The sequence below is a fragment of the Saccostrea echinata genome, unplaced genomic scaffold, assembly GCF_033153115.1.
Source record: "Saccostrea echinata isolate AGI-Se365-2 ecotype Australia unplaced genomic scaffold, CSIRO_AGI_Sech_v1 ptg000054l, whole genome shotgun sequence".
NCBI classification, from domain to species: domain Eukaryota; kingdom Metazoa; phylum Mollusca; class Bivalvia; order Ostreida; family Ostreidae; genus Saccostrea; species Saccostrea echinata.
Window position 1 is genome coordinate 3280805 of NW_026889803.1, and position 118496 is coordinate 3399300.

Sequence of the window (118496 nt, forward strand, 5' to 3'; positions counted from 1 at the left end):
AAAGTTGTACGAGGTAACCCCAGCGTCATAGTCCAGGGACTCTATTACCGATATTTTACCAGCTATAAACAATGATAAAACGATAATTATTTCTTTTTAATGTTAAAATTTATTTGCTTTCTATCAACTTCATATTTCAATTTGAAAGTGACTTGTACAATATTTTACAATAATATTTTTAATAAAACTTACTAGATTCATCCATGGCGAATTTAGATGCAGTTTCTACTGGATTATATTCATAATGGTAACTAAGAGGATCGCCGTCTGCATCCGACACAAAAGCGGTAAAGATCACGGTTCCTACAGCTACGGTTTCCGGTACAATGATCGTCTGGTCCAGGTTACTGATAACAGGCACACTGTTAACACCTATTTTAAATTAAATTTGAATATCAATTTTTAAAACTGCTTTAAAAAAATCCTGTCAAATCAAAAGAATGAATCATGTGATGAATCCGATCATTTCTTGAGATATTTTTCAAAGTATGGTTTGCAAGTTTTTGTTGTCTCCCCGAAATATCTAGACGATTTGTTTTAAATGAATCTTACCTGTGACCAATATAGTTAACAATTTGTCTACCACTGATCCAAACTTATCAGATACAACAATGTATAAATTGTACGAAAATTTGGCTGCGTCTCTGATGCTTGTTTGAAGGATTACGTGTCCAGCTGAAAGACAAAATATACATGTACGAGGTCGTATAAAATGAATATGTTTATTCACCAATCAAGGACCCTCAAGAGGCATGTACAATTGAAAACAATATAATCATGATTATAACAAGTAATGGCTGCACTGGGTGCAGTATTGACCTAATCCTCACTTGCAAAAGTTCTCAACTTACAATATGTTTAATTAATGTTTGCTATCGCCTACAAAGTCCTCAAAATACTGATATTCTTCAAAACATACAGAGACTGATGGTGAAAGGACAAGCTGTGCAGTAGTTAAGGGAGTATCCCAACTGGTCGTTCTCCATGTCTGTACTGTTGACAGTGAACACAATCGTCCCAACTGTTGTTGTGCTGGGGATGGTGATTACATCTGTAGACAGAAAGAAACGGCACAAGAGGAGATGTATGGGACAATGGGGCAAAACATTGGTACCATAATTAAACCAGTCCTTAAATACCGGGATATTAGGCACAATAATCGGTAGTGTATAAGCACAATTTTCTTGTCTCGAAGACTTATAGCAGATGTACAGCTGTATTGAGGCAGATACTTATCAAAAAACAGACAAATGTGCTTACCAGTATACCTATATAACATATATCATCGCAAGTTTTCTAACAGTGTGCATGTGTTTCAAACTTACTTGGTAAATTATGAACCACGGGTTCTGCATTTTTAGTCAGGTAAACAAATAATGATTCTGAAATGGAATCTTTGGAATCTGTACACTCTACAACCACCTGATAAACAGAGGTGTTGTCGTAGTCAAAGTTTGGGGAGGCAAGGTTAAAGACACCAAAATCTAAGAAAACAAAGAGGAAAAGACCTTAAATCGTATAATACACATGTAAAATGATGACAGCTTAGTTAAGTGTATGAATGGTAAAGCATCAACCCACCAGAGGTTCCAGATATGTATTTTACGATAAAAGGTGCCCCAGCTGGAGACGTGTAGTTTAGGGAACACCAGACTGTATCGTTTCCTGATTGGTCTCGTAATGTCAGATTATAAAGAAGAGATTCATGTTCAGAGGATTCAGAAATGTCCACAGATGAAGGAAGGTTGAGGATTTCAGGGGGCTAAAATAAACCACATTGGGAATGGAAAACACCATGAAAAAAGGTTTAGAATTTTATATATAGCAGTGTCTCGTTTTCTAACACCATTATTTCTAAGGACAAAACCATCAGGTTTTTATTACCATGTTGAGGACCTGTATCGTTAGCGTCTGATGATTGTTCCTGCCACATGGATCAGTCACTCGCACTGTCATGGTAAATGTCCCAGTGCTTAGATAGCTATCAGTACTTATAATGCCTGAAAAAAGAGTGTTCTCTGACATTTCTCTTCTCATTTTACTAGCATTTAAAACCACATTACCAAAAAAAATATACAATTATTGCTATTTTGAGGTCACTCAGATGATTAAAATACCCAATGAATTCAGTATTCAGAAAGCCCGAAGGGTGAGGTAAATATTGTACTTCGAGGATGCTAAATCATCGTATTGACCAAAAACATCAATGATTGTTCTATTATGTGATTCAATGATCATGTCTTTTATGATACAAATTGGGTGTGCACGTGTTCTGACGTCTTAACCGAATGCAATAATGAGACTATGAGACGCAGGATTTCATTGGACGACAATAATAAACATAATCAATATGAATAGTATCAATTTAAGTTCCAGATCTATTTTTAATCCTATGTAGAAAAAAATCAAATGTTAGGTTCATCTTAAGGATCGGGAGCACGTGAACATAACTTTTTACTACTAGTATTTTAAGAATCTTGGGTTTCAGCCAATCAGAGAGCTAGGAATCAGTCAATCAAATACCAGTAATAAATCACTTAATTTCTTATTTATCTCTCTCTCTCTCTCATTTCGTAACGTTTTGCTTTACACAAGGTTAAAAGATTTTTTTTTTTTTTTTGCAAATTAGATATCTTTCTTGCCTGTGGCTATATCTAATTTAAACCCAGAGGAGCCGCTTTCTTGTATAGTAAGATATGGAATGTCCCCAGCGTTGTCATCACTGTAGCTTACGGTATAGAGGGACGTTCCAGGAGGGGCCGTGTCGTAGATCTGTACCGTTTGTGGAAGATTCGTAAAATATGGAGATGCAGCTGAAAAAGGAAATTCAGTGATTTTTTTTGAAACACAACTTATTTCAAATGTCCATTGCTAACGTATTATATTATCATTGTGTTTCTCCAATCCTTTTCAGACTGTATATGCATTCATTACTTGTTTTAACTTACTGTTTATTCATGCCATGGTCTAATGCCATATTTGTCTATTTGCTACGTCTTCTTTAAGATTCCTTTTACTAACCTGCTTGCTGAACCTCAGTTACTATTGTACTCCAAAAATATATTTTATGCGCTCATAATCGAAGATTTGGGGCATTTAGTTTTGGCTCTGTCCGTCCGTCTGCATGTCTCTCTGTCTGCTTAAACTTAAACCCTAGCCATAACTTTTTATTGGTAAGAGCTATGGCTTTCATATTTCACGTGTTTTCCTTGTGACAAGACCTTTTTTGGTACCAGAATATTTGGCCTCTTGACCTTATAGTTTGACCCATTTTTGCAAAATTTTACCAAACATTAATCTTAAACGGTTGGTAAGAGAGATTTCCTATTTCACACGTGTGTTCCTTGTGACAAGAACTTTGTTTGGGTACCAAAACTTTGACCTTGAATTTGAAGTTTGACCTACTTTTAAAAAACTTGTACGTTGACCATAAGTTTTGAACGTTTGGTATTAGGGCTTTCATACTTCACATGTATATTCCTTGTGACAAGTCCTTCCATTTGGTATGAATATTTATGACCCTTACTTTGAGTTTGACCTACTTTGAAAACCTTTAACTTTGGCCATAAAATGAAATGGTTGGAGCTAGGGCTTTCATATTTCACATATTTATTTCTTGTAACAAGACCTTTCCTTGTGTTCAAATAATTTTGACCTTTTAACCTTGAACTTAGAGCTTAATCTACTTTTGAAAAACTAAATTTTGAACGGTTGGTGCTATGCTGTCATATTTGACAGGAGTATTTCTTGTCTTTACAAATATTTATGTACCTCATGACGTAAACCTTTTAGTTTGACCTACTTTCGAAAACTTTATCCTTGATCATTATTTCTGAATGGTTGCTGCAAGGGCTTTCATATTTTACAGATATATTCCTTGTGACAAGACCTTTCATTGGATACCAATATTTTTCATCTTTTGGCTCTGACCTTGGAGTTTGACTTGCATTTAAGAAACTGTAACCTTTGCCATGGGCTGTTTTACGGGGGCATCAGTGTATCACAAATACATCTTGTTTAAAACAGAATTCTATTTAGTTATTGGAATGAAGCACTTTTTAGCTCATCTTGACGAAGTCGAGATGAACTTATTCTATACCCCCAGTGTTGGCATCGGCGCCCTGTGTCCCGTTTTTGGAGCAATTTTATTCCCAAGTAACTATAAGCCCTACCTGAACCAAACCTGCATGCATGATGAATATAGGAATGTGCAATACCAAACTTGCTTTGAATCTGACCTACATTTTCGGATGTGTGACCAGGTTAAAGTTTTTTGAGCAAGTCATTCCCAAGTAACTATAAGCCATATGGTAAAGAAAATTGTTTGGATGACGCTTACAATCCTCGGAAACTGGATGTGACCTACATATTTCGGATGAGTGACTAGGTTTAAGGTTTTAGAGCAGGTCTATTCCTAAGTAACTATAAGCCCTCTGATAATCAAACTTGGATTGATGATTCATCCAGAAAATCACCTGACTTGAAGCTTGATTTGGATGTATATCTGACCTACATTTTCTATAATTCTGATATAAAGTTTTTGGATCAAGTACATTCCCAATAGGTATTAATCCTTATGGTGACCAAACTTGCATGGAGAATGCGTCTAGAGATGCACACATTACCAGAAATGATTTAAAAGCTGGATTTATATACATTTTTCGATTCTGGATGAGTGACCTAGGTAAAATTTTTTGGAGCAAGTCCATTCCAAATTTCTTTTAGCTCTATGTGACCAAACTCAAACGCGGTTGATGCAGCTAAGGATGCACGCTACCAACATGCTTCGGATGCTGCATATGAACTACATTTTGTTCACATGATTAACCAGCTAGTTAAAGGTTTTAGAGGAAGTCCATTCATTTTTAAAATTTAAGCAGTAATGTGACCAAACCTGAATGTATTATGTATTCATCCACGGATGAATATTTAAGGAATCACTGTCTAGTTTGCTGGGTATGCCTGGGCATCAACGATAGTTGGAAACGTGGGATAATTTGCATAAATCACTGGCTAGTTTGTTGGGTATGCCAGGGCATCAACGATAGTTGGAAACGTGGGATATTTTAATTGCATAACGGGCGAAGCCCGTAATGCATAAATTATCCCACGTTTCCAACTATCGTTGATGTCTCTGGTATGCCAGAGCATCAACGATAGTTGGAAACGTGGGGTAATTTAATTGTATAACGGGCAAAGCCCTTAATGCATAAATTATCCCACGTTTCCAACTATCGTTGATGTCCCTGGCATACCCAACAAACTAGACAGTGATTCCTTATATTTAAGAAATGAATTTAATTTTTGAGAATTGAACAACGACGCTTCACGCCGGCATATTTCAAATATGCAGGCGTGAAGCGTTGTAGTTCATGTACCTAATGAATTCTCAAAAATTAAATTCATATCTTATATTTACATTATTTTTCTGATTACTTGCCACATATTTTTGTCATTCAGCTATCATGTTTGAAAAAAAGTTTGCACTATTTTTTGACATTAGTTTTGTCATAGTGGAAATATTCTTACTCATCTCACTGCAGTGCATGAGAACGTGAACTTTTTCCACTTTGCAAAGAATCTTAAGGAAAATATTTGGAAATGTAAGTATCAAGAAATCAACTCACCTAACTTTCAAAGAGTTATCACAGAGAAAACAATTAGAAATGGAAATGCTACCAGAATATTCATTTGATGTGGCTTTGCCTTTCTTCTAAATAATATTCGTCTAGCTGAGATTGATCTTTGATAACCAATGTTTTCTACTGCAGTGTTTCCCGTGTTATGTTCCGTGAAATATGTTGTTTCATTGACGTAACATAAGTTTAAAATTGCTTCTTTAGAAAATTGCTACAATGCTAGAGTGTACTACCCATGCAGTTTAGTAATGGCTGTCGTAGTAAATTTCGATATCTTATCGATAAGACCACATATCAGTACAGACCTCAGTTACGGAGGGTATATTGTCCCCCTCTGAAGATGTTGTCACGGGTAACATTAAAGTGCGGATATAATGTAAATTTGAAAATAACCGATTTTCAAATTTTACCGTATGTTACGGGGTCATTTGCCCACAGAATGGTCAAAATCTTGTGTTAAGTTGGTTACAGTATCAACGTGTCACCTGCATCGGAGGTTCGGAATCTGCTGAGGTTGCCAATTGGTATTGTGCAAGGCTAAACATCACATGAAAATGTTTTATTCTGATTTTATCATTTCCACGATGTCAAGGTTTTGAGTTCCGTGTGAAGGTACGTAATCACGAAACCTTGACATTCTAAATATGGATTTTATCGACTATAGTGTGTGTCGTCTATACGAAGGTTGTCCCAGAAATACACGTACATTTTCATTATCTTTTGTTTCACTAATACTATAAAGTTGAAAATTAGCATACATCATGACCAACATTTTTTGAATAATGCATAAAAATTTCAGTGAAATATCTCTATAAATAACAATTTCCTCTCAGGTAAACGAATCTTACAAATCAGTTGTCGGCGCAACACTGACGACGTCAAAACGTAGCTCTTGGCGTTTGTGAATTTGTTCTGGAAATGTGCTTCTGATAAAATTCGTTTAAGCATAAATTCGGCATTGTATTTAATTTTCTTTTATTTACCAAGTAATACATCTCAAATACAAGTGTTACAAAAAGATCGCGGAATTAATTCTTTTCATAGACAATTTCTCAATCCCGAAAATAAACCTAACAGTTCCACCGATTAGAACGGTACATTTGGGGTGGCGGCAATGCGTGACTCGGGGTGGCGGCACCGAGGCGAGGAAAACACCAACACGGTGAGTAAAACTGATTTTTTTTCATATGTTTAGACGTGTTAGATCAGAAAATTGTATTCTACGGAAGAGGGCAAATATCAACCTACCTCTGACCGTTTAAAGCAGCCTATAAGATTGCTCCGTTTTCTCAAACACTCCTCCTCACTTTTCGGAATATCAACGTTTTCGAATTTTGACACAATATTCTGTTTCAAACTTGACCTCAGAAGGGTTTTTTCCTTATATCTTAAACAGTAATAAAGTAATACGATAGAATTTAATTTCAATCCTACTTTATAAGTCAATATATTTTACTAATTAAGCCAATTCAGGCTTCAAACTCGATGCGACGCTCGGGGTGGCGGTTTCTGTGTCTTGCGGGGTGGCAGCATGTCTAAGAAATAGGGATTACTTTTTCATGCAGCGTTCTCTTGGCCCCCTTTCGAGACAAAAAAGATTCAGATCTCTTAGAAGAATTAAGATTATGTCATGGTACGATGTTATTTCGCTATAAATGTGGCTATGTCAAACTTTAAGAAGTATATTTTTATAATTTAAAGACCAGAATGAACAAGGAATGGGCACTATATAATGATAGTAGTGCGTTGCTAATATCATTATATAGTGCCCATTCCTTGTTCATTCTGGTCTTTAAATTATAAAAATATACTTCTTAAAGTTTGACATAGCCACATTTATAGCGAAATAACATCGTACCATGACATAATCTTAATTCTAAGAGATCTGAATCTTTTTTGTCTCGAAAGGGGGCCAAGAGAACGCTGCATGAAAAAGTAATCCCTATTTCTTAGACATGCTGCCACCCCGCAAGACACAGAAACCGCCACCCCGAGCGTCGCATCGAGTTTGAAGCCTGAATTGGCTTAATTAGTAAAATATATTGACTTATAAAGTAGGATTGAAATTAAATTCTATCGTATTACTTTATTACTGTTTAAGATATAAGGAAAAAACCCTTCTGAGGTCAAGTTTGAAACAGAATATTGTGTCAAAATTCGAAAACGTTGATATTCCGAAAAGTGAGGAGGAGTGTTTGAGAAAACGGAGCAATCTTATAGGCTGCTTTAAACGGTCAGAGGTAGGTTGATATTTGCCCTCTTCCGTAGAATACAATTTTCTGATCTAACACGTCTAAACATATGAAAAAAAATCAGTTTTACTCACCGTGTTGGTGTTTTCCTCGCCTCGGTGCCGCCACCCCGAGTCACGCATTGCCGCCACCCCAAATGTACCGTTCTATCCGGTGATTTCGCATTGTTTAACGACGGCCTTCACTTAGGCCTATGACGTCTAGCTCCTGCATGACTTTCAGTTTGTCTTCAGTTTTTGTTGGTCTACAGAACGCCTCTTCTATTGAATAACCAGTCAATGCTGAAGCCATCCTCAAACCTCTTCAACTAGGGGTAAACTTGTGTCCGAGATTTATGTTTCTGTTTTCCTCGTTAACATCTCTTTTATCGTAAGGGCAGGAGTCATATCCCGCTCAACACAGTACTGCATGCTTAATAATTTGATGCTCCATATTATCGCCAAACGTCACCATTTTTGACAATATCTAATTAAAAGTGTTTTGGTATATCACGTCATATATTTGTCATTAATGATATCATATTAAGGAATTTTTATACACGAGTACACCAGATCAATGCGTATTTATGGAGGTAAATTTTGTGACATTGTATTTTCTTATAGCCTGGAAATAAAGGAAATTTCATTGACAATGATTCTTTTAAAATTCAAAAAATTTAATTGCCGTGCGCCTACTACCGATTATTTAACCGCCTTTAAATGATGTTTTTTTTTTATATACTTATGACATCACAAGCCTAAATATTTTGTCCGAAATACCGAAAATATCACTTTCCAACAACGTGCAAAAAAATTATTAGTTTTGGTCGAATAGTTTCTGAAATATTCAAAAAGTTCGCGTTTTTCTGGGACAACCCTAATACACGTAGTAAACATATTCCGATCATGCTCACTTAATTTTTTTTCATTACTAAAAAAGAAGTGGAAATACAGATTTTTATTGATTAATTAAAAATATGTCAGAAAGACAGTACTGTACCTATATTCATGCGTATGGTGGGGATCCCACAGGGATTTTCAGAATTACTATAGTAAAATAAACAAAAAATTAACCTTAGATCCCCTAGAAAGCCCGGACCCACAGTAAAATAAGGAGAGTCATATGTTTGATGGAAAGCGACTTGACCTACAGTCCCCCCTCCCCAAAGAAATACTAGTAGGTTTTTCGGGTTTGAACTTTTTTCCGGCTAATCAAAGCAGTTCTGAGTCGGATTTCTTTTGAGTTAGTATGGACCCCCTTCTCTCACCCCCTGGAAAAATTCTGATCCGCGCATCAATATGTGTTTGGATCTTACGGAAAAATGTTGAGGTACTTACAATTATCCACGAAGTACCTGATCCCATAATTTCTGTCTGTAACATATGGTGAATTCAAAGTATAGGCATCTCCAACAGAAAACACTGGGACGCTCGCTAACTGTATGTTTTCGTCATTTGAGGCGACGGAGTAAGGAATTATGTCATCACCGGTCGTGAACCTAAAATTAGATGCCTTATTTGTTAGGTATTTCTCACGCAAGTTCGAAGATTCTTCGAACTTTTTCGACAATTCAAAACACAAAAAAAAATTTAAAAATTAACTTCGGAGAATTTGACTACACTACAAAAAGTGGAGGTCAACCGGCATTCATACTAAATTAACAGTAAAACACGTTATGTTTGGTAAAAAGGGGGACCCCCCCCCCACTTCGTGCATGTCTACGTCAGATTTTTTTTGTGGATTTATGTTTGCGCGTGTCATGTGCTTGTTAAACTCCTATTAATGTTATAGTTGTGTGTATGCTTGGACTTCAGTAGCCTCATCCTTTGTTAGATTGTCCAGTCTGTAATTTTTACTCCTACACAGAATTTGTGATCGTTGCTATGCAGGTAAGTGTCTTGACTTTGACTCTCGGTCATATTTTATCAAATCAAGATTATTATGATTGAGTTAGAATTTTGTCCAGATCTCTATGAACTTTTAGAACCGAAAAGAAGACAATTACTAGTACTTGGTTAAATATCGTGACTCGATCAGCTTTCAAAGTAGATCCAGAATATTTGACGTTTATCAGGCGTTTTTTTTTCACGATTTTGATATTTGACGTGTCAGGAAAGCGTCAGAATCGGCGCCATTATGAAAAGTGGAAATTCGCCGCTTCCAACCAGAGGTGACATTCTCGGGTTGATTTTCGATACATGCGAACCGAATTAAATGTCTAGTTCACATCTTATCAACAGTACAATGCTTCTAGTACTTGCCAATATCGCTTTTATTGTTCCTTTGTAATACTACAGTGTTCCAAGGAACGCATGTGTCGCCTGCTTTGTAGCTTCATTAAATATGTAAATAAATCTAAGAGTGGTCAACTATTTATTTACTACTAGCATGAAAATTTATGCAATTGCCTGCAAAGAAGAAAAAAAGCATCCACGGATAGTATTAGCCGATTCCGCTGTATTTTCATAGTATTTAAATATGTTTGTGTGATAAATGAATATCACACAGTTTCAAAGTACAGTATCATGAGCTCATAAACATGTATAAATGATAATTACCAAAACCGTGCCTCTCAAAATTCATAAGTCATACTTAAAATTAAACTGTCCGGGATACTTAAAATTTTTTTGCAAAGTAGGTCAAGTGGATTGTGTTTTTTGTTTTGTTTTTAGCTCACCTGAGCTGAAGGCTCAAGTGAGCTTTTCTGATCAAAATTTGTCTGTTGTCTGTCGGCGTCGTCGTCGTTGTTGTCGTAAACTTTTCACATTTTCATCTTCTTCTCCAGAACTACTGGGCCAAGGTGTACATAGGAAATATCTTCAAAATTTTTTTTCTGAAGAACAGCAAAGCTATGATGGATCATATTTATGTGGAAGCATCCTCAGGTGGTGTAGATTCAAGTTTGTTCAAATCATGACCCCCGGGGGTAGAGTGGGGCCACATTGAACGATCAAAGTTTTACATAGGAATATATAGGAAAAATCTTTAAAAATCTTCTCAAGAACAGCAAAGCCATGGTTTGTCATATTTATATGGAAGCATTCTCAGATAGTGTAGATTCAAGTTTGTTCAAATCATGACCTCCAGGGGTAGGGTGGGGCCACAATGAAAGTTCAAACATGTAGAGAAAAAAGTCACAGTTTGTCAAAAAATTATGTAAGCATCCTTAGTGTAGATTCAAGTTTGTTCAAATCATGACCCCCCCCCCCCCCACTCACTTTTAGGGGTAGGTAAGGACCACTTATGCATTTAAGTTTTTCAATACTAAACTGAATTTTCCTATTTTCCTAGCCACAGTGCTCAGGTGAGCGATGTGGCCCCTGGGCCTCTTGTTTTTTGTTGTTTTGTTTTTTTTACGTTTTATGACAAACAGTGCACATGCTCAATAGCATAGACTTACCTCTTAAATGTCAAAATTATGCTGTATATCGGCACTATGAACTATTTTGAAATATAGGTCAAAGGTCAAGGGTCACGAGGTCGGTAACCATGGTAATTTACAAAAGCCATAGTGCCAAGTAATATATGTGCAATATATCAAATCCATATCTCTTACTTTTCTCGAGATATAAGGTGTGACAGACGGACAGACAGACAGATAGACGCCTGGTAAAGAGATCCCTAAGTGTCGCTCTGCTCTGCAGGCGACACAATAAAGTGCTCGGTGAAAACATTTTATCAAACTGTCGAGGTTTGTTTTGATTTCGTGTATTTTGAAATCTAGTGAGACCTGTTTCGAAATGTGGAGTGATATTTTCTTTTAAGCGATATTGGTGAGAACTAGAAGCATTGTGCTATTGATAAGTTATGAGTTTGACATTTAATTCGATTTGCAAGTATCAAAAATCGAGTTCAGTTGGGGGCGGCGTTTCCACTTTTCATAATGCATGGCTCCAGTTCTAACATTTTCCTTGCACGTCTAATATCAAAATCATTGAGAACGCTTGGAAAACGTCAGATATTTCGGACTAGAATAAGGTTACTAGTATATCGTTTTTCCCTCTTTCATCACAAATGATATTAACTTTTTACTTTACACATTATGGTAGTAAATATCTAGCTGATATGAGATTAAAGGTTAATATCGGAGGTCAAGGTTTTGTAGCCATTATTTAATATTGCCCATATTTGTAAAAATGACTTGAATATCAGTAGAGACATAATATTGTACATACCAACCAACTCTGTCATTCGTCTGGATTAAGATGTCGTCACCAGTGTAAATTGTGAGTAATTTATTGACTGAAAAAAAATATATAGCGCTTTTAGCATACTTTTCCACACGTGTCATTTACTTAAGGAATGAATTTAATAGCTACCCAAGTTATACGATATAACCTAGATTGGGTCAGTTTACGCTTTATAAACCGCGTTCACTTGGAATTTTTTATGAGTATTTGTAGATTCATGGCATTTTATCGTCGCAAAGACGCTTGACGAACGTGATTTAGGGAGTAAGGCGGAGGGGGTGATTTTCCGCCATAAATTCAGAATGGCTCGTTTAAAAATTTTATGAAAAAAATACGAGGATTATTTTTGCAACCAGCTATATGAAGAAAGTATTTTTTCCAAAACTACTAGTAAACGATACAATGTAGGTTTTTTCATAAAAAAAAAATTTAAATTGAAAAATGCACATTTTTCAAGGGTAATTTTCAGTTTAAGGTCTTCAAAAAAATTTTTGTCGATATGTAATTCCACAAAATTACTTTATTTGTGTGCTTAACGGTCAAACGAATGAGTCAATGAAATTTGACAGCCAGACTATCATGACTTTTCTGAAAATCAAGGATTTTATAGTTGGTTGATTGAATATTTCTTCTCCTCGTGAACAGCTAAAGGAGGGTAACTTTTGGAACTTCCTGTCCAAATACGACTCGAACAATTTTGTCCAAAATGTGCATACACATAGTAGATATAGTCATGTATAAAATATACAGAAATAACGGAAATTAACGACAGGAATTTTTAGGGGGTGGGTGTGTTGTATATCCATGTCCTTAATTTCAATGTGTCACGAACAACGAAAGCCCATTGAGCTCATTTTCGTAGGTAAAAAAAATATTTTTGCGTTAGAACACGAAACTTTCGCGAATAAACGCGAAACATGCGTTATAACGCGTAACTTTCGCGTTATAACGCGTAACTTTCACGGATAAACGCGAAACTTACGCGTTATAACGCAAACATTACGTGTTATAAAGCGAAATTCTATATACATAGTCATGTTAATCAGGAACCCGCAATCTTGACTGACAGATTAAAAAAACATGAAAACAGACGGGAACGTCTATATATGAATTTATAAGTGACATTTCTTCCGAATTAAGTAGTACAATTCTCTTTTCTGCTTTAACTTTCAGTAAGGCGTGACATTCTCGGCTATACATAATTAGCGTCTCTCAAATAGTGACCTAGATTCTCATTGGTTGCCAGATTATAGTTCATCAATACTGAAATTTACACAGCTTTTCATTCACGGGTGAAATACACATGAGATAAAATGAGTCAGACGTCAACGAGTGACGCAAGGAACCAATTACATTGTTTCTTACAATAAAGAGGTATGGCTTATGTCATCTCATCGTTTGTTAACAACAATCTAACGTTGCAATTGTTATTAATTTCTTAACCAATGAGAATCTAGGTCACCATTTGAGAAACGCTAATTATGTACTATCACCGAGAATGTTCACATCTTACTGAAAGTTCAAGCAGAAAAGAGAATTGTACTAACTGCAATACTTATCAAAGCATAAATCATATACTTATTTCATATACATTGGGGATTGTAAAAAGCAGTTCAATTACTTGTTGCAGACAGTCCATTTAGTAATTAACTTACTTAATAATCTTTTCATGCCCAACTCGTATTTTTTTTATCTGTTGATTTATTTAATTAACAGTCCAACATCTACTTTTCTATGGACTTCAGTATACAGTAAACACACTTATAGCGAACCCCCTTATAATGTACTGACACTTACAGCAAAGTGATTTCCCTTTCCCATGGTATTAAAATATATTATGAATTTAACTTCGTTATAAACGTTTCTTACAGTATTAAATAGCATCTGATTCCTTGATCATTTAGGAGGGCTGAGCGATCATGGACATTTTATACTATTAAAGCCTTCTGGAAAAGGAGCAATAAAACTATCGGAAAATGCATTAACTTGAAGAATAAAGTGCACCGCCACAGCGTATGATACGCCCATATCGCGGATCTCTGATTAACATGACTATATATATACATGTATATACAGTTGTCATACCTTGTGGGACATAGTAGTTATAACTATGCGTCAGTTGATAGACGTTAGGATTCGTTTTCCTCCATACTTGGAAGTCGATAAGTCCGTAATTGCTGCTCCAAAAGTCCACTCGTTGTAGACTCCCACAGCAACTCGACTTGTACGCCGGTATAATGTACTGACAACCTGTGTATTAATTAACAAAATAAAAGTTAATAGATATGTAGTAGTTTGGAAATAAATAGATTTGAAAATAAATGACTGTACAGGGATTTTTTTAGGGTCTCTCCAGGGCCGAAATTCGGCCTCATTCCCAATGCTGAAAAGTGTATGTTTTTCCCAAAATCATACCTAAAAATTCCCAATATGAAAAGAAGTATTAAGTTGTAAATTATTAAAATAAAATAATGAAAAAAGGGGTTTATGTTCTTTATGTGCGATGTACGAGCCATCCGAGGACTTCCGAGAAGTTATTCGGAATACTATGGATGTTTGCATGCATACTTTTTAAAGCGGGATCGATGTTTAAAAATTAAAGTCGGGATCGTTATCTAAAAAATAAACGTGCATCATGTCAGTCTCTCCAGTTTGCTAGCATTTCTACTGAACGCTAGGGGGAGGCAAAGAACGATAACTCTAAATCAGCGGAAGTTGTGATCTGTTCATATTTATTTGCTCGCGAGTAGACAAGCAATACACCGGGTCGCAAATTCTTGTTGTAACACTTCCCTGGTGTATGACATTGTCCAAACAAGGTAAATATAATTTCTGTAGGTTCATAGAAAGCTATTTTGACTAAGATTTAATCAATTACAACTTGAAATGTTAACAAAAAACAATTTAAACGCACGTGTTATGAATTCGTCAAACAAACAAAAAATTATTTGCAAAGGTATTTCTGCCTGCTTCAAGTTGTATCACCGATTAAAAGTTGCCAAATATAATTAGATATTTTTATGCAATATCGGAATTTGAACAGAGGAAGCAATTTTTGTCACTTATTTTTTAAGTATATTGAAGCGGTGTTTTGGTGTTTAATTACCTCCCTGTTGTTTATAGTTTTGTTCTATGTACATAACACATTTTCACGTTAGGTATGTTCTATGCATTTTCATTACTTTAATTAATGGCAACATCTGATTATGAATAATATCATATATAGAAAATAAGTTTATTTTAAATGCACGACGTTTTTTGATGTTCCATGTTATGCTATACTAGTACAACGAAACTGATTATAGATAGGAGTTATCCTTCCTAACTGAAAATTCAACTTTGCTGTCAGGTTAGATTATTTCCCTTGTCACAGATCGCTGTGTGAGGTAGGCTGTAGATATAACATGATTTTATGAAATCCAGATGGTTTTGAAGCAAATTTCATTTGGAATCTACAATTATATGGAGATAGAATAATGAAAAGTGACATTTGACCTTATAATCTTTCATTTTAATTTTTAGGAAGAAGTGCTAAGTTTGCCTAGGACGGTAATTTTCAGGCTGGGTTGAATCGCTCTTATTCTTATAATTTGGTCAAACAATACCGATTAACCACTCATCTGGAACAAACCCACTATCAAATATTATTTTAAAGAACTTCTTACATAAAGGTAAAAAAGATGACAACGTATAAATATGTTCATTTACAATGTTATCATACCCTGCGGCTTTGCCATTTTTAAGCTTCTGAACGTCAACAGCCCCTATTATTTCATATCACTAAAGCTGGTTTAAGCCAGCTTCATACTATAAAAAATAAGAAAAATGATTAAATATTTGACTTTTGCTTGTTTTTTCATATTTATTTGTATGAAGATGTTTTTCCCAATTTCAACCAAATATCGCTATTTTTCCCAATCTTGACGGCCCCGGCCCCTGGAATCAAGGGGTAAAAAAATCCCTGCTGTATGGCTCAAAGCCTGACTTCGAGGGCCACGTGTGACTTGAAGACATGCATAACAATGCAAAACAGACCCAAAGCAACTTTTTTTTAAAGTAAATCTTATTTTGGGGGTGAGGAGGATTGGACCTTTTTCTTACTTTTCGGTACATTTTTCTTTCAAATGCCGGATTTTGTCAGTGTTCGACCGTACAGCAACAAAAAGTTGGGGCCAAACAGCATCCAAATCAAAATTTACATATTAATACTACAACAAAATATTATCAGAAAAAAACGGGGGTGGACCCCCTGTCCCCAATCTCCCGCGTACTACGGGCCTGCATGTAGTACGACCCGTCCCTCTCCAACCCCTCCTCAACAATTTCAACGGTTCCAGGGCCATCTTTCGAACAAAGTTTAACTTCAATTTACTCCAACAAATTTTAACTTCCAATTTACTCTAAATGGCTTTTTAGTTGTTTTTCTTGGTATATAAATTTGACACTGTATCTCTGATCTTCTTCCCACGAAAAAAATCACATTTTTTCTACATTCCTGTTCCAAGGTTCTGTTCAGAAACTTATCACCACTACAGATACTTCGTGAAGGGCAATTCCCCTCCCGCCACTCCATACGCCCTACAAGACTGTTCGACTTATCCCCCCCCCCCCCCCCCCCACAAAAAATGATATATTAAGGAAGTATTCTAATAGAATACTTTTAAATTATAATATTAATAATACATGTAATATGAAACAAACCTTTTAAAACATCACACGGACTGACATTAAAAAGGAACTACATTGGTTTTAGGTTAATATTTTGTTTGATTTTTAAATTGGAATACTTCATAAATATATCATCTAAAAATAATTGAGGTTATGGAGTTTGAAGGAGGGAGTTGTTCTAACCCGCAAGCGCCTGTGATTCCTGCCAAAATTCAAGCACGAGATCTTTATTTTGAAGAGCCTTTATTCTACACTATATATGTATATAAAAATTTTCTCTTTTCTGCTTTATTTCTTTAAAATAATTTTTAATGTCCCCTTTTATTTTTTTATTATCTGGTAGAGGATCAGCCCTTCGCTTGATAATATGTCTTCATCCCCAAATTCTTCATGTAAAGTTTGACTGAAATTAATCAGTGCTTTTTGAGAAAAAATCGATGATGAGAAAAATTCAAAGGCGGATGGGTATACCAAACACTTTAATTGCATATATGAGAATTTTCGAATTAGATTCATTTAAATAAATCCGTTGGTCATTTTTATATGAACATAAAATGTTTGTCACAAGGAGAGAAATAAAAGATTGGCTGTTGTCATATTGTGAATTTACCGGGTGGTTGTATATATAAAAGTTGTCATATTGTAAATTTTGTATTTACTGCCAACGATAGATTCAAAATTTACAATATGACATTGCAATGCTTTAATCTTATTTTGGGTAAATAAAAACCTGATGATTTTGTTCACAGTTTCTTTGTACATATTCGAGAGAAGTAAGAAGATAGTTGGAATACAAATATTTTTTTTGAAAGGTCGTTGGGGTATACTACATGTAGTAATATGAGACTTTTAATCACACACACGTCGGTCGATCGAGAGAATATTGTACATGTACATACCCCAGTTTTAATAAATAATATTTCCCTTACTTGTGCAGTTCTCCGAGATGTCCTTGTTCTGGCTTGGATTCACGCCGAAGTTACATCCACACTCTTAAGAAAATAGAAGAAAATCATTAAGCTGATCATTAGATTTTAGAGTTTTTTAAAATTTTCCTCTGAGTTATAATTCAAATTCTTTACATGTGCATTTTTTCAGATAATTTTGATGAACTGAATGAAGGAAGTTATCTTTCAACTTACCCACATTAAAAATTAACAATAGATAAAATATGAGTTGAAAAATGACATTTCCCAATAGCATTTCATCTTTTGGGAAGATCATTTTACTACATATGTAGCGTGCTGAAAGATGTCATCTGAAGTGCATTTCTGTTAATTTACGCGATATCAACTAGCTGTATAAACATTTACCGAAGAAATACACAATCGGCGAAGATTTGAGAAGAATGCCCTTTTTTGTGATATGTTTCTTTTTAATTCATATGACATTCTGTTGTTTGGTTCCTATTGACTTTCGTAACACGAAAATTGACCAAACACCCGGCATTTATTTGTATTAAAGATGTCTTGCTTCCGGGAAGAGGAAACCGAATTTTCACTCGTCTTAATAACATGTTTGTTGATATAATTTAAAACGAACCAAGTCACCACCAGCAATAAAAACCACATTGTAAAAGTTAACATGCTGAATTATCAGCAATTTCTTCATTGTTAATTTGTAGTTTAGCGGTTTCACCAGCGTGCACTTTTTAGGTACGTTTAAATATAAGTGTCCCTGATCGAGTTCAAAGGTTATCTAGATCTTGTTTTCATTAGAAATACATGTACTTACTTGTATTGATGAACTTTTTTACAGATTAGAAATTTGGTGTGGCCAAATTGTCTCATATTAACGAAGTGATATATATAATAATTAACCATTTCACATTAGAAACCTTACAGCTCTATCTTCTTTCTCAAATGCCGTTAAAAAGTTTATTATAACACTAAAACATGGTAATCGTAGACAAAATAATGCTAGTAGTTTGAAAGCTGATTTATACGTAAAGATTTTATTAGAGATAATCTTATGAAAAAAATCTGGTTCCATTCTGAAATATTTAGGCCTAGTATGGATCTGCATCAATCTGTATCTCTAAATCTTATTTTTTGGTGACAATGACATTTCTTATAATAATAAAAAAGATGACTTTGTTTGATTATGTTCATGAATATACTACTTTTAGAAATTAAGAGGTTTCATAGATGATTTTTGTATTCCTAAATGCAATTAAGTCTTTCTCAATAACTCGTTCCAATTGCTGTGATAGCCAATAACTAGTTTCATGATTGATAATTGAAAACATCTTTTCTCCTCACAAAAATATTAATTGCTGTAAAGGAAAAACTTCAAATGTACTGTGTTACAGCATATTCTTCAAGTGGTGTACAATTCAGATATGGATTCTCAAAAACTCCAAATAAAATAAAAAAAATCACCATATTTTCAAAAGTAAGTTACAACAAAACGTACGACTTTTCTATACTTAGACAACCATTCCTTAAGATGAATTAAAACTGGGGTTTTTTGATATCATAGACAACTGCTTCTTCGATAAAGACGAAATTTGGAAATTTTCATATCTTGCAAATGGTGATCAAAACATTACTTAAAAATCACTCTGATTCTACACACAAGTACTCTGAAGTCGATGTTAAAAGGATGCTGGTGTTCCTCATTGACATAGTCCTAGGAGACAAGGTTTTTCAACAAACTGTTGGTATTAGCACTAATTGTGCTCCTTTATCATCTGCATATGGTTTACGTCTCCCAACTAATTCGATACTCAAGAGCATGCTCTGGGTACGATCAGTTTTTAATCCGAGGCATACTAATGACAGATAAGTTGATATAACAGGTATTTTAACAACTTCATCTAAGGACAGATGATACAAATAAACTTTTATTTAAAAAAAAAATTGATAATAACTACTTGAGTCATGTTTATAAAAGTGAAATGAACAAGTTTAACCGGATCGTTTTTAATTTTTCATTGAAAGTTTCACAATAATGGGATTTGAAATGACAAAAATTTGTATAGATTAATAAGGATGGTTGCAGAAAGGTAGAATTTTGAACATCATAGAAAGTTTACAATTTCTTTATATTTTAGAAATTTATTATTTGCATCATTTACAACAAAAATAGACCCAAAATTATATACCAATCCAGGCATCTATTTTTTTTTTAATTTTTTTATTTATTTATTATTATTATTTTTTTTTTTTGGTATCATCTTTCCTTAAATTCAGCATTTCGTAAATTCTATGATCGTTAAAATAACCTTGTTAGCAAATATAACCTTTTCATACCAATTGTTAGGCCCTATATTGCGTCTAACTGATCAATGCATAGGACTCACGGCTGGTGTGACCGGTCAACAGGGGATGCTTACTCCTCTTAGGTACCTGATCCCACCTCTGGAATTTCCGGAGGTCTTTGTTTTATGTCCCGTTCACAGATTTGTATTGTTTGGATTTTTTTTCGATCGATCACTGTTCGTTATCTTCACCTTATTTTTTTTTTCGTTTTCACTTTGCAACAGGATTAGAACCACTTAGTTGTAGAGGGCAAACATCTAGACTAAAGACATTTTTAAAGATGCATAATAATGTACGCTGTAATACATCTAGCTCTAGCTCTGCTGATTTTGAATTGAACGAGCAAATTCAAAGAATTGTGGTCCCCCGTTTTCGGTGTCTTTTTGGATGGTTTTGGACTGTCTTGTTTGTGTGTCCTGTCTTGTCTGTGCATCATACAAAAAATTAAGACATAAATTAATTAATAAATAAATTAATAATAGTTATGGCACAGATTATATAGCTTCTCAAAACTACATCAAACTTCAGGATCAATGAAGTCAAATGTTATGATACAGTCCAAAAGGTCTTGATACAGTCCCAAAAAGTAGGTCAAACTTCAAGGTCAATGAGTCAAAAATCATAGTATATTTGGAAAGGTCTTGTCACAGGTAATATACATGTGTAATATGAAAGCCCTGTCTTTTCTCACTCAAAAGATATGATCAATTTAAAATTATGATAAAATTTTTGAAAAGTAGGTCAAACTTTATGGTCATAGTATATTTGGAAAGGTCTTGCCACAGGTAATGTACATGTACAATGAAATATGAAAGCCCTAACTCTTCTCGTTCAAAAGTTATGACCAAGGTTAAAGTTTTTGTGACAGACAGACTGACAGACGAATGAAATTTAAATGTCTCCTCGCTTTCGCGAAAGCGGGGGACAATAAAGCAGAAAAAAAAATTAAGCGGTTTGGGACCTGTCAAGTAATAATGATAATGTTAAATGATATTTTCTTTGAAAAAAAGTCAGAATTTATCAAATATTGTTTAAAATGCTAATTGATTTGTGGTTCGCGTTCATGTGGTACGGCCTATAGGTTATGCTCTGTGTAGCGACTATCGGAATTTCGAGAAAGGATCTGATTATATCAGATGGAGTTTAGTTGTCCATACCTCAGATTCAGTCTTCTGAAAATCAAAAGTTAAATAACTGGGGGAAAAACACAAAAATTTCACTGACTTCGTAAAGTAATGTGTATTTACCCATGCAATTTTATGCCCCGCCATAAAATGGCAGGGCATATAAAGTGTTACCCTGTTCCGTCATTCTGTCATTCCGTCATCATTCACTTTCCGTTCTTTATCTCTGCAACAGTTGCACACATTCAACTCAAACTTGAAATTGGATACGTCATAGTTTGAATTTGGTCATGATCCGATGATTTTTGACAGAGTTCTCAGAAAAAATAAGAAATTTTTAGTTTCCGCTCTCTAACTTTTGTAGGGATATATGTATATTTTACCAGAAAATACGGGTCAAGTTCGAATACAAATTTAAAACTAAATATTGCATTTCAAGTTTTTGCTGCTTGCGGGGGCATTCGTGGCGATAACCATTATTACAGTTAGTCATATTAAATAGAGAAAATTACAGAATTTCAAATATGCTTTTAATCATTAAGTGTGAATAAAAACTCTACTTTATTATGACACGGGAAACGTTGCATTAGTATGCAAATTTTGTGTTTTATTTGATAAAACTTGTGATTTCTATTCAAAATCTTGTTATTCATAAATCGATAATTATTATTCACATTCGTAAACTTGTGATTTATATGCGAAACCTTGTGATTTGTTTTCAAAAGTTGATATTTATGTTCGAAAACTTGTTATATTCATATGCAAGATCTTAATATTCATATTTGATATCTTTAGATGCGATAAATTTATATCTTGAAATTGATATGCGAAATTGATGAGATTGAAAACTTGTTATTCATATGCAAAAACTTGTAACAATTCATATTCGATAATCTTTTGATTTATTTTGCGATATTCTTGTGATTTTAGGCGATTTATATGTGATAATGAGATGTATTTAGACATTATTTAGAAATATTTAAAAATAGATCTCCCTGCACTTTTGGCACTTTCCGGAATATTACAGCGCGCGACATTTGGTTCTAAATGTTGTTTAATAAGAAATGGCGGCATGTTCAAAGAAGTCTTGTGTTGCATAGCAAAAGTAGATAACTAGATTTCATGGAAATCTGTATTTCAGAGTAAAATTTGTGTTAGTTTGAAAGTTAAGACAGATAATTTGAATTGTAAATTTCATAAATGGGTGATATATCGGTCAATGGACTTGGGAACGATTTGCCTAAGGGTGAAACAGATGAAAAATACCATGTTGAAATATGTCTCAAACCAACCAGGTATGTATAAAAGTATAAATTAAAAAAAAGAAAAGAACAGTTATAATGTCCTTTAGTTTATCTGTATAAAGTCTCAACACGATAGCAAAATCCTGAGCATTCAGATTCCTATAAATTTTTGCAATGTATATGTCACTACATCATCAGTGATCAAACTGATCACGACGTACCATGTGTACACATGGACCGTACACCGTACATCATGTACCATGTGTACACATGGACCGTACATCATGCATCATGAGGTTGGGCACAGTTCCTTTTTCGAGGAAGTATTACTATAAAACGGGATTATTCCTCTTTTCAGTAATAAAAACATTACTGTATACTGGAATTTTCGTCATATTTTTAAAATAATGCCCCAAATCCGTTTATTAAATAAAAAGTGCATGAAAAATATGATGTGATGTGTTTAAACTTTATTAAACCAACATCGCTAACAAAAAAATTCGGTCCTTTAGTGCTGCAGACAGAAGTAAGATGAGATTTAATCGTACAACATCATGAGTATTCTTCAAACGGATATGAATATTTCCCTTGTAAGTTATATTATTATTTGTTCAAAAACGGAAAATTTCATAGCTTGGTTTCGTGGAGGTGACGTCTTTTGAACATGCATAGGAATTTAAACTCACGTGCAGCAGTAATCCACGACTTTTACTTTAATTTTCCCTGTTGATAAATGATACGAAAAGTATGGAATCTTATAAGGGCATTCATGCTAAAACCATCTTTGAAAGACTATCTTTTGCAATTTAATATTTCAAATAATTATTTTCATCTGTAAAAGAAGCAGTGGTATAAAAAATTATTTTTACGATGTCTTTGAAAGAAATGATATAAAATTAAATTAGAACGAATAATTTCATGAACAAATTAGCAAGTGCTGAACGTATACAATCTTACAATTTTAACACAGATAAGCTTCCGTAAGAAATATATATCGTAGAAATATTTCATCACTCTTTTTCAGCATTTTGCAGCAATAAATATTGTAATTTTGAGCATACATACACTTAATAGACTATAAATATTTAGAGGATGTGAAAATATTCTTGCACTTAATCTTTTATTCAAAGCAAACACGAGAATAGAGGGTAAACGAGTGAAAATTCCCATATACAGTAATGTTTTTTATTACTGAAAAGAAGAATAATCCCATTTTATAGTAATACTTCCTCGAAAAAAGAACTGTGCCCAACCTGATCATGTACCATGTTTACATGTAATGTAAAGCATGGACCGCCCAATATACTAATAGGTATATAAAATATACATTACCCAAATGGAACGGGATATGATAGTCAGCATGTTTTAAATACTTTCCAATCAGATATACTTTTAGGGGATGACCATTAGCACTAGTCAGGAACAGATTATTTATTTAACTTGCAAATTAAGGACAGATTATTTATTTCAAAATTATTTTTTCTTAATTTTCATTTGAGATACATGTTTATCCCCAAACAGGCTTTTATGTCACATTTTGGCAATATAGTGTATATTGTTTTCTACTAGTATAATGCCATTGATGGAGATCATTAGTGGACTTAATTTCTCATATATAATCATGATAATTACTATCTATCATATTTTATTCATATGTTCATGTTTTTAGCTTAGCTGAAAGCCATGCAGTAAAAGAACATGTGTTAGCACTATTGAAACGACACAGAGTAGCATATGGGGACCTTACCCTGACAGCATTTGATGATGCCTTTTTACAGGAGAATGTGAAATCTGTTTCACTTTGTGACACAGAAAATGGTCCAGAGAAAAAGGTACAAGCATTTTTTATTGCAAATTTATGAACTTTGTGCTTCAAATTTCCTAAAAAAAAAAAAAAGCATTTGATTTGAAGATTGCAAGAAACATTTAATATGGTTGTGTCTATGAAAAATGAATTAAGAATTCATGATCATTGATTAGCTTGAGAAAATGCTCTTGTATCTTCAAATAGATTTGATGATATATTCTTGTCCTTGTAGCAAATATGCCTATTATCTAATAACTTGGTGTTACACGTATTTCGCCTCAATGAAGATGGACCAGGCACAGAGGAGCTGGATGATGAGGAGGACTTAGCAGCCGCTCATCACTGGTTGCTTCCTGCCTCCGATTTCAGTGGATTGTGGGATAGTTTAGTTTATGATGAGGATATCAAAAGAGGGGTTTGTACCTTTTTTAATCATACAACTTAAGATACATGTGGAAATGCATGTGTAACACAGAAGTATCAAACACAATTTTTTTTTACCATATGTGAATTTATTAAAATCATGTCTTTGTAGCTGTTGAATTATGCATCCACAACATTATTGTTTTCCGATAAAGCAGTGGACAACAATGTCATATCTTGGAACAAAGTTATCCTCCTTCATGGTTTGTTGACTGTAAAATATCATATTCTGTTTTGAATTTGAATGAAATGAATACTTTTTTCAACACCAAGTAAAAGCCATAATACTATATCTAGCTGCAATTCAGCAAATGTGTTAAATAGCATGTGAAATGTAACTGGATAATACCACTACAGCATATATTTTTTGACAGGGTTTAAATAATATTGTTTTGTTTCACACTGCTCATATTTTTTTTCTTGTATTTCATAGGACCTCCAGGGACTGGGAAGACCTCCCTGTGTAAAGCCCTAGCCCAGAAACTGGTCATACGAATGTCTGACCGGTACTCCTATGGTCAGCTGATTGAAATTAACAGCCACAGCCTATTCTCAAAGTGGTTCTCAGAGGTATTGCAAAGACAGTTCTGTGCTATTAATTCAACCAAAGATTTTTTAATTGAATGCATTTCAATTACAAAGGGACTGAATAGATTTTCTTTTTTTCACCATTGCATGGTAACTGTTATTTTCTGTTTGTTTACAGAGTGGCAAACTAGTAATGAAAATGTTTCAGAAAATTCAGGAACTGATAGATGATCAGGATGCTTTAGTTTTTGTATTGATAGATGAGGTAAGATGAATGTGTGTGTGTGTGTGTGTTTTAAACAATACTTTACCGTACTTGCTTTATCACTCATAAAGTTCACTTTATGTCTTGGATCATCAGTACTTGTCAGTTAGAGGGGGAGGGATTAGGATGAGGGGAGACTGTTGCAACCCTAAATAAATCATAGAAACTCTGATTTGGAAATCATACAACTAAGCATACTCAAACTGTATCAGAATCCTGTGCCTCACCTCCTGTAAGGCCTAGAGCAGGGTTGTGGTTAACTTTTGAAAACTTAGGGGCCATGTGGGCTCCTGACTTTTCAAATTTTACAGGCCCACAATTGACCCAGGGGCCCACATTATATGTTAATTAAAATTAAAATTCTTAAATTTTTTTACTGATTTCTTTATTAAAATTCCTAGTGTCAATATGTTCGCAGTCAGGGGCTGACAAATCCCATTGCCCGATGCCCAGGGCTAGTGAATTTTAAGGGTGGGCAGGTGAAATTTTATCAACCACTTGCCCATGAGCAAGTGACTTGAAAAAAATAAAATCCATATGTAAGTCATAGATCTAAAGCTTTGTACAGGGGTTTGCATTTCTACTCAGTATTTGTCTTCCATTTTGTTTTAGATATATATTTTAAAATATGATAATAGTTTATGGTGGGACAAGCAAATATTCAGGTAGGGCAAGTGAATTTTGACCATGCACTTGCCCTTGGACAAGTGCCTAAAAAATCTATTTGTCAGCCCCTAGCAGTATTTGAAATTTTGTCAGGTTTTCCCTTTTTTTAAAAAAAGTTTGATACAATAATATATTCATTTCATTTTGTAGCGTTTACCGGTAATCCTACAACTGACACATCTATTGTTTAATGGGTGAACATATTAAATTACATACAACCTGTAATGCAGTTTGGTTCAAATCTTTGTGTATTTGACACGATAATTCAAATTCTTTCTCTGAATAACTAGTCCTGATGGAGTGCCTCACAGCCGATTGTTACAATATTTCTTTAAGAACAATCTCAAATGTTTGCTCTCCTATCATCAAGATTGCAAATTAACGACTTCGATAAATTGCCACGTTTGATCTAAGTCAGGTACATTGTACATATGCTTGCACACAATACAAATAATCTAGGTTAGTAGAGCATTTGTTCAAAAACTGAAAGTACAATTCAAAAACTGAAATGTGATTATGTTCTGGAAAAAAAATTGTTCGCCATGTGGGCGACCAGATTTTTAATATCTAATCGCCCACAGGAAATTTTACTCGCATTTGCGAGTGGGCGAGTGGTTATCCACAACCCTGTAGAGCCAACCTGTTCATTTGTTGCATTTAGAAGAGAAAGTATATCATGACCCAAAAGTGACCACAACACTTAACTTTGTCAGATTCAAAACAAATCCTGTTGGTAAATTTTCTTGCATAGCTTTACCTTTGAGTTATATTTTCTTCAGATATTCAATGCAAAAAGCTCATCTTTTATAGATGCATACTGTGAAAAAAAAAATGAATGAAAAAGACATGCAGTTGACTTTGGATTATGTACCGATGTATAAAGTTAACATTGTCCTTTACATGATTAGGTGGAGAGTTTGACAGCTGCCAGGAAAAGCACCATGTCTGGGAGTGAACCATCTGATGCTATCAGAGTGGTGAATGCTCTGCTCACCCAGCTAGATCAAATTAAAAGGTAAACTGTCTTCCAGATATGAAATGAAAATAATGAGAAAGAGTAAAAAATTATACTAAGTGCACTTGCAGACTCCGTATATACTCGCCTATAAGTCGGTTTTTTGGGAGTTAAACTTTGATCCAAAACCCATTATCTGACTTATACGCGAGTTATAAAAAGACTGGTATTTTAGTGGGTCAATCCCTTCAATTAAAGCTTTAAAAATAAAACCGACTTATAGGCGGACCGACTTATAGGCGAGTATATACGGTAATTGTTATCCAATTGTACTTTCAACTTGCCTTTGACAACTTTGATGTGGAAAAACATATGCAGGTACATGTACGTGTATATTACAATTTGTCATACTGCAAAGGACAGTATTGTTCAGATACTGTACTTCTACATACATGTAGATTTATAACATATCTCCATTCCAATCATGGGAGTTTTATTATGCCAGTCTTTATAAACTTGTGAAAATTGAATTTTTAGACAATGTTGATTTTGTTATAATTGCTGATGACAACTTGAAGTACATGCAGTGGTATTTGTACTTTATCATGAATTGCTAGTGATATTTGTACAAGTGCTTACAGACATATGTTTTAGTGAAGCTGATTTACAGATTCCCTAATGTGATGATACTGACTACCTCTAATGTGACCGGCGCTATCGACCTGGCCTTTGTGGACAGGGCAGATATTAAGCAGTATATTGGACCTCCATCTCCTGCGGCCATATTCAAGATCTACCACTCCTGTATCACAGAACTCATGAGGGTATGTTTCTCTATCAACCTCAAATCCATATACAGTAAAACATGCTTACAGCAAACAGGTTTACCATGAATTAAGGTTTACACTGAAGTGATTTTCATTCCATGTGACTCTAAAAGTATATCGTAAACTTAACGGATATACATGTAATGAATTACCCTTAAAATGTAGCAAAATCCTCCGTCCCTGGCACTTCGTTATAAGCCTGTTTTACTGTATAACATGTGATTCATTGATTTGTTGGTAATGTAAAATGTTGAAATTTGATTCATAAATGTTTGTATATGCGGGGTCTTTTGATTGAAAAACATGTACGTATATGAGGGGTCTTTTGATTGAAAAACATTGCATCTCCTTAAGCGTAGAAATGTTTTAACAAGATTAAACACTGCTTTATTATGTTTTTGTGTTTGCTTTTGTTATCTTTGAATGTCTAAGTTAACAAAAGTTTTAGCTGAATAACACTGTGTGAATATTTATTTTTGAAGGTTGGAATCATCTCCCCTGCTCAGCAGTTGTTTGATTTACGGACATTGGAGGTCATGAAATTCATTGAAAAAAATGTCACAAAGCTTAGTTTGCAACTGAGAGATTTAGCAATGTAAGGAAATGATCCAAACAATCTCGATATTTTTTAACCTATACGCTTCTTTTTATTACATAGATTAAAAAATGGTTTATAGAGGAGACAACTACAGATTCTACATACTGGGCTCAATACTGTACATTTGACCTTGATCTTTGCATGAGCATGTGGCTCAGAAAAATAAAAGTCCATAGATATCTCACAGCAATTTTCAATTTTTGTGGTGAATGAAGTCTTCAAGTTTAAATATCAATAAAAATGAGTTTTGTCTTGAGTTTTCAAATTCTCCAAGTAATTTTAATCTTTTGATTGTACTTGCAGACAGAGTCAGGGATTAAGTGGAAGGACTTTAAGGAAGCTCCCATTTATTGCACATGCTCTCTTTGTTCAGGTATTTCAACTAATTAAATTGAGAGAAAAAAGATGGGTGCATAGAAAAGTTGAAAATCAGAGAATACGCAAGTTTTTATTTTGTTCAACAAGTATATACATATATGTCAATTTTTTTATAACTAATTTATACAAGTAAGTTTAAGAATAACCAAGATAATAAAGTAAATATTTCATTTTATGAAGTTATTGATGTCATCTTTTATGAGTAAACATTTTCTTTTGCAGAGTTCCAGTGTATCTCTTGAGGAATTTCTCGAAGGTTTGAGGAAAGCTGTGGAAAGACAGTTCAGAGAGAGGAATGACTTGTCGAAGGATTAAAAAACAGTCCTTAAGGAAGATAAAGAAAATCACCTAATCAGACTCAGTGTCATTCCTAATTCTGTGATAAACCTTGTGATTTATCATTATTTATGTCAGTGCTACAGTTTTTCCTCGTGATAGAGCATTATTATAAATGCCCTGTCAGTGAAAACAGGAGGATTCTGGGTTTCTCCGTCAATCTGTCTGTCAGACTTTGTGTATGCTACTTGTTTTCAGGAATTTTTTTGTTAATCTTTGATGTTTGGTACACTTTTGTATATAGAAGATTGTCAGATCAAATTTTGGTTCAGCTAATTTTGGACTTTGACCATTACCTTGGAGTTATGAACATTAACTGAAAATCTGTGAAATTTGCTTTACACATTAAAGCCCCAAAAATGTGTACATATATCTCTTGGTATCGTATCATTTGTCTATCAAATGAGAAACAATAGGTCTTGATTTTATTGATTGGTCTGCCTCCTGTGTTATAAGAAAAAGAGAAAACTTTTAGAATTTACATAAAAACTGGTACATTGCTATTTGCTGATTGTCTGTGTGTTGTGGACTTCTATTTCTGTCTAAATTATAGTCCAATATTACTAAGGGCCACTGAAATCTTTGCTTCAGGAGTCTTAAAATTTTGATGCATTTCATTGAAATTCTGAAATCAGTTCCTTACCAATAATATTGATAAAAAAATGTTCATAATATTCTGTAGATTTTGACAGTTACATGTGCATGTATTATGATCTTCAATTGAAATTTTCAGCATTTTGGGGTGCTATTAATTTAATGTTAATTATATCTTACAACTGTGCTGTCAAACTGTTCTAGCACATTCTGAATTCTCTGTCATAGGATCATGTATCAGCTTCAGTGAATGCATTGTCAAGATTTTTTTATGGTTAGTAGCTCAAGGGATGTGTATTGCTTTAGCAATATGCTTGTTATACTAATAAAAAAGAATTTCTGAACTATAAGTATTGTTGTATTTAGATGTCATTTTTAGCTCACCTCGATGAAGTCGAGATGAGCTTATGCTATACCCCCGGCGTTGGCATCGTCGTTAGTGTCGGCGTCCCGGTTAAAGTTTTAGGAGCAAGTCTATTCCCAAGTAACCTGGACCAAACTTGTATGGATGATGCATCTAGGGATGTACACTACCAAACTTGCTTCGGATGCTGGATCTGACCTACATTTTCCAGATGAGTGACCAGGTTAAAGTTTTTGGAGCAGGTCCATTCCCAAGTAACTATAAGCCCTACCTGGACCAAACTTTCATGGATGATGCATCTAGGGATGGACACTACCACACTTGCTTCGGATGCTGGATCTGACCTACATTTTCCAGATGTGTGACCAGATTAAAGTTTTTGGAGCAGGTCCATTCCCAAGTAACTATAAGCCCTACCTGGACCAAACTTTCATGGATGATGCATCTAGGGATGGACACTACCACACTTGCTTCGGATGCTGGATCTGACCTACATTTTCCAGATGTGTGACCAGATTAAAGTTTTTGGAGCAGGTCCATTCCCAAGTAACTATAAGCCCTACCTGGACCAAACTTTCATGGATGATGCATCTAGGGATGGACACTACCAGATTTGCTTCAGATGCTGGATCTGACCTACATTTTCCAGATGAGTGACCAGGTTAAAGTTTTTAGAGCAGGTCCATTCCCAAGTAACTATAAGCCCTACCTGGACCAAACTTGCATGGATGATGTATCTAGGGATGGGCACTACCAGACTTGCTTCGGATTCTGGATCTGACATATATTTTCCAAATGAGTAACCATGACAATGTGTTTGGAGTAGCTCTATAATTATTTATATGGCCTGTTATGATTTAACTTGCATAGAAGGTGCATTCCAGACTTGCTTCGGATGTAGGAAATGAAAGACATTTTCTTGATTAGTGAACAGGTTAAAGTTTTTGGAACAGGTCAATTCCCAACGAACTATAAGACCTACTTACACAGAACTTGCATGAATATTGTTTTCAGGAAGCACACTAACTATAAAGAAAATATGATGTGAGATTTGCATTACTTTTACTGATAATATTTGTCGAGGTGAGCTTCGTAATCTTTGATTACCTATGTTTAATGTCTTTGTATAGTGTAATTGTTCAATTATATCTTTATCTAGAGGGGAAAAAATGATATTATTTTAGGATTTTAGAAGAAAATTTCAGGGTAAATGTATAGATGGAAATAAGCCATAATGCTATGTGTATTGAGTCTGCTTTTCTTGACTTCTCGTAATCAGCAATCAAGTCACTAGGAAAGACAAGGTACTTGTATATTCACCAATTTGTGTCATTGCTGTTTTTGTCAAGGTAAAATAGCAAGAAATATTTAACATTGAATAGTAAATTTTGGACCTTCAATGTGTTATGGTTTCATAATGCAGATGGCATGCTGCAAAATTGAATAATGTGTCTGCACAGCCATCTGTGTTATGATATGTTGAATGTCCAAAATTTACAATTCAATCCTTATATTTACATACATTTTATGGTACATTGTAGATTGATAAATATATCACTTGTGCATACATATACACTTATGCCTGTTTAATGGCTAACTTGAGGAGGTAGCCATTGGTGTTTCAAGGTGAAAGTTAATTTTGATTTTCATTTCTGATGTTGGCACTTGTATTGCTTTCAATGTTTGTCATGTCAAAATAAAATCATTTTAACCTCCCCATCAATGCTATGATGTTTGAGTGTTAAAGCTTTCAACATACTTTATAAGAAAAATACATATTGAAATATGAATATGTGTTATTGAATCACAATTCCAAAATTTTTTTTCAAAAAGAAGTTGAATTCAAGGATCACTTTTAATTTTCTTATTGAAAAGTTGATTTAGAGAATTTTAGGTCATAGCATTTTTTATTTATTTATTTTTTATTTATTTATTTATTTTTTTTTTTTGAAATGCATTTTGAGACAGAGGTTCACTTACAGGTTTATCAAAAACATTTGATAATCTCAAGATGTACATTTTATTGTTTTTATCAAAAAGACAGAGTGTTGAATGATCTGAGTCAGGGGTGAATGTGTATAAATATTTAAAATGTGTGTGTGTGTGGTGTGCAAATAATGTATAATTTTTGTGTAAATATTTCATTTTTTTTTATGTTTTAACGTATTTATAAAAATTTAAATTTTACTGATTCAAAAGTTTTTTTTTTAATTTAAAAATAATATTACATACCAATCATCGAAAAAAAAATAATTTGACACGAAACATTTTATGTACGAGATGCCAAAAGTGCAAGTGCGAGAAAATAGTCCTTCATTAAAGTAGGGAGGAAAATATACAGAGACGTATATCGATGCTTTTAGAATCTTTCATTCTATTATTCGGAAGTTGGTTAAAACTGAATTATACGAATAATCTGATAAATTTCTAATGAAAGTTATTTTGACATTATGGCGCCCTGGCGGATGAATATAGTTGATATTGTCACCTTGGAACCAAAATGGCCGCTATATGGAGAAAAAAATGATAATGTATACGTACATAAATTTGCAGTTTTTTCGTGATTGTTATTTAAAATGAATTAAAAATGTAAGTCGATTAGATAAAAGGTGCCTTTTAAGAAATGCAAGGTTTATTTTTTCTTGAAATATAAATACTTGTTCATATTTGGAAGAGGGAATATGTGATTGCTATCAAATACTATCAGAGACAGTTTATGTCTCTGATACTATATAGAGCTATATTCATGTATACAGTGTGATATTTAGACTTTACTTGAAAGAATACCCGAGTGTTTATGAGGTTAACTTTCTTTTGCTAGACTTGTGGCGATTCATCCATTCCAAGCTAGACATGTGGTTTACGTTTTTAAAATAGATGTAGCTAGGTTTGTAAATAATATGTGTTTAGAAATTAAGTCAATAATGATTTTCATTATATTGTACTTTTAGGCTTAATGTGTTGAAATACACCATCATTGCATGCATGTGATCATGGTGATTAGACTTTGTGATGTACTGGTACTCTTGTTTCATAATGTGAAACACAGAGGAACACATTTTAGAGGATTGGAAGTATTGTCAGATTCCTAGGAGTATTGTGATATATACTGTTTAGTTTTGAAAGTCTTAAAGAGCAAAGTGAAGGGAGGGGGCTGAGAATAATGTGAAAACTTTGAATGAGAGATAATATATGATGACCTAGATGAATGTCAGATTGTGGGGTAAAAATGTTGACAAATATGAATCTGGTCATTTATGTAAAATAATTGTTTAATTTGCAGGTGAGGTCATGCAAATGTAATTTCAACAGAAACCTTGCAGACATGTCAAGAGAATTATTTCGCCCACAGTATCGACAGATCAGCAGAAAGAATGGATGGACCTGTCCACCTCATCCTCTGCAATGTGTGGCCTGGTTTTTCGTTCTTTACTTTTCGTTTGTGAATTTCACAACTTTGGTTCCACATTTACACTCAGATTCTCAGCCAGCTGTTTATGCAGTATCCTTTTCATGCTGTTTTTAAAAATTAAGTTATATTTTACTATTTCATTCAGGTTTGTAAAAATCATTCAATTTTCAAAAAAAATATATTTATATACTGCAAACATACTTTTTTCAGGGGGGTCTTATGTCCAAGGAATAACAATTTCAGCTTAATTAGTGGGTAAAAATTTCTTGCATTGCCACTCTATGTATTAAATGCATTCAAAGTTTCCCACCCTTTTGTTCTCATCCCAAATGGGCAATTATAATATGGGGCAAATTAAAAGAAGACAGAGTGATTCTTTGAATTGACTGTGTTTGGGCAAATTTAAAATGGGCCAAAATCATTTGCAAGTGTGAAGGGGCAGAACTAACATGGGCAAAAATAACCCTTGTTCAGTTTTCGTATTGAGAGTGTATATGCTGAAAACATACATGGGAACAACATGAAAAAAATTAATTTTCTTGGGTGATCTCTGCAATGACAGTGAAGAGCATCTTACACATTTAACATAAATGGCAACACAAGAACATCTCGGAGAAGAGTTACCTTTGGAAAAAGTATAAGGTACACCTCTCTTGTCTATCCACTGTGATATGTAAATCCTTAACATACTGTTAGCTCACGGGTATTGCATTGCTTTCCCATATTATTACTCATATTGTGGCCAGCACCATAAACCCAGCAGATCCTGCAGTGCTGAAAGGCAGTCAAAAAAGAAAGCCATTTGATAGAAAGAAACATCCTCATGTTATTGATGAAAACATGCATTGCTATATCTGTGAAACAGATGTGTAAGTCCAAATCTACATATAAAACTCACGTAACACAAATAGGTAAAATCATATATATGTGTATATTGTTTTTTCTAGACCTTAAAAAGGACATTATTATCCAAGAATCAAAAAGTCATTTTTTGCCGCAACCAATTCTCAAAAGCACTCTGAAATGTTGTTTTTCTTTATAAATTAATGTACATGTATGTCCACATTTTCTCAACCAGAGAGCTACAGTTCTGCAGCTATATCTTTGAATAGGCACAAATTATATTTGGTGAGGTTGAAATTGTATTTCACCAATTTTACTGGTTTTAATTATTTTTTTCTCATTTTGAAAAACAAAAAGGGCATGGTGCTGCTAAAATGCTCTAGTAAAAAAAAAAAAAAAAAAAATTATATATTTTTTATTTGAGAAAATATACTGCTCAACTGAAAAAAAGTAGTAGTTAGATTCTTACCTTTAGTTGACAATGAATGATTTTTATATTCAGTTATGTTTGAATATGAAAATATTTTGAAAAGTATTGAAATAATAAAGTGCTTTCTTTGTTTTTGGAGATTAAGTGTTGAATTATTGCAGAATTATGTAACATGCATGAGCGACCATCAGTCCCCTTATTAACAAATAAATACATTTTGTTTATAACTTTCTTTAAATCATTCTTATAAAATGGATGAAAGTAATAATAGACATGTATAATATTGTATTATTGGCCCATATTACATTTCATGGATGAAAGAGCCATAAACAGTTGACCTTTGACACTTCTTTAAAAAAAAAAGTAAATAATTGTGTTTATTGTTCCAAATAAACAGCAACCAATTTTCAGAAAAAATAAATGATAAAATATTCAGTAGTCATAAAAATATGAAGTTGAGTCATAAAATCTTTATTTTCAGTGCCTCCAACTCTAAGCATTGTAGTGCCTGTAATAAGTGTGTAGCCGAGTTTGACCATCACTGTAAATGGCTGAACAACTGTGTGGGAGGCAAGAACTACAGGTACAGTAATTAACAGTCTGCATGGAGTCTAGCTTCAATTGGCAGTGCACAAAGTTCATCAGGATTTTAATCAGAAGAATCTATTCCTGACAAAAAAATCTAATTCTCCTTAAAAATTTACACTACAGAAAACACTGTTATAAGAATGGAAAAATATTAGTTTCTTTGTGAAGCATATGAACTGGCAATATCCATGCTTGCTACAAACTGTTTTACTGTACTAGAGTTAAACATCTACCAGTGTATACTTTGTATATCTACATTTAATTTCAAACTGGCTTGCACTTACTCACCAAAAACAGGAATTTTATAAAGTTGGAAATAATAATTTTTTTCCAGGTGGTTTCTTGCAGTGCTGGTGACTGGTATGTTGGGTGTATTATTCGTCCTAATTGTGGCCTTGCTGGAGTTTGTGTCTTACTATAGTGATAAAACTGAAGGGAAAATTTTGCAACCATATATAGGTATAACATTAACATAAAATATATGCAGTTATTTTTTTCTGAACAGTGTATTTTTCAAAATTTGTTTTTAAGGGTAAACTGAATAGAGAAAAGAAGAAAAAAAAAATACTTTAATGTGAAATACACAGAAAATGCTTATAAAAGAGAAGTCAAAAATATATGTAAATGTACTTTTCATACATGCATTTTCTATTTACAGATTTTAAAGCCAGTAAGTATTTCCAGTATATGGTGTGGTGTATGTGAAGCTGTATGTAAATAAGTGTTGGATAAATTTATGTTTAGAATACTTCAGTAAAGGATTGATATAATTAATGAGGCACCATTTTAGTACTTTTGAGGTATTTTGTGATATCAGAAATCATTTTTCTGATACCAAAATTTGAATTTTTTATATCAGAAAACAGATTTTTAGATTTAAGAAAGTAAATGGAATTTTTGGATGATTATCAAAAGTTCTATTTTCTGATTTCAGAAAATCATTTTTTGATATCAGGAATTTAAATTTCTGAGGCCAGAAATCATTTTAAGATATCAGAAATACTAGTGGATTTTTTTTGGTTTTTACATCAAATGTCAAATTTTTAATAGAAATTTAATAAAGATAGCTGTTAAATTTCATGGATTAATGATTCTCACTAGACCTTTAAGTATAATTTTTACTTGAATTGTTTATACAAAATTTATCCAATGTTTACAGAAGGTAAGTGCATGTATTTACAGTTACATAAATATAGAGGGTTTCTATTCTTGTTATTTATTTTCTAATTTTGCAGATAAGTCTATTTGGGTGTGGGTGGGTGTTAGATTCAGTTTTCAAAAGAAGCCTAAATCGGTTCAAATTTATTGCTCAGTATAAACATCCTATGGCACATGACAATTTTTACATTTATATATGTTATATAGGAAATGAACAGTTGAACATGTATTCCAAAGTGGATATACAAAATCAATAGTGTATCTGATGGAGATTATGCAACAATCATAGCCCTTACAAAAATAATACAATTTGTGTATCAAGTATACAGAGGAGGGTGATTAGGTATTCTATTATTGACAATGACAGTTTCTTATTCAAATACTAAAGGCATTTTAGCTGCTACAATTACTTCACAAGAATCTTATTTACATTTTATTTTCTGAGATGTTGTTGATGCAAAAATAAAGTTTTTTTAATATAATAAAGGAAAGTTCATTAAGTCCTATAGTATAAGTTACTTGATAGAATATGTCTCATGATGGATGTGTTACTATTGTTTTGTGAAATAATTTAAAAATACATGATTTACATTATTAACCTGATGTTTCATAAATCTGCTTCATTTTCATTTTTCAGACAATAAAACTGCAGGTATGTAAGGAAATTTTGAAGTATCAATTGAGTAATGTTAATTTCACTCTTACAGTCTTACTGATAAAGTTTTGTTCTTCTCTTTAATGGAAATTTATTTGAACTAATGTGCCTTCTTAGAAGCAAAACTGAGAAAATCTCAATATTAAATTTAGTTTAAGTGGCTTAATCTTACCTTTAACTTTTCAGAGTTTAGGATCTGCTATGCACCAGTTCCTGATAATGGCTTTCTAGCCATAGTGGGTGTCACTTCTGTATTCTTACTTCTGGCACTGGGACTACTTATACACTTATTTGCCTTCCATTGTTATTTAAGTAAGTAGTTTGGTTCCAAAACAATCATGTGCAGTAGAAAGCTTGAAAAAAAAAATTTTTGTATAAACCCTACATGTGTCAGACACCATTGAAAATGAAAACAAGGTTGACTGGTCAAGAGTATTCATACATTTGAGAACAGTTATCGTGCATATCAAACAGGGCTGTTTTGATACCGTTCAAAAATAATACATATAACTTTCACAAAAGTTGAGACTGCAGATACTCATACATTTAACTCTTGCAAAAATAATGAGCCAGACAAATTAACATATATGGCAAAAACGAAATTTATTATATAACTATGCCTTTTACAATGAAGTACATGTAACTGAATGTGTTTTACAGTGTATAACCACATGACAACATATGAGTACATAGTCCATCAGCGAGAGAGAGAAGAAAATGATTACAATACAGACGTCCCAAGTAGTCACAGGGAGAAGAAAAAGGTAAATGTAGAAAAAATAGATGGAAAGGATATATAGGCACAAGTAAAAGCCTGAAAATATTCATAATGTCACTTGTATTATTTAAAGTTAGATCTGATGAATTAAAAAATATTGTACAATATGTATTATCCAATGTAAAGGCAAATATCTTCTGAATTTTTAAATATACAATTGAGTGTCAATTGAATTAATATTTTTTAAAGCTTAAAGTATCCTAATTTTTATCATTTCAGTCAAAAATGAAAAATAGGGTAGAGCCAAGCAATGTGAGAAATGGAAAAGACAAAATGTAAGATATCGTTTTTTGAGGGTTATGACTGAAAGATCGTGGTTGAGTAAACTATTGGTATGAAATATGCTCAAACACTCCAAAGAGGTTAATGAAAAACAGTGTTTACTTGAGATATTTGTTCCGTTGGTTATAGACTAAGCATTAAGGTATTCTCTTTGATAATTAATCAGTACAGCAGTCATTATCAACTCCTTAACCTATCAATACTTCTTTAGAATCATTGCACCAAATTTGGTATCATTCTTATACTGTAGTATTAACTGAACTGAGGTTATCAACTGTTGCATAGAAAAATGAAAATTAGCTAATCCAGTCAAAGACCCAAAAGCTCTATTTGCATGTATTTCTATTAAATCTTTAAAGTAAAAACAGTTTCTCAAATCCATAAAATAATAAGAAAAACTAATTTTAGAGAAAAAAATAGAAAATACTAAAAGTTTACATGCTAATACATGTATATATACAAAAATTTACACATAAATACAGTTTAACTTCAGTATCTTAAACTTCAATATCTAGAATACCATAAATACATGTAAGTAGTAAGAAGTAAGTTTGAAGTAACCACTTTATATGTATTTTAACCTCAGTATCCAGACAATATCTCAACTTTTTTCTCTGTCCCATCAGGTTAGAGATATAAAGTGTTGCACATGTCATGATTTGTATTGTAAAAGAGGTTTGACTGTATATACAAAAAGTAATACATGTATGTCAAAAAGTTTTCAAATACAAAATTACACAAACAGCCATTGGTTTGAAATTTGGTCCAAATTATAGTATTTAGTAAGGAAGTAGGAGTTAAAAAAAGAACTTAAAATGAATGTACAAGTATTTCGTATTTAATGGAATGAGATAGTATTTAAAAAATATTTGTTTTTTAATACTTTTACTTGAACAAGTGCTTGGCTTATTGAGAGTCAGCATTTAAGTTTATGATGATTTTGCAGGTCATCATCCTCTGATATGAATGAAAACAGTGGTCTACATTATCAGAAAATGTTAGAAGAGGCAGAGCGACAGAGAACAGATGGGGAAACTCCTCCTCCCCTGACCTCCCCCATACATCACCTAGACAACAATAATATGGTAAGTTCTAAGTCACTGCAATCGAAATTCATGTACAAATACAAGTATTGATCAGAAAAAATAAGAAATTATGCATTTAATTGGGGGGGTTGGGGACAGTTCCAAATGCAAGATACATTTAATACTGTAAAGCAGCTGTTACTTGTATGTTAGAAAATATTTTTAATAATCTACAACTGATGCATGCTATAAAAAATTATGCAAACTAGTGTTCTTAAATATTTGAATGTGGAAGTAAAGTTCAGTCATCATTAATAATGCTTGTTGTGTGATGAGTTTCAGTCAATGATTTCCAAAATAGAAAATATGTTATGAACAATAATCAGATCACAGTATTTCTTATAGCAATAGGGAGACCTGTATAAATGCTCTGTTTTAAAAAAAGAGTGTTTTTAAAAAAAATTTTTTTTTTTTAGACTTTTGATAAGTACAGCCGTGTTGATGATAGTGATGGAAGCAATACAGTGAAGAGATTGAGGAGGAAGAAGAGAAAAAGCCTCCGAGGTCATCCGAGGCAAAACACTGGCGGAGACACCCAGGAAACAGATCAGAAAATATCCACTATTGGTAAAGTTACAATGTACTTTCTGAAATTTTTGAATGATACTGTTTTACCATATACAAAATGGGTTATAAATATTGGAACATGTATTTTTTATCTATTCAATTTTTCAGATGTTGCACCCAGTATTGAAATCAACCAAAGCATTTTGTTATTTAAGAGTCATATTCATATCTTTCCAAGTTTTAAAAATATTACATGTACTTTTGAATATTTCATCATTTTCTGCAGTATTTGTAACTTTTCATTTCAGACAATTCTTCGTTATACTACACCAAATCTTTAAAAACACAAATGGAAGCTTCTTTAAAGAAGCATTCACAGAAATTGATGCCTAGTGTTCATGAAAATAAAAGCTATCATTCTGACACAGACGATTCCCAAAATGAGGCTCCGCCAAAAACTGTTTTAAAGGGAGACTATACTCAAGATATAAGCCCAGACTCAGGAATCAATTCACAGGATTCTCTTCGCAGAAGTAAACGATTAAGACGTAAAAAGCCCCGTAAACCCAAAAACATGGATGTAGAAGAAGAAGAAAATGAGGACTTGAATTCAACCACGATTTTCACAGTAAATGGATCAGCCAAATTTAATAGAGATGGTAGTCTGAATTATAAGGATGGTTTTCGAGAACTTCCGTTAACACCTGTTCAACTGAGGAAGAGTGGGAATCCCAGTGAAAGTAGACGTGTAGAAGTGCCAAAATTAGACTTAGGAGCTTTGAGGGAAAGTCATGAGAGTAATTCGTATCAGCCTGTTAGTTCACTAAGGTCATCAGATACGTACAGAGCGGTGCTAGGAAAAATTCCTGAGAGATCATCATATGACACAGAGGTCTAGTCTATTTTTTGATTCTGTTGAAATCTTGAGAAAGTGGGTTTTTTCCCCCTTAATGTTTAACTGTATCTCTAAAAAGAAATTGAAAGTCACTGTATGTGATGCCTGAACATAACTTTGGTTAATTCATTCCTCTAATCCTGTAGTAATTCTGTTTAATGAGCAAAAAATTTAGGACAATCAACATTTAATTTTATTGGATTTGAAAGACATGCACGTGTACTTTGTCATATGATCATATTGTCTGTAATTATTTCTTCCTTTGTTGTAATTCTCAAAAATGGTAAAACACTTTTATCAAAGTCGTGTTGATATTCATCATTTGATACTTTCCTTGAATGTTCTTGTATTTATTCTATTGTACTGCCTGCTTTTACAATCCAAATAATTGATTTTATTTACAACTGCTTTTTCAATTACCTTGACTGTGATATAATTTAAACTGTATGGTTGTCAGTGTGTTATACCATAATGTTACCATTCCTTTATATTGGTTGAAGAAGGGCATGTAGTATTGTGATACTGTAGACGTACATTTTTCTGCATGGTATTAATTAATGCTATGTATGTGGTCATAGATTTTCCACGGAAATTTGTCCCAGCAAACCTATAATACATCTAAGACATACAACAACAATCCAAGAAATCTGTGTAAGCTTCTACCCACGGATTCAACAAAAATTGCAATTCCTTGGAATTATGACTATGTAGAAAAAGTATGTTTACAGTATATGAAGAAAAAAGTAATCTTCTTTCATCAACAGAGGGTTGAAACTGCCTTTACTCTGTTGGAACAAGAACGGAGTCAATTCAAATTGAGTACTTATTTATATAAACATGATGTGTGAAATTTTAATTTTGAACATGGCTGAGCATATTTTTTCCCTAATTTTTATGTTATCAAAGCTATTTTGTTTTAAATCAATTATACACATGCATATTTTAATTGTATACTTATTGGCTTACAAATGCATTATTGTTTCCGTCCAGTATATTGTTTTCAATATATTTTATTCCTTTTTTTATTGCATCTTATATTATTTATTGTTGGTGAATCCATTCCATTTAGATTATGAAGGACCAAACTCACAAGATGTTAGAACTCTTCATTATTCATCTGAGCAATTCAGTAGAGTATATTGCAGGATTCATTATTTGTACTATGGGAAAAAATGATTTCTTATAATTTTCAGACATTAATATCTGCAAACTAAGTATTTGTGCCTTCTTAAAGAAAATCTATACACAAACATTTGTAGTACATGTACATGTACTTGGATAATTGTATTGTTTATAGGTTCCTGGTAATAATTACATGTACAGAGTAACTAGTTCAATCCAGATTTTTTTCCTCAGTGTTTTGTTTCATTGACAATTTTGGACCCTAGAAACTAAACAATTGATACTAAGTAAATGTGGTTTAGATAAGTTTCACTGTGACACCTTTCAGCTGTTTTGTTGTTGATTTTTTTTTACTAGCAGGTAAAGTTTTTAGATCACTTTTAACTTTAACATGATTTTGGGTTCCTCATTTTAATTTTTTTGTACAGTAAGTTTACACAGAGCACTTTTTAGTGTATTATCAATTGTTGATTAAATTATTATAATTAATTTATACTGACAGGACTTTGTCTAATCTGTCAGTTTATATTGTAATAATAAAAATGGATGATGTATTCTTCTTTTTTCCTGCTGAAAAACATGTTAAGCTTGTTAGGTCTCCTGAAGAACCTGAGATGATTACCCAGATATCTGATGCAGATGAAGGGATAACTGTACTAGTTACATGAGTACACCAGTAAATGATTTGATGCTGATAAATGGGATAACTACTAGGTACATGTGTACACCAGTAAATGATTCAATGCTGATAAATAGGATAACTGTACTAGTTACATGGGTACCCCAGTAAATGATTTGATACAATTAAATAGGATGATAGTACAAGTTACATATGTACACCAGTAAATGATTCAATGCTGATAAATGGGATAACTGTACTCGTTATATGTGTACACCAGTAAATGATTCAATGCTGATAAATAGGATAACTGTACCATATACATCTGTACACCAGTAAATGATTCAATGCTAGCTGATAAATAGAATAACTGTACCAGTTACATGTGTACACCAGTAAATGATCAAATGCCGATAAATAGGATAACTGTACTAGTTACATGGGTTCCCCAGTAAATGATTCAATGCTGATAAAGTGGATAATGATTTGATTTGTTACTGTTAAATAAGATAACTGTACTAGTTACATGTGTACAGCAATACATGATCCAATCTGATGAATAGGATAACTTTCTAGTTACATGTGTACACCAGTAAATGATTTGATACTGTTAAATAAGATAACTGTACAAGTTACATGTGTACAGCAGTTAGTGATTCCATGCTGATAAATAGGATAACTGTACTAGTAACGTGTACACCAGTAAATGATCTGATACTGATAAATAGGATAACTGTACTAGTTAATGTGCAAACCAGTAAATGAATAGGATAACTCTCTAGTTACATGTGTACACCAGTAAATGATCTGATGCTGATAAATGGGATAACTGTACTAGTTACATGTGTACCCCAGGAAATAATTTCAATGTGTGTACTTTACACTACTTCCAAGTTTGCAACTCTGCTATAATAACCTGCAATTATGAGTCATGTCCATTAAAATTGATATGGATTTCCCCATTATTACTGATATATGAAAAAATCTTATTAAATCATAAATAGGAAGATACTGTATGGTTAGACAGTGATTCTTTTATTCAAGTAATTCAAATTCCAATGCATGTAGTTTTATTCAAATAACATTTATTCAAGACTGAGAAAAGCAATATGCATACTTATACTCTAAATTATGTATACATACTCAGTAAAACAGGTATATAGGTAATATAATTGTAGTGTTAGCATTTTATCATTCAGAAATACTAAACAAAGAAGAAAGTAGATTTAATCTAGTTTTACTGATTTCACAGGATCTGGTTCAAATGTCCAACAAGCATCACAACTTAAAATATATGTAAATAATTTAATTTTATTTGTATTCTAGCCTCTGATTGGTTAATATCCAAAAAGGAACACAAATTATTTCTGTATAACCTGGGTTGGAATGGGGACACACCCCTGACAACCAGCTGAATCATCTGTATCCATACAATCCTCTCATTTCCAGTCCTCGGGAAAATTCCAGATTTAATAAATGTACCTTTAACTTCAAACAATAATTTGATCTTACCACATGTAAACAAACTACACGGCTGCTAGGCCTATGTATTAGTTTTTACCTCCCCTCGCTTCCCATCACATCCGTTACTTCCGTTACTATGGTTGTATTATTGAGCGGCAAATTTGAACTAATAAAAAGCAACGAAATTTTACACCCATAGTTATTTAATGATTTTAAAATTAAATTATAAGGAATGACCCTAATTCTTGGCCAAATTATTCGAGTATAACCTGGTTTGGGTCAGTTTACGCTGTTTTATAATCCGCTTCGCGGATTATAAAGCGTAAACTGACCCAAACCAGGTTATACTCGAATAATTTGGCCAAGAATTAGAGTCATTCCTAAAATGTACTTCTTGAAAAAAAAAAATATGAATTTTATAAAGGTAACTATAATACTACAAAAATATAAGGAAAAAAATATATAATCATTGAAATAATAATTAAATCACTGGGTAAAATAATATCATATAAGTAAACAAAACAACCATAGGAAAAAAAATGCATTGTTGTCTAGCTAAGTATTAAAGCACATTGATTTCATGATACCAGCTACATACAATTGTTTGCAAAAAGAATTGCCATCTTAAAAATTCACCATAAAACAACTCAATAAGAATATGCATAATTACATTAAGAATTAATTGTGCTAGTCTTTTAAATGCCCAATAAATTATCTTTATTTTTTTATATACAGGTAAGTAGGAGCAAAAGGATGAAAAAATACTTTGTGGGACCCCTCCCGCACCAATTTTGGAGAAAAAAGTTGGTATAAAATAATTCTGTGAACTCATAAATTACTTTAAAATAACTTCATAGAGAATATATGATTCATTTCATTTTCCAGGTTATGATAAATGAGACAGAGAAAGTTATCTGTTAACATGCATGTCATATAGGTCAGAGAAATAGAGAGATGAAAATAATTCCACAACTGAATTTAAGGATTGCATTTCATTTCCTTAAATTCACACTAATAGATCCTTTTCTTTTTTTATTTCTACATATTTGAATACCAATCTTGAAATAAATACGTGTATTAAATCCAAAAATTTGGTAAACTAATATTGGTTGATATAAATTCCTTATGAACCAAGCATTGAAAGTATCTAACTAATAAAAAGAATGTTGATCAGCTTTCAAAGTGCCTCTTTCCATCCAGGTATAACATGTACTCTGAAACAAACAAAAATAAAAATTAACAACTAGAGAAGTTTTAATTTACAAATTTTTTAAAGCATGCTTGTAAGTATTCCCTTGAATGAATTCAAAGAGATGAAGCATCCTTCTACATTAACACACACATGGCTAAAAATAATAAGTCTGAATAAAAACATACAAAAAATTCCCAAAGTTCTTAGTGAACAATCATCAACAGCATCACATCTTAACATAAAGGCAGTTCAGGTCAAGGGCATTCTGTGGATCAAGACATACTGTCTTATGACAACAAACTATCTAGCCAAATACCTTAAGCCTAGATTAAAATAGAGAGAGAGAAAAAAAAATGCTGGCCTTCTTGCTCCACAAGCTAGCAAAGAACTATGAATGCTAACTCTCAATTCCCGCCTACACTTTACACCCATTTAATTCAATATAAATTGCAATTTGGCCATTGAAACTTGGTTGAATGCAAAGAAGAGTTCATTATCTTAATTAGTTGATTAATAATTTTAAAACCAGTGTCAAAAAGTTAAATGCTCTTATTTACAACTTTTTTCATATGAGGGATAGAAAATTTTATCCACTGAAATCAGGCTTTAAAACATCGCCAGATTTTCAAATACTCAAGGAAATGAATAAATTGTCCTTAAATCTTTCCAAATGCTTAACTTTTATAAAATTCAACATATAAGATTGATAAAGTATATTTTTATGCCCTAATCAAAGATTCGGGGGCATATAGTTTTTGCCCTGTCCATCTGTCTAGCTATCTGTCTGTCTGTTTGTCCCCCAAAACTTTTACCTTGCCCATAACTTTTGATGAAGCTATGGCTTTCATATTTCACATGTGTATTCTTGTGACAAGACCTTTCTTTGGAAACCATCAAATTTGACCTTTTGACCTTGACCTTGGAGTTTGACCCACTTTTGCTAAATTTTATCAGACTTAAACCTTGGCCATAACTTTTGAATAGTTGGTGCTAGGGCTTTCAAACTTCACATGTGTATACCCTGTGACAAGACCTTCCTCTGGATACCAAGAAATTTGACCCTTTAACCTTGGAGTTTGACCTACTTTAGGAAAACTTTAACCTTGGTCATAACTTTTGAACAATTGGCACTAGGGCTTTCATACAACACGTGTATTCCTTGTGACAAGCCCTTCCTATGAATACCAACAGTTTTGGCCCATTGACCTTGGAGTTTGACTTACTTTAAAAAAAAACTTTAACCTTAGCCATAACATTTGAACATTTGGTTCTAGGGCTTTCATTTTTCACGTACATGTGTATCACTTGTGAAAAGACCTTCCCTTGGGCACCATTTGACCTTGACCTTGATGATTTACTTACTTTAACCTTTTTCATAACATTTCAATGGTTGGTGTTAGGTTTTCATATTTCACAAGTATATTCCTCGAGACGAGACCTTTCTTTGGGTACCATCATTTTATATCTTTTGTCCTGGTGTCTGACTTGCATTTGAGAAACTTTAACCTTCGCCATAAGCTGCCATACGGGGGCATCGATGTTTCAAAAACACATCTTGTTTAAAATTGTAATCTCATTTGCTACGAATTTATAATAACTGTTTTAAAAAGGGAATTTTTATTTCATCAGAAAGGGGGAGGGGGAGAAGTTAAAAAAAAACCCCACATTTTCCGTTGTCCATTGATTTATATAGTGAAAAACATGTTTTACCAAAATTATAAGCATTATCTCTCTTTGTTTTCCCAAATACGTTATGTTTATGAAAATTCGCATATATCTATATAAATATGAAAAAATCATTCAAATAAGTTAACTTTTGAAAATTGACTTTGAGATAAGCGGCAGAACAATACTATCATTTGCAGTTCTTAGAGGTACTGTGAGTTAAAAAGTAGGCATTTGCTATTGGGGGAGGGGGTTGGGGTGCCCTCCTTTTTTCTAACCATTATTATGAAAATGTGTTAATGTGACCTTGAACTTGCCAAAATGAACTGATTAAAAAATATATCCCCTGGTCCTAATATAATATTATGTAAATGTAATATTTGAGTTAAATATGGACATCCAATATTTCTCCATTAGAAAATTATGGACTCAACACAGATCTTTTACTTCCCAGAATGACCTTGTGTCAATGTCATCACACACCTATATAGGTAACATTTGTGTGAAGTATGAACTTTCAGTGTTTCTACATTAGAAAGATATAGACCCAACATGAATTTAACACTTTTTCATCCAGTGACCTTGAACTTGCTAAAATGACCTTGGACGAGATCATGACAAGTCATAAGCAATCTTTATGTCAAGAATCGATATCCAATTAGTCTCCATTGGAAAGTTATAGACTGATATTTTTTCTGTCAGTGACATTGAACTTGCCTGAATAACATTGGTTTAAGGTCATGGCACATCCCCAGGTCATAAACAATCTTTGTACCAAGTATCTTTGTTTGCAGCGGGTATAAAAACTAAGGTCAAGATCAAATGAGTCAGTCGAGATATATTGTCCAGTATGATAACACACCCATATCTCAATTCATAGAAAGCCAGTAAAGATTTTTAAAGATGTTATGCACTGGATATGATTGTAATAGAGAAAGGGAGTACATAATCCTGATGACATATTCTTGAATTAATGTAAATATATAGTTACATTTCCAACTGTTTTCTCTTTGATAACTTTTTGAAAGTTAAGTGTGTTAATTTACAACTATAAATGTAAATTTCGCCAAGTAAAAGGTCAAGTGCCAAATATGCATGTCAATTTCCTAGGCTGTCATTGTGTCTCGTGTCAGTGGGTAGTGACTATAGTGACATGGAATGCTTCGTTTATTTCAATTCTTTTAGACACCTTTTTTGATTCATACATGTGTATTTACGTTTTAATTTCACACATTAAAGTAAATAATATGTTGACGGTGCAACTGTGAGGGCAAGCGCAGATACTGTACCTTTCAGTTTTAATTTAGATCAGGCTCAACAAACTGCACGTTACATTTGCTATGTCTATACTCTGACATCATATGACGTCGTATGTATGTTGCATTACCAAAACGAAGTCTGAACAGTGCTAATTTTAATCAAGAACATTTGATCTACTATCTATCTGCTATCCATTAAATCAAGGTTATTTTATTTTTTTGTTGAATTTTTGTTACTACTGTGAGAATGTAATTTGGGACAAGATGCAATTCGCTAGGCATTATGGGACCACAGGTAACCGCGGAAAAAAATTCATTTGGATCAATGTATAAAGTCTGAATTTCCTCTTCGCCCAGGTGTTGCTTTAAGAGCTCACAGTGACGAGCGGCGCTTCGCTCCGCTCACTGCACTTGCTATAATGAATAATTGATGTCTAAATTATCCCATGTTTCCAACTGTAGTTGATGCTCTGGCATACCCAACAAACTAGAAAGTGATTCCTTGAACATCTTTCTAATGTAATGGTAACATATTACGTCATATACAAGGAATTTAATGCACATTTTGAACATGGTTACTAATTATAGATACAGATATAGTTTTCGATAGATGCAATTGTAGCAAAGTTATTTCCCATAGGTCACCATATTGGAGGTTAACAAGCCCAGATTACTTCATTTAGACTTGTCATACTGGGCAATGAGGTGAAGATAACACTTTTTTTCTTACAAATGTATGTTTACAAAAGCTTCCTTTTAAATTTATAATTTTAGAATTTTAAAGATTTTTGCCCTTATATTTCTGCCATACAAGTTTAAATTTGGTTGCTCAAAGAGGAAAATTCACTAGTTTGACTTCCAAGGTGGCAACCAAGGGAAATAACTCCAAGGGAAAATATGTACTAAGAAAACCAGCTATTGCCAAGACTTAAAAAAAAAAAATCAATTTTTTTCAAAAAGATTTAAAACATTTTTAAAGTAATGCAAAAAAGAAATTTATTTGCATAATAACATTTTGATCTTAGTCATAAGTTCTTTTGTAAAACGGGCCCTGGTTGGATAGATGTCAAAACCCAACACTCATTTATTACAATAAATTACAATACCTGAAAAAAGTACATAAAATTTTATTGCATATATATATGTGACACAATTTTTTTTTTTTAATTTAGATGGATGGTTGTATCAAAAGCAATTTTAAATTGATATGGGGGGGGGGGGGTAGAAGGTAATTAAAAAATGTATGGGTGGTGGGGTAAAAATAAAAGTGCCTTCCAACCCCCCCATACAATTTTTCCTGGAATAGCCCTAACTTTAGCAGTACAGTTTCTGGATTTTCATCACATATGTCTGTCACCTGATCAGCGTAGTTACATAAGTGACCATTAGTCCTCCTTACTCTAAATGGGGAGAAATTATGTCTCCCCTTTCAACATATTGTTTACCCTGAATTTTTCATCTTTTTACTTTTTCTCCTGAAATACATACTCTTACAGTGTGAGGATGAAAATTTAAGATAAGAAAATGACGTCCATATGTACACATGTAACACCTGATAAAATTTTGAGAAAGAAAATTCTAAATACATGATTAAGACTGCAAATGCTATACAACACACCTGCATATGTTTTAGGCATGACAGTTGGTATGGTTGGCTCATGGCATCGGAAAGTGAAATGAAAATTATTGCTTGTAGATCGAGATCCATCATCAGGGTCGATCACCTCAGCATGGACATGGATCTGTAAACTTGTGTCCTGTGTAAATACAACCTGAAAAAGAAATAAGAAAAACATTTTTCTGGAGAGGGAGCATGTCGTTGGTTTTCTACGATATTCTTAATTTTAACCTGTAATGTATCCTAATTTATACATAAATCCTATTAAAAGGAAGAATACAGCCACAACATTATAATTTTTTCCAAATCTATGGCAACAATTGCATCATGTTAAACAAAATATATTGCTTGATTTTCAATCAGTGATTTTTTAACACAAATTTTAAGTTGTATGTATTGTAGGCCAATTTTTATTCACATGCAATTGCCAGTTTCACTACTTTCATTCTCTTGTTACAAATCATTTATTTAGTAGAGTATTTGTGTAGAATTTTTCCTCAGTTGCGAAAATTAATAGACGAATTATTTTCCATCTAACAAATTTTTAATAAAAGTGATAGAAATAATAGTTGGTTTACAGTAAACAAATAGTAAAAACTGTATAATGGGTTAATTTCTACTTTCTAACTTTTGTGGAATTTTTCTCTTACAGCAACAGTGTGAAATATTCATATTACCATTTTCTTGCATATTCTGAATCATGGAACTTTTCCATTTTTTACATGCAGTTTGCAGTGTTTCAGAAAACTTAGGAAAATGCCATTAAAGATTTAAACAACTGGTAGTCCATAAATGATTGAATTAGGTCATACCTGGGAAGACATCAGCAGAAGAGACCTGATTTCTACAGACTTCAAAAAGGCAATATCATCCACTATCATCAGACTAAAGTTTCTTGAGGAACTGAAAGAATGGTTCACAAATCTTTATCATGTAGACATATTGTTGTTCCCTACTAGAGTAAAACTAAGCAGAAAATTCATAAAATTGTCTAAGTCTCCAGCTCTAATTGCACTTCAGAAGTCAAGATATGTAAAATTGTGGTTTTCTGCAGAAGAAATATTTAATAATTTGTTACATTAATTCTAAATACATGCTTTTACAAGGTCACTGACACCTGGCACACTGAACAATGAACAAGAGGAATGTATTGACCTTGGCACATAGGACACACAGATCTAAAATAAATCCCTGGAGTATGAAATAAGAAGGTAAGAACCATGATTGTTTTTTTAGCTCACCTCAACGAAGTTGGGGGAGCTTATGTAATACCCTCGGCTTCGGCATCGGTGTTGGCGTTGGCGTCCCAGGTTAAGGTTTTTGGAGCAGTTTTCTTTTCAAGTATTTCTATGGCCTATATTAGTCAGAGATGCATGGAGGATGCTTCTAGTGTGTTTTATTGTACCAGTCAAGGTTTCAGATGCTGCAATTTCAGCTAAAGAATGACCAAGTTAATGTTTTTGGAGCAGATTAAAGTTTTTGGAGCAGGTTAAAGTTTTTGGAGCAGGTCTCATTTCCAAGTAACTATAAACCCTATATTGACCAAACCTGCATGGATGATACATCTAAGGATGCACACTACTGAACTTGCTTCGGATGCTGGATCTGACCTACATTTTCTGGATGAGTGACTAGGTTGAAGTTTTTGGGGTAGATCTCATTTCCAAGTAACTATAAGCCCTATATTGACCAAACTTGCATGGATGATACATCTAAGGATGCACACTACTGGACTTGCTTCAGATGCTGAATCTGACCTATATTTTACGGATGAGTGGCCAGGTTAAAGTTTTTGGAGCAGATGTCATCTCCAAGTATCTATAAACCCTATATTGACCAAACTTGCATGGATGATACATCTAAGGATGCACACTACTGGACTTGCTTCAGATGCTGGATCTGACCTACATTTTCCGGATGAGTGACCAGGTTAAAGTTTTTGAAGAAGATCTCATTTCCAAGTAACTATAAGCCCTATATTGACCAAACTTGCATGGATGATACATCTAAGGATGCACACTACTGGACTTGCTTCGGATGCTGAATCTGACCTATATTTTACGGATGAGTGGCCAGGTTAAAGTTTTTGGAGCAGATTTCATCTCCAAGTATCTATAAACCCTATATTGACCAAACTTGCATGGATGATACATCTAAGGATGCACACTACTGGACTTGCTTCGGATTCTGGATCTGACCTACATTTTCCGGATGAGTGACTAGGTTAAAGTTTTTGAAGTAGATCTCATTTCCAAGTAACTATAAGCCCTATATTGACCAAACTTGCATGGATGATACATCTAAGGATGCACACTACTGGACTTGCTTCAGATGCTGGATCTGACTTATATTTTCCGGATGAGTGACCAGGTTAAGGTTTTTGGAGCAGATCTCATTTCAAAGTAACTATAAGCCCTATACTGACCAAACTTGCATGGATGATACATCTAAGGATGCACACTACTGGACTTGCTTCGGATACTGAATCTGACCTATATTTTATGGATGAGTAACCAGGTTAAAGTTTTTGGAGCAGATGTCATTTCCAAGTATCTATAAACCCTATATTGACCAAACTTGCATGGATGATACATCTAAGGATGTACACTACTGGACTTGCTTTGGATGCTGGATCTGACCTACATTTTCCGGATGAGTGACTAGGTTAAAGTTTTTGGAGCAGATGTCATTTCCAAGTATCTATAAGCCCTATATTGACTAAACTTGCATGGATGATACATCTAAGGATGTACACTACTGGACTTGCTTCAGATGCTGGATTTGACTTACATTTTCCGTATGAGTGACCAGGTTAAAGTTTTTGGAGCAGATGTCATTTCCAAGTAACTGTAAACCCTATATTGACCAAACTTGCATGGATGATACATCTAAGGATTCACACTACTGGACTTGCTTCAGATGCTGGATTTGACCTACATTTTCTGGATGAGTAACCAGGTTAAAGTTTTTGGAGCAGATCTCATTTCCAAGTAACTATAAGGCCTATCTGAACCAAACTTGCATGGATGATGCATCAAGTGACAAACAATCTCAAAACTTGCTTCAGATGCTGGATTTGACTTACATTTTCTGGATGAGTGACTAGTTTTAAGTTTTCAGATTAGTCTATTCCCAAGTAACTGCAAGCCCTATCAGAACAAAATTGCATAAATGTTGCCTCTAGGGATGCACACTCCTAGATTATTAGTTTAGTGTGGGACTTTGCCTTACTTAAAGACAACATTCGTTGAGGTGAGCTCTGTAATCTCTGATTACCTATGTTTTTTTTTTTTGGTAAGAAACAAGGTTTAATTTTTTTAATGCACAGGATTAGAAAAATCAAAATTGAATTTGACCTTGGAGATATGCTTGTGAAAAGCTTACTACAAAATATTGGGAAAAAATCACAACGGATAAAGACCTGCCAAGATGTCAAGTCAATCAAGCAATTTTTTTTTTGCTTTTCAGTAATAACAGAATTGGGTTGAACTTACCAATGCAGAGCAGCATTAGCCCAGGCTAATTCATAAGCTATCCTCATCAGGTATCCACCAAATATCTTGTTGTAAAGATTCCTGGCCTGGTCAGCATGAATTAAAGCAGTGATTACTAGAAATACATGTTGACAGTAACAAAAGGAAGAAAATGCATACATGTTTTACACTGTGATTATAACTCCTCAATGTGTTTCTTGGAGGTGTAAAAAACCTCTAAAATGGTTCTTCCTTTTTGAATTCCTGCTAAATAAATTGTAATAGGAATTTACCTCTGGAAAACAAATGTGGAGATTTTTTAAGATTGTGTCCTCCATCCACACGCTATTTTCTGGCTTCACACGATGACGAAATGTTTGGAAGCTACAAATATACAGTTGAACTTCATTATCTCAAACACCGATATCTCGAATACCATGGATATATCAAAATCATTTGGAAGTCCTGACCACTTTTCCTAGATGTGTTTTACCCTCAATATCTTGAACTATCGGATATCTCGAAGTTTTTTCTCAGTTCCATTGAGTCCAAAATAACAAGGTTTGACTGTATTATGCTTAATGAAGTATACAATGACGAACCATACTTTCTTTTACTCCTCTTGAGCTAAAAATTATTTCTATTTCTAACTGTAAATAATGCAGGGGATTATTTTTTAACATGATTTAAGAAAATACAACCATAACTGTTTAAAATTCATAGTTGTGTATTTACTAGACTAAGTATATCTGTAAATACCAGTCACAGGGAGTCTTACTTAGGATCCAGTGTCTGAAGAAACAATTGGTGGATCATTTCTCTCTCCTCCTCGCTGGGGTGGGTTTTAAGAAGATTTCTCTTTGCTTCTCCTTGTCTCACCAACTTATTTACTAAAAAAATATGATGAATGTTCTTACAAGTATCTTCTGACTTGCTGTAAGTTACAGTCTAAAAAAGATTGACTGCTACCTAAATTTATAGCTACACCAAACATTGCATACACTTGTCCTTTGTAACCTGTTGATTCCTTGAGTATTGCAATTTCATTAGTTTTGTTTATGTTGCATGAACAATTTCAAATTCTCATATCACAGTGGGATTTTATATTTGAATGTTCTTTCTTACTAGCATTTATATTAAGTACCTTCTCCGAGCTGAAATATTTTTTCTTCCTTGGGTGTTTCGGGTTTCAATGGACATACAACTGCTGCTCTGTGAAGGGGAAAAAAGCTCACTTATACTGGTATTTGAATAAAAATTCATTTTAAAAAAAATTAACTCATTTTCCATCTTTCACATACATTAATCAAGTTTATTTATCAATTTTATTTTTTCAAAACAAATTTCTAATACTTTGGGTAGATCAAGTTACTTCCCTCCTTCAAAATATGTTGGTGGAAAAGTTTCTTAGTCATAAATTCTGGTAATTAAGGAATATGTAAATTAAATCAGAGTGCCAAATTCATTTTATCTGCATTCATAACATTTTTTGTCCAGCAGCACATAACCTACTTTTTAGTTGCTGGGTTTCTTGATACCATAAGAAATTTGGCTATAAGTATGGTCTGTATGGCAGAATTCACTTCCTGTAAGATACAAACACTAGCTGTTAAATCTACTCACCCTACCAACAATATGTACTGACACTTTTCTATTTATGACAGTAGTAAGATCAAGGAAGATCATACTTGGCTTTCCCATCACAGAATATAAATTATACCAAAGTTGTGTTTCAGTGTTTTCATAACTTTTTTTACAACACTTACCAATCTAATTGAAATTAGATCCTTTGACCTGCACACCTACAATCATCTATGAGTGGATCAAAGGATCTAATTTTAGATTACAACAGTTGCTCAAAAAATTGAGGTACTGTAGTGTTATGAAATGATGTTAAAAAAATTGATTTGCTGAAAATATCGCCAACTCAAATTAATTTCTTGTTCAGCAGGCTTTAAACTTTTAAAGGAATGCAAATAATAGTTCAATGGGCTTATGGCCAACCTGTGAAAAAAATAAGACTAACATTTAAGATCTGTAAAAGCGACATTTTAAATACCTATTTGCTGTATTATGAAACTTTTACCTGAACATGCTAGGAAAAAAAAAACAACACACAAACAAATTACCTGTTGTAGTTTCATTGTAACTTCCATTGAGGATTTTCCGACCCATGTGACATTCCCCGTCATCTTGACATCCATATCAGGCACGATGTCTGTCTGTTTCTCTGGACATATTTGGCTTACATCAATCATTTTATCAATTCTCTCAGAAATTACTTTAGTCTGCTTTTATACACTGTTTCTAAATTTTTGGTTTAGTAAAATTCTGAACGTTAAAGTGTGTAAAGGTTTTAAGTTTTAACTCACAGTACTTTTAATCCTACAGCAACTCATAAACTGACATAAACTATGCCAATACTTTACCCCCCCCCCCCCCCAAAAAAAAAAAACCAACATCCTAATATTTTTGGATATTTTGTATACTGTAAATATTTACCTATCCTATCCACTAGAGCTGTAACTATGGATATTGCTGCTTTCTTAGACCTGTCCACCACAGTATGCTTATAACTTATGTAAACTGAAAGTACAAAATTACCCCATGTACACTGAAAGTACAAAATTACCTTTATTGTATATATGGAGAATACATGTACTCTCATATGGCAAGCCTGATTTACTTCCATCAAAATTTGATATACTACTAAACATAAAAAAACCCAGATAATACAACATGAACCACTGCCCTGAGCTTTCATACAAAAGGTAAAAAAAAAAAGTTGTTATAGTCAAATGGTTATCTGAATGTGTAATCACCTGCAAATGTATCTAAATCTTCAAGAATTCTTCCAAATCGTACTCCTTTTAAGCTTGGATTGAGGTACTTTTGCCTTGCAACAACATTGGATAATGGAATAATCAACTCGGAATAGCTGTCAGACATACTCCGGACAGGAAGTTCAGCCTGAGACTCTGCCACCGGTGCCATCTCAATTTTACTCGACTCATCACTCACTCTACATTGCCAACAAATTCAAATTGAAATTTCAAAAGTTGAAATGTTGAAAACATCTACATGTGTGAGGACCATTTCACATATTAATCCACAATAATATCCTAAAATTTATAATATGAATATCTCTGTAGGTACTAACATTAAATGTTTTTCTGATATGCCTAAAATTATTAATATAAACAACATTGAATACATGCTAAATGTTAGATAGATAAGAATATCTTTCCATCCCCTTCATTCCCATCTGTGACCCTTCTGACACAATGATCTTGAATCAATATCTCAACACATATCTAGGCCATGGACATGAACATGTAACCTGTGAGGGAGAAATTGCGACAGACCAGACCAGGATTCAGATCCAGGCCCCCTGAATCACTAGTTAGATGCTCTACCAACTGAGCTATCTGGCAATCAAACCTGCTGACCACAACATACCTCCCTCCAATAAGGTCCAAGACACCAAACCAGGCTCTCTCATGACAGGCTTTTCACCTGTCACTCCCAGGGCATGGCACAGCACCAAACGTAACTGGCTAGGGAGAAAATTGCAATGAGCTAGACCAAGATTCGATCCCAGGGCTCTCTGAATCGCTATTGAGATGCTCTACTAACTGAACATAAAGAGAAACTACTTAATTTGAACTGAAATGAATTCAAAATCTAACTACATGTCCTGTGTCCTTGAAGGCCTGAGCTTATGAAGACATTATGATTAATGCTATCTCAGGTATAATGAAACAAATCTCACAGTTATAATTCATTCAATTCAGAATTACAAAATTATTGCACAGCTAGGGTATGTCCCATTTCACAGTGACCTTGAACTTGAGATATAGAATTCTTGGCATAACATGCCTTGGGGTCAAGACCACAAATAATCTACAGTTCATATCTTTTACAATATGGGATCTATAACATATATTTGACAAGATTTGCGACAGGCATATATGTACAACTTTAGCACATATATCTTTTTCCCTGCTTGAAAGACAAAATTATCTATAGAAACTGAAAAAAAAAAACTTTCCAAAAAATGAACCATTTCAAAATACATGGGAGGTACCTGTCAGTTTACATATCAGCAATATGTAAAACATTGCTACATGTTCTGGTTTTTATCAAACCATGATTTTACAAGACATGTATTTGTAATATAGCATTTGTTAAAATACTTTACCCAATTAACTTCTTTGTTCCTCCAACCAAATCTTTCAAAGACTCTCTTGCTAAAATATAAAAGAACATATACAGAATGAAAGTAGATGCCCATAGGCCACAATGCTCCTTAAGTCACTTGGGCCATGCTGTTCCTCATCAGATTTTTCAAGGATTTTTTTCCCATACTGTGGCCCCATCCTTGCCCCATAGGTCATGACTTGATATTGAACTTAAATCTACATAACATAGGAATGCATTATTGTTGATATGACTAACAAGGCCTTGCTCAAATTAAAAAAAAAAAACACACATTATCAAATTTATCGCCAATTTTAGCCAAACCCTAACTCAAGAGTCCATAATAAAAATTCTCATGACATTTTTTATATTTCCTATACACCTGTATTCCCATGTAAAACTTGAATTAAAAATATTTTCATTCCATATGTATATTTCTTATAATGTGTCTTGAAAGCTTTGGTATTCATAACACAATAACATGTAGGGAAGGTCAAAGGTTAAAGGTATCTATTTTTATTTTGACATCACAAACTCTAAATGCCATAAAAGTGCAACATATCGTAAGCAAAAAATCAAAATCCATGCTCATGTTGAACAGTAACAGGTGCTCCCTCAATCTAGCTATACAAGTGCAGTGTGTACCATTTAATCAGGCACTGTATATTCAAAGAGGTGATATTTTATTAATCTATGATAAATGCCTCTGATATCTTAGGTATGTCTGATTTTTTTCTATTTTTTTTTCATGCCTTTGAAATTGAAAAAAAATATGTGTTCTGATCAAACATAGACAAAATATTCTAACATTTTTTTTGTCTTCTTGTGCATATGAATAGGGCATACTTGAAAATGAATAAAAGAAAATCTTTATTTAATGTTACAATTAACCGACTAATCAGTTAAAATGTCTTGCAGTTAACCAATTGGCAAATCCGTATTCAATTAACATCTCTAATATATATACATGTATATGTATTCACAATAAAACATAGCTCTGGAATTTTAGTTTGTATATACACAATTCCAAATATTACCTAAATTAACATAATTAATTCGAAGTTAGTAATTGTAGTATTGTATTTTATCCCATGTCTACCCCTTTATCCCGTGGATATGACTCATTGGATAAATTTTTCATAATCCACAGTTGTGACGTCACAATGGTTTTTGCGTTAGCGCGATGAAGTAAAATAAAGTGGAGTCCTATATAAAACAGTGTAAAACATTAGTTGTGAAGTATTAAACATGGGATAAAAAGAATCTCCCATGATTTGTAGTTGGATATGACTTTTATCCAACTCGTTGTGTGTTTTTATCCTCTCGCCAAGGCTCGGGGATAAAAAAACACACAACTCGTTGGATAAAAATCATATCCAACTACAAATCATGGGAGATCCTATATTTCTAATACTGTAACAATTATATACTTACCTGCAACAATTGTAGTAACATGACGTTTCTCAAAAACAGATTTCGACACTCCTTTTAATTTTATGCATTTTCCCCATGTCAGTTTGTGGCAATATGAATTAACTGCATTACTGAAAATGAGAAATGTACATAGAGCAATAACATATTCATTTTATCCACACTTCAACCACCTCCCTGTCATTTCAATCTGAAACTTGACCATTGTATTTTTGAATACCTGTGCTCAAGTGTTTGACTCAAGGTTGAAGTCATCTTGAAACAAGATGTGTTTCTGAAACACATACCCCCGTATGGCAGCTAAAGGCCAAGGCTAAAGATTTTCAAATGTAGGTCAAACTCCAAGGTCATACTCCAAGGTCATGAGGTCAAATATGTTGGTACTCAGAGAAATGTCTTGTCACAAGGAATACACATGTGAAAGATGAAAGCCCTAGCACCAACCATTCAAAAGTTATTGGCAGGGTTAAAGTTTTTGCAGACAAACAGATTAACAAAAAGACAGACAGACAGAGGGACAGACCAAAAACTATATATCTAATTTATCTATACATGCCCCTAAGTCTTCCATTACCAGGGCAAAAAAATACAGTTTTCAAAACCCCATATTCCAAAGAAATATATCAGAAACTATAGCTAGATAATGTGGATTTAGTATTTTTTTCTCATTAATGTTCATTTTTAAGTATTTTTTCCTATATATATCCATGTAAAACTTTGTTTGCCCATATTGGCCCCACCCTACCTCCAGGGCTCATGATTTGAGCAAATTTGAATCTACCGGTAAACTACCTGAGGATGCTCCCATATAAGTTTCATCTTTTCTGGCCCAGTGATTCTTGAAAAGAAGATTTTTACTATTTCTTAATTATCTCCCCTTGGAAAAGGGTGTGGCCCTTCATTTGAGCAAACTTTTATCTCTTTACCCAAGGATACTCTGTGCCAAGTTTGGTTGAAATTGGCCCAATGCTTCTGGAGAAGAAGATTTGATTGTCAGATCTTAAATGATAAATGCTATTTTACTTGGTCTTACTATTCATAGATGTTAATTTTTCTTTGCAGCCAAATGCCTGAACTATAATGCTAGTAGAAAATATCCTTAGATTTATTTTGATCTTTAATGATGCTATAAAGCAGGCAACACATGTGTTCCTAGGAACACTCTATTAAGAAACTTGATTATAATATTTGTAACATTCATCTAAACAGATGAGACATTAGGCTCAAATACGGAACTTCACAAAGATTATTTAATTGGATGTATACTTATGAAGAGACTGGCTGCAACTAGAAATTGTTGAGATGGTGACCATCTCAAAGGGCCCTGCTTTTAGCAAGGAAAATTAGGATGAAAGTTTAAAAAAAATTGTATTTAAGAAATCACTACTCATTTAAGCAAAAATGTCTATCAAATGCATTATAGCTTTTAACAATCATCTTCATTTGTGCATTTATATGGCAAAGAATGTGTTAAAAACTTTCCCTTTCAAAACTTTTCATTTGTAACCACTATCCAGTAACAAAGGTTAATTTACATAAGATTAAAACTTGGCATCATTCCTCATATTCCATGTTAATATTTGGATACACAGATTACAAAGGTTACATTTAGGTAATTTATTCTGTATATGTCTCAATTCTGATATCTCTGAGTGATTTTGACCTGATTATACCTGTATTGAGCCCCCTATGGTGAATTTTCAGCAATATTAAAAAATTAGGTGAATACATGTATATGCCTAAACAATGACATATTGTTGCCAAAGACCACTCTTAACCAGAAAAACAACATTCAAATCATTTTATTTTAAAGGTGGCCTTCATACAGAAAATATATAATCAATTTTCCTTCTAATTTTACCTAAAAATTTACCAATCTGTCTTAAAATTACCTGGTAAGCCTTGAATTAAAGTTTTTGTGGTGCAGCAGTAAAACTGTTGGTCTTTAAATTCTATGATTCAGAGTTTTAACATTTTCCTTTCATTTCATGTCATATTTTTTGTTTTATAATAAACATAGTTTCTAACACTCCTGATATACAATTAAGACTTTGAAAGTATCACAGCAAAGGTACAGCTATAATTATGATTCATGGATGAGCATAATACTTTTACAGGTGCAAGTATATCATATAATATTTATCATGTATGGTTATTAGTCTAATTCCCAACAAAATAAGATTTAGAAAATCAATGAAAATAAAACAGTTGCAAACTGCCAAAAAAAAAATCAAAACATTGGCCTTGAAGCTTGAACTGAATTGCAAGGTATGTTTATTCAGAGAAACAGGCAATTTCCTTTTTTAATCATTTAGTTGACCATGTTGTCTGCAAGCCAGCTATGGCTCTTTATCTTCATTCAAATAACAGTGAGTGCCATGAGCATTGTGACTAGCAAGCTCTATAGACAATGTGTATGAAGGGAGGAAATTCAGTTTGAAATCTAACCATTCAAGAAATTTTTATAAGTTTATATTGAGAAAAAATTCCTCAATTCCCAATCCTCTTTGAGTGCATAGCAAATATGGTGGCTAAAGCATAGCAACAAGTTGCTTGAAAAGATTTACAAAAGAATTTATGAAATCTTTCTGCCACAAACTAACATATGTTTTCCAAATACGGTAAACAAGACTTTATATATGTATGTTGTCATGTTTTTTGTAAAGAAAAACATCTCAGTTTTTTCTGATCTTATGGGAAGTGTTCAAGAACCATCTGAAAAGTTCAGAAATCTCAGTCCTGAGGTATTGGGAGTAATAAATCTAAATTTTATTTTTTTTTATGAATCATAAAAATCGTGTGAAAAAAAGAAGTTACAAAATGTAATAAATGCAGGTCACAGGAGCTTACTGAAAATTATGACATCATCTGCAGTATGTAAAAAAAAAATGATGGATCTTCCATTTGAGAGGTGTAGAATTTATTAATATGTTGACAGTGTGACCGTTAGGGTGAGTGAAGTTGTGTATTAAGGGGAAGACCATTTGATTCTGAAGGGGGGGGGGAGAAGATTTGAAATAAATAATCTGTCCTCAAAAATGTTAGAAATAAATAATCCGTCCTCAATGGCAAGAAAATAAATCATCTGTCCTCGACTAGTACTAACCCTCCCCCCCCCCCCCCCCAAAGCAAATAGAAGTTTGTTGTGAGATTGGCAATTCTCCCACTCCCCCCTCTTTTTTCTACTTGCTTGTCAGACTTTTGTCAGTGAAGAAGAAAATAAATAATCTGTCCTCAGTTATCTTGGAAATAAATAGTCTGTCCTTCACCAACATGAAAGTAAAAGATTTGACTCGTAAAAATTTACTGGCACCCCCCCCCCCCTCAAATGGTTATACCCTTACTGGATATTCACTTTTAACTAAGACCCACCTCTTCAAACCACAATATATTTGGAACATCTAGACTGTGGTGTCACATGACATCTAGTTAGAATAATCTAACTGTGTCTCGGGACAGGCCCTCACCACAGTTAGAATGCCTCCCATATACCCGTAATGTAGCAGAAAATTGCAGAATCATTCCGAAACAATTTTGGAGAAAATTAATGAAGTTGCATTGAAAATGACAGTCAAATTAATCATAACAAACCTTTTTGAGACTGTAAATACCTTTCATCTAAAAATTTAATCCATATAATGGAAGAATTCAACACTTTTTCACCAATTTTTTTTACTCGTTTCAAATTTACACACCATATTGACATTCGGAACTCTCGGGATTTTTCTTAGTAAATGCACTGAGTTATAGTTATCTCCTGTATTTTTTTTGCTACATTGACAATATACGGAATGCATTCTATCGTTAAACTGGATCCGTAGGACATTTACCATTTTAACGATAGAGAATTCTATCTACATGACATCAAATGTTAGCTGCATTTCCATAAATGAAGTTTGAAAAGTCATAATTTTAACAAAGATTAGAACATTTAATTAATCTACTATCTGTATGCAATATCCATAAATAAAGGTGAGACAGTTATTTTTTTGTGAATTTTTAATTGTTGTTAAAGTGAGAACAAGTCTTTCACATTGCATTGTGCGTCTTGAGGTAGCTGTGGAAAAAATTCCATTGGAATAGTGTGTAAAGTTCAAATTTTCTCTTCCCCCAGGTGTTTTCGTTAGAGCTTGCAGTGCGAGCAGGGCTTCACGTCGCTCCCTATTACATGAAAGGGAACTGCAACCACCCCAACAGTTTCGCTGTCTGACATATCAACATTCATGTATAACTGTATTGTTCCAAATCATTAGTAAGTGTTGTCATTGAGTATTATTGATAATTATTAGATTTCATTGTGTCTCCGTCCTGGAGTAACTGTTCAAACAGCTTATTTGCTTCAAACAGCCCCAGAACATATGAGACAAATTATTTAATTAAGCTAAATTGGTCTTCTTGAAAATACTGCTACTTTCTAAGTCAATTTTGTACATAGCAAATCAAATTTGAATAGTTCCTTATTACCTTATGATAACAAAGTTTCTATTTATGAACATCTTTCAAAAAATGAGAGATTCTAGTTGTCACAGTGTGATGAATTTCTTTATAAAAATGATGATTGATGATGAGACAGATGAACTCATTGTAGTCTTCACCGGATATTGACAGAATGTATGTAAATTTAGGTGCGTTTCAGTTGTTCCTTAGTGTTCCGGAATTTTTCTAATTAAAATTTTAAAAAATTGTGTTGACGTGTCTTGTGATTATTATACACCGTTTTTTCAATTTTTCTATCAATGATTAATTGCAAATTTTAAATAGGGAATTTAATAAGTATATTTAAGACAAGATAGAACATAAACCGAACAATTTGTGTGTTTATGCAATCTGTTGTTAACAAATCAAATAGAATCTAAGTAAATGAAGATAAACCTTTTTTTCCTCCCACAAAGACCTCCAAAATAGAATGTGCAAAAACTATAAAAGCATTAAGGCAGCTGCCTTTTGAGACTGTAAAAATATTATCCTTGAACTTTCTACTGACTTATCTGCCCTTGTCTCTCAGCTGAGTGCATTAACTTCTATTACTGCGCTTGCGCCAAATATACTTCCAGGCATTCATCGTTGAACGTGAAAGTTTTGTTCATCAACATTCTTTCATGGCTAGCGAACAATCAGCTCTTCTTTTAAGAAAACAATTGGCTGGTAAGAATATATTTTTCCCTAAATATTTCTAACTGTACAGAAATATTGGTCATTACACTAAAGCTGAAAGTTAATCACCCCCCTTCCTTTATCGACTGCTCACAACAACTCGATACTTCATGTACTTCGTCATACATGAATAACCAGTCTTGAAGAAAACAAGCATATTTATTATTTTGAATTGAAATTATGACTTTTAATCATGTTTTAGGCTTTATTACATGGATTATCCAATATTACAAGGAATGTTTCACGAAAATAAAAAGTGGGATACAGATTAACATGTCCTTAGGTTGTTGTGTTGGACGATTTACTGGTTGTACTGTGCAAGGCCATGTATTATATATGTATATATAAATACATATGTCTATTTGCATAAGAAATGCATTTAATTAATGTTTTAATGCTTTATGTTTAATGTTTTAAGTTTAGTCAATTTAGATACATTTTCAGAATCATGGGGGAGTGTGAATAATAAAAGTAGTTTACATAAAAGAAGATAAGTTTACATAAAAGAATGGTTCCATATTACAAAGATAATGCTTCAGAATAATATTCTTAGAGTTGTATATGATTATTAGTGAAAGATATTGCACATGTCGTAGTTTTACAAGCATGCTGGTCTTCAAATATCATTTACATATATATAAATTTCCATCCTTGACCTTGTATCTATGTAGTAGAGTGTTTTAACCAGTAACCAGTAAAAAAAAAAGTAAAAAGTGTCAAGATGGATCATAATATTTCAGAAAAAAAATCACAATATATCATGGCATATCTTTCTTTCTTTCTTTCTTTTTTTACTTTTGTTGTTTTTGCCATAATTAACTTTTATATTTTGAATAGTGAAATGCAGATTTCAGCATTTATTTTACAAAAAATCTTGTTCTAATAGTCTTTTAAACTTCTAAAACCAAGATTAAAACAAAAGGATCAACTTTACTTTACCAGTCCCCAGAAAAACGTGCTAAAATATAGTTTCGCCATAGGCAATTTCAATTATATATACGAGATCGCTTGAGCGATCAAAAAAAATAAAAAGTATGAGGTTAATATAAGCCTTTTTTACCCCAAAATCGAATTCTACAGTTAAAAATTTAGTTTTAAACTTTGCTTTTAAACGAAGTTTTAAACCTCATTCTCTTTAAAAAAGTAATAAATATTGTTTATTCAGTGAAAAAGAGACAAAAAATAATTGTCAATGAAGAATGTGGGGCGCATGCTTAGTGCCATTTCTATTGTACATAGCGGTTGCCATTTTTTTTTTTATGTAAACGAACCGAGATGTCATTGAAGCTGAATAAAGGTCTTGCAAAAAATACAGATGCAACTGTATTTCTTAATTAGTCTAAAAGAACAAGACACTAACCCAAATCTCCCGGGCAGATGCTAGACTAACCCATGTGCGAGGACTATAACCTTAATCTCTTGGATGGATGCGAAACTAACCCTAATCAGTTGAAAACTTCTATTTAATTTGATGTATTGATGTTTCAAATCAACCCCCTCTGCATCACAATACACTGATATATTGTTACGCCCTTAGTTGTAAATATTCATTGAGAGTTTATATTCTTGGTAATATGACTTAATTTTTTTTAACTTTGTCTTCTAAGATTTGAACAAAAATCCAGTAGAAGGATTTTCAGCAGGCCTGATAGATGATGAAGACTTATACAAATGGGAGGTAGTCATTATTGGGCCTCAGGATACCCCATAGTAAGTAGTTCTGTGCATCAGAGTACTAAAGAGTACAAAAGTATCTGGATTGAAATACTTCATTAACATTTTTCATCTTAATATATGGACAATATAAATGATAAAGCTGATATAGACTCTTAAATTGAGTTTATTTGGCTGTATTCCATTTGACCTTTTTTAAGTTCATGACAAAATCTAAAAGCAATAATGCAGGGATATACATATCAATCAAATACATACTGAGAGATTGAATAGTACTGAAGAAATCTGGTGTAGTCTCGTATAAATTCTTGTTGGATGAGATAACCTGCATTTTATAATTCAACAGAATGGAAGTTCAGAATCAGAAATGATACCATGGCATGGGGTAAATAACATCTTTTTCCAATTTTCAGTGAAGGAGGATTCTTTAAAGCCCACCTTCTGTTCCCAAAGGAATACCCTCATAGACCTCCAAAAATGGTCTTCAAGTCTGATATTTGGCATCCAAACAGTAAGTTTCCTGGTAGTTTAGGAACACAATCAAACAGTGTATGATAACCAAATTTAGGAAAAAAATTCCGACCCAGAACTGCAGTGTTAAAGAATGAATACTGCATTTACTTAAATTCTTTTTTAAAAAAATTTCAAACCTGTTGTAAAAGAAACTAGTATCTAATTTGTGGACTAAAATTTCGGACATTGAATATAATTAGAATTAACCAAGATCTGACATTTATTTAGATCTCATTGAAAATCCCCAGTACAGTGGCGCCGCGGTAATCCGGACGCCAATAATCCGGACGCTTCACCTTCCGGACGATATTTTCTGGGAACCGATTTTTTCCACGTTATTCTGTCTCATTAATCCGGAAATTCGCGTTCCGGATCCGGACGGTCAATTTCTACTACAAAACGTAATATTTCATTGAAAAATGACTCGTTTATCCGGACGGTAATTTTTCGAGGAACGACTTTTCACACCTTTCTTGCAGTAGTGATAATTATTGTAAAAACATTGTCCGTGGAGTCAGTTTGAAGGCGGTTACCTGTGACCTCTAAACAATAGCGTCTATAATTAGCGGGTGTTTACCTCAGATAAAACACACGTTTTTTATATTATAAAGCCCGAAGAATTTATCTTATATACTGTGCATTAATTAAATATAAATCCGTTCAGAATAGAATAAATTGATAACGGTATATAAATTTATGAGAATTTTGGAGAGTTGTAAATAATTTTTTTTACTGAATAATAAATCACGAGATTTCGTTGTGGTAATGAGTTGCGTAAGTTTATCAAAATACGATTTTCCAATTCTCAAAACGTACATTATTTGAAACGGTTTTTTTTTCTTTTCATAAGACAATTCACTATGATACAAAATTCAAGAAAATATATTTCTATTTAATGCACTAAGAAATACGTAACTGGCATTAGTTATAAATACCGATCACATTTTTTCAAGGTATATAACTTAGAGTTTATAGAAAAAGTATTGATAATCCTGAATATGGCTTGTGTTTACGTTGAATGTTTGCAATACGTACACTGATTACAGTATTTAGTTACTTACTTCCCTATGTAGTGAATATACGCGGTTAATCATTTGAACATTCTCAATGGTGATAATGAACAGTTCTGCTTAATATGAGCTTGAATAAATAAAAAAATGTGCCGAAATAAAACAGTAGCAGATCAAAATTTGGTCAGCCCATGTAATAGAAGGCGAGTAATTAAAAGTTTCCTGTGTTAGAAGAGGAAGTCTCAACATAAAACTGCCTATCCATTTTTCATCGTGTAAATTACATTTTAATTTTTTTCTTTTTTAAATATTAATTATTTCTTTTAAAACTATAAGAATAAAATCAATATGTCAAGGTAAAATAAAGGTGTTTTCTTTGCCTTCACATTTGACACCACTATGTTCATATGTACATGCTTTGAGATGGTACGTCTTTTAAGAAGTGATTCACTTATCCGGACGATTCATTTATCCGGACGATTTCGTTGGGGACGGAGGTGTCCGGATTAACGAGGCGCCACTGTATATGAACTTTTGGAGCACAGTGTTACAAGAAGGACTGAGAAGTTAATTACTGTTAATTGTTAATTCAATTTGTGATGAAAATATTTTTATTTTGAATGTGAATACCTATTAACAAAAAGTGTACAGTAATTATCAAGCAATATTAAATAAGGAACTAATGAGAGAACAAGGTAAGAAAATTCTAATTTAGTTAAGAAGTAGGCCTGTGGTGAAGTACCTTTTATATTGTTTTAGCCCACCTGAGCTATAAACTCGAGAGCTTTTCTGATCATCCATTTTAAGGTGTCTGTGTGTCCTTCCATATGTCTGGTCATTGGACCCCCCCTCTTATTTTTTGCCAAGTGAATAGAGAGAGAGACAGACAGAGAGAGAGGAAGAGAGAGAGGAAGGATGAAATATTTCCTTAAATAGATTTTTTACGTCTAGTACATTTTGAATATAAATATAAATGTAGTTCAAAACACCTCAATAGGCTGCAGTCTCTGCTCGTATTCCACTTATTATAGATGGAGTCCCAAATATTTCCTGTCCTCTATTTACTTTCATTATCCCTCCTTTTCAGTGTTTTTATTTATGAGTTAATAGTAGAAAATATTCTAACTGATATGTAACATGTGAGGTTCAATTTGATATCAGATTTTGGCGATCTTTGCCTATATACCATTTTCAGATCATCTTTTGAAGGAACTAAAAAAAAACTTTAAAAAAGGTGACAAAGGTGAGCATTGTTGCCCCCCCCCCCCCCCCCCAGCCACTTGTGTTTCAGTATGGAACATGCTGTCTTGAAATTTTAAATACCGGTAGTTGCAAATCCATAGAAGTGTGTATCCAGTTTGAAATCTTTTTATTTCATATATTGTTTTGATTTTTTTCTAAAGTATACATTTTCAGTCAAGGATTATGTTTTTACAGTTGGTCCTGATGGAGTGGTGTGCATTTCTATCCTTCATGAGCCAGGTGATGATAAATATGGCTATGAAACAGCCTCAGAACGTTGGTTACCTGTACATACTGTGGAAACTATTTTAGTCAGTGTTATATCCATGATTTCTGATCCTAATGATGAATCACCAGCCAATGTGGATGCAGCTGTAAGTATGATGGGTTGTGAACAAACAGGATAATGGTATTAAAATAAACCAATGACACAATATGGTCTAAAATTGTCATTTAAAAATTATCATGCATTCTGTATTTTTAAAATCATTAGATTCCAACTTGTTTTCAGTAGTTAGTTGTCAAGTCTTAGAATAAATGTACCAAAGTTCTGCATTTCAATATTTTGAAGAGCATATCATTTTTTTTTAAAATCTAAACCCAAATAATGTTTTTCTTTATTGGTTAGACTTTGTTGTCCTTGTTTTCAATTTTTACTTGGTGTTTTGTAGAAAATGTGGAGAGAACAACCAGAAGATTTCAAAAAACGTGTGGCACGGTGTGTCAGAAAAAGTCAAGATGAATTTTCATAGAAAACATTCAGGTTAGATTGAATGCTATGTTACAAGTATCCGTGTCATTTTTTAAGTTGAGCGACACTTTAAACTTTTCCCCTATCTGAGCATTGAGGAAGCCATGTAAGACATGGAAGACAGTAATCACTCATAGAAAATTTTTACTACTTTTGTTTATTTTTTATGCCCCCCCCTTCAAAGCGGGGGGGGGGGGGGGTATTGCTTTGCTGCTGTCTGTCGGTCTGTCTGTCTGTTGGTCCACCAACAGTTTCTGTTCGTTTTCTTTGCAGAGGTTGCTCACACTGAAATGGAATTTGGTATACAGATTTATCATAAGAACATCTAGGTCAGGTTCTGTTTTGAGTACAATGGAGCAATTTTTGACAGAGTTATGCCCCTTGGACTTAGAAAAAAATCCAATTACATGTATTTGCAGTTTCCGTTCATTTTCTTTGCAGAGGTTGCACATACTGAAATGAAATTTGGTATACAGATTTATCATAAGAATATCAAGGTTAAGTTCTGTTTTGGGTACGATCTAGCAATTTTTTACAGATATTTAGAAGTACAGTCAAACTTGTCTAATGGTCTATATGTCAACCAAGGTTTATGCAACCTATAATTCAAAAACTTTTTAGCTTAGACACTTCATTTTTGATAGGTTGATGCATCTCAGATAGTACCAGTATATGACCCCTATTGATCTTAAGTTAAAAGGTCAATTTCATTTCAATGTACATTCCCTTTAATGTATACTGCCCATAATAAAGGCTTGTGCGCCCTATAATGTATGATGGAGGTGGGGGGGGGGAGGGGGGGAGGATGCTTCTAGTATGTTTCATTGTACCAGTCAAGGTTTCAGATGCTGCAATTTCAGCTGAAGAATGACCAGGTTAATGTTTTTGGAGCAGGTTTACCGTTAAAGTTCTTGGAGCAGGTTAAAGTTCTTGGAGCAGGTCTCATTTCCAAGTAACTATAAGCCCTATATTGACCAAACTTGCATGGATGATACACCTAAGGATGCACAGATGCACACTACTGGACTTGCTTCGGATGCTGGATCTGACCTACATTTTCCGGTTCAGTGACCAGGTTAAAGTTTTTGGAGCAGGTCTCATTTCCAAATAACTTTAAGCCATATGTTGACTAAACTTGTATGGATGATACATCTAAAGATGCACACTAGCAGGCTTGCGCCAGATGCTGGATCTGGCCTACATTTTCCAGATGAGTGACCAGGTTAAAGTAAACTATAAGGGCTCTCTGAACCAAAATTGCATGGATGATGCATCATGGGATGAACACTCTCAAACTTGCTTCAGATGCTGGATATGACTTACATTTTCTGGATGAGTGACTAGTTTAAAGTTTTTAGGTAAGTCCATTCCCAAGTAACTGCAAGCCCTATCGGACCAAAATTGCACAAATGTTACATCTAGGGATGCACGCTACTAGATTATTAGTTTGGGACTTTGCCTTACTTAAAGACAACATTCGTTGAGGTGAGCTCTGTAATCTCTGATTACCTGTGTTATAAAACTATAGAAACTAGAGCTTAAAAAAGCAAAATAAAGTCAGCAGTTCATCTTTTGCATTATTTGCAAACAGAATAAAGAAAATTTTTGATAAGTATTTGATGAAACAATATTTTTTAGAGGTAGACTACAATGAGAAATATAATAGTTCAAAGTTTTACTTTCTATCTATTTTGATCCCGAATTTGTTAGAAATGTTCATTTTGATACTATAAAGTTGTTTAATTAATAGCTATATATTGTAGTGTTTTTATTTTTTTTTTTATTTCAGCATTTCATCAAACTTTTTACATCCCTGTGATCATTTCCTATCTCATGAAGACTTTGGGAGAGTTGTTGGTTTAATTTCATACAGAGTTTCAATACCATTTTTATATGCAAATCATTATATTCAAACATGTTGGCATTTTTCATAGTGTGGAAGTTCTGATTTCTAAAATTATTTGGAGTGTCTCACATGCTTTGTACATGTAAAGTTAAACTTAAGACTTTTTTTGAGATTTGATAAAGCAGAAAAGTACAAACTATTCTAGTATGCAGTGTCCAAAGTGTACTGTTTACAAAATTATTTAAATTATACCCTGTATATTACATGTAAATTTACAGCAATTTATGTTACTTTAACTATTGAATTTTAAAGTTTAAAATAAAAATGTGTACAGAATAAATCTACAATTTTATTATTTGAAAACAACATTAAGATCAATCTTTCTCTCTGATTCAATGCACCTGTTTGTATTAAATATGATAGGAGCATCGTAATTGTGCACAAACTTTATATGTTATTATTTTGAGTGAGAGATTCTGCAAGTAATAGACTCAAATGTATAGAAATGCTTGAAAGATTTATTATACGTATGTATCTATTTGTATTCATTTTAAGAGTAGCTACCATGATACAAGTAAAGGGCTTAACTAACCCCTTCTCGTGTCCCAAGAAATTAAACACAATATGCTGAATGCAGTGGTAGCATTTAATCTTGATGTATTTGTTTTAAGAATCAAACATTGTACAATATGTAGAAAAAAAAAGAAGTGTGAAATTTTTTATTTTTTTTTCCTTTTTTTTCTTTCTGAAATAATAAAGGTGAAAATTGAGATGTTGAAACTAATGATGTTTTTAAATATACTTAGGATCACTGAATATAAATGTAACAACTAAGAAGCAAACCTGTGATTATATCTTGAAATAGTGCTTTATTTTGAGAATGACTGTCTTTGTAGCACAGTAAGACCTTCAGTTTTATGTTTTTTAGTTGTTGTCTATAAGAATCTTGTGTTGCATTTATGAAAACATATCTGTTTTTTATTTAGAATCTGAAATTCATTAATTCCAAAGTAAATATATTTTCTTAGTTCATGAACCTGCAAGGGATTTTTCTTTTTTGTGTACAAATGAATTGCTTTTTCCCCTTCAATATTACTTGTGCTATGTACGTATGAGTTTTATTTGTTCACCTGATATTTATTAATACTATAATAGCCTCTTATTTGTTGCTATTCTGCCTTAGAAGCTTACAATATTGATGAATTATTCTAATTTGGCATACAAAAGATAAGTTACTTGTATATTCTTCCTTATGTACATAACTGTAAAGAAATAAAGTGACATTTTCCGATCAAATGTTGAAGAATTAAAGATCTGCAATTCCAATGAAATTTGTTTTCACTTAAGAACCTTAATAATTTGTATGCCTCCAGGGTTTGACAACTATCAAATTAAGTGCACAGGTTTTGAATGTACATTGAATGTAAGATATATTTGTCTCAGGTAAATAAAATTCCTGTGTTGTAAAATATTGATTCTTCTTGTTGTGATATAGTTTCAAATTATTGTAATTTTATGAAGTAAGATACCAGTAATTACTGTGGAGTGAACGAAGTATTTCTTTGAAAGGGAACATGTTGAAAGGTCATGTTATAATAATGTAAAGCACTAATTCCAATATACAAGTGCCTATATACATAATAATTCAGTGCATTTTTTATAATGCTGATGTATCCTTCCTGGTATTGAGCTTCTCTTTAAAAGAGAGAGAGAGAAAGTGTACCGAAATAAAATTTAATACAAGTAAATATGATTAGCATTTATTAAGGGAAATGACTCAATTTGAACACTGAGTAATCTGCATGTTTTGCAGTATTCATGCCTGTAGTAATGTCATTATCTCCGACTTTTCACAGAAAAATTCCCTATTTCCCTACCCCCCCCCCCCCCCCCCCCACCACCACCACCACCAACTGAAGCATAATATGCAGCGGATTCAAATTAGATATATGTATGAACATGTAAAGGTAAAGTTATACTAATCAGTAAAAGACTACATATATAAACCCCGTTTTCTTGAACTCAATGGGACCAAGAAAAAAACTTCCAGATATATATATCCGCGTGGATTCGAGATATCCAGGGTAAAATATTTAAAGAAAAAGGGGTTGGGACTTCCAAGTCACTTCAACATATCCATGGTATTTGAGATATCAGTGTTTGAGACACCGAGGTTTAACTGTATATATATATGAAAACATAAAGGTTGGCTGAAACCGAGATGTTTTGATTCATTTAAGCTGTGGAAGAAATATAAGAAACATGATTAGGACTCATATTGATTCTTTCAGCCTGACGAGGTTGAAGTTGAAGAGGATGATTTTGATGCTACTAAATATTAATTTTTAAAGTCGGTGCCGTAGTTAGTCATTGAGGAAATATTTCTTCTTCTTTTTTTTTTCATTCAGCATCTATTTTTAGATGATGACACAATAAATGATAGAGACAGACTGATAAAAAAGATAATGTTTATAACAGTATCTGTAACAATACGAAATGAAGCTTTGTTTACCTATGTTTGTCTAAACAAAAAGTAAAATTAACAAATATAAAACACTGATGCATGAATTTTTACCCATTTCCCCAAATAAATCGTGTACTTTCGGTTAATAGTTAAACCATTTCATTACATCCGGTTGAGTTTGTATTTCCGGTTTGTGAATGGAGTAACTAGAAATTGATGTAAGGAAACATCCACTTATGTCAAGTATATATATGATGACAGAGAATGCGAACTGATGTGAAATTATTTTGTTTGCACAATGTATTCTGGAAACATGTCGGAATCGGATCGCCAAGACAGAGGGACAATGCCTCAGAGGGGAAAAGTGGCAAAAGGTACTGTAGGGTTTTCTGGCATATTAATTTAATTAAGTATAGTCTTTAATTGGGTCGTACACTTTGAATATTGATGTTTTGAGAAGTGTCAGAAATTTTCATGCTAAGGTATAAGAAAGAAGGTCATTGCTCTTGAAGAGCAAATAATATGAATTAACTGTCCAGTGTTTTGTTTTTCTATGGTTATATTCAGTCTATATTGTCCTGGGAGGGGGGAGCCTTTCCCTAAATTATTAGATAGATTGGTTATTCAATAGTAGTTTATCATTGAAGGCCACTGTTTAATTCATATTTCAAATGCCTGTGCATACACAAGGGTGGGAGATTCTGGAACGTTGTTTACCTGTTTATTCTGAGTCATATTTGGCCTGCAGTGAAAAGGTGAGATGAAAGTTGGACAACAATATTCATGCCAACAAACTGAATAATTGTAATTCCCTCATTTTATTTATCAGTTTCTTAAGTTTTGCCTTTTGCTTCATGTTATAGACTTGTAGTACACAATCAAGATTTTAGGAAGATCTACAAATTTCCGATTAGAGATATAGTGGTAAACTTTTTATTATCATCCTCTCATCCTTTACCTCACCTGGACTATTTTCAATAGGCCTGAGTATCGCAAGTTACCTAACAATATGATATGTATCACATTGCAGTCATGCAATACAACACCATAAAACTGTCAACAATTAAATAAAGGGATATTTTAACATAGTTTTTTGTTGCTTATCTCCAGACTAATAGAAAATATAAATTAAGGAAGCTCTATGAAAAAAGTTGTTTTTTTTTACTTTGAGGAAATTATATTATATAAAGGTGTACATACCAAGTTTATCTAGTTCATTTTCAATATAGGGTACCTGTCATATTTCTCCAGGAAAAATGTTCAAAGACGATTAAGTATTTAATAATAAACAGAAATCACTGTTGCATGTCTACTTACATCAGGAAAATACATACAAATAATGTTTTTAATAACTTTATCATGGTCTAATATAATGTTAAGAATGCAATAATCTACTTCAAATTGTGTCATTTACGGTAGATTTCCACTTATTCCTTTGTTCATCAAAAGGCAGATCACTCTAACTGCATAAAACTTCCATGTAATTAGAAATCTTCAGTGAGCAGTGATTAGAGCTTCCTTTATATATATATATATATATATATATATAAATATAAATATATGTATATATATATATATATGCAAATCTTGCAAATCTGTAAGATTGTAGGAAAATTCATCAAGCAAGACAATTAAGAAATGTTTTTTGTGAGCGCTATTGAGTTGCAAAAATGTAAATCACATAGGCTTAATCAAGTCACAGACACATTTTAGGAAGCCTTCTAGCACTTCATGAAAAATATGCCTATATGTGAAAGTTTGTGTGATTTACACACCAACAGGGCTTGACATTAACACTTGTCCGGTACCAGTGAAAAAAAAATACGGACAAGTGAATATTGATTGGCACTTGTCCGATTGGACAAGTGCATTTTTATGTAAAGAAGTCTCTAAATATTTAATAAAGAACGACTGTTGAAAGTTCACCGGTACTTTAAGACGGAAACAGTACATAAAAACCGAACTTCGATCCCGATATAGATCGCTATGTAATTGAGTACACTCGATGGGGATCGAAGTTCACTAATTGCATACTACTGCAAAGGCATGGAACTGACAAAGTTTGGATTCTGTTTTATGTTGACAGCATTTATGTTGTCAGGACAGAAAGTCTAGATAAAATTTTGTTTTGTGTGTTTGTTGTATTTATAAATAATATCATGCACATATAATGGACTTTATTTTTAGTTTTTCAGTTAACAGTATTAGATCTTTATTGAAAATTTTTCGGACAAGTGAAGTTGAGGTTCGGACAAGTAAATGTCTTGGTCACTTGTCCGAATGGACAAGTAGGAAAAAAAGTTAATGTCGAGCCCTGACCAATAACAATAATGTTTATAAAAAGTCAGAGGGGGTCTTTTTTCGGTTCAAGAAATTCATAACCTGAAGTTTCGTTGCAAAAGCTTACAGAGAACTAAAGTTATCATCTCAAACTATCAGTGATGATTCTGTTCCGATATTAAGCGGAATTCTGCTAATTTGAATCCATAATTTGGTACTTTCTATTTTTGCAGTGATCCATTTTTGTTTTTGTCCAGTTAAAAAATTCACATTGCATAAATCGTAGTCTGGATCTAGCATGGATCTAATCTGCATCATTCAAACGTATACTTTTATCTCCAAGTAGATAAACACAAATGTAGGGATGATTCAGACTTCAGACAATGGTGTGGTGGTTCATTCAGCCACTCAGGTCAGAATGTAAAAGTTGTTGAACAAACTGTCACATTTCAATTTTTGTCACTCAATCAAACCTATTTTAGACCTTCCTAAAGCTCATAATTTGTCAGCCCCACTACCCCCAACCAATTTCAGATATTTTGGCTACTTCAGAGAATCATCACTGATATGCATGCAATATATATAAATTTCTGACCTTGGTCTTTGACCTTTTGACTGCAAAATCATTAGGAGTTTTTATGGCATATTGACTAAAGGTATTTCATCGCAAACCCCTAAAGAGAACTAAAATTATCACAGAGAAATTTTATGCAAGATATGATGTTTTGACCTTGACCTTTTGACCTAAAAATCAAAAAGGGGTCATCCCAAGTTATTATATAAAAGTTCATAGAAAAAGCTCAAGGAAAACAAAAGTTATCATCCTGAAACCATTTTTTGGTATGAATTTCTGACCTTGACCTTTGACTTTTTCACCTAAAAATAAAAGGGGGCCCTTTTAAGTCTCAAGGAGTTATGATACATAACATCATTGAAAAAACTTAAAGAGGACTCTTCATCTGGAATCTTTATGAATTTTTTACCTTTGACCTTTTGATCTCAAAATCAGTAGGCATCTTTTAAAGGCCATGGGGAGTTGTGGTATTAAATTTCATTATAAAAAGCTAAGAGAAAAATGAATTTATCACCTTGAAATTATTTGCTATGAATGAATCTCTGACCTTGACCTTTGACCTTTTAACCTCAAAGTCAAATAGTGGTCTTTTCTGGGCCATAGGGAGTTGTGATATAAAATTTCAATGGCTTTTTAAGATATTGCCTAAAATGTGCTACACACAGAAAAAATATATGAATTTCTGACCATGACCATTGACCTTTCGGCCTCAAATTCAATAGAGATCTTCTTTAGGCCATATGGAGTTGTTAACTAAAATTCAGTGAAAATGGGGGACAAAAAAACTAAAGTGAGAAAACCCTGGTGGGATAATTCCCCACTTTTGTTAATGCAATGAAGGATATGGTCCACTTTCACAAATTTCTAGATTCACCTTTGAAATGTGAATACGTATGTATTGAAAATTAACTTGTACTGTATCATGATACATACTTGATGATATGATATGTGTATTGTGAGCCCTTGCAATCAATATGATCTAAGTTCACTGTATTGTTACACCTCTAATTCAGTGCTATAGTATTATGAAGTAATTGCAAGATTATCCATAATTTTGAAATACACAACACGCCGTCGCGCTAACACACAATACATTGTTAAGTTGTGTTAGCATGACAGCATGTTTTGTGCTAGTGCGACGGCGTGTTGTGTAAAGTTGGGTTAGCGTGACAGCATGTTTTGTTAAGTTGGGTCAGCGGGATGGGGTGGTGTGTTAGCAGGAGTGGACGGCTTGTTGTGTTGTTGCATTAGTGTGATGGCGTGTTATGTGTTAGCATGATGGTGTGTTGTAAACAACACACTAGCCCGTTGTCACTTTGCGCTAGGGCGTTGTTCCTAATGCGCTGTTACACTTTTTCAAATGGCCCTATTGGGACACCATACTAAAGCAAGTAACATCACGAAAGTTGTTGAATTTGGTATTAAGTAATACTGTACATTATTTCTTTCAGTATGTTTCATTATGATATTTGTCCAGAGTACTTAAACTAGTACTGATGGCTGTGACATCAATGTAATGTGTCTGAAGCACAACCAATAGTACCAAATGTCCAATCCCACTTTTAGAAGAAGTACAATTTTTTTGTGCCCTCTCATTTATTTAGAATTATTGTGCACAACCTCTGTCATTCATCTCAATCATCTGATGCCATTATATGGTGGTAAATCCAATTACTACTGGAATTTTATAATGTGAATTTTTGCTGTATGACATGAAATTACCTGCATGATACATGTACTAATAGTAATAAAAAATCTCACTTTAATAAACTCCATTTTTTCAAAACTTGATTTCACTAATGTATTTTTCTTGTCTGTCTTAAATTAAAATTAGCTCTAAAAAAGCAATTTTTGGAATGATTTGTCTGTTTGAACTTTATTAAAAGTAGGTAGTGACATGCTGAAACACATAATTCATTGTATTATTACCTTCTCAGCGTGAAAAAGTGACATTTCAGCTTTACATTTCTCATTAAAGCAAGGGTAAGTGCTGAAAAAGGGGGCAAATTTCAAAGGTCCAAAGCACCAGAGACTTGTAGTTCACAAATGCCTCTTCAATATGTATGGGTTAAATATCCAAATACCTCTTTGTCTCTTAAAAGCAATGGAGCCAAGGCCTTGAGGATGCTGATTCCTTTCAAGAAATTGAGGGGTATGAGGATATAGACCCATTTAAAATCCGCTGTTTTAAATGCTCATAATTATTTTTTGTCTATTTATGATGTAGACTTGTTTTAATAAGAGATGAGTAAACATTTAAATAATTTGTAATATTTGTAAGTTCTAGAACTGCAAAGAAAATGTGAAGTTAAATCCCATTTCGACAACATCAGCCGTAGTAGCTCAGTGTGGAGAGCACCAGTCTCAGATAAAAAGGGTATCGGGTTTGATTAAATTTATAACAGTATATACTGAGTTCTAACAAGCTTAACAACAAGAAGAGGTATAAGTTGTGGAAGGGAGAACTTAAACATAATAGAAAAATGTGTGTTCTCCAATTGTTTGCAGTTCTCCATTCCTGAAAAATATTGAAGCACTCAAACAGAAGACTAATGTCACAAGTGGATTATAACATCTTTGAATGTTGAAAACCTAAGTACAAATGTACTTGCTGTTGACCATATTTCAGACAAACATGAACATTATGTCCACTACATGTATAAATTGTGGAGAGTGAGACCAGCTGGCAGCAGGAAACATATTGGTATTATTTAATTCATTCATTTGTGACTCGGTTTACCATTGATGTTAAAAAAGAGAAAAGTTCATCTAAGTGGGTCAATCTCTGCATGGAAACTTGCTTATTCTAATGCTTTTTACTGCAGATCACATTATCATAATGCCTCAAAGCAAAAAAATCATGAAAGTAGTCAAAACATTATTATTGCTTTTATTAAATAGTTTAAGATAAATTGTATATTGCATTTCACTAAATCCAAAAAAAAAATTTATTATAATGGAAATAGACTATAATCTGAGGATGATACACTACCTGCTAATAAGTACAGTCAAACCTCATTTTTTCAAATTCTGTAGGACTATGGGCCCAAGAAAAAGGTTTGAGATATCTGAGGATTCAAGATAACAAGGTTGAAAATATATAAAGAAAAGGTAGTTGGGAATTCAATCTCAATTCAACATATCCATGGTATTCAAGATATCAAAATTTGAGAAAACGAAGTTTAACTGTACATGTATTATGCTATTTTCTCACAAAAACATATTCCTGCAAAATATGTCCTTTACTTAAGTAAAAATATAATCAAACTACATGTATTAATAATTTAAAGGGTTCAAAAATTACTTTTCATACATTCTTTTTCATTCATTCTTATGATGAAACATTTTGTGTCCTAGCTAGAGTCCTGAAAGTGTTTCAGATTTTCTGAGCAATTCTTTTTTGAAGCAGCCAATTTCCAGCAGAAGCATGATGAACCTTATGGTTTTTACTGATCTGAAGCTCAATTACATTAATGAATTCTTATTCCATGTTACTAAATTTGGGACAAGTATACACACAGTCAGGCAGTGAAACAGACAATAACATTCAAACTCTGTTGCGTGTCCTTAAAAAATAAAAATAATGATTTGTGATTTATTCTATAGTTAGAAAAGATGATGCTAACTAAATGTGTAAACATTCATTGATGTACCAAAAGCGATTTTAATTTTATGGCTCTAGTCCATGAACTGCTTGATAACCCCTCATACATATTTAAAAATACATACTGGGTAGATGAGGTTTACAAGCTAAAAAATGCTTGTGGTTACTAGTTTGTTACTATCAGGCATTCTCTCATGTGTTGTTAAATTACAGATTTATATTCATGCTCATTCAAAAGAAAAAAATCTCACAATAGTCCTATTCCTTAGAAAAGACTTGAAGAGAACTTTTTGAATGAATATTTATTAAGTTAATATTTATTTTAGTATTATTTTTAGTGTAATTTTTTATAGTTTGGATATTTTCATGATTATGGATATATGTATATTTTATTTTGATAGTCCGCCAAGAATTTATGGTTCATGAAGATGGGGCCATGGCGTACCAGGAACAAAATGAAGAATGTAAGTCATATAGAAACAACAGCAGCTCTCACTTCTGACACCAGGATTTTACTTCTGATCTTGGTCATGATTGTTATACGTAACATTTATAATAGTTTATGGTCATGATTGTAATACATACATGTAACATTCATAATAGTTTATGGTCATAATTACAATATGTAACATTCATTATAGCATATATATGGACATTATTGTAATATGTAACATTCATTATAGTATATGGTCATGTATGTTATATTCATAATAGTTTATGCATACCTATTAGAAATCCTGTTCATCTGCAATTTTCACTATTAAGCCCTTAGAATGTCGTACTGATAAAACAGAAATATAGTATAACACTATGTTTATCCTGTGCATGTAAATTTGCTCCTGGATAATTGGAAATTGTTCATTCCCGTTTAGCACTTCATTAGATGTTATCATTTGTTCTGAAATTTACCTGTGCTCGTGTCAGGGTGAATTAAAGTTCACATAATCATTTTGCCATTATATTGCAATATTTATTAGTAAAAATCTTTTATCATTAAAATACCAAGATAATGGAGGAGATAAAATCAATTGAATTATAAGGAGTGGTATAGAAAATAGTCAGTCACAGTTTTTTTTCCTCTTCAAGATGACTCAGTATTAAGTACATGTTTTTCATATGAACTTCAATTCATTTTTGTGAAAGTCGTGTAGCGTGAGAAAGTAAGGAACATAACACTATCTCTCCAATCTTAAGAGTCTTAAGAGAATTACAGCATTTATGATTCATTCCTGTATATATATACTATAATGATGACTAGATGCTGTTAATTTATGTTGACTGTTCCTTTTAAGTGCTGTGATTATATATTGGTTATTGTTTAAGTTGAGAGACACTATGGCCTGAATAGATTCCATAGGAGAACCGTGCGGGAGGACATCCCCGTGGCCCGAATTGTACAGACTGAGGAAGAATGTAGACAACAAGAAGAACGCTACCAAGAGTTGCAGGCCCTGAATGTGCAGTGAGTCACATTATCAAATAAAAGATCATTTCTCAAAATCTTCACAAAATATTTCCTGTATGTGGCAGGTATATTATTTAAGGTTAATAATTATAGGAATAAGAATGATAAGAACAGCAACAAAAAAAAAGAAAAGAAAAAAAGGCTTATTCATTTTTAAGAAAAAAAAAAGAAATTGAAGTGTTGAAAATGCAAAAATAAAATCCACTTGAAACAATTAGAATTTGCATACAATTGAAGCATATTTTCATGTGTACCGTAATGTTCTCTTACCCGTACATATATATTTACCTGAACCACAATAAATGTAGTATTCTTTAACTGCAAAATCTTTGCTTTATTCCATTCCATGTCATTGTATGCTTGAACAGAGCTGAAGAAGATGCTGAAATAGCTAGAAGGATAGAACAAGATCTGATGGGAGAGGAGGCAGCTCAGAGAAGGCAGAGAGAACAACAGGATGAGGTTAAATGTCAATTATCATAATTCAAATTATATATAAAGATCAAGGGTACCTAACTACAGTGTATGTTTTACAGCTATTAAGTAGGACACCAGAGGCTCTGAGTATATCTTGGTGATTTTTTTTTTTCACAGATTACAGGGTTGTTATGCTGTAAAAGTATATAAATTAGTGCACTCAAAATCTTCCTCGTCAGTTGATTAGCATAAAAATAGATTAGTACATTTGTTGAAAAGCTTCTATATGTATTTGTTAATAAGTAGGGTTACATGAATATTGCTTAACTGTACTCAGATGAACATTGTAGCAATTGTGCCTTTTGTTAAGGACAAAAGCAGTTAACAGCCAATGAGGGATTTATGCTTTTTTCTAGGAAATTGCAAGAAAAGCTTTTGAAAAAGAACAACAAAGGTATGAAAAATACATGGAAAAGAAAAGGATTAAAGAGCTGAAGAGGGAGAGGGAGATATTGGAGCAGCAACTTCAGCACAATTCAGAGGTTGCGGGGCTGGTTGCCAGATCTCTGCCTCCAGGTACATACTCAGTTGATCCAATCTACCCATAATCAAACAGATTAGAATTACTATTCCATGGCCTGGACTCAGTTGGTTTGACTAACCCTCATCTGAAATAAGTTGATACACCCTCCCTGTGTGTGAGCTCAGTTTATTTGCCTTCTGTCTGGGCTCAAGAGATTCACCATACCCTTGTCTGAGCTCAGTAGATTCACATTCCCCTTGAGCTCAAGAGATTCATCCTTTCCTTGTCTGAAAAAAAGATTCACGTTTACATTGTCTGAGCTCAATAAATTCACCCTCCCCATGCCTGAGCTCAATAGATTCACCTTGCCCTTGTCTGAACTTAAGAGATTCATCCTCTTCATGTCTAGGCTCAATAAATTCACATTCCCCTTACCTAGGCTTAATAAATTTGTAAACACTCACTTGTGTGAGCTCAATAGATTCATCCTTCCCTTGTCTGGAGTTTAAAGATTAATCTTTCCCTTGTCTGAGGTCAGTAGATTCACACTTTCTTTGTCTAAGCTCATTAGATTCACCCTCTCCTTTTCTGGGCTCATAGATTCACTCTTCCCTTGTCTGAACTCAATAGATTAGCTCTTACTTTGTCTGAGCTCAGTATGTTTGCACTCAACAGATTCACTCTTCCCTTTCTGAGCTCAATATATTCACACTTCCCTTGTCTGAGCTCAATAGATTTAATCTTCTCTTGTCTGATCTCAATGGATTCATCCTCCCTTGTCTAAAGTCATTAAATAAACTCAATAGATTCATCCTCCCCTTGTCCAACATCAATAGATTCAGCTTTCCTTGTATTAGCTCAATAAATTAACCTTCCATTGTCTGAGCTCAACTAATTTACTTTCCCTTTGTCTGAGCTCTATAGATTCACTTTCTCTCTATCTGAGCTCAGTAGATTCATCTTCCCCTTGTCTGAGCTCAATAGATTCACCTTCCTTTTGTCTGAGCTCAATAGATTCACCTTCCCCTTGTCTGAGTTCATTAGATTGACTCTTCCCTTGTCTGAGCTTAATAGATTTGCTCTTCTCTTGTCTGAGCTCAATAGATTTACCTTCCCCTTGTCAGAGTTACTGAATCACCCTCCCCTTATTCATTCTCCATCTTAAACCATGGTCACTGCATAAAATGAATGGTAGAAATGGTTCGACTTCTTCATGTAAAATTACAAAACATACATGTATTATGTTCTCTGATTGTTACCATGAACACAGCGTGCAAAAAATTCAGCTATAGCAGAAAGTCTAGAATATTGAACTTAAATTATTTTCCTCTGTAAATCTGTGAACCGGATGTATGATAATTACTATTCAATCTTTGTATATTGGTACCTGATATAGTAAAATTAAAAAAATATACATTTGAACTTCGGTATCTCGAACACTGATATCTCGAATACCATGGATATGTCGAAGTGATTTGGAAGTCCCAACCCCTTATTCTTTAAGTATTTTACCCTTGATATCTTGAATCCTCGGATATTTCGAAGTTTTTTCACAGTCCCATCGAGTTTGAGATAACGAGATTTGACTGTATACCAGTACATGTATTTCATACCACAGTGATTCAAGTGTTTTTTGTTTTTTTTTTTAAATTTCAGTGATTCGAGTGTGTACATGAAAATGTTCAAAATTTAGCATGATATTGAACTAAATTTGATTTTCTGATGAAGTTATCACTTAATCCATTAAATGATACTGTATGTTATAGATGTGGAGAGTGCTAATGAAGCTATGAGGGAAGTTAGACTGAATAATGGAGCCTTAGACAGACAAACTCAAAACTACCAACATTCTAGGTAAATCAAACTCTTCCTGATGATCAGATATCTTTTGTTTATTAATTCAGCTGGAAAATTAGAAGCAGATTAAGCACTTGTTCATATGGTTTTTTAGTCTTCCTAAAGAGTTCTATTAGGAGGTAGTCCGAGATACATCCTACATACATGTACTTAATATTGAATATTTTTAAATACTGTGTGAAAGCAATCACTCTGTCCATTCCCATGTCACTATAAGCCCACCTTTAGCAAACTTACATGATGAGGCATTAAGGATTACCTTAGTCTTACTTCTGGTGCTGTATTTTCCAGAGTTATAATAAAAATAAAAAAGAAACAACAACAAAACACTATTATGATTGAAATAAGATTCTTCATTTTATTAAACATTCATTTGCTTCATTTAAACTTTTATTGGTAGTGTATACACAATGATATCACATGAATACTTCATGAGAATATTTTCAAATGAATTTCACTTGCAAGTTATTTTTATCTCAAGTTAACATTACCTCAAGTTATTTTAGTTATGCTCATAATGTGGTCTTTTCACATGAATTTTACATGGAATTGACATGAAGAACATTTGATTTGTATGGTATAATCTCCATTAGCAGGGCCCTTAATGACTGATTAATTTTCTAGTGAAGTTATATCCAGAAAGATGCTATAGTCGTTTTATAGATAGTGTACCCAGAAGAAGGTATAAGGATTGCAAGACTTTTACTTTATGTACATGTATTTGTCTTATATTTTGACTGGGTTTATTTGAGTTTATCCAAGCATGAGACTCAAGTGAACTTTTCCGATCAGAATTTATGGGGTTTTTTCGTCTGTAGACCTGTCTGAACAAAACTGAGGTATAATCTTTACAGTTAATAGGCATAGCTTTTTACATCAGCATTTATATGTACAGTGTATTTAGAATAAGTCTTTTAAAATCTCTTTAGTTTTAAAAACTATATGGTTACAAATTGTCTTACTTATTTTCAAGTTTCATTAGATAGGATACAGTTTCATAATAACCCCCCTCCCCCTCTCCCAAATACAATAATGCACATAAAATAAGAGAAAACATTATAAAAGTATAATATCTTCATCTTAGTAACAAAAGCATTCTGATTAATCATCTCATTCTGAATTTACTTTGTGTAAAAATAATTGAGTTGTGTTCCTGAAATGGTCACTGAGGCCAGGTTTGCTTACATGTACAATGATGACTCGGGTGAGGTTTGTGACTCTTGGGCCCTGTTACTTTCATTTCACAATTCAGGGATTTTCCACTGCCCCATGTAGGGCTGATTGTGGGCCCCATTCCCAATTGCAAAATCCCTCCCTTTTTCCCAAAAGTGAACCCACAAAGTTAACCTGATCAAATTTCTGGCCAAAAAATATTGCCAGGTTTGGAAGTCTGAATGAAATGAAGAAAATTTTAAGAAACTTGACTAAAACTTCATTTTAGTTGATCTATTCTCTGATTTACAGTTCAGAATAATTAAGTAAAAGATCAATTTTATTCACCATAAGTGTTTATTTCCTGAAAAACATCATGCAATAAAATTTCCCAGTAAGTGATAAAATGTTGTTTAATTCCCAATTACAAGGGCCTGGGCCCCATTCCCAAAATAGAGTGGAAAATCTCTGCAATTGCCACTGGAAGAAACTCTTGATAGATTGCACTTTTATTTCAGAAATAAAAACAAATGTGTCATATAATGTACATTTTGAATAGAACTGGAAATATAAGGTAAATTTTAAAAAGAAGTGTGGAAGTTTTGCTACCATCTGTTAGTCTGTACTTGGAGTCCTACAGTGTTAGAATATACAGCTTGGTTACAATATTGCTATTGCCATTCAATTTGAGACTGACATGAAATTTGACAGTTCTAAGACTGATTTCTTGTAACAAATGCATGCTACAATGTATATATCTAGATATTTGTATTTTATTCATATAATTTGATTGCATATATGTATGTACATGTATTTCATTGTTACCAGTAGAATGAAATTTATTTGGAATTTTGCTTGTATGATTTCTAGAATGTAAGTTAAATTTATTTCTTTAACAAGTGATGTCAGTTGTAAACAGTCATTCTGATTAGAGAGTCTACTAACATACCAGTACCGGTATTATTTGGTCTTGTTTCATTATCTTCCATCTTATTTGAAGAGCTTTTTGTACAATGACATGATTTCAAATATAGTACAGATGCTTGTATAAGAATAAATATGTATGTTATTATTTTATATTTACATATGTTACCAAAGCCAGAGAATTAAGGGACTCCTTTCTTATCAGATTTTGTCCATCACCTGTTGTTGCTGTAATGTTTCTTTTCACTTTTAGACTTGTTCAGCATTATCAGATTAATTTTAAGCTTACTTGCCACCAAGTATTCATTAAAAAAGGAAATTTAAAGGGTATTATCTCTGTGGGGGGTCTAAGGTAGCAAAAGTACCTTTTTGTCAGATATGAAAAAAAAAGTATAGTCATAAGCTTCCTGTATAGTGGAGAATCAAGTTTATTATCAGAGTGTATTCAATTCCTTCTTCCAATGATCAGGTATGTAACCACAATACTATTGAAGTTAAGAATTTATCATAAATACACATGGGAAGATCTTAATAGGAGGACTAGTAGACTTCAGTTTAACAGATATATATGCAACTTGTTTGATGACATATTTATAATCATGGCCTGAATGGGGCCACAACTAGGGGGGTTAAATTTTGCATAGCTTACACAGTCTTCTTAATGGTTGAGAAACTTGGTCACAAGAAATTCTTACATGTTTAGTGAATAATTTGAATTTTTCAGGCAATGTCTTTCTTTAGAATTGAAATTGAATTAAAATGATTTCACAGCATCCTGTTTCATACAATATACATGTATGTTGAACATAAAAAAGAAATATCTTGTGAATATAGATACAAGTACTAATTTAAACAGGTAAACAATTAGCTTAGATCAAAATTTTTAGAATTATGGTCTTTAACCAAGCTGTGGATCAATAGATTGTTTCATTCAATAAAATGACTCAGGTGAGCATTGTGCCATATAAGCCTCTTTCTTCCTTGTAATTTTTTTTTTTATTTATCTCTTCAAAAGTGACAATAATAAGGAAACATCATTCATTTCATCATTGATCTAGCTATTAAAGATGTTGCTGACATTATTACAAAACAAGTAAAATTATGAAGGAAAAAGACTGTGTTTTGCATGTCATTGTTATCAGTCATAAATATGATTTCAAAGATTTTAAAGTTGATCAAAGAATATTCCATGACTTTTTAAAAGAAAATGGCTTTTCTTCATTAAGACAGAAATAAAATGATTATAGCAAACAATTGGTTTATTCATATGTTAGTGTAAATTTATCTGAGAAAGGAAATTTATTTAGCATGGATTCCTATTATTAAGTGTTCATTACTCAAAGTTCACCAAGCCGGCTGGTTTCGCATACACTTAAGAATTCATTGTCATCACAGTATAGAACTTAAATTTACTTGAGGTTTACATGCTTTATATGTGAGAAGATACTACTGAAAACCCTATATTCTACAGAGTGACACACACAGGAAGGATTGAAGATGACGGGGATTTTTCGGACTTTTATCCACATCTACCAGATCATGTAGATGAAAACCAGAGAAGATTTATCCAAGAAACTGCAGATGAGGTGTGTTCATAAGAATAGTTTCCAGATAATGCAATAATAAAAATTATCTTGGATATTTCTTGGTATATACTATACAATTTGAAAAATAACATTGAATTCTAAGCACTTGTCATTATGTACTAATTGTTTTTTATTATTAATTTTTTTTTGTCTGGATCAGGAATTGGCTCGTTTATTACAAGAGCAGGAACACAAGGTAGGAAAAAAAGGATGTTTATTCTGTCTTTTCTTGTAGATCAAGTGTTGCTTCTCAAATGTATGTTCCTTGTTCATCTTATCTAGAATCATTTTGCTAATTTAAACCAGACTTGGCAAAAGCATCCTTGGACAGACAGTATTCCAGTTTGTTCAAATACAGAGCCACATCCTTTGTCAAGGGGAGAAAATTAAGAAGTATAGAAAATAGGGTGGGATCATTTAAAAATCTTTCTCTGTAGAACCCCATGGGCCAGAAAAGCCAAAATTTAAGGGAAGGCTTTCTTGATGAGTGTTGATTGAAATTTGGTCAAATAAAGGTCCCTGGTGGCTAGAGTGTAACTGCAGTAAGGGATCAAAGTTTTATTTAGGAAAAATCTTTAAATTTCTTCTCAAAACAACAGGACAACAGTATGATCATATTGATAGGCCTTTCAAAATCTGCCGGTAACCAGTACTTTTACCCAGCTGAATTCATGATTATACTGGCCAAAATATTTGATGAAGAAAAATTCGATATCATATTTAATTTAAATCACTTCCATAAGGTACCTCCCAATTTTGTACAAGTACCGCTTGCTTCTAAATCTTTTTGAAAGCCCTCCAAACATCCCCCATTTTAGGGAGTTTCAAGTTTGTTCAAAGCATAGCCTTAGGGACTAGGTTTGGGCATCAATTGGAACACATTTTTTTAATAAGAATATATAGACATCCATAGGAACAAGAAAACTTTAATTTTATAGTTGACTTCAGTCTTCAAAATACTTTTGAATTAAATTGAAATTGTTGAAATCATGAATTTTAAATTGGAGATAATGATTAATGTTTTTAGCTCACATGAGGCGAAGGCACAATGGACGATCAAAGTTTTACATAGGAATATATAGGAAAAATTTTCAAAAATCTTCTTCTCAAGAACAGCAAAGCTATGATTGGTCATATTTATATGGAAGCATCCTCAGGTGGTGTAGATTCAAGTTTGTTCAAATCATGACCCCCGGGGCTAGGGTATGGCCACAATGGACGATCAAAGTTTTACATAGTAGTTCATAGGATAAAATCTTTAAAAATCATCTTCTCAAGAACAGCAAAGCCATGATTGGTCATATTCTATGAAAACATCCTCAGGTGGTGTAGATTCAAGTTTGTTCAATTCATAATCCCCGAGGTAGGGTGGGGCCACAATAGATGATCAAAGTTTTACATAGGAGTTTATGGGATAAAAACTTTAAAAATTTTCTTCTCAAGAACAGCAAAGCCATGAATGGTCATATCTATATGGAAGTATCCTCAGGTAGTGTAGATTCAAGTTTGTTCAAATCATGACCCCCAGGGGTAGGGTGGGGCCACAGTGAAAGTTCAAACTTGTAGGAAAAAAAAGCCACAGTTAGTCGAAGAAATATGTAAGCATCCTTAGTTAGTGTAGATTCAGTTTTGTTTAAATCATGCCCCCCCCCCCCCCTCCTGTATTAGGGGTGGGTTGGTACCACTTATGCATTTAAGCTTTTCAATAATGAATTGATTTTTGCTTTTTTCCTAGCCAATGTGCTCAGGTGAGCGATATGGCCCATGGGCCTCTTGTATTTACATGTATCTATATGTCATTAAGAGAATATTGACTCCGGAGAACCTTTGTCTTAATCATTTAAACATGTGCCAGATTTTTTCTATCATTTTATTTACAAGGTAGGACTTTTATAAGTTGCTTCATACTTGTATGTTTTGCAGAGAAGCAAAGCTGAAGTGGATCGCAATAAACTAAGAGAGATAGAAGAACAAGATGAAAGACTTGCTAAGATCATTCAAGAACAGGAAAAAATTAAATTAAAGAAAGCCAAACAGAAAAAGAAAAAAGAACAAGAAGAGAAAAGCAAGCATCAGGTATTGTAATGCTACTTATCTTATTGCTATCTGCCAGACTGACTGCAAATTGTACTGTCTCCATCTAGCCCTTTTGGTGTATACAGTACTGATACAGACTAAATGTAGCAGGCATAGCTGTACTTATTGTCGATAAGTTTTTTTGGTTCAAAATGCATAGTGCATGTACTGTATGTAATTATTATAGGGTTATTGAACTTAGATTATTGAATATTGGCACGAGTTGGCTGTACAAGTGCCCAAGCTTGAGATCAGTTTGAGATCAGTTACCTCAAAGTGTTCAATATCACATCATTCTTATGTCCCTACCAACCGTGATTTGCTTATTGAGGTTTTTATTGAGGCTTATAGGTACTAAATTATTAATCAATAATTTCAATTTTTTGTGAAAATAGATGCATCTTACCTAGCTGCCACTATCCATCATAAATATTGTCGTTGAGCGTTTGACCAGACAACATTTTTTGTTTACAATAGGGCGTTCAATATTGAATGCTTGCATTCGGAATGTTTCGGGGTATACTGGTATACGCATTGCAAATTCAGTGTTCAATAAAGCTAAGATATCGAACACTAAAATTTTCTAGACTTTTAGTACTTTTTTATCATAGACTATTTACTAGCTATGTAATAAAGAAAAGATACACTGTAAATGTCATTCATTAGTTTTCATATCAAATAGTAATTTTTAAAAAAAAAAAAAAAAACATTTTGTCTGCAAAATAAATACATGTATATTGAATACCTATGCCATTACTTGCATGTAGACTACCGGTAGATCATTTTGACTAAGTCCTGATAGCTCTGATTTGTAATCTCCATTTAATATTTCTTAATTTAGCAGGTTACAAACCCTGCAACACGGCCACTTCCAGATTTACCAGGTCAAAGGTCAGATATTCCAGTTCAAAGATCACATGATCACCACAGGCTTCGGAGGGACAGTTTCCTTCAGTCTCTGAACAATGGACCAGCAGATAACTCTGGAAGTCAGAGAAGTCCAGAAAATTACAATTCCAGTGCACATTCCTCCCAATCCCACGGTGCTTACAACTCCTCCCAAAGATCTAACATTTCCCAAAGAGCTCCAAGAATGGATCAAAGACTGCCCTCTCGTGGAGATAGCTCAGCCAGTAGTGTCCAGAATGTGGAAAGATGGCTGGAAAACTCAGTGATGGAATCTCAGGGTCCCCCACCCAGAGGGAGGATACACTCGGACAGATCTGACTTGAGTGACCATGTTCCTTCCCTCTCCCCACCTGGTAGTTACCATAGTGATGAGGAAATACCTTACAGGTATATTAATTTAAACAAGCCATTTGTAATGGGAACAATACCAAGTCTTTTGGATATGAAATCAGTATATTGAAATTATTTCAAGCTTTTTTCTTTCTCAGACCACCACCACAACAGTCGAGAGTCTCCTCAAGACCCCCAGAAGAAAATCACTATGCAGTCAGCAACCCTATGCCGTTCAACATAGCAGCAGCCATTGACCCTACCTACCATCGTCGAGCTCATGAATTCCAACAAGATGAGACGGAGGCTAAAGTCCCAGTAACCCTGGCCAGTTCCCTGCCTGTCAGAGGTATAAGTTTGTCTGTTGTGCCTGGGCTTGGAATCTACTTGGATCACTGAGCTCTCCATATTACCTTTGTCTTAGAGTAACATGTAGAGGAATTCCTTTGAATATTCTCAAACCTATCAAACCTTTTTTGGGGATAAAACTGACAATTTTTGCCATAGCATAGATCCACCATTATCTGACAAACAGTTAAATAAATATTCAAGATGTTAAATCTTCATTGATATTAAAGGAAATCAGATACCTCATAGATCTGAAAGAAATCCATGTGAAATATAGAATAAAGAAAAAAAATACATTCTTTTGATATAAGCAGAGATCTCTACTTAAAATGTGTCTCTTAAACACTCTTTCAAATCATTTCCTTGACATTTATAAAATACAGTCTAAATTTGGAAATAATTTGTACATAAAAATGCATGAAACTTGTACTGTACATTTCCTGTAGATTTATTGTGACATCATTTCTGTATACCATTTCAATCAGCACAGTCCATTGGGTGTAGTGGACCTGTAGTCAAAACAAATTTGTCTTTGTGTCTTTGTCTGTTTTCTGCTATTAATTACCTGAGAGAAGTTTGGTGTGAATGCACTAACCAGTTTGACCTTTGACACAGAAACAGAACTAGAATGGGACCCCTCGCTACGTGGGAGCCTTAGGCGACCAAAGGGAACATGGAATCAAATGGCCTTTCAGCGAGGATTTATTGGGGGTATGAAGGTTCAATGAATGAAAATGTAAACAAACATAGCATTTACTACATAATTGTTGTTTTGTGAATGATGATTTTATAATCTGAGTTCGTATTACAATATATTTAATTAATTTAGTTTTGCATCATGGTTTAAATTTTTAAACAGACTTTAAGGGAATAAATGAGAATAATGTTTGTTTGTGATTGAACATTTATCACAAGGGGTACAGTTTAAATGATTTACATGTAGATGACAACTCTTGAGTAAACTGAGTCAAAGAAAAACATGAAACAAGATTTCAAGTTTTTAAGAAAATCAAATAAGAATCCCAGAATGGAAAGTTTGAATCTAATATTTGTTTTGAAATTAATATGGTTTTACTAACTGTTTATAGAATAGATTCCTAGATAGAAGGTAGATAGATTATTCTTTTGTTCCATAATAACAGTATATATTTATGATAGCACCAAAATATAGATTTACATATAGGTGTATGCATGACTTTTCTCATCTCTGTTTGAATGTTCAATGCACAAATATCCGTTCACTGAAAATTGTTAACTACTTGTTGCATCACTTTCATCCATTCTATGTGTCTTTATTCATCAGAAAATAACCAATTCTTGTCAATCTTGAACTGATTTAAAGTCACATGAATAAAAAATCCTCCTAAAGAGGAATTTTCTTTTAATGGAAAAGAAATCATGGAATTCATAATTTTATGAAGATTTTTTGTGGTATATTTTTTTGCTTTTTCACTGAAAAGAAAGCAGGAACAGACATAAAATACATGTATATCTTATTATCAGTCAAAGCCAACCATAGGGGGTACAAAGCACCGTCCTTGTTTTATGAAGACATTTTAACCGTATATATAAAAAAATATTCATACCATAATGTATATATGCTTTTCAGACACTGGAGTATCGAGAGATGACAACTTTTCACAAGAAGGATCAGTTATATCACCATGGCAACCAGTGCAAGGTCAGAAAAGGTCAACTTTAGATAAACAGAAGAGAGCATCTACTGGTAATGCTAAACACGACAAAGTGAAGGGAAACTGCAAGCAGCAGTAAAAAGAAAGAATATTAACAAAGAACATATTTTGAAGCATATTCGGGACCAAATAGGTGGCCAAAAATGAATAGAGAAAAAAAATGCAAATAACAGCATAGCTACAAAATATGATGTAGTCGTAAGTGACTATCTCTTTGTGATGTTCCACTTACATCATGGCAGTTCCTCTCAATTTCTACACTTCTTGAAGTTTTTCTGATCATGTTCAAAGCTTTATAGACTATTTTTCATGTGTATCTTTTATAAAGAATAATGTATTTCTATTTCACATTACAAGTTATATTTTATTCAGTGTTAGTGATATCATGAAGAGGTGACATTTCCAGTAAATATGATTTCAAAATATATGAAGGATTGTAATTAAAGGTAAAAATTATAGGGAAACATTCTGTCATATCATATTAAAGTTAACAGAATCACTCGATCAATACAATGTTAAAATATTAGTTAGAAATCAGAAGTTTCTGTTTTTCTTGTGTTTATACAACATTTACTTAGGGGAAATATAGAAAAGTGATAAAGAATATTATGATAATGAAAAAGAAGTTTGGGGATACATGTTTTGGGTTTTGAGAAACTTAATGTCTTCCTAGTGCTTGCTATTACAGCCACATTAGTCATTCACCGTGTAGGTCTAGAGGCTTCACAATTTTGCTTGATATAAAAAAAATTATATATGTGACAAGAATCCTATAGCAAGAGCTTTTTATGTAGGTAATGGGGTCTGCTGAAGTAATGGCATTTGTGCAATATTAAATGTCTGATATTTCCTTTTTTCATGTTTTTTGCTGAAAACTAATAATTTTCTTTTCAAAGATACATACTGCAACTAATTCAAAAGATTCCCATTGGAATATTGATACAGTCAAATCTCAATATCTTGCACACTTCTAATACCAGACATGTGTTGAAGAGAGTTGCTGGTCCCAACATTATGAATTATATGAATCCTCTGATATCTGCAGTAAAACAGTTATTGCAAACACACTTACAGTGAATTTACACTTACAGCAAAGTGATTTTCTTTCCCTGTAGTTTTAAAATGTGAACTGAATGGATATAGTGTGTTTTTTATGAACTGTATATTTTTCTTGTACTTCCATGTTTAAGATTTTGAGTTCTGACTGTACTTTAAATGATCGTGGGTCTGTTCATACCAAAAAAAACAACAAAAATTTACCCCTTTCAAAAATAACCGGTAGTGATTTCACAGTACGTGTTTGTTATATGCTGTTTGAAATATTTTTCCTAATTATTGAAAACAGAGCTGTGATAAAAGAAATGGTGGTGTACTTGTTAGCATATAGTTTAGTGGGTTTTGTCTGGTATAAACTGAAAGTGTTGTGAATAGTAATAAACTGTAAACAAACAGAGTTGACCAATACATTGTACTTCAAAACATTGTAAACATCCCACAAAAAAATATAAAAGCTGAAATGTAACAAAATGTTAATGAGTGTGTTTCAAAGTAATTTATTTACATACATGTATTATTTATACACTTAGAGTTCTTCATTGTGTGAAACATGTATAAGTTTGACGTGAAATTACATACAAGTATAAAACAAATTTAACAAAAACAGTATGGGTAACTAGCATTATGCAAATTTAAAATGTTAAAAATGATACACCAAATCTGATGTCTTCAAATTCAATGTTTTGAATTCTAAGTGTTGACTTTATTTTTGTAATCATTATATATGAATATTTTTTTGTTTTGTTACTATTGTACACATTTTACATTAATTATATAATTACGTAGTTGTAATTTTCATGTATACAATATTTCTGATAAATTCAATATATAACATTAAAATTTTAAACAAACTGAAGACTTTACATATTATTGTAGCAACTTTGAAATGGTCACCTCATATCTCATCTTTATTTCGTTATTGGCATATGAATTACCGAAGTATCATAGACCAAAGAGGAATACCTGCTTCTGTTATTCAGTGTGGTCATTTGAGCAATTTGTTACTGCTCTTTATAGAGGATATCACATTTATTTGGTTACCCTCAAACTCATGACTCTAGAAAGAACAATGTCTTTTTTTAGTCCATGAATAAACATGATGTCATTATCATTTCCCTTTCAAAAGGGCCCTTCTTTAGATAATCTTCAATCTCATTGATTTATGTGGTTGAATCAAGACAACTAGTTGATCAGAGTATTTCTTAACTTGTGTTTGGATGATTTTGTACAAACAGAAAAATGCAGATGTATAATTATTAATCATAATTATTAGATAGATGGTATAAAATCTTTGCAACAGTCTTGAATATAAAAACAGCAGTGGATGGACACATCACCAGGATTTAATTTTTTTTATGCAGACATGAAATTTATGTCATTGGGGTAAAAACTGGTTTGGTTTGAGCATGTTGTATGCAGTGTTGTTTATTAATGCCAACACAGGCTGCATATGCCATGGCGTGAGCAAGAAAGTGTTGTTCATGGACGCCATCAAACAGGTGTGCCATTGGTCCATTTGCATATACTGGGACATCTTCACCACTATGTGTCTCGTACAACAAGGGAACAGCACTTACTTGTCTGTAGTCATTGTGTGCTGTAATATAAAATATACATGACAAGAACTCCATGTAGGCATTGATATGTATACATGAAAGTTGAGATATTATTCAGGCAAGATTATGAATATATTTTTAGTTTGTTTGCTTAGCTTCATCCTTGATAAAAATCATAGGTTAAATGAAGACAGTTTTTTAAACTTTTGATGTAAGGCCAACAAGCAAATTCAAAGAATTGTGGTCCTCCCTTTCAGTGTCTTAGTGGTTGGGATACAATTACTCATGGCATATTGTGTAAATGTTTGCGTGCCCTGTCTTGTCTGTCAATCGTACAATAAAGATATAAATTTTTGAATTAATAAAAGACTAGGTTAAACTATAAGGTCAAAGTCATAAGGTTAAAAACCAGAGTACATTTGGAAATAATGCACATGTCAAGTATAAAACATAATCTCTCATTCAAAAGTAATCAGCAATGTTAGATTTTTTGAAAATTAGGTCAAGCTTCAGGGTCAAAGGGTTTAAAATTCATAGTAAATTGAAAAGGTCTTGGCACAGGTAATGTACATGTCAAATACAAATGCCCCAATCTTCTCTCATTCAAAAGTTATCAACAATATTAAAATTTTTGAAAATTATGTCAAACTTTAATGTCAAGGTGCTAAAAACCATAGTACGTTTGGAAATGTCTTTTCACAGTAGTGCACATTTCAAATATGAATGCCCTATCTTCTCTTCTTTAAAAGTTAGCAGCAATGATACCATTTTTGAACATTAGGTCAAACTTTAAGTCATGGGGTCAAAAATCATAGTATATTTGATAAGGTCTTGTCACAGGCAATGTACATGTGAAATATGAAAGCCCTTTCTCTTCTCATTCAAAAGTTCTGACCAAGGTTGAAGTTATGTTTAATTGTTTTAAAAGAAGGTCAAACTTCAAGGTCATAGGGTCAAAAATCATAGTATAATTGGAAAGGTCACAATGTACACGTGAAATATGAAAGCCCTATCTTTTCTCTTGCAAACGCTATGACCAAGGTTAAAGTTTTTGTGAAATGAGATTTAATGTCATTTAATCACTTATATAATTCTAGATGAGTAACATCAGCATTGGGTATCTTGCGTAAATCGGTCTTCAAATATACTGAGAAACTATAGTAGTATATAAATTTTTATTGTTCCCCGCTTTTGCAAAAACGAATCGGTCTTCAAATGTATATATTTTGACTTGAGTATGCTACTCTTCACTGATTCTTATCTTTTGTTTTTCGAGAATGAGATATTTCTTACTTGTATCAATGGAATTTGGGTCTTTTCGGAAGCCCCAGTCATACCCGGGTCCATTACCATAACTTAGTGTTGTCCAGGCATTGCCATCCACGGGCAGCTCTTCAGGAGCGATAGGGTTTACGACACCTGGCCAAAAATTGAATTATTAATTATTAAATTAAGAATCATTAAGTCCTTGAGACGTTTACATGAAATAACTTGCTCAATTAATGTTCTAAGAAACTATGCTTTCACAAATTTACACACCAACTCTCTTACCAAGTATATCATTTCCACGATATGAATGCCCTCCAATATTAAATACATGAGAATGGTCAGCGGTTACAACTATAAGGGTTTCACTAGAATTTGTCAATTTTAATGCTGTTTTCACTGCATCCTCAAATGCCAAGGTTTCATAGAGAGCTCTTTTTGCTGTATTATTGTGGTGTCCATGATCTATCCGCCCTCCTTAAAGTGACAAAAGACAAAACTTAGCAAGAACTAAGAAAAATACCGAATAAAGATTAGTATGATACAAAGCAAAGAAAGTAATTATGTCAATAATGATATTTTTAAAAGAAACAGATGCATGTCAACTCAGGCTTTCCTATACATGCCATCTCTCTCTATCTCTCTCCTCTCTGTCAGTTGTAAACATTTTAAAGTGCGAAATTACCAAAGAATGCATAACTGCTTTTCAAATGGAGATAATTTAGAGCGAAATTTGACAGACTTTTTCAATTTCTGCAGAAAAAAATGTAGTTAATGTTTGTATACAAGATACAAGATATTTTATTTACCAATCAAGGGCCCCGAGAGGCATTTCCACATATATAAATGCACAATACATAAATAAATATATATATAAACAGTTACATAAACAGTTATATAACATTGTATTCAGCGTTAATAATCATAGACAATACCAGTGTCAAGTGTCCAAATTATTGTCATTGATCCCAAGACAATACAAATTTGTTATGCTACAACATGTTCATACATGTATTTATACATTTGTATGGGGTTTTTTTCCCTTTAAAATTGTAATATATTTCAGGGAAAAAGTAAAATTAGAGAAAAAGCATGCATGTACATGGTGACAGATGTATTTATACATTGGTTCTTTTACCATTTTCAGAAATAAATTTTCCAAGTAAGCATAAAATTTCTTTATTTTCATTATTCAAAATCCAAATTCAAAATCAAAATGTATATTTTAGTGTGATGGAAATGTGTTGTTTTTTAGATCATTTTTTATTTTTCTTTCTATTGATTAAACATTGAGTTCTACCACAAAAACAAATGATTTCGACAGAACAAGCGTGAGCGGATATTACGTCTGTCGTTGTGGGTTGCAAATGAATAAATAAGTAAACAAATTTTGATATTAGTAAGGCAACTATGTAATAGAATGGCTAATGATGCAAAGATATAAATCAACCATATAAATAAAATCCCAACATATAAGGGGAAAGCCTCACTATTGTTGTTTGGAGGTAAGGGAGACTATATATAAAACCACGCAGTCTTTCGGGGGAGGGGGAGGGCTCAGTTCACGTCACTGTAAAACACCGATACAGCCAGATGAATATTACGACTGGCCAAATGAACGTGGTGGTCGTCTTGCAATCGTATTTCTTTCCATGCAATGATGACCACTTTCATTTATTTTGGTAAATATCCTTGATTGTATCGTTGAATAATAGTGGGATCTGTTCACTTGGGGGAGGGGGAGGGGATTTCACGATTTATTTTCACGAAAATTTTCTATCACAGCAGCCAAAACTAATTAAAGCTCTTTAACCTGTAAAAGTACACTGGCAAAATTATTTTTTTAGCATACCTTCCACCATAAGAAAGAAACCCCTGTCATTATGACGTAGTATTTTGATAGCTTTGTCCGTCATTTCGGCCAGTGAGGGTTCACCATTTGGGCCCTTGTCTCTCTCCAGTTCATACTGCATATGTTGTGGATTAAATAAACCTGAAATTTTATGGTCTCATACATTTTTACGTTTCACCTCATAATTAAGCAGAAAAGAGTTGTCTTATTCAAGCTGTAGGTGAATATACAGTTCATGAGGACTTTTCAGTAACCTGGAAAGATTCCCTTTTCCCAATAACGTCGTCTTCAGTACAGACATATACTGAGTTTACCGGGTACTCCAATGTTTCCTTGAAACCCGGTAGAATGAATTCTTTTTCTGGCTTTCTTTTTTTCTTTTCTTTATTACGTATTGTAGTTCTTTTTTTTTTTAATCATATAGAACTTCATTCACTGTACCACAGGTACTTGTTTTTGTAATAAAAGTTTATAATAATATTACTTTTATTACAGAAACAAGTGCCTGTCCTCTATACCTAACGCGAAGTCTGTTTGGTCTGGGTCAATGGCGTCAAACTGCTGCTTGTTCCAGGCGTATTTAGGAGTGTATCTTCTCCACTTTTTGTCTCTTCCCCAGATCTGAAAAGTATTGATGGAAATATAAATAAAAATATTGGAAACAAAGCTTTGCTATCCCATTCCTGGTTTACACGGAAAAGCCTACGCGGCTAGGATAAGGCTGTCCGAAGAATGTCACAATGTACCAACCGCAGTAACTTCTCTGAACTACCTAGATATGACGTCATAATGGCATATGACGTCAAGTCACTGCAAATTTGAGCAGACATGACGGGGAAAGTGTCATAACTTTTACATCCCTTTCACATCACATGTAGAATTTTTTTACCTTGATGTTTAGTTCATGTATCTGGATTGTTGTTTTAAGGCTGTTATGATGGTGATTATTTGCAGTATAATATCGTTATTCTTTTTTCTTGTCTAACATGTTCGTATTCAAACAATTACAAAAAAAAAAATGTGAAACGCTCCCCCTTACGCGTCTGTAGACAGAGTGAGAATTTATAAATCGTGTATATATTAGACTGGCACAAGTGAATAATAAGGATTAATTGAAGATATTCTGTGTGAATCTACTAGAAAAATATGACCTCTAACTGAATTTTGCTGGGGGATTGTATGTAATTTATCCCATTTTGTATAAATTGCGATGAAGAGTGGAAAATGACCCCTTGTATGTGGGTAAGTTGAATTTCTCGTGAAATACTTTCTTAAGAAATAAAATTCAGACTTGCCCCCAGCACTTTATATATACGTAAGAATACGTTTAATTGATTTATGTAACAAGCCGTTCACAATAATTTTGTTTTTCACTTGTGCCGATGCGATTTTTGAGCAATATTTAAGAAAATGTATGTGTCCGTCACGTGATCAAAACAGTCATGTGACATCACAGAATTCCTTTTTTATAATACCTTATTCAACTCTCTTTACAACTTAACTGTGTATGTATACATAGATTACAAATTGAAATCAAAACATGACTCAAAATAAAATAGTATATATCTAATGCATATTAAGCCTTCGGACAGCCTTAACATAGCTGCGTAATATACAAATTCGTCAACGTCAGATATAGATGAACATATATGATCTAAAATTTATTTAATTTAGTTTGTCTCTAAGCATGGTAAGCACAGCCTTGTAAACATTTTTTTTCAACACATAAAACTTTAAAAGAAAAAAGAAATTACGTACATGGAAGTTCTCGGTATTCACTTCACAAATCTAAAAAGCTTTTATGATTCTATGAGTTACCCGTTAGTAAGCTCTTTCTAAGGGATCCAATAGTGATCATTCTGTCTGTCCGTATGTCTGCCCTTCCGATATAACTTGAACGGCTTATATCTTCTTTCTCCTTGACATATTCCGGCTTATTTTTCTCCGATAGAGTGACCGTAGGTAATGGATGTGCAATGACCTTAATGAAAGTTTCCAGGTAAAAGGTCAAGGTCAAAACAGGTTTCTGTGTAAAATGCTCTCCGATTACAGTCAATAACAACTGCCCTTTACCCTTATGTCGTCTGTCACCGTCTCGGTATCTATAGTTTCATACTGATCTCACAAAAGCGAACGAAAGATATATATATATATATTTCTGCTATTTTGACAGATCATTGGCACCTTAAGTTTGCACTTCTCATCAGCGCATTATTTTCTACCAATCATCTGTTTTCCAGTCAATCTACAGGTAACTGATACAAAGAGCATTCCTATTTATACCTCAATGAGATCCAGATCGTCTTGTCTTTGAAATGAAATAAATGCGTCACCATACTGGGGGTCTTGTTGTCTGTTTCTAATAAAATATTGTCTTCCTCCGCCGAACAACACCTAAACAGAAACGTCTACTTTAATGAAATATTCCAGAGGTTCTACCAAATAGGACCTAAACAAATAGAATTAAATCTACCATGTCCACTTTAATGTACAATTCCTACAATTTTCTAGGTAATAAAGATTTTTGTTTTGCATTCATTTGACAACAGAAGCTAACTTGTATATTTGAGTTGTTGTAGACCAGTTGGTGAGCAATATCCTTGCAGCCACCAGGAACTCCTTGCATATGAACATCGCCTTCCCAAACACGACTGGCTGCGTGCGCATATCCAGCCGCAGGAGTAGCATGTGTTAACTTTGTATTGGTGACAATACCCATGGATCTACCTAAACAATAAATTGGTTGGAGAATGGGGTTTTTTGGCAATCAAGGATCAACATTGTGAAATAAAACGAAAAAAACTGTAATTACATGAAAATATACCTTGTTCTTCAAACCAATCATTCATGCAATTGATTTCGGCGCCAAATTGACTAGTGCAGTTTCCGACTACTGCCGAATCGTCTAATCCAATCAGCTGAGAGTTTGTCTTGACCCCACATAGTAGCGCAGTTGCAGTGGCTGCTGAATCTGGCGTCTGTCTGTCGCTGGAATATACCTTGTGTAAAGTAAGTGAAGTTAATTCCATTTTCTGTTTATTGACAAATCACCGAAATTTGCTTGAATAGTTCTAAAATGAAATACCAACCACTAAAAATATATCCATAGGACATGAATGCCACGTCCAAGGCACACTTGTATTGCAATATAAAATGAAGTTTCCCTTGCTTCTCTCGTCTTATTGTTAAATGTGTTGAACGGAGGAATAATTTCGGGGTTTTTTTTTCATAAACAGAATCAATGCCTTAAATACAGCAATTGTGTTTTATAGCATAGTATGCAGTATAACAATTGAATGAAGCTTTTAAGTTTAAGTGGTTTCAAATTTTCTCTCTTGTTGAGCAGCTGAACAGCTTTCATCAATTTGTATCTTTGTATGAAATTTGATGAAAATATCATAAACAATTTCTTTGAAACTAAGATAAATGCAAACTGAGGAATAGTGGGGTCAAGGTGGTTGGGAAGGTCAAGGTTACTGTGGAATCATCATTGTTCGTGGGGATCAATGTTCGTGGATTTCGTGGGTCACCCTTATCCACGAATTTACATCCCCAAGAACAATTTTTTTGTCAACGTACTGATTAATGAAATCTACCAAATAAACGAGCTGCCCACGAAATTACATCCCCACGAACAAATAAAATGTTGCTTGCCCACGAACATTGACCCCCACGAATTTAAATGATTCCACAGTAGAAACTTATGCCAAAGTTGCCTACCTCTTACCACTATGTATTAGTGTATGAATCTGAATTAAAAATATCTTGAGAAGTTTCTTTGAAACTGAGCTAATCGCAAAGTGTGACGGACGGACGGAAGGATGGACAGACGGAAGACAGACCTAAAAACACTACTAGTATATCTCCGTATATATTCAAAATGGGGTATAACAAAAATTTCTTAGTTTCTTAAAAACTAAGCTAAATGTATAATGAGGAATAGTAAGACCAAAATTATACAAAGGTCAATGTCAAAAAATTAAAAAAAAAATATAGTTGAGTAGCTTTCAACAGTATGTGTCAGTGTACGAAATTTGATATTCATGAATAGTTTCTTTAAAAATGAACCAGGTGCAAAATAAGGAATAGAGTGGTGAAGGCTATACGAATACGTTCTATTTCCATTAGTGAACTCTTCAAAATTAGAGGCGCGTTTGGTCGTCTGACTGGGACAGCATGGCGTTGCGGATAATACAAAACATGCCAATCTCAATCCAATTCTAAATGTTAAATGTATTTGTCATTCCAATTAAAGAATAGAAGAACTAAAAGACATATGTAAGAAAGGGACAACCCTAAATTTATCATCCATTAATTAAAAAATACGACATTTCCGAGGCATGTGTGTTGTATTTAGAGGTACCATACGATGAATAGATACATACGATCAACAATAGATATAATTTGATATCGTTGTCATTCCTACTCTTGATGTATATAAAGTTCACAACAATAAAATATTTCATTTGCATTTTCTTAGGATTTGTTCATCGACATTCAACATATTGTTTACATTTTTATGTTACGTTTGTCCCAGAAATCCCGCGAGATTTGTACATTTTCCGACTTTTTCACAAAAGAGCGCACTAAGAAGTATAACTCTTCCATAGTGGAAATAGAACGTATTACGGAAGATCATGGTCAGTGTACATACTTTAATAAAAAGATTGTCAACAGTCTCTTTAAACCTGAGATCAACGCCAAGAGTGACGGACAGACAGACGAAGAACTGAAGATAAACAGGACAAACACTTTATGCCCCAGCCATATTTATGGCGGAGAAAAATACATGCAGTGATTTTATATTTTCGATATACATGTACCATGTACCTAAAATCATGGATTTAAGGTCCATCGACCCTCTGATAAGAAAGATAACTCTCAGTATTATTCCTTTATAAAAATGTCAAGTTAAAAGGCCATTTAAATTCAAATTTTGACCCGCAAGGTGTGTTGAAATTCTGTGCACTTTAATTATAAATTAGGTTTCTTTTGGAAAATCATTAGTGTGAAAGCGAAATTTTGTATGACTGAGAGGGACGATGAACCTTACAAAAATCAGGCAAACATAAAGCAAAACAAAATGTTACTTCTTGCAGATGAAGAAAAATCCTGCAATTACACTGAATACCTTTGCTAGACCAACATGGGGGAACTTTTCAAACTCCAGAAGATTTTCTTCGCCGGGACTGCCATTTAACTGTCCCCTCAGAATCCGCGCCGCTGTAACCGTGGACATACCCATACCGTCCCCGATAAAAAGGATGACATTTTTGGCCTTGTTGGTGTTATAATTACGAATAAGCGCTTCATGGAGCTCCCGTTGCGCATGTCCAAACCAATCAGGTTTTCCTACAATTTCAAAGGTTTAGAAATAAAATTTGGGAGGAGGGGTGTTGTTACAAAAAAAAATGAAAATTATACTAGTTAATCGATCTATTATTACTTCTTACGTACATGTACGTAGCTGAACGACTATAGAAATATATCAGATTCTTCAATCGCATAATAGAAGACAAGACAAAGCTGAGCCGTTTATAAGATTGATCAACTTGATGTATTTCTGAATTTGTTTCTCCCCATCATGAAAATACATGTATTTACAAATAGTAAGTATCTAACAATTACTGTCTTTAAGTCTTTAGTATCTAACAATGCTGTATTTAATCTGTACTATTTAATTAACACAAATGTTTGTCAAAAACATATAGCCCAAGAATCCGCTGTTCTCTTCCAGCGTAACGTTGGAGTTTTAAGTGCTACTTTGAAATTCAAAATTATTTCAGAATTTAGCTACGTGTACCTGTCAGTACGCGTATATCGTTGTATTTCTACAGCTTTTAAAAGAACGAAAAATTTTTACGACCCCCTCCCCCCCTTCCATGGTTCAAGATTTACAACACAGTCGATATCTGATCTAAATTTCCGAGGGGGAAAATGTTCCTCAATAAGGTGGCAAATGACTTGTAGAATCATCACAAGGAACATTAAGTTGGACTGACTCATTGGTACATTGTGTAACATATAGTATCCTACAAGTTTTTTTTAATTGCAATTTGATTGGTGCATTGGGTAACATCTAGTATCCTATAAGGTTTTTTTTTAATTGCAATTTGATTGGTACATTGTGTAACATATAGTATCTTACAAGTTTTTTTTCCATTTAATTGCAATTTGATTGGTACATTGTGTAACATATAGTATCCTACAAGGTTTTTTGAATTGCAATTTGATTCTACTGCCACTTTAACAATAGAAAAGAAATAGGTTACAGAATCACAAAATAAGTGCAAATGTGCAAAACGCTAAATCGTAAATTATCCGTGGATTTGTATTTTTCGCATAGTGCAAGGAATCCTGGGATATGGCATGTCAAACATAGCAATATTCGATCTTTTCCATTTATATTGTATAATTTTCCATTTATATTGTATAATTTTCCATTTGCATTGTATAATTTTCCATTTGTATTGTATAATGTTTATTTGTATTGTATAATTTTCATTTGTATTGTATAATTTTTATTTGTATTCTATAATTTTTCATTTGAATTGTATATTTTTTCATTTGTATTGTATAATTTTCCATTTGTATAATTTTTGTTTGTATTATATAATTTTTCATCTGTATTGTTTAATTTTCCATTTGTATTCTATAAATTTCCATTTGTATTGTATAATTTTACAATACAAATGGAAAAGTATACAATACAAAAGAGAAATTATACAAATGGAAAATTATACAATACAAATGGAAAACTATATAATACATATGGAAAATTATAGAATACAAACAAAAATTATACAATATAGGTAAAAAGTATACAATTCAAATAAAAATTATACAATACAAATAGAGAATTATAGAATACAAATAAAAAAATTACAATACAAATGACAAATTATAGAATACAAATGGAAAATTGGAAAATTATACAACACACATGGAAAATTATACAATACAAATAAAAGTTATACAATACAAATGGAAAATAATACAATGCAAATGGAAAAGATGGAATATTGCAACGTTTGACATGCCATGCTGGGAGAAGACTAGTTTTGATGCCTTTTCATTAATTGTGTGCCGATTCACAGACACCACCTGATGTCTTTCCAAACAGTTTACACTGAAAAATGCACAAAAGCACTGAGAGCGTTCCAAACAATATACCGTAATTTAAAAAAGGTAATTATGATAGAGAACATGTTTTTTTTCTTTTATTTCAGAACAGAGACAGTGCATTTTTTTTTTTGAGAACTACTTAATTTGGGAACATTGGTGTACTTTTGTAAAGTACATCTCAGGCCCCAAGACCATAAACTGAGAACTGACTAAAGTCAAAATTTCAAATCAGTATAACTTTTGAAATAATTTTGATAATGAAACAAAATTTTTATCTCATATTTAAACTTGAATATAATATAAATCTGCACATTTTTAAGCATATATGTTAAATAAAACTCGATATTCAAAATCAAAATTTTGACTTTATTCTGTTCTCATTTTATGGTCTTGAGGCCAGGTGTATTTAGAATTCAATAAATTTTCATTTTTCTTTATCAGGAGAATTTTCATATTTTTATTGCTGTGGTCTTGTTTCGTTTGTTTTGTTTTGTTTGTTTGTTTTTGGTATTTTTTTTTAATGTTCGTAATGATTATGAATATGATTTCAAGGCTACGATTTAATATTAGGAATCATATGTGAAAATCTGATACAACCGAGTGACGAAGAAAAAATTGTAAAAAGCCTTGATAAAACTTATGTTTTCAAACTCATATATACCATAACTATTGTTAGTTTCTTTTGTTATAATTTAACTTTTCTAACCCCCCCCCCACCCCCCCCACCCCCCAACACACAAATTGACTCCTTGATTCGCTCCCGGATTCCCGTCCCATTGTGCGTATATACTAGCATCTAATTAATTAAGACCAAAATTACCGCATGAGACCCTATCCCCTTTATTTGCAGATTGCCGTCTTTCTTAGACATTTCTGTTAATTAATCATCATATACTGGACTTGCACCTGTTCACAGTATAGTTTTATTGCAGATTTTGATTACGAGGGACAGTACGTCTTTCAACAGGAACCGAATCTAATAAAAAATGCAGCAAATTTTCTTTTTAAAGAACATAGTCTCACGTTTATAATCATGTGCATTTTAATCATTATATTTCACAAACATACACTGCGTTCTTCATCAAATAAAAATAAGCAGTTATGTGTCTATTTTAAACAGTGCGTGAAACGTGTACTTATTAAAAACAAAATAGGCAATAAAAAAAATTGGAAGTACAATTACATTTTAGTACATTTAAGTAGATATATAAATATTCAATGTTTTGTTATAATTGATATATACTGAGTTTATGTTTTAATATTATATTGGTATAGTGACTGCTTCAATGTGCAAAAACGGGAAAAGCGAGGTTAACAGATTTATGTGAATGTCAGCAACACAATGTGGCATTTGTTTTATTAATGAAATACTTTTCTTATTGTTCTAGTTACATGGCGCTGTTGGGCATAAATTCGCTGTCATTAATTTAGAGTGTATCATACCATATCGACTTGTCATATTTCCCCTGCTCCCTAACACCTTTACAATTTTTTAAGAACTCTTATTAAATATTTTGATCACAATTTGCAATACAGTACATTCAATGTTTTTTGTTTTCAGATTGGATTGACTACAGGAAATTTTACAATTAAAACTGTACAAATGAACGGGTTTAAATTGATAATTCTCAAGCTTACACATGCCTTTATTTATAAACTTGTCTACGTAGTAATAATTTTTAGTCACGACAAATATAATGATTATATAATCTAAATTTTAAAACCAGCATATATCATTTTGATTGAATCTAAAGAGACGAATATCTAATTCTCTGTTTTAAATACCTGTATTATGAAGGTTGTGTTAATAATACACATACCTTGACGATGTGTTCCGTCTGAAACCTGCAAACTCACTAAAACAAGACACAGATACAGTAAAAGGTCCATTTTGACAGTTTCTTCAACACTCAAAGGTAATTCATCCTTACGCTAAAAATTGTATCTACGTGCTGCATTAATTAGAACTATTTTAGACACGCCCAATTGTCTACATTACCAAACGTCGGACAATTTGTAAACGAAGTCAGTCACACACTACTGACGTAACTTCCTAAGAAAAAAACATTCGCATATTTTCGCTATATTGAAATTTATTCATCAATTCTTATATAAAATTCTTATAAAATGAAATGATCTCGTTACAAAATTACAAATCTTATGCTAAAACATGGTATCCCTTTTAGAATACCTTTTGTACAAAATAGCCACATTAAGCTAAACACGAATGTAAAGAGAGTATCATAAACTACACGATTTGATATACATGTACATGTAAATAACATATAACATGTTTTGTAAATCTTGAATTCACTGTCTGCCACTATTTTAGCAATAAACCAGTGCAAATCTATTAATTTATGAGAAAATATATGCAAGGAAAAAATCAAATTCAAAAAAGGGGGATAAGACCGACGACAGCTTCTTTACACAAGTGACTATGAGTTACCAGCACATGCATACTAATGATCAAGGAGCTCTGACAAGCTTGAAATCTCAAATAAAAAAAGACTTTTGAGATATATTTCATTGATTTTTTTTCTTTTTTCTTTCTTTCTTATTTTTTTAGCGGTCTTAGTATTAGTGAATCTATGAAACTGCTGAACCCTTAACGTATCCTGTAACTCCCCCCTTTCCAAATAAAAAGAAAAGAAATGCACCGCATTTTATACTTGTAAATTCATTACATTTAAACATAAAAAGATTTTAGGTCATCATATACATGTAAAATTAAACGTCTTTTCATTCTACGATCATATCATAATGAGTTAAAAACATAAATAAAACTGTCACTATACTCAATATTTTGGTGGAATTCGTTTTGTAAGTCTTTCCAGCATTTATAGATTTTGAACACTTTGTCTTTTGTGTACCCACACATGAAGCTAGTGACATCACGTGATAGATGTAATGTTGCTCGTGCACGCCGTGTATAAGGTGGGACCAGGGACCGCTTGCATAGACTGGGACATCCTCGCCTCCGTGTGTCTCCACCTTCAAATGCACGGCGCTTGTCTGAACGTAGTTATCAGCAGCTGTAAAATATACCAAGTTTTATAATATTGTAAATCAAGAGTTTTTACAAGATTGAAAATAAACAACAAAAACTACGACATATTCTGAGGTTAATCAATACCTGAATGATCAAACCAAAATCAATAGATTAAATAATTAAGGATTAAGCCAAAGGCTCAAGTGAGCTTTTGTGATCGAAATTTGTCCGTTGTCGTCGTCTTAAACAATTCACAATTTCGTCTTCTTCTCCAGAGCCACTAGGCCAATTTCAACTAAACTTGGAACAGAGTATTTTTGAGTGAAGGGGATTCAAAGTTCAAATGAAGTGCCACACCCTCTTTCAAGGAAAGATGATTTAGAAATAGTGAAAATTGGGTGGGTCATTTAGAAAATCTTTTCAAGAAACACTGGGCCCCTAACAGTGTATATTCAAATTTGTGCAAATCATGACCCCCGAGCCAGAGGTAGGGTGGGGCCAAATTTTACATAGGAATCTAGAGGAAAAATCTTCTCATGAACAGCAAAGCTATGACCATGCAGTCATATGTAAACAACCTCAGGTAGCGTAGATTCAAATTTGCTCAAATCCCTGGGGCTAGAGTGCAGCCACAATCGCAAAACTTTGACGTACAGAAAAGAAAAAAATCTGTTCTAAAGAGCAGCAAAGTCATGATTAGTCATAAATATATGGAAACATCCTCAGATAGTGAAGATTCAGTTTTCTTCAGATCATGACTCCCGTTTGTAGGGAGGGGCCACAATGGATGATCAAAGTTTTACATAGAAAAAAAAACGCCAAGATAAGTCATATGGAAGCATCATAAGGAAGTGTAGATTCAAGTTTTTTTTTTTAAATAAAGAGCCCCTGGAGTAGGGTTGGGCCACAATAAGTGATACTAATTTTCATACAAATATATTGGGATTCGAAAAAATCTGCCGATGAAGAACAGTAAGGCCATAATGACTTTAATAAGCGTTTGTTTTTAGGCTGAACAGAATATTTCTATTGTAAGGTCATAATTTCCACTGCACCCCCCCCCCCCCCGATCAACTCACTTTAAATTGGAATGAACTCACTTTGAAAAGATCATCCTGGTCGGTCAGAGATCATCAAAGTTTCTTTTTATTTGATAACAAATCCTGTATTCCTCATAATAAAACTCCAAGCTCTGAATGGTGACGTTCAGTATCATTAAAAGTCTAAATTTGTATATGCAAAAGACACCATTAACAAAATGTTAATGGTTGTGTATAAATTAATTCTGTTTTTTTCTTGAGTTGAAATGAATTTAACTAACTTGTGTCAACTTTTTTGGGGTCATGTCTTGATTTGTTGGGTAAGATACCACCAGGTCCATTAGCATACATTAGGGTGGTGAAGGCTTTGTTGTCTGTAGGATACCAAGCTCTCGGAATGGGCTCAACAACACCTGCAGAATTATACACACTGTTTTCGATTTACTACTCGCAATAATGAAAATAAATTAAAATTCCTGAGAGATAATTAAGAATTTTATTTCTTTTTTTTTATTACCTAGGATATCATTGCCTCGTTTTGGATATCCCGCGATGTTGAACACGTGAGAGTGGTCGGCTGTCACAATGATAAGTGTGTCCTCTACACTGGTCATTTCCGTTGCCACTTTTACAGACTTTTCCAACATAAGAGTCTCCATAAGAGCAAGCTTAGCTTTGTTATCATGATGTCCATGATCGATTCTGGCACCTGAACATAAAAAAAAATCCACATTAATATGGGATAGAAACAAAAAACAGTCAATCTAGCCGCTTTTGTATGCGCAAAATAACTATATGATGTCTTTAACCAAGTATCTTATATTCTAAAAAATCAAAACAATTTGATAAACTTACTTTCAATTAATAAAAAGAACCCATTCTCGTTCTTCTGCAAGATTTCGATGGCCTTTTTCGTCATTTCTGGAAGAGAGGGGTCTCCATCCGGCCCTTTATTCCGGTTTGGTTCGTACGGCAAATTGCTTCTATCGAACAATCCTATTTCATACATTATATAAATAAATATCTATATAAATATCTATAATCATAAAAGAAAATGCAGTTTCCAAATTTCATTCCAAATAAGCGCTTTCTGGATTCAGGTGAAGATGGATTGTTAAATCCAGAAAGCGCTTGTGTGGAACGAAATTTGGAAACTGTACAGGTGCATTTTCTTTTTCTTTTATGATTATTTTTACTGTGTGAAATCATCTTTTAACTAGTTTTAAATTAAATTTCTATATATACAAGAAGTCTTTGTTCCTTATTCACTACAAAATACATTCCTTTTCGAGCCATTCATCTCAGTTCTCCCTTTAGAAAGGGGAGCAGATTGTACATTTTACCATGCAGTGATTCATGCAAGAAAAAGTACATGTTCATATGTGAAGTGATCATTTTGTGTAAAGAGAAATCCCTCTTGAATTAAATAATATACTGATATGATATCAATATCTCCCACAAATATGAATACATAACAAACCCAGAACTTTATCTGTGGCAGAAGGGTCGATAGACTGGAACTCTTCTGTGTTCTCCACATACATATAACTCTGCCCTGTATCTTCCATAATGGTCTTCCATTCCTGGAGACTCAAGTTATTTTGATTTATGTATGTGATTTATCTACTTTTAAGGTAACTATTTATTTTCATCAATAATAATTCTCACTAGTGCATCAATATACTAAATACCCGAATTAAATTAATCCCGTCTTTTCGCAGATTGCTAGAGTTTGTTTCTGGGTCTTTCGTTGTACTAGGGAAAAATGCTCGTCTACCGCCTCCAAATATCACCTAAACAAAGATGCCAACTTTCTTTTATTCATGAAATGAATCGAACAATTAGATAGTATGGTACTTTGACCACAGGTACTTGAGGACAGGACCCCCCACCCCACCCCCCGATAAAGACCCCTGGGCATTTTGATTTTTTTCTCTCATAAATTATCTTTCGATGACATGTTTGAGATATATAATCCATGCTATCAATTCGAAAAATTATCCAAAAAACAAAAACAAAAACAAAAAACAAATATGTCATTGAAAGATAATTTATGAGAAAAATCGAAAAGGTCCGGGGTCTTTATCGGATGGGGGGTTAGGGTTAGGGGGGCTGTCCTCAAGTATCTGTGACTTTGGATTATAAAATAATGACTAAAGTTGTTTTGAAATCTTGGCTTACGTCAATTTCATTGTTGTTGTATATTAGTTGTCGTGCTATATCTGTACAGCGTCCCGTCACGTTGTACCATATTAAGTCTGCGTCCGTCTCCCAATAACGCTGTGGGACTTTGGCGTAAGCTGCAGCGGGCGTGGCGTGCGTTATTCTAGAAGTTGTAACAATTCCAGTAGATTTTCCTAAGATATTAAACAATATATATCAATATATCAAATGTTGAACTGTCAGATCGTGTCCATGTGAAGTATACAATTTAGCTGTTGTATTTCTAATATAGGCTCTCACTTTTATGTTCGCCAGTAGCATCGCGTTCGAAATGCATTTTAAGAATTTCCTTAAATATGGTCCTGGTAATCTAATTTAAATTTCCATACGGACGGGAACACATGTACTACAGACGTAGTGGACAAAAGAAATATATACATGAACAGGCATATATATTTTTGCCAATTTTATTCATACATTTAATCCGCGGAAACACGTGATCACGTGATTTCAGTGGGCATGATTGATTGTTTGTTGTTTAACGACCCTTTCGAGAATTTTTTACTCATATGGAGACGCCACCACTTGCCGATGGAGGGCTACAAATTTTTACCTATATTATCGGCACTCAAGGCAATTGAGTAGTGAGGGATCTTTTTCGTGCCAGCACCTACTGCAACACGGGACTTCGGTTTATACGGTCTCATCCGAAGGACCAGTCTCCACTCCCCGCAGTGGGATTCGAATCCGCGACGTAAGGATCAACTCCTTACTCCGCGACTCTAGAGCAGGCGCTCTTATTACTGCGCCACGCAGGCGACGGACATGATTGAAATGAGAGGCGAGTCTAAAATGAGTGAAGAACAAAAAAAAGTATTAATATATTATTATATGGAATGGGTTTTTTGTGTTTATCAGGGTAAAGTCCAACTTGGGAATAAGCACTTCGCCACTTAGTGGTAAAGTACGTGTTTACAGATTTAACAAAACACTAAAAGACACATTTTTTTTGACTCACCTTCCATTTCTGACTGGCGAAAAATGGTGTCTATCTCGGCTTCTTTAGGAAAATTACAGTCCCCAAATTTGGCTTCCCCCGTCACCCCCACATTGTACCAGTTTGTCTTTACACCGGTCAGCATCGCTGTGGCGGTGGCGGCTGAATCCGCCACTTGTCTGTCGGGGAGGTATGTCTATTATAAAAGAAGAAGTATATAATAGAGTATCAAGCTATTTAATTTTATTAGTCGGTATATAAAGATCACTATCTTACTTTAGATAAGCCGACATTTGGAAACTTTTCGAACTCCAGGACACTCTCCTCCCCCGGCTGCCCGTTCAGTTGACCTTTGTATATCCGGGCTGCGGTGACAGTGGTCAGACCCATACCGTCTCCAATAAACAATATCACATTTTTCGCTCTGTTTGTGTTTGTTGTTCTTTTTAGCGCGGTTTCCAGTTCATCCTCTGCCAATCTAAGCCAATGGCTGGGTTCTGAAAATGTCAATTTATTTTATGTAAAAAAAATAATCATTGATATCACATAAGTCATGCTTTGGGTGATGTATTGTTTGATATATATAATGTGTATTATAGTGAATTCTGCTTTTTCCACCACCCTGGAAAATCATATGTTCAATATAAGGAATGCATAATATTTTTTCTTTTGTTTCAAGAATTTTATACTATATTCCGTTATATTACGGAAGAAGTTAAATTTTTTTTGGTTGGTGTGTATAAGGTGATAAGCGATTTCTATGTAATCAAATCTCCATGAACCAGTATTTTTTCTCTAATTATAAAAAAAAAAACTGACCCCACGAAAATTTGCGATTTTACAGCGTCTTTACAATGTCTTGCATGACTCGGGCTAAGACATGTTATAACAATTGTTATGAAATACTGTACATTTCAATATCTGCATTCGTATCTTTATGCGCTTCCATACAAAAATGTCTAACATTTCATTTGTTAAGTAAATCCATTGAATAAAATTGTGAATGTACTTAAAAGAGCGCAAAAGACAGCTGTTGTCACTTACATGACAATTGTGGGCTAAATTGTCTCCCTCTGTATAGGCCTTACATATCGCTTAGATTGTCTAACGACCCCGGTCGTCCAGCAAATCTGATGCAATGTGCATGCACAGTGATCATGCAATATCAAATATATTTCCTTTTTTTTAAGTATTTAGAGTGCCAATGAATATGCCCTTTACTCCTGAACACGAAAATGGTTGGAGCAATCTGTCTTGCGATGGTCGGGACAAATTCAATTTAACGATAGAATATTCAATCTACAAAACAGTACATATCATACTATTCTCCAAAATATTAATGTATGTAAAAAGTCTCGATTTAACTTTAACACATGTCGGACGATACTTATGAACATTTTTACGCCCCTCCCTCCTTCCAGGAATATATATATAGAGAGAGAGAGAGAGAGTCATACTGTTTTATCATTTTTAAAAAAAATTCTTCTCTCCCGTACATGCTTATCCTACAATTGTATCCAGGACAAAACTTTTTGATCGTTGCATTCGATCGTCAAATCATGAGTGGGTGAGTGGACCGTAAATATTAAGCTTTTTGGATTTAATCAGATGTGTTATATTTTTATCGGCTTCTTTTGGGGCTTATATAGAAAAAAAGGCGTTCAAAGGGGGGAGCTAAAAGGGATTTTCAAGAGATATTGGATATTTTAATTAAGAGTTTGAAAAAAAAAACATGGAAAGAAGATGCAAACTTATAGTTTGCTCAGCACATATTTTTTCTCTTTTCAGTTTATGAAGTAGATCACCATGAAGGTGCCAACTTTTGAATGTAGATGTATTATAATCAAATGCATGCCATGGTCCAATGATATAAGAATTTTAAAATTATGAAGTTTGCATCCATTACATAACATTACATAACATAATAACACACCGGTAATCATCACTTGTCGATACAAAATGACTATATATACTGATTGTTCCGGAGGTTGTCCACGAATTGATTGCTTACCTTCGTTTTGGGGAACTCCAAACTGAATAAAAATACAGAACAAACACACCCTGACCAGAATCATGCCTGTACGATGTTTTACCAGGTCACTGTCCGGTTTGTTGTTGGTCGAGGTCCTAGAAATTAGCACCAAACTCCTCCGATAACAATAGGTCACAAAACTCTATTGACTAGATAATGGTGTCTATTGTACCGAATTCTTAAACAACTACTACGTTAAAAAACGTCATAGTTTTTTTAACAAGTTAGGGATTTGTGTCAATATTTACTCAGTTTATTTATTCAACGGAGCAAATCATAGTATTTAATTTACCTGTTTGTCACGAGTGAAAGACGCATGTGAACATTTGTGAAACGCGATCTAGTGGGCAATATGATTTTAAGCTCTGGTCAAATACCAGAAAATCTTACGCAGTTGAGGAATGTCCATTGTCTGTCTGTCTATTTGTCCATACACCTTATTTTTCAAAAGGCTACTCCTCCGACAGTTTTTTGATAAGATTAATTTCAATAACACGTACTTGGTACTTAAATAGACTATACTAGGAATAACTCAATCTGTATATCGGTCTATATTTTCGTCGAAGGTGTTGTCATGGTTACAAAAAATGAAATTCTTTCAAAACGCTACTCCACCTACATCATTACAAATCTGGTATAAAAGCATGAACTATATCTAAGTCCATATAATTCTGTATACATGTACTGTTTTATGATTTCGACGAACATATATATAGTGACAATGGTTACTAAAATTAGATTCTCTTGTGAAATCCTTTCAAAATCACAGTATTCTTATAGTTTTGTTTTGATTTCGATAAAATTTGGGTCACAAGTAGACCACACTAGGATACAATAATTTTTTTCGACGAGCACTGTTACCGTGGTAGCTGCAGAACTGCAGCTCTCTGGTTGAAAAAAAATCGGACGGACAAACCAGAGAGCTACAGATCCAAGCATTGTAAAAACCTTCGATTTACAGCGACGCTTTTTTGTCCCTCGCTTCGGGTGTTATTTCTTGTATAATGTGCGTTCCCCCGTTTAAATCATGATAACTATTAATTAACCATATATTTTACTCCTATTCCTGATACTTTATTTACCTTTCAACAGTGTTCAAGGCGTGTTACTTTAGTAAAACCCCTACATGGACGTCGGAAGGCGAATTTCTCTGGTTTGTCTGTCCAAATTTTCTCAACCAGAGAGCTACAGTTCTGCAGCTATTACTGTGGTTACTAAAAACAGATATATTACTGTAATATTATATCGGTTTAATTTCGTTGAATAATTTCAGGTTGCAATTGTTACTGAAATTGGATTATCTTTTTTTCACAAATGGTACTCCCTAAGGCTTGGTCTGATTTCTTTAAAACTAAGTGCACAACCTAAACAAAGGCTAATAATTCTTTTTAATAATGTTTTCATAGTTACAAAATTTTGAGAAAAAAAAAAGAATTTTTTTTCAAAACGCCATTCCTCCAACAATTTTGGGTTTGGTTTCAAATAAAAACTGTTTTTTAAGTTTAGAAAACCATTTTGTACATAATTCTGTAATGTAAAATTCTAAGAAAAAAAGTTTCAAGTCCAGGTGCCCCCTTTAATTCTTTATTCTTTAACAAGTGAGTACAATCCAGTCACTTCTGGTCAAAACCTGCACCGCCGAACATCCGAACAAGATTGCAAAAAACATTCACTTGTATATATCTTATTATATAAGTCGATATTTTTTTCTCTTAGAAACATGCAACCGTTTAAATGTTTGCCGAGTGCAGGTTCTTAGAAACAATCGACCAATGAAATGCATTGATTTCTCATAAAAGTTCTCTGCAAATTTGCCATTTTGAAAAATTTGAATGAAGCTGTTGATAATCTGCGTAATGTAAGATAAAAGATATTCTCTTCAATTAAACTGATGAAAGTGTCATCTCGGAAAGACTATATATGTATGCTAATTTTAGAGGGCCTAGACAGAGCTCGAGAATACAATCTTAAATTTCTATTTTTATTCAAAAAATAACTTGAGTTTTAATTAATTGAACTTACATGTAAAGATGAAATATTTCTGGATTTAGTTCAGATCGAGTGAATTACAGATCTATTGCAAATGTATTAGAATTCACAGTTATTTGTTTCAAACCTACACTCAATGGGGCTATTTTCAAACAAATCTTTAATTACATTAGTCCAAATGGACAACATTAATATCATTTTCAAGAAAATATCAAATATTCGTCACATTGGATGTGCCGCCTATTCATATAATACTGCCTGGATTTCTGGTAGTTTACGTTTTACAGGGTGTGTTCGATTTGCTAACTCAATACACATCATTAAACACGAACTGACAACTCTGATGAGTTTGTTTTGATTCTCACATCTCTGGACTATAGTTTTAATATATTTCATTAATACACAACATTTTTTTCCTTAAATACTAAGGATAAATTATACTTTGTTAAGGTGCTTGGATGCCTAACACTGACCCTAACAATAGTCTAAACCATACCACTTTAACCCAAAGTCTAACTCGAACACTCTAACCCTAAACCTTCAGAAACTCGACAGTCGCAAAATTGTAGTTTGTATAAATAGCATAAGTTTTATCAAGACTTCTTAATTAGAGTTGGGGCGCTAGGTACCCTGTCCCTCCGCCCCTTTCAGTTTTACATGATATATTATGTAACAACAAGCGTCACTCAATCAAACGCGTCCTGAAATTCTTAGTTTTAATAATTTTCTGATAAAAGAAGTATCTAAATGGACTTTTATGATATATCGGTCTAAAACGCTATATCAACATGTAAGTCATAATATCATACTGAAAATTTTAGAAAATATTAACTTCAAATCTGTTTCCAAGTTCCTTTAATCAATTCGCATGAACGGGTACTTAATGTTTTGTGTGTTTTAAATCGTATTTCCTATCCTATGTCATTAAGATTCTAAAACATATACAGTTTGTATATCGTACTGAAGGGGGGGGGGGGTTATGCTTCAGTCAAAATTGTTATTTAGGAGCGAATATCTCTTCATCGTATTACTAATTCACTTTTGAGTCAAGTACTTTCACCAAACTACCAAAATATTCTCCTCCATTTTTTCCCCCTGCCTACCATTCTTCTGGTGAACAATTTTAACCAGCTATTAACATGATTAACATTAAACAAAGCTGAAAAAAATGATTCTAACTGAAAACCTGGTGTTTCTTAACAAGTTTTTAATCTCCCTTTAGTCTGCCTCCAAAACTGGACAAAGGGGCCAATCTAACC

At 33.2% G+C, this 118496-nt stretch overlaps 8 protein-coding genes across 11 annotated transcripts in view; 4 read left to right on the forward strand and 4 right to left on the reverse strand.

Annotated features, from left to right (window-relative positions):
• LOC133205929 (protocadherin Fat 4-like) overlaps positions 1 to 1997 on the reverse strand; it is a 4480-nt gene extending 2483 nt beyond the window's left edge. The window contains exons 1-7 of the mRNA XM_061341821.1: positions 1885 to 1997; positions 1582 to 1762; positions 1326 to 1484; positions 920 to 1051; positions 553 to 675; positions 193 to 372; positions 1 to 62 (exon numbers count right to left, since the gene is read on the reverse strand). The exon at positions 1 to 62 is cut by the window's left edge and continues 126 nt beyond it. Of these exons, the coding sequence (XP_061197805.1) occupies positions 1 to 62; positions 193 to 372; positions 553 to 675; positions 920 to 1051; positions 1326 to 1484; positions 1582 to 1762; positions 1885 to 1956 (909 nt within the window). The 5' untranslated portion in view covers positions 1957 to 1997. The remainder of the gene's footprint in view (positions 63 to 192; positions 373 to 552; positions 676 to 919; positions 1052 to 1325; positions 1485 to 1581; positions 1763 to 1884) is intronic.
• A 20227-nt stretch (positions 1998 to 22224) lies between these two features.
• LOC133205928 (pachytene checkpoint protein 2 homolog) lies at positions 22225 to 30080 on the forward strand. Its single transcript, XM_061341820.1, has 11 exons — positions 22225 to 22410; positions 24029 to 24191; positions 24399 to 24581; positions 24702 to 24792; positions 25023 to 25159; positions 25296 to 25382; positions 26957 to 27063; positions 27674 to 27827; positions 28313 to 28425; positions 28732 to 28801; positions 29029 to 30080. Exons 1-11 carry the CDS (start codon positions 22316 to 22318, stop codon positions 29119 to 29121), a joined length of 1293 nt encoding a protein of 430 aa, XP_061197804.1. The 5' UTR covers positions 22225 to 22315; the 3' UTR covers positions 29122 to 30080.
• A 2535-nt stretch (positions 30081 to 32615) lies between these two features.
• LOC133206176 (palmitoyltransferase ZDHHC11-like) lies at positions 32616 to 42374 on the forward strand. Its single transcript, XM_061342105.1, has 11 exons — positions 32616 to 32689; positions 33384 to 33602; positions 34209 to 34381; positions 35267 to 35368; positions 35708 to 35832; positions 37373 to 37498; positions 37847 to 37950; positions 38184 to 38239; positions 39193 to 39331; positions 39748 to 39898; positions 40147 to 42374. Exons 2-11 carry the CDS (start codon positions 33426 to 33428, stop codon positions 40734 to 40736), a joined length of 1743 nt encoding a protein of 580 aa, XP_061198089.1. The 5' UTR covers positions 32616 to 32689; positions 33384 to 33425; the 3' UTR covers positions 40737 to 42374.
• A 1937-nt stretch (positions 42375 to 44311) lies between these two features.
• Positions 44312 to 63778, reverse strand: LOC133172416 (acyl-coenzyme A thioesterase 9, mitochondrial-like). 2 transcript variants are annotated; one of them, XM_061307296.1, is made up of 14 exons: positions 63761 to 63778; positions 58780 to 58889; positions 57347 to 57395; positions 55968 to 56167; positions 55648 to 55731; positions 55275 to 55375; positions 54658 to 54731; positions 54290 to 54357; positions 53924 to 54035; positions 53439 to 53529; positions 53167 to 53252; positions 50485 to 50575; positions 49673 to 49826; positions 44312 to 45152 (listed from the first exon to the last, which is right to left on the reverse strand). In XM_061307296.1, exons 4-14 carry the CDS (start codon positions 56137 to 56139, stop codon positions 45109 to 45111), a joined length of 1077 nt encoding a protein of 358 aa, XP_061163280.1. In that variant the 5' UTR covers positions 56140 to 56167; positions 57347 to 57395; positions 58780 to 58889; positions 63761 to 63778; the 3' UTR covers positions 44312 to 45108. The 2 variants fall into 2 exon arrangements, with proteins under 2 accessions (XP_061163280.1, XP_061163279.1); XM_061307295.1 differs by lacking the exon at positions 63761 to 63778 and adding an exon at positions 63241 to 63350.
• A 4-nt stretch (positions 63779 to 63782) lies between these two features.
• LOC133172417 (ubiquitin-conjugating enzyme E2 G1-like) lies at positions 63783 to 72437 on the forward strand. Its single transcript, XM_061307297.1, has 6 exons — positions 63783 to 63921; positions 65538 to 65640; positions 66018 to 66115; positions 68565 to 68743; positions 69041 to 69132; positions 70910 to 72437. The coding sequence occupies exons 1-5, from the start codon at positions 63876 to 63878 to the stop codon at positions 69119 to 69121; spliced, it is 507 nt and encodes a 168-aa protein (XP_061163281.1). The 5' UTR covers positions 63783 to 63875; the 3' UTR covers positions 69122 to 69132; positions 70910 to 72437.
• A 1167-nt stretch (positions 72438 to 73604) lies between these two features.
• Positions 73605 to 95076, forward strand: LOC133172370 (uncharacterized). Of its 3 annotated transcripts, XM_061307241.1 has the most exons (14): positions 73605 to 73804; positions 80290 to 80352; positions 81212 to 81350; positions 81722 to 81815; positions 82187 to 82346; positions 84060 to 84147; positions 85862 to 85876; positions 87698 to 87812; positions 87973 to 88008; positions 89736 to 89888; positions 90730 to 91184; positions 91286 to 91476; positions 92091 to 92186; positions 93085 to 95076. In XM_061307241.1, the coding sequence occupies exons 1-14, from the start codon at positions 73729 to 73731 to the stop codon at positions 93246 to 93248; spliced, it is 1845 nt and encodes a 614-aa protein (XP_061163225.1). In that variant the 5' UTR covers positions 73605 to 73728; the 3' UTR covers positions 93249 to 95076. The 3 variants fall into 3 exon arrangements, with proteins under 3 accessions (XP_061163225.1, XP_061163227.1, XP_061163226.1); XM_061307243.1 differs by lacking the exon at positions 92091 to 92186; XM_061307242.1 differs by lacking the exon at positions 85862 to 85876.
• A 339-nt stretch (positions 95077 to 95415) lies between these two features.
• Positions 95416 to 108047, reverse strand: LOC133172371 (alkaline phosphatase-like). Its single transcript, XM_061307244.1, has 10 exons — positions 107845 to 108047; positions 104031 to 104251; positions 101724 to 101898; positions 101457 to 101626; positions 101183 to 101293; positions 99418 to 99520; positions 98900 to 99040; positions 97333 to 97524; positions 97075 to 97200; positions 95416 to 95822 (listed from the first exon to the last, which is right to left on the reverse strand). The coding sequence occupies exons 1-10, from the start codon at positions 107912 to 107914 to the stop codon at positions 95596 to 95598; spliced, it is 1536 nt and encodes a 511-aa protein (XP_061163228.1). The 5' UTR covers positions 107915 to 108047; the 3' UTR covers positions 95416 to 95595.
• Positions 108048 to 108766: 719 nt separating this feature from the next.
• On the reverse strand, positions 108767 to 115351 carry LOC133205789 (alkaline phosphatase-like). Its single transcript, XM_061341659.1, has 10 exons — positions 115228 to 115351; positions 113493 to 113713; positions 113238 to 113412; positions 112238 to 112413; positions 111748 to 111849; positions 111537 to 111639; positions 110912 to 111052; positions 110574 to 110765; positions 110338 to 110469; positions 108767 to 109059 (listed from the first exon to the last, which is right to left on the reverse strand). Exons 1-10 carry the CDS (start codon positions 115289 to 115291, stop codon positions 108767 to 108769), a joined length of 1599 nt encoding a protein of 532 aa, XP_061197643.1. The 5' UTR covers positions 115292 to 115351.
• Between the last annotated feature and the right edge of the window lie 3145 nt (positions 115352 to 118496).

Excerpts from the sequence above, each read along its gene's own strand:
- LOC133172416 (XM_061307295.1), bottom strand. The coding sequence starts at position 63,272 with ATGTTCATAAATAGAAACTTTGTTATCATAAG. Across the intron at positions 54,358-54,657 it reads AGAAACCCAGCAACTAAAAA|AGCAGCAGTTGTATGTCCAT; the intron begins GTAGGTTATGTG and ends TCCCCTTCACAG. Across the intron at positions 54,036-54,289 it reads AATATTTCAGCTCGGAGAAG|TAAATAAGTTGGTGAGACAA; the intron begins GTACTTAATATA and ends ATATTTTTTTAG.
- LOC133172370 (XM_061307241.1), top strand. The coding sequence starts at position 73,729 with ATGTATTCTGGAAACATGTCGGAATCGGATCGCCAAGACAGAGGGACA. Across the intron at positions 91,185-91,285 it reads GATGAGGAAATACCTTACAG|ACCACCACCACAACAGTCGA; the intron begins GTATATTAATTT and ends TTTCTTTCTCAG. Across the intron at positions 91,477-92,090 it reads CAGTTCCCTGCCTGTCAGAG|AAACAGAACTAGAATGGGAC; the intron begins GTATAAGTTTGT and ends CCTTTGACACAG.
- LOC133172417 (XM_061307297.1), top strand. The coding sequence starts at position 63,876 with ATGGCTAGCGAACAATCAGCTCTTCTTTTAAGAAAACAATTGGCTG. Across the intron at positions 63,922-65,537 it reads TTTAAGAAAACAATTGGCTG|ATTTGAACAAAAATCCAGTA; the intron begins GTAAGAATATAT and ends TTGTCTTCTAAG. Across the intron at positions 68,744-69,040 it reads CAGCCAATGTGGATGCAGCT|AAAATGTGGAGAGAACAACC; the intron begins GTAAGTATGATG and ends GGTGTTTTGTAG.
- LOC133205928 (XM_061341820.1), top strand. The coding sequence starts at position 22,316 with ATGGGTGATATATCGGTCAATGGACTTGGGAACGATTTGCCTAAGGGT. Across the intron at positions 25,160-25,295 it reads TCTCAAAGTGGTTCTCAGAG|AGTGGCAAACTAGTAATGAA; the intron begins GTATTGCAAAGA and ends GTTTGTTTACAG. Across the intron at positions 27,064-27,673 it reads CAGCTAGATCAAATTAAAAG|ATTCCCTAATGTGATGATAC; the intron begins GTAAACTGTCTT and ends GCTGATTTACAG.
- LOC133206176 (XM_061342105.1), top strand. The coding sequence starts at position 33,426 with ATGTCAAGAGAATTATTTCGCCCACAGTATCGACAGATCAGCAGAAAG. Across the intron at positions 34,382-35,266 it reads TATATCTGTGAAACAGATGT|TGCCTCCAACTCTAAGCATT; the intron begins GTAAGTCCAAAT and ends CTTTATTTTCAG. Across the intron at positions 35,369-35,707 it reads GTGGGAGGCAAGAACTACAG|GTGGTTTCTTGCAGTGCTGG; the intron begins GTACAGTAATTA and ends ATTTTTTTCCAG.
- LOC133172371 (XM_061307244.1), bottom strand. The coding sequence starts at position 107,914 with ATGGACCTTTTACTGTATCTGTGTCTTGTTTTAGTGAGTTTGCAGGTT. Across the intron at positions 99,521-101,182 it reads ACGATCTGGATCTCATTGAG|ATCTGGGGAAGAGACAAAAA; the intron begins GTATAAATAGGA and ends AATACTTTTCAG. Across the intron at positions 97,201-97,332 it reads TCGTGGAAATGATATACTTG|GTGTCGTAAACCCTATCGCT; the intron begins GTAAGAGAGTTG and ends ATTTTTGGCCAG.
- LOC133205789 (XM_061341659.1), bottom strand. The coding sequence starts at position 115,291 with ATGATTCTGGTCAGGGTGTGTTTGTTCTGTATTTTTATTCAGTTTGGA. Across the intron at positions 111,850-112,237 it reads ACAACAACAATGAAATTGAC|GTGATATTTGGAGGCGGTAG; the intron begins GTAAGCCAAGAT and ends ATCTTTGTTTAG. Across the intron at positions 111,640-111,747 it reads ACGGGATTAATTTAATTCGG|GAATGGAAGACCATTATGGA; the intron begins GTATTTAGTATA and ends TTGAGTCTCCAG.